This window comes from Ammospiza caudacuta, chromosome 2 (genome assembly GCF_027887145.1).
Source record: "Ammospiza caudacuta isolate bAmmCau1 chromosome 2, bAmmCau1.pri, whole genome shotgun sequence".
NCBI lineage: Eukaryota > Metazoa > Chordata > Aves > Passeriformes > Passerellidae > Ammospiza > Ammospiza caudacuta.
In genome coordinates, this window is record NC_080594.1 from 52,212,741 (window position 1) to 52,356,919 (window position 144,179).

The 144,179-nt window shown below is 43.9% G+C and overlaps 1 protein-coding gene across 1 annotated transcript; it reads right to left on the reverse strand.

The window, feature by feature from the left end:
• Nucleotides 1-13,216: 13,216 nt before the first annotated feature.
• Nucleotides 13,217-69,629, reverse strand: UBL3 (ubiquitin like 3). The gene is made up of 5 exons (XM_058824028.1): nucleotides 68,719-69,629; nucleotides 23,275-23,383; nucleotides 19,648-19,734; nucleotides 15,382-15,459; nucleotides 13,217-14,973 (listed from the first exon to the last, which is right to left on the reverse strand). Exons 1-5 carry the CDS (start codon nucleotides 68,743-68,745, stop codon nucleotides 14,921-14,923), a joined length of 354 nt encoding a protein of 117 aa, XP_058680011.1. The 5' UTR covers nucleotides 68,746-69,629; the 3' UTR covers nucleotides 13,217-14,920.
• Nucleotides 69,630-144,179: the final 74,550 nt, after the last annotated feature.

Below are 144,179 nucleotides of genomic sequence, written 5' to 3' on the forward strand. Positions count from 1 at the left end.
ATGGAAGTGGCTCTGTTAAATGGCAGAAATTACACCAGGGGAAATTTCCTGGTGTTCAAGCAGAAGCCTCAGCTGAGGGATTTTGCTTTTCAGCCAGAAGTTCACCTGACTGCAGCCATCCTCCTGGCTCCCCCTTTGACATGAATCTCAGTCAACATCTCACTCCTGTAATTGGAGAATTATGTCAATTATGAAGGTGAGGGGAAATTTTATGCTTGCAGGTGCCAGGACAGCCTCCTGGAGACAACCTCTCACCACACAGCCAACGCCTGTGGCTCGGGAATCCTTCTGCATCAAGGATGAAATTCACCCCTAGGAGAGACGTGCCAGAGCAAACCTAGGTGTGCGCACATGGTCCGTGGTTGGGGAAGGACCAGGGCTGAGGTATTTACCTGGTTTAGGCCATAAAGCCACCCTAGGACAGCTATCCCACTCATCCCCTGCTGCCTGGTTTGGAGGTGCCTCTGGGGCTGCCTGAGCACACTGGGGCTCAGGGCTGCAGCAGTGGGAAGCTGCTCTCTCTGTCCCTGAAACTGCACCACGAGTGGCTCTGCTGCAGAAACTGCTGTGAAATAGATGCTTTTCTTTTTCCCCTTTCCTTACAAGCAGACAAAGAAACCATTTGATCCTGTGTAAGCTGTGGGGTGTGCCACCTGCCCCAGTCCCTGTCCCTGCTGTGGAGCCTGGGAGCAGCACTGCAGGTCCTGGCAAGGGCAGGGAGCTGAGGGGGAGGCAGCAGCAGCCCCTGGCATGGGGTGCACACCCAGGGGGAATTGAGTGGAGCTCAGGAGGGATTTCTCCAGGCATTCCATGAACATTATATCAAGGTATAATCTAAAGCCATTCAAAATCCAAAAGCTCAAAATCCAACTGAAGCAGTAGCCAAAACACCTTAAAGGAAGTAAAAGTGTCTTCAGTCATGTTGCAGCAGTAACTGGGAGTGCAGCACAGCAGGGACAGGAGGGGCATCCAGCACTGCCCCCACCTGTACCTTCCAAAAGAAACATTGGATTTCCACTGCATGGGCTCATAGTGAAGGCTAGGAGTGCTTTCAGTCAATTGTAAAGAAGGTTTTTTCATTCATCAGGAATTGCGTTCCTGTTATGCCACCAATGGCACGTGGTGATATGGCAGGGGCTGGAGTGGCAGCATGAATTGCAGCTTCCAGGGAGTGGGCTTTGCTGTGACAAAGGAGGAAAATGCCTTTGAACCAGGAAACTGATCTGGGGCATGGGAATTCAAAGGTTTCTTTCAGTGCACCCAGTTCAACTGGCAAAGCAACAAACTCAGCAGTCTGCAGCAAGAGCAGTGAAGTCATGGCAGATAAGTGATCTCAGAAGGACAGGAAGGAATGTATTGATTTAGGGGCTTGGAGACCACTTTCATGCAGAGGATGCACAGGAAAGCCAGGGCTGTTTAGCAGAACCTGTACCTTTTTTTTAATTTTTTTTTTAATTTTTTTTTTTAAGCTATGAGATATCTGCCAGAGGAAAAAATGGCCCGGACAGGAAACAAACTGCCTCCCACTCCTGTCTCATTACCCATGTGTTTTTTTGGCAGAATCACCTGAATTTGAGACACTGTTAAATGTAAGAGAGAAAATAAATTACCCTTTTCAGACTGACCTTTCTTACATTTACCTTGATATGGATTGCCTGCCTCACTCCAGGCTGGAAGGCAAAAGCTTTTAAGTATGCAGGGGTCCTCATCACCTGCCATCATTCCAGGCAGGGCCAGAGAGAGGCTTTCTCCTCCTGGCTTCTTGGCCCCCGCATGCACATCACTGTTTTCCTTTTCTGTCCCCACTGAGCCTCCTCAGAGGATGCTGCAGCTATTCCTGCTCCTCCCATCCTCCCCAGGGCCACTTCAAAGAGCAGGGCATCCTTTTCCGTAGTGACAACCAGTTTTGTACTTCTCCCTGATTTAAAGCAAAAAGGTTTCTGGGAAAAGTTGTGAGTGAATAGCTTTGGGAGCAGTCAGCCACATCATTTGGTATGACTGCTCACACTGGAGCTGTTTCTAATGGAAGTATCTCTGGGGTTTTTTGTAATTGTCGGGAAACCATTTGGAAATAGATACACACCAAACAAGGCTGGAGCTGCCGCACGTGTGAGAGGGGAAGTAATGCACCAGGCTACAGTTTGTAGCTCCAACAATGGTTCAGCATTTTGTTCATCTTGGGACCCTTGGACACTTCTGGCAGGGGCCTCAGGAGGTCTTTAGTCCACCCTGGTGCCCAGAGCAAGGTCAGCTTTGAGACTTGACAGGTGCCTCTGTTGCCTCCTCCAGGCAATTGGCTAACAGTGCTAAACAGGAGAGGTGCCCACCACGGCCCCTGGCACCCCCCTATGGGGCTGTGGGCAGAGCACAACCCATTACCCTCTGTCATCTAGACAGGCTTGGCTTCTACTCTCCCACAGAGCAGAGTAGGAAGAGGATGGTAAATTTGAAAAGCTGGTCTCTGGTGGCACTACTAATTTCTCCTCTCTTCACAATGTTGTCCTCTTCTCAGTAATTATTTAGAAGTGTGCTGACACTAGTCTTTGTGAGATCAGTAGCTTTCTTTCGCAAAGAGCAGACATGACAAAGATTAGGAGGAGTAAAAGAGAACCTGTGAAGTGGTGCTATAATAATCTGGGCAGATAAAAGTGTCCTTAGGTGCCATCCATGGCTGCACCTGCACCATGGGCAGAGCAAAGCAACAAGCCACCAAGGGAAATCTGCTCTCTCCTTCTAGCCCCTTGCAGGAAGTCCTCAAATGAAAACTTTGGGAGGGGAAGATTGATCCAGCCTGCTGACTTACTCACATATCCAGGGGGAGCTTCCTCCCAGGAGCACTTGACTCTGACCTTGAAAAGGACAGAGATATCCTGCATTCAGAAAAGAAATAAAGTCTTTCACTGGGAAACTTCCATCAGAGCTCTCACCATGTTTGGTACATGGGCCAAATGCAAAGAAATTATTGGAGCCAACAGAAAATTATCCATGAGCTCCTCTAGGAACAAGAGCAGGCCACACTTCTCAGTACATCTTTCTTTTTGCTGCTCCTCTCTATTGGCAGCCCTTGGAGACCAGCCAAGTCTGCTTCCTGTGCTCCTCATTTTTCAGCACACACCTAAAAATCAATAGCCTCGCACTGGCTACTTCTGTTAGTACATTACCATTTCCTGCAACAAGGATAGCTTGACAAAATGAAGTCTCAGCTAATTAAAGACTGTAAAACAGTTGTGTTGACAACTGGGTCTCCAGCACTCTGTGAGCCATTTCAAACGATTTCTTCTGGAGGAGATTCTGAAAGATCTTAGCTCCTTCATGGGTCCTTCTGCAGTTGCTGCTCCTGTGTGGTGCTCAGGTAGGACCTGTCCCTTGTCCATTGGGAGTTGCTCTGATTTTAAGGATGCAAGCGCAATCCAGGTTCAATGGGCTGTGAGCCCTTTGCATTGCTGTTGACACAAAGGCACCGAAGGCTCCATCCACATGCAAATTTCCCATCTGTTAATGCTGAAACCTCCCTCATGGCACATGCAGTCCTTCATGTAAATGAGCATCAGCCTTTCTGATTTCCAAAATGTTTTCAGCAGAACAGGTGCCTGCTGAGAGAACAACACACCATTGCCAAACCAAACGGCTCCCAAGAGCTGACCAAGGAGCCTTTGAAGGGAAGGAAAGGAAACTGTGCAGCAATTTTCAGTTTGCTGATAAATCCCAGGGTAGTCTGGGATTTATCAGAGGAAGACTGAACAAGATCTATCTGACAGCCATAGCTCTCCAACAGTCCGGTTAGGCTTGACAGTTTAACAGGCCAGTTTGCACAGCAGCATCATGTAGCACACAAGCTTCAAGCACTCAGATAAGGTGGAGCCTCAGGTTTTCAGACATGTGCAAAAAAGCACTGAGGGACCAACACAGCAGTGAAGCTAAATAGGGCAAAGTCAGCGCAAGGTCCTTTATCGTCTGCCCTTTCCCTAACAGGGATATTATGTCAGCTTAGGGCTGCATTAACTTGCTCAGAGAAAAATCTCTCTTCCCTCCTTCTAAACACATGGTGAATGCAATCCTGCAGCTTGGCATAAGACAAATGCAAAAAGCCCAAAAGAGAGGATGTGCTGGAAGGGGAATCTAAGAGCATGGCTGAGAAACAGCAGCTGGTGAGAGCAGACAGCCCTCTGGTTTGTTCCCCAGTGTTCCCATTTGTTCCTTTACGCCAGCCCAAAGTCAGGCATCACGTGAGGCACCTGCACACCAGCCCCCCTTCCCATCCATAGACTAAAGCCTTTTCTATTTGGTCTTGGAGTACAGCAGCCTTGTTTCCTCCTTCCCTGTGTGATGTGTGGGATGCAGCTCTCAGCTGTTTTTGCTGAGCCTTCCCTGTGATTGCTTAGTAATGACTGCACTAGCAGAACATTTATTGCTCTGCACAGGACTGCATCATAAAGATGCCTACCTCATAGGAGGAAAGGAGATTGATTCCTGCTGCTGCAGCAGCTTGGCCAACCAAATCCTGTAGTTGGCACATAAAAAAAAAAGTACGTAAGTACACAGACCACTGGTACAGGATCTGTGCAAAGACACAAATTGGGGAATTATTATAGGATTTTTCTAAAGAAGTTCAGAGGCTTGCCCATTCAGAGTTTCTTGAAAGCACCAGAAAACCTGGCAGCCTCATCCAAGGTGTGATTGAGAGCTGGAGGGGGGGACCTCTGCCTCTGTCCATGCTCCTGCCAGCAGTCTCAAGAGGGAGCAGTGATGGAGTAGCCATAAGGAGGAAATACTTCTTCCCACTACAGCAGGACTGATGGTCCAGCATTGCCAAGATGTCACATCACCCAGAAAGGCAATTTTTCATGTTGATCAAGTGAATTCAGTGCTCAAAAGAGGTGTAAAGAAGGGACAGGAAAAGAAGACATTTTGTTGAATCAGATGCCAACATCCTGGCTGGATTTTCAGTCTAGAAATGAATAATAGCATCTATTTTAAGCTTCTGCACATTTAGTCTTTTACAATCCTTTTTTTCAAGTTTTCAGTAGAAAAATACTGTTTTCATTACAAAACTAGGACCAAAAGTCAAGCTACTTTTACAGCACTGTAAAGGTGACCAAAAGGGCCTGCTCTGGAAATTATCCTTTGGTGAGACCTTATTTTCACCCTTAAGAGAACATCAGTAAGCACAAATACCCTGATGCAGGAATGGCAGCAGGTACAGGAGAGAAAGTCCTGACCTGCAGGTGCTGTGAGTGCCTTGTCAGGACCTGACACAAATGTCAGATGAAGAGCCACGGCCTCAGCTCCCCTCACCAGTCACTTCTGTGCTTCCTGACAAAACCAGCTCATCTCCCTTGGAGCATTTCTTAACACAAAGCTCTTTTCAGCAGTAGAAACTGCACTTCTGTAAAGAAGCAAGCTGGAGAGCTGCAGCTGTAATGAGCTATCAGATGTCGGAATTCAGCACCTGTATCCAGGGATCGATAACAGCCTCAGTATGACAGTCTGCAAAATCCCAAAGTGCTGGAAGCAGCGTTATTTACAAGCAGCCCTTCGTTGCTGATGCCAGACACTGCAGTAGCCTGCTTGCTTCCCCAGCTGAATGGCACTCAGCCTTTTCCCTCCTCTTCCATTACCGCGCTGCCTTTCACCTTGGAAACAGGCGTCTCCGACAGCAACGCTGCTTCAGGGGAGTTGAACCTATGATCCCTTTCCCGTTCCACAAATACTTTGTTTCGGCTTTGGCTCGCAGCCCTTTTGCCCGATTTGGCCTGCCGGTGCACTTAGGGATGCCCACATTGCCAATTTAAGGCTCCTCACGCTGGTGAGCGGGGCTGGGGCAGCTCCACCCGCAGCTGCCGGCCCTGCTCTCCTCCCCAGCGGTGCCAGGGCGGCTGGGCTGCCCCAGACTCTCCGGCCCCACACCCGGCCGGCAGCTCCGGAGGGCTATCGAGTTCCCCCGGCTTCTCACTCAGCAGATAATGAGCTTCAGTCTGGGACTCTGCAAATCCCACTGGCTGTCTTCAAAGAAACATCTGGCGAGTCAGGGAGTATTCATCCCAGGGGGTAGGAACTGAACCACTCACATTTAAATTGCTCGCCGTGTCTGAAAAGGTGAGTTGTTGAACGCCAATTATGTCAGCTCTTAGAAGCTTCGTTATCTCTAGGCTCTCCTGTTTGCCCTAATCCACCAACACAGAAATGTCTCATTTCCATTTTTCATTTTTTCACCTGAGAAAGGAGAGGTGTCTCTCCAGGTTTTGGAACCAGCCTACTGGGACCAGAGGAACCAGTCGGGTTTTTCCTGGCAGCAGCGATATTTCACTCTAAGGAGCATGCGAGGAATCTCCGTGTTTGCTGTCTGTGGCCAACTCTTCCCTCTTGGAGCACCGGGGAATACCTACACCTGCCCTCCAGGCAGCTGTTTCCAGCAGAACTCTTACCAGAGCTGACTAACTTCTGCACACTGGTTCCCCTTTCCAGGAAACAGGACAAAAGTTCTTTACTGAATCAAAGGGGAGCTGAGTTTGAGATTTAGATACCACAACACCAACCCAACATCTTTAAGGCCCACAGGCTCCCTCAAGCAGCCTGTGAACTTGTGCGTGCAAGCCTTGCCACAGACGGATCCTCCCACCCATGTACAGCCCTGCATCACTGCTGGCCCAGCCCTCCTCAAAGGCAGGGTGGGCGTTTGGCACCTTCACAGGCAACGAGCTGCCACACCTTCAAGCTGCCTTAATTTCCAGAGGTAAGGGGAGGCTTCTAAGTGCCTGGCTGCAGTCTCCAGGGCTTAACTATTAACTGGCAGGTGAGAAAGGACAGCCAGGCACACATATGATCTAACAGGAGCAAAAGCCTCCTCAGGCTTTTAACCAGCAGGCAGAAGAAACTGTGTCCTTGAAGATGAAACCCCCACAGCCCTGAAGCCCTGGGGAAGCTGCCAGGCCAATGGGGCAAAAGGAAAGCAACAGGCTTAGGCCTGGCACCCTGCAAGACCTTCTGGAAGCTCAGGTCCCCCCATGCCACTGATGGCAGCACACCTCCAGGGAGCTCGTGGGAGCATTTGATTCCTGGGGGGTTACCAGCTCAGGTGTGGGTGCTGGATCTGGGAATGAGGGGGGCAGTGAGGCTGCTCCCTGCCAGTCAGGCTGAGCCATGCAAGGTGAATGTGGTAATCGAGGTCACTTCTCACAAGGGGCTGGGGCACAGATGAGCAGTTGTGCAGCCACGGGGAGCTGGCAGAAGTGATCTGCACTGTCTGCACCTCTCCAGAGGCTCTCCAAGGACAGGACTGCCTTGGGCTGTCCCTGCCCTGCAGTTACATCCCAGCCTCCCAACTGGGAGCTCAGGATTATTCTGATCATGGCAGACCTTGAGATGGTAAAAGGCACTGGCAGCTGAGCAGCCCCCAGGCGAGCTCCTCCCAGGGCAGCTCAGGGTGCTGAAGCCAGGCTCTGTGATCCCAGCTCTGGTCCACTGTGACAGGGAGCTCCAGCAGCAGAGAAGAACGGGGCCAGGTCCCAAGCCATCCCCCCTGAGCACTCTTCCCCTGCCTGTTCCCCATGGTCCCCAGAGCAGCCAGCACAGCACTCACCTCTGCAGTAGGGACAGAGCTTAGGCACATCTGCTCTCCTGCTCAGACCTGGAGAAGCAGCCCAGGAGTTACAGCCTCCCTGCTGCACGAGGCCCACTAGCTCTCGCTGGTTTGGTCACCAGTGAGGTTCTCTGCTGCAACACAGACTTACCCAAAGGAAAGAGGCAAATGCAGCTGGAGCTGGAGGCTGGCCAGTGTTGGGAATGGTGGGTCTGCACTTTGCTTGGAAGCTCAAAGCATGTTCCTCTCCTCTAGGCAGTTCAGACTACCCATCAACAACCAGAGCCACGGAGGAGTCCTGTCTGCAGGCAGGAGAATGATGTGGTGCTCAAAGACCTTGGTGAGGAAGCCAGAGACGCTCATTGCTCAGGGCAAAGAAAAATAGGGCCTGAGGCAGCCTTCATATCTGTTCCTTGGGATGCTGTCAGTCATGGTGACAGGAACCAAAAGGTTTGGCTGGCATCACTTCATTAATGCAAGAGTACAAAAGCAGACTCTTGCCTCTTTGCTTTGCAGAGCGCCCATCACATTCACTGACAGCTGAGCTGGACAGTCCCGTGGATTTGGTGGAGTGCCCCAGTCTGGACACCTGCTGAGTTGCCACACTGACATTTTATGCCACTCAAGAGCTTTGTGCTTCTCCTGTCACACAGTGGGCACAGTTGCAGTGACTTTTCGCCTGGTGAGGCTGCAGGGCACCCCAGAGCTCCCTGCCAGTTCCACTGCCAGCTCCAGCAGAGCCATAACCTTGGGACCACTGGGGATTAATGAACCTTATTTAGGGACACAGGAGCTGCACAAGTTAAAGAACTGAAAACCAATCTTTCTTTAAATTAGCCAGCACAGGTAACAGACAGATCAAGGTAAGATATACACCAGAATGTATTGCCATCATTCTGGAAGTCCAATATCATCCATCCAACAGAGAATTGGCTTCCAGTATAATGGATTTTTTAAAACTTTAATTTTCCAACCTAACATCTACAGGCAGTTCCCCTCTGTTATTCTGCTCCCTAATGACTGGTGCAAGATCCTATTCCACTTTTTTGCCAGGCAACAGCTGAAAGTCCCAAAGTGACAACTTTCCAACCACTTTTCCCTCTCATTCTCAGCCTGAGCTATTTTGCCCTTGGAATCACTTGCTGACTATGGACAGTGATCACCTCTTTCCTACAGTTGCTCTTTCTTGCATGGGTAGCTGCTGGCCATTATTTTTTCACCAGACATTTAATGGTTGATCCTATGGTAGGTACCTAAAACTTCTCCCATTGTTTCTTCCTGATTTTTAGTTCAAGGAATGTAAAAGGAAAATTGTTGTTTCATCCCACTGCTTTGCCTCTATCCAAACAAACAAAATAGTAGTTGAAGAGAATTTTCTGTTAGAAGTGTCAGAACACTTACTACCTATAAATTCAGCATCCTTGGAATTGATAAAAGCAGGGTGCTTACATGTGGCACCACTCAAGAGGCAGCAGCTTCTGCCCTAAGGAACTGTAGTTCACACTCTCTACCAGCTAAAACACAGTAAATTATTCCCTCAAGCCTGCTCCAGCACAAACATCTCCTTGACTCTGACCAAAATTTCTTCTCAGGAAGCAGAGGATTTGTAGAGATAAACTCCTGCTGGAGTAGGTGATGTGCTGGCCCTGGGGCTCACATTATGCACTTGCTTGTACATAATGAAGGTGGTAACATGCCAGAAATATTTTTCCCCTCAAAGCTGGGCTCTTCACTGAAAGGTAACACAATGTCTAGAGAATAAAAATACTACATAGTTGGGAGTTTGGCATCACTAATGTTGCTAATTCTGGAAATTCTATCGATTTTCATTGATAAAATAATCCATTTTACTTTTATATCTAGTTCAGCTGTTCTCCTCAAATTACTTCTTGTGGCAGTGAGTGCCATTCATTTAATGAAAAAATGTTTCTATCAAATCTGAATTTGTCACCTCTGCTTTACAAATGTAAAAACCAGGCCTATAAAGCTACAAGACAGAAATAGAAGTTCTCCATCCATTTTGTCTGTGTTAATCATCACTGTAGCTATTTTAACCTCCCATTCTCTTCAATCTCTCTGTAATATTTCTGCTGTCTCACTATTTTTGTTAGCATTTTCAAAATCCTAAGGAAATTGAAATACAAAGCATCTGCCCATGATGGTCAGAATTCAGATTTGGACTGATCCAGGTAATTTCAAAAGTAAGAGTTAGAATACTTTGCTCTCTCTGCCTATGCTGTCCTTCACATTGCAAACTCCAACTTCCTTTGTCACTGTGATCCACTCCCTGAGCTTGATAATGTATCATTACAGTCCCTTTTTTTTTTTTGTGAGCTTGACTTTCATAACCTTCATTATTTTCTATCTCACTAGTCCCTTTCCAGATTAATTTAAAAATTCCAAACCAAATCCTTATCAACAACAACAACAACAACAAAAAGCCAAGTAGGAGTCAATAATAAACCACTGGAAAAACCCAGAGCATGACAAGGGCTTTGTAATTATACAGTCTAGTGTAATAAATTGGTAAGCAAATTAGCTCACACATTTTAAATCTCTTCACAGGTATGTACATGTGGCACAGAAGGACAAATATGCCTTTATTATCCTATTTTATGAGGATTCTTAACAGTATATTATCATGTACCATATATCACCATCAGCCTCTTGAGTAACAACAAATCTTTTCTTGTGCTCTGAAAATAAGCTTGAAACTCAAAGCTACGGCCAAGACAGGCTGTCTATGAAGAGCCTCAGTACTGCAGCAGAAATTAAGGGGGAAGGAACTCTCCTTAAGTCTTAACAGATCTTGGCATTTACTCTGATTTAGGCACAGAATTCCTCCCGGTTTCAATAGTGTAACGGCTGTTAATTGTCTAAATGCCAATTTACACAGGACATATAGCTCAAAATCTGCTTAAGCTTAACCACCTGACATAAATTAGCAAGAGAGTTTTAGGTGAAGTATATCCATCCGTCTATTTGCTTCTTGAAGCAAGATTTGTGTAAGAAATCTAATCAGAGCACACACAGAACTACAAAATACACAAGCTTTACTCCCCTGGAAAGCAGCAGCAGCCACCCCTGATTTCTAGCTAGCCCAGAAACACCTGCCTGCCTTCTTACCTGTGAGAGAGGAAGGAAGTTTTTACAAAGTGCTTATGTTTCTCTTCTCTGTAAGTTAAATCATTGTTCCTTCTGTTGCAAATGTGCTAAGGAATGGTATCCAGAAACTGCAGAGATCAGCATTAAATTAATCTTGATGCAGCACCTTAGCAAAGCCTCTAATATTACAGTGGCCACGCTTTCTTCCTCCAGCAGCTGAGCTAATCCTCAGAACTGTTTCCAGAGCCATAATTTTGCTATCCTTTAAGAAAAGTTAGAAGTAGAGCACTTTCATTGCTACCAGACACTAGAGAATCACAGAATGGGCCAGGTTGGAAGGCTCCCCAGTAGGTCACCTGGTCCAACCTCCCTGCTCAGGGAGGGCCATCCTAGAGCAAATGGCACAGGATTGTGTCCAAACAGTTCTGGAATGTCTCCAGTGAGGGACACTCCACACCCCCTCTGGGCAATCTGCTCCAGTGTGCAATCACTGCACAGTAAGGAAGTCCTTTCTCATGTTCAGGTGGAACTTCCTGTGCATCAGTTTCTGCCTGTTGCCTCTTGTCCTGTAGCTCAGCACTGCAGAGCAGAGCCTGGATCCATTTTCTTGGCACTCTTCTTTAGATACTTAAAGACACTGATGAGGTCCCACCTCAGTCATCTCTTCTCATGGCTGAACAGGCCCAGCTCCCTCAGCCTTTCCTTGTAAGAGGGGTGCTCCAGTCCCTCGCTCATCCTTGCTCTTCTCCACTGCACCAGGAGCTCCATGTCTCTCTTGTCCTGAGGAGCCAGAACTGGACACAGCACTCCAGATGTGCCTCACCAGGGCAGAGTAGAGGGGCAGGATCAGCTCCCCTGACCTGCTGGCACTGCTCTTCCATCCTAATCCACCCCAGGACACCAATGCCCTTCTTGGCCACAAGGGCTCTGCTGGCTCAGGGGCACCTTGTTGTCCATTAGGACCCCCAGGTCCTTCTCCACAGAGCTCCTTCCCTCAGCCTGTGCTGGTGCAAGGGGAAGAGCCCTGCATTTGCCTTTGTTGAGTTTCAAACAGTTCCTCTCTGCCCATCTCTCCCCCCTGTCGGGGTTCTTCTGAAGGGCTGTCCAGCACTCTGGGCTATCAGCCACAATATCACTCCTCTCATGTGTGATGGTTTATAGCACACACACAAAATGGTAGAGGAGACAGAGGCAGTCCCTTCGTGGTATTTCAGAATAAGAAGGGCTCCAGATCATCCTGTCCTCCCCTTCCTTCATGACATCTATTAACTAGTGCATAGGGAAAAGATCATTTCCATCTTGCAGTGCAAATCAAATGTCAAACTCTTCAGTGTATTATCAGACCATCCAAAAGCCTGACCCTGCAAAGACTTAGCTTTAATCTCTTTGGGCTGCTAGTATCTACTTTACTCCCATCAAAGAAGAAGAGAAGCATATGCATGAGCTTTCGAAAGGCTGGGAAATGTGGGACTAAGAGCTACTGCTTTTGTTTCAGCAAATGCACAAACCACAACACAAAGCACACAAATAAAAAAGCACACATCTTTTAGCAATCCCCCGGCCCCAGTTTTCCACCCTCCTCACACCACAACAGAAATGCTCTTCCAAGAGCAGATCTCTGACAATTGGTGGGAAAATTCAGGTAAACTGTTCTATCCACTTTCTGCAGGAGTCATTTTGGCATGATTTAAATTCCAGGCAGTATTTAAGGATTTGCTTGGACATGTGCATATATGCATCTTATTCACCTTAACAAAAGGGAACTCCACATACTTTGCTACAGAACCTCACCAAATATTTTAAATGGAAGCTTTTGGATTTTCATGTATTTATTCTGTATTAAGTACTTGGCAACTTTTTCAAACTAGGATTAATTACATCTCATGCATTTATTTTTCAAAATCAATGCATTTGAAAGACTTGTTTAACTAACTGAACATGTCCTGTCTCAGACCATTTCTTTTTCTTGTGCTATCATAGCCATTTCCCATCTAATTCTGTGTTACTTGGGTGGTCAGCATTTTGGACAAGGGAAGTCTATCACACTTTTGTCTTTTTAAAGAAGGATTGTGTCCCTACAGTTCCTTATTTAGCAACCACACTGCAGAGCAGAAGGAAAAGCCCCCTCCCAAGGTTCATTTTGGTAATGAGCACACAGTGGTGTCACCTCAGTTCCCAGCACCTCAAGGGGAATGTCCGTGCTCTCTGCGATCAGTAAGTGAAAACTGCAAAACCCACAGTCTGAGCACACGGCTCCTGGGAGGCACACAAGGGTCTGACACAGCTGCACTTTTGCAACTGCTCAGGCTCACATTCCTCTTCTACAGAAGAAAGACTTCCAGGCCAGTTATGGAGTGAAAGGAAAACAAATATGGAAGTGATAAATCCCATTAGCATTTCCAGCAAGCTTTGTGCCCCTCCTTTTTAAAAAATAAATAAAATGGAGTCCTTACTTAATTTCTAGATTAAGAAGTACTATTAAAAGCAGTTCAGGCCCAATTACAATCCTTGAAACACCACTGAAATGCACTACAATATTCTTTTATTTAGTTTACAGAAGAGTCTATCAGTACAGGCTGCAGAAAGAAAATGTTTAGTGCTATTTACAATTTGTTTTAAAACTCTGCTCTATACAAATTTAATTCTGATCAGTATGAACAATATTTTTGTAAATCTACTGCATATAAAGCATTTCATCAAAGCAGTAACAATGAATAAAATAACCTGTTTACATTTGAATGATGCCAATCATTCGGAAAAACGATTACACAGAACATCTGTAAGAGTTGTGGACACTTAAGTACAGAACACAATGTCAACCTGTGACTCAGTTTTTTAAAGGCTAAAGCTATTTATATGGAATATTGTTCTATTATACTACACGCCAATCTATATTTAACTTCTATTGTTATGTATTTTATAAGATTTTTATTAAATATATTCTACACATATTTGTAATTTCACCCAGGAAGAATTCCTCCCCAGTGAAAAAATATAAAATCTTTTATATTTTTAAATTTTTATTTATTTTTATTTTTTACAGGTTTAGATGAAACTAGCTCATGCTTTAGTGCTGTGCAAATTTCTTTAGCATATCAACATTTAAATTATTGATATGAAATAAAAGAATGGCGTCCTTTTCAATTATGTATGCCTTCAAAAATCAGCTTCTGATTTTAATACCATTGCAAGCACTAATTCCAAATGCAGATTATGTAAAGAAACAAAACTAGTACTATGGCAGAAGTTTTTCTTTTTGCTTTTTAAATTTTAATAATTCTTTTGAAATCTCTAATGAGTAAGCATGACACTGAAGTCTAAGGTACAGATGAGAAAAATGACTGAAAAACACCAATTGCCAATATTCAAATACATAAAACTGATTAGTAAATGATGTTTTCTAACATTTATGCACAATAATAAAAGCCTATGAACTACAGGAAACTACCCCTCCCATATTAAGGCTAGGAAATGCACTCTCTGCACTTGTTTGTGCTGTCTGAATAAGCACTCAACTAATACATGATCGGAGTGCACACAGTAACAAAAAATCAGTTTCATCAGCCCTCTACAGAGTGCTTTTAAATTACAGGCACATAGTATTTTTTCTTTGTTGCAGTGAAAAGATATATAGTTAGACTTGGTTTAGTTAGTATCTGTGCCAGTTTGGCCACCGAGGTTGACTTAGGTAGAATTGACTTAACAGTTTTTCCTTTGATTTGGCCATAAGTGAGATTTGTTTTACTTATTAATATACTATTTTCCAGTGTTGCATTATACATTGTGGGTTATTACTAGATGTCTCAAATATTGTTAGAGATTGTTGAGGAGAAATATACTGTCAACCATATTTAGTGCAAATTGCATCTAGAAAGCTTGACTGGTTAGATCCGGTTAATGCAGATTTTTGTGGTAGCAAAAAGATTCCTGCTATGGAAAAAAAACACAAACTTTTCTGGAGACTGAATTTTTTCAAAAAGTGATGTACTGTAAGATTATTCAACAAACAAAAAGGAGGAATTGAAAAAAATAAACAACTAAAGTGTTCATAGATTTTTCACTTTTTTTTTTTAAAAAAGACTAATGAGACAGTGTTCGTGTATTATTTCAGTTCCATGGATTTACAGATAGGCTCTTCCTACAGGTGGTTGAAGCAAGGTAGGGCCTCTTCTATTCCAGCAGCATGAAAGACAAAGACTATATTACATCACACTTAGCAGGTAAAGCTAACAGGGTTTACAGGATTACACAGCAATTGCTTTCTCCAGTTTTTTCACGGTTCCTTTGACCTGCAAAGAAGAGGGAAGTTTTACTTACATTACATTTCTAAAGCAATGAGGCTGTTCTGTGTGAGAGTATGCTTAATACAAGTCTGTTCTCAATTATTTCCAGTAAAAAATATTATTTATTGCTGTACACGTGCATACATAACTGAAAAATAAATCAGGACTAGTTTTTCACAATAAAAACAAGAACTTTTAAGGTCTGAGTAAGTTTCTGCACTATATAAAAATGCTAAACCAGAAAGTTAATTTCTTAGTTTTCTATAAACATGTAGAAAAGCATTCCATTAACTTCTTCACAAAAGAGCACAAGGACTTGACTTTTCTCTACAATGAAATACTCAAAGAGCCCATAAGAGACCTGACCACTCTGCCAGGTACTCAAATAAGAAACTCCTCTAGTGCCCAGCCTACCTTGAGAGTTTGGTTCTGGCAGTGTCTCTCTAGCCACCAAATGCATCACTGTTGTTTTGCCAAAAGGAAGTTTTAATGCTGCAAAAAGAAGAAGGGAGAGTTATTAACACATTATATCAGCCTTTTCCCCTCCAAAATACCCAGTTGAAACTAACTGTAATTGGATTAGCACCTACTCCAAAGTTCATACTGTTAGGTTTGAACTGCTTACTGGCTGAAGTTTGGTAAATCAGGGACTCAGGGCATGACAATAGTCACTTAGAACACTGCATTCTTAAAGACATGATACTCCTGTTAGGAAGCTCAGCCTTCCTCTTTTGAGTAAAAAAGTGAAGTGGGCGTTAATGCCAAGACTCAGGTGGTTAAGCACTCTTTAATGATAAGGATGCAAAAAAATTGCTAATGCAGCCACCAAATTGTTATTCCTGAGATATCAAAACATTGAGCCTCTACAGCAAAACAGATTTTCCTAACACATATTTTGATCCATGACACAGATTTCTTGAAATACAAAATCTCTGCATCTTGCCTTTTAATACTAATCTGTAACATCAGCTGCATGTGAAAAATATCAAATTTAAAGTAGTAGGTGTCAAAATGCTGCCTTTGTGAGCTTTAGTAACAAAAAAAATTTAAAAATTATGCTTTCCACAATTCATTCTGCTTGTGTCTGAAACTAAAATAATAATTTCTATATTCCAATTTAAGTATAAAAATACACTGCATACTTATTTTCCTTGATTGTTTTTCTAAGAAATAAAAGGTCTTCTGGCAAAGTTCTGCCCTTCCTACTTTATAGTGGAAAAAAAAGTCAGTGATAAATTTAACAAGAAATTTAATCCTTAATACACAAATAATTCTGACTTGAATAAACTTTGTCCTATCAAACTCAAGTTACCGCTTTTATTTTCACACACAGTGAAATGGCATTTTAAGTGAATAAATGAATAAAGAATGGGCAATAAACCTGAAGGCAAATGAAGCAAAAAATGCCCCTCTGTTTTAATCCCTACAGCATAGATTAAAGATTCACCAATAAAAAGCCTCACTACAACACCACTATTAAATCATGTTCATTGCCTACATATTTATTTAAATAAATGCAAATTATGATCTAAACACAGGTTCAAACACAGGTGTAAGCTCACAAAGTGATACAGAACTCCACAAGATTCTTTGAAGCAGCTGTACTTTGGGAAAAGCCATCTCTATGGAAAGGCAAATCTGAAAGTTGCTTGGTTTACTTGAAGCACTGCCTGTGCCCTGCAACTAGAAGCTGTTGAAAACTTGAAATCTGACAAAGATGATGCATTTTGGGTACTTGACACCACGATACAACTGAAAACTGTAACTGACTGTTAATATGCTCTTTGCAAACTCCATGGAAAAGGATTGTCTTCATAATATAAACTCTTGAATTACAAAATAATCACATTAGGAACATCTTTCATAATATCAACACAATTCAGGAGACATCACTAGTGAGTTGTGGAGATTAACTATTTACAGTAATCAAGTAGTACTATGCTAATATTTATATTAACTAATTTCAGCTAGTAGTTTGCACAGTTTACACAAGTTCTTGCTAGAAATTTCCAGCTTCTTGCTTGGAGCACCACGACAGCAACTGAGCAGTCTAACCTATGCTCAGTAATCCTTTCTTGCTCTTCTCTTTGTGTTCTCACCCCTTTCTCTCAGTTTAGCCAATTTGTATTTAATTCCTTTCCCAACTGTTCAATTCCACTGTTGCTTTGTATTTTCTATCGTCAGAACTTACTTTTCACCCCCTTTTGGAATGTGCATGGCACATGGTGGGTTAAACTTCCCTTCACCAGTAAATAAGGAAGCAAATCCTGCTGATTACCATTATCTACCAAGAAATGGAGAACTGTTGATTATGTATTACTTCCCTAATTAATATTATTTGAAATGCAAACCGCAGAACAAATATTTAGCTAAAGGATTAAATTTCCTGTTGGAAGCTGAAGAAGGGACTCTGCCTTGCTAGCCAACTCCCCAGCCCCCTGCACAGGCAGGGTACAGCAAAGCAGTGTGGCTCAAGCACTGCAGGCAGGAGCAGTGCAGCTTTACAGAGGGGTCTGTTCCACACTGCTCCCAGTGCCATTAGCTCTGCTGTTCCTGCAGTGACAGGCCATTCAGAAGGGGTATCATAAGGCATGATTTATCAAAAATAAAGTTTTTCACTCAAAAGCACTTTTTTCTACCAATTTCTCTTTTCTGAGGCATCTTAGTTTATAGGAGTCTTAAATTCGTAACACTACACAGACATGTAAGGTACAAGTGAACAAAAATGGACTCCAATTAAAAAGAAAAACATCAAACTGTTTCCTGGGAAACTTTTGTTTCACTGGATGATAAAATGATTTTCAGGAGGTCCAAATTCCAGTCAATATTTCCTAATCACCTAAAGCAAATATAACACTAAGTGCTATAACTCAAAGAGAACTGCAGCTAGAAAAGCTTAATGCAAGTTAAGCTAAGTTAAGAAACATAATATGAATATTGTTTAATGAACTCCCCCCTTCACCTCCCTTTTAGAGGTACTAGTTCACTTAAGGTTACCTCTAATGAACAACACAAAAAGTAAGAGTCTTTTCAGGCTGTTTCATGAATTCCTGTTCCACTTTCAGCTGTGTAATCTTACGCCTGATAACTTCATTAGTGCTGAAGTTAAGCCAAGGTTTTAGGGATTCTTTTTCTTAAAACAATGCAGCAACAAGAATATTTTTGAAAAACACTAATATACATGTAAGATCCTTGGGGTAAAAACATGATGATTAAATCTCAACGCATGAGTGATTAAGAATGAACTAAAATGCCCTGAACCCAAGTAAGTGTTCAAAATTCATAGACCTGAGTTAATGCAATAGTCAGCAGCATGCAGCTATTATTTTTCAGCTTAATTCATTAAATAATATATTAAATATATTGAACAGATATTCAACATTTTCTCATATTGAGACAAATGTCACTAAGGGAAAAATACTGGTGGTGAAGAGCAGCACTCAGTAAAGTGTAAAGTAAATAAATGGCAAAGTAAATCCCAGTTAGCTATCCTTGCCTGGAAATGTAGGGTAAGACTAGCATCTTTAATTGCAGAGATGATCCAAGACTTAACATTTGACTTTCAACTCTACTCCAACTGCTACTAGCTGCACTCACTGTCACCTGGTAAAAATACAAATTAAAGAGTGAATAAAAATTTCAGAGTTCTTCCAGCTGAGCTGACAATGATCTTGTTTGTATATATAGAAGCATTAAAAATTTATATATGTGGAGAGTAAATCTATAAGTACATCATTAGGCAACACTGGGAATGGTAGAAAGTGAATCAATAGCTATATCATCCCAGTCAATTCTTCCTGGAACATCACCATAAGCAGTCCAGAAATATTATTTTCAGATTCCTCTTAACTTCAAAATAATTAATTGGTGATTTTGTACTATATTATATTCTCCTTTCTGTACGGCATTCAGGTACCAAACCATATATAATTCGAACATACAAAGTAGAAGCATTAATTAGTTTTTAAACTGGCAAAGAATGGACAGTCTCATATTGTTTAGTCATTGATACAGCTGATATTCCCACTGGCAAATGCTACCTACAAAAGGAGGGATGACTTAACAAATGTGTGTCACACCTCTATGAAGGGTTCCCACCAAAATGCGTAATCGTGGGGAAACACTTGCCACGAGGGGGCACAGTTGAATTGCATTTCCTTAGCAATCGAAGTGAAGCCATTTACTGTTGTTTTCACATAACTATGCAATTGTATCCCTGGGAGAGCACTGGACAGCAAGAATGCTTCCCCTCATTCTCATTCACAGGGTGTCTCCCTGCGTTGCACGAAGATTTAAAGTATTGTTTGACCAATTATCATAAAGTTTATCAAGCATTTTAAAATACTTCAGATATTTATTAAGTAGCTTGTACTGCAAATGCAGTGTAAGAGAGGTGGAACAAAATATTCCATTTAGAAAGACAACAAATAAAAGCAGCACTACAGTTGCTTTGTGTGAGAGGAGACTTGACTTGGCAGGTGGGACCTCGCAAAGTTTAACAGCTCGTGGTAACAAGATGGAAAAATATGCAATAAAGTACAATGTCACTGTATGCACAAGAACAGCAGTATAAAGCAGGCCATCCTGTGATCTTGAACAATAAAGTAGTATTCATTGAACTGTAAATAAATATCCCCTTTTGCCAAACTGTAACACGTATAATAAAAATTATTTTCATACCTCCTAATGTCACGTTGCCATGAAGAAACCTCCCTTGATAAATAAGCCGCAAGATATTTGGACTGCTGACTTGTTCTTCTTCCCAGTCTGAAGAGAGAGAATTTTCACAGTTACATTGTAATAAAAACATCTTTTGTGACTTCTCTCACCTTTACCCAGGAAGAAAATCAGGAAAGGACTCTTGTATAAAACACTGAAGAGAGAACACAGGCTGAAGGTACAGGAAGACAATTCAAGGCCAGCACTCCTGAAGTCTATTCTTGAATCTATTATTTGATCCTGGGCATTGAAACACGTAATTTTATGTCTGCAAGTATAAATATTACTGATGTCACAGACTGCAGGATATATTTAGCAGATACACAAGTCCTAAAGAAAATATTTCATACATGCAAATTGCTTCCTGAATCTTGATATCCAGGCCATTCTGAGGCTTCCCAAGCCATACTTCTCATCACCAGCTAATTGACTAGCTGGAGCCATTCTCCAGCAGCGGGAAGCTGCCGCACACAGAGCGAGCGCTCATGTGATGGGTCACTTGAAACAGGACTCTGAGATCACAGCCCTGAAAAAAAGCTCCGCAGGCAGCTCAGCGCAGTTCGATGACGGCCAGATCCAACCAGTTCCATGTCTGGAGGGGGCAGTGACCTGAGCAGCCCCCGACGCCACCACAGAGCGCTCTCAGAGCACCCACTAATACATTTTAAGGAGCTTCTCCAAGGCCCATCCATTTTTATGTGTTTCAGTGTTTTTATGTAGCAAACACTGGTTCAAAAAAAAGCAAGCTTGCATTTTCCTACAATGCTTAAGCTATCATAAATAAATTATAAGCTTAAATGGTCTTTCCTACTCTTTTCCCATTCCCTGTCACAATGTGAAGAACAAATAAATATGCACTTTGCTTTCAGAACAAGTATCATAAAGCCTTGAAATGTTGAATTTAAATGGTCTCTCTGGGAATACAGTGTCTTCTGTTTCTTAGATGACCAGATATCTGGCTACAGTTGTTCACAAACATTCTCTCTTTCTGTTTTTGTAGTGTTTATATAGCAAAATCAATATTCAGCAAGAGATCAGGACAAGCCACAGAAACCAACCTGTTCACTGGGAACACACAATTAACATACAGGCAATAGCAACTGGCACCACAAAAGGAGAAGAACTGAAAAGGGTAGAAGGGGAAGCATGTAAAACAAAAGCCACAGCTGCAGAGTGTACAGAGAGGCATCTGGTGCAAAAAGCAAGCAGGCAGAGACTGGGCAGCAGGAGCCATCTCAGCCCCAGACCGCGGTGGGAGCAAGGCTGGTGCCAACAGTAGAATGTGCTACACTCCCAGGTGCTCCCATGTGCCTGGTTTATAAGATTAGATCAAATTAGGCAACCAAAGCTATTTGAATTTCAAGTATTTCCACTTAGGGGCTGATTCAATTGTCTTGCAATTCAAGCACATGCCCGTTCCGCTGTGCTGTGAAGTGGGCTACATCAAGGCTGAATTATTGCACTGCTACCATAATAGTTTTGTTTTGGATTTTTTTACTCCATACAGTCTGAACTCCACTATACTGTGGCTGTAAAGAGAAATTTAGCCAGTTGACAGTGCCATACTGATGTAAAAGCACAACCAAAAGAAGACAGACTAGATTTTGGCACAGGTATTTTGTCACTGTTAAGCTGTCAAGTTACCCATCCTTTTAATTTCTGCTTCTTGGCTGGAAGTCTGAAACATTTCTTTATGACATGAATTCAAATTTTAATTTCCATCGATGACTAAATGAGCCAAGGACTCACTGAATCTACCTTTTTTTTTAAAGTTCAGCTAATTGCTGTACAAGAAAGAAGTTAGTATTATTTAGCAGAAAATGGGGAGGAGAAGAAGAGAACAGGTAGCCTATCTAGATGATATACATTAAAATAAATTTGGCATTTTCTACTGCAAGTCGAGACATCCTTAATTAACAACTGTATTGCCAAAAGAGGTGGGGCAAGGTTTGCCTTAATCCTGCCAGCATGTGACAGAGGTTATTTCATTCTTTTTTTCCCCACAAGATCATGACAAGTCCAAATGGTGGTAAAAACAATTGTAACATCTCTGTTTCAAGGCAACTTTAGTCCTCATCAAGATTTCTCAGTCCTGTGGCAAAAAGGAGCACTCTCAGTCTGAAAACATCTAATGGGCAAATGTTTGTGAAAATCTATATGCTACTCTGAAGTGAGATGTCTTTTTTCCATTTAAATTGAGACTGTTCTTCTTTGCAGAAGCAATTAAATATTCATCAAAATTTAGAGTACTCCCCCAGGACAGCAGGTATTTGAACTGAGATTTCCATGTCTGGTTCTACTTTTTTAAAGAAGAGACTTTAAGGTCTGGGTCTCTTCCCAACTCTAAACTCAGAATCTGCAACTTTCAAGCTCTTCACAAGACTGTGAACATGATATCACATGTTCACAGGCACAGACTTGAGTAAGGAAAAAAAATCCAGTTCTGCCTCTACCAATTCAGATAAATGTACACAAGGAACATTTGGTTATGACAACTATGTTGTACATTATGTACATATGTACATTCAAATATGTACAGCACAGAAGCTATGTTAACCTATTTTTTAAAACATTTTACTTCTGTAACTAATACTTCAGAGGACTTAAAACCTCCTCCTTCATTACATATTTTACTAAATACATAATACTGCATCCCAGCAAATCAAACAGCAAACTGAACTTTTTTCCTGACCTCAAAGACCAGTTTAAGGCCTAAAATACTGATTATCACCATTAACTTTTTGGCAGAAACTATTATCCACCATATGTCTTTGACAAAGGCACCACAGAAACAGATAGTGCAATGTTTTAGTTTGTCTAAATAGTAGTCTTTTTAACATCAAAACAGTAACCCAAATGAAGTCCTGTACCAAAAGAAGCATTTTCTTTCATCCTATGTAATGCTATGTCTGGGTTTTGGCTATTTTCCCATGAAATCATAGTCGGGGAGAACAGAAGCACTTTGTTTTGGGGAGCTATTCACATATGTGAATACACATCTTAAGTTCTCAAGTCCATTTTCCAAAGCCAGTATTCCTGCATGACACCAAGTATATTTACACAAACTACATCCAGTCTTCTAATGTCTCTTAAAATGAGCTTTTATATTCGTTTTCTTCCTAAAGAAATATCAGTATTACAGATCCTTTTGAAGATAAGGCAGTAAGGAAAAAGTACTTCAGACTCAATTTCACTAATGCATTCCTGTGACTTCCAATGTTTTATTTTAGCTGTTCTCACATAAGAGGTTTTATATCTCCAACATTTCCTCACACTTACTAGATCCTCTAAATGGATCGATAAAGAAAAGTGTCTAAAGATAGGGGGAAAGAAGTACTTCAGTTTGGGGAAGCAGATTTCAGAAATAAAGTAGGAAACAGCTCTGACATCTAAAAATCTGCCCAACTGAAGGAACTGTGAAAAAGAAGGCAAGACACCTTATTTCTGCATAAATCTTTGTCCAGATAGTGAATACACATACTTAATTTGAATGTTGAGCAAGAGATCAGTTTATTGACACTTCAGTCTGAATACACAGGGAATCTCCTTGCTCACCAGTTAAAAAGCCCAAGCCACGCTGCTACTCACCCATTGGCCAGTTGTCATACACATGTTTTGCAATATCTGCAGCAGAGTCATTCGGTGAAAACAGGAACTCTTTTGTTTTCCCGCTTACCAAGATGAGGCGCAAATTTATCTGGTAAAAAACCCCAAAACATCAGTATTAGGAAAGTTTACAGAGACAACTTAAATTATTTATTTGTTACAGTTACTAAAAACTGTTGTTGGTTTTGCAAGATTGATCCAAATTATTTGAGAAAACAGTTTAACATGTTAACATATGTTAAAAAGAGGGTCAAAGAGGTCAACAGAATGTTGTTCACATATCCATAATCTAGGAAGATTAAATTCTAACAGCTGGTATTTTTGATTATAAACACCAGAAGATTCTGTTAGCAATTGAATCAACTGTGCCAGTAAAAAATAGCTTTCAACAAGGTAGAAACATACTCTAGCAATTACACATAAGGAACATAGCTCCTGAATGAAGAGGAAAAGTATAAACCTGAAAAATTAACCTAGAGAGAATTAAAATATCAAAATCTGCACCTGAATACCCTATGAGTCTAAATAAAAGCCCTAGAATGCTCCCTCCTGATCTCAGCCAGTGCATCTCCTACAAAATGCCAGAGAGTTAGACAGCATCCTTCCTTGCTCCCAGCTGCCACAAAGCTGCCTTCCTGAATCCCCCTGCCAGTCTTCTGAATCCAAAACTTTGTCCCACAAATGTCTTTTACCACAAGCAAAGTGAGGTCCACATGCAACAAAGTAATAACATCCCACCGTAATTTTTCTTTCATTAATTTCCTCCATACAACCAACAGCACCTTCAGCCATAATTTTCCTCTCCTCTATTTGCAAACTACTGAATATAATTTCTTTCCCATATAGCATTAAAATAACACATATAAAGAGCTCACTATGACATTATTTACAATGCAAAAGAGATTAAATTTTGGCTCCTCAAGCGACTGTTTGCAAGGTCACAAAATACATTTGGTAGCACTTAGCAATGCCCATGGCAAGCAGGAGTCTAGCTGCTGTTGTACTTTGACCTATGGGCCCACATTTCATCAAGTTTCAGTGAGACTTTAGCAGACTAACTGCTTGGATACTTTTTTCCAAGTCACATTCTCAAGCTGTGGCTCTCACTTTAGGTAAGTTGCAACAAAGCTTTCTTTGTTGGAATTCAGCAAACTGTTTTCTACATCAAATATCAAGTGCAGAATTTACAGCAAAGTCCAAGTTTTCTAGACTTCTCGAAAAAGATCTCAGTGCATCACATCTTCTGAACATAAGAGCCCTACCTCAGCTGCCTGCTCTCCACTTATTTCAGAAGCTCTTTAGACAGATCATCTATTCCCTCCTGAATGCTTTGGCTTGGATTCATCCCACCTATCTTTAAGCACCTAATGGAGGTATCCAAATTACAATCTCTACCATCCAGCACACTGCAAGGTCAATGAAGGAAATGACCCCTCCTAAAAGCAATTCAGTGTCTATTTCAAAGTGTAGCAAGTACAAAAGGAGTGAGCATAAAAGGCTAAGTTCTCCTCCCTGTCCTCCCACTAACACCCTTTGGAAAAATACAAGTTCCCCCATTAGGCCAGGAAAGCAAATGGCAGCTGTCTCTGAGAAAGCACCACAGCCACTCCAAGAGCATCACTGCATACCATGAGATGACAAAAAAAAACTTGAAAGAGAGAAACTGAGGGAATGCTGTTTAGTTGAAGAGAATTCTTCATAAAATTCAGAATACATTTGGCTATACACAATAAAGTTTGTTTTCTTTGGGATTTCCACAATGATTAAGGAATTATTTTCAGATTTCACCAATATTTAGCAGGAAAAGCAGCTCAAGTTCTACTGTTCTTGTTTACTCCAAAAACCTAACTACTGTGATGAAACTACAGCTTCAAAAAGTTGGACTATATTCAGGTGTTGTTTTGTTTATATTGGCTTCCAGTTTCAGTATTTTGCCCCTCTTTACTGTCTCCACCTGTGTATGTATAGACAACACTCACATACACAGTTTCTTTAGCTGGACTACCCCAGATAAGCTCTTCAAGCTTTCTCCAGTGAGATAACTATTTCTCCTTTCATCCTAGGAGCCTGTCTCTGCACATTTTTTTCTATCTTCTCCCCAAACAAATGACAATTTCTGAAGCATACTACATGATGTCTAACCAGATGCTTGTAGAACACCACCAGTAATGTCCTCTGTCTACTGGAACCACCTATGACTGTGTCCCAAGAGCACATATGCCTTCTTCATAACTGCACCATGCTGTTTGCTCGGTTACTCTGCACTCTTTTCTACTTTGATCCTTTCAATTATTCAGCCTCCAAGCTTTTATTTTGGCTGTATCACCCTAAAGAACATGGCTACAAATTTCATCCCAGTCCTATTACTCCATCCCTCAGAGAGAAAGGAGGCTAGGTATAAAGAAGTATTCTGCATCACAAAGATGTTTCAGATTTATCCCATGTCTGGGCACTGGACCTAAGAAATCTCCCAAAGCTGTTCTTCCTCTCTGCATTACAAGCACTTTTCAAACTTCATGTCACCAATGAATTCTAGCAGCAGGACATCTTTACACTTACCTTTGTCATTAAATGAATTAGGAAACATCAAAATTGATCTGACACTTGTTTCATAATGAATTTAACAACAAGCGCTCTCTGAGCTGCCTCCCCCGCTCTCAGCCAGGTCCTCTATGTGAGGCTCACAGACACACAGTTTCTCTAATACTTTTTAATTTCTCCTGTTTAACCAATAGTTTGCAAAACAGCACCACATCAGTTACTAAGTACATATTCAGATGACACTATAAAACTATGCATGTAGAAAGTAAGTTCTTTTCATCAGTTTGCCACACTCCAGCTTTTGGAAGTGGGGTGTACCGCATTTGATTCCACTCTCTCTATACCTCATTATTTTTAAAGCATTAATGCACCTTTTTAAAATACTGCCAAAAATTTAGGAAGTTCAGACCACATCACAAACTGTTACTTGTGCTTGGAATGGACTACCTGTTTAAAAGAACAAACAAACCAACCCCAAATTTTCAGCACCAGTGCCTACCTTAGCTTCTTCACCAGCAGCTCTTTTGCCTCTCACTCCAATTCCCCATATCCATTTCCTATACTCTAACTGGCTCATGAGACACCCCCTTAGCTTGCTCCCTCTGGCCAAGCAGTTCCCAAACTCTGAATTTATATAATGTATCTAAGGATTTATTTTGCTTCATCTCTGTAATTTAGCTGTGGTGGGGGTTACCTGGTTTTAAGACCACAGCACTTTCCTAGGTAGCAGACATAACACCAAACCATCCACTCCCTAGAATTACTTTGTTTGGATCCTACAAGGAGATGACTGAAAACAACCCCAAAAGATTAGCCCTGCTCAGCACTTAAAAGTATGATTATGGCACTGCATTAACATAGACGTTATGTTAACACAGAAGTGAAGTTATTCTTCTTCTGCCACATTAGGAAGACACATTTCTTTTTATTCTCACTACTGAGTTTTGAGATCACTAGGCACACTACAGTGAATACAGAAAGGAGATTAATATCACTAAAAAATAACCAAAACTAACTTGGCTTCCTGGAAAATTCCATTAAGTCATACCTATGCAGTTAATATACTCCATAAAATCAATAAAAGCAATATGTGGAGGGAGGGGGGAGGCAGGGGGAAGAGTGAAAAATGTGAGATCCTTCTTTCCCTCTACCTCCCCAAGATGGATAAGGTTCTTGATGCTGAAGAGCATTTCTTAGTCTTACTATGAAATATAAAAGGCACATTGAGATAAGATAATCATTTTACAGGGTATATTAAAAAGGATGTCTAAAACACAGTATAAATATTTTCATTAAAAAAAAAGAAATCATCCCATGTCAGCAGAAGCCCAAAATGAATTTTGAAGTCAGTCAAGCAGATGTTATATGAAGTGCAAAGTTATAGCTGTTCTAATGAAAGCTTTGAGCATTTTCTTATTTATAGTACAGCATGCCACTGACACATTTAGTTTGCATGTTTATCTCTCTCTCTCTCTCTCTCTCTCTCTCTCTCTCTCTCTCTCTCTATATATATATATATATATATATATATATATTTGTGTTTCTTAATCTTGGCTTGAAGGAATCTTAGTCTTGAGTTGCTTATCACACTACCCCAAAGGGTTTGAAGCAAATAATCCTAAAAATCCTAAAACTTGCCTCTAAATTTAGAATCCAATCTCATTTCCCTCAAGAATATTGGTAAATGTAAAACTTGCAACTGCTGTACTACTTCATCTTGCAAATAAACTATAGGGGATCTGAAAAAATTACAGAGATTCCAGAAACCTCAGAACTAAAAGAAGAAAGAGAGAAGATAAACCTGTATGTGTATACACAATAACTCAAAGTGAAGAAAAAAGTCTTGGTTAGGTAGAGAAATTTTGACACAAAAGCATCAAGTTTTTATTTTTCAAGTTAAGAAAGAATTCTTAGCAACCTGAGCTATCCTATTTCCTACATTAAAAGCTGCCAAGGAGGTTGTATCTGTATTCCTTGTATGCTTAAAGCCCCTCCACCTATTCTTGTCGAGTGTCTTGGTCACAAAAAACTTTTGCAATTCTCATAGCCCTGACAAGTTTGCTTTTCAACTGGGAATGTTAGAACAACTGTCCTGATTATGGTTTTTTTCTTTTTTTCAGGGTACCAAAGGGAGTTCCAGCCTTTTGCTACAACAACATGATAGAGATACTATCCTCACACTTCTGTGTTGTAGCATCCACTGCAACCTTACTGCTGACAGCAGTCAAGGGCAGCCAGAGTATCAGAAGAAGGTTTTAATACAATTTGCAGTCTACATCCCCTCTGCACTCTTATGTAATAGCACATTCTGTTTGTGATCTCGAGCATGCAAATCTCACCCTCTCCCCCCCACCCCAATCTCATAATCACAGCTCCAGTAACTCCCCCATCAGTTGCACTGAGTACACAATAAAAATTTTCAGCATAGATTATATTATCCAAACAACAACAAACCCCCCCACCAAACAGAAAACCATCCAAAAATAAAACTGTATTTATGAAAAGATTATAGTAACAACTGTGACCACAATTTTTGGAAGAGAAATTTGGGTCACATATATGCTGACATAGAGTAAGTTGTGTTTTCTTTGTTCTAGGCATCTGCAAAGTTTGTTCATTCTTTAGGGCATACCTACAAAATATCTTAGCGTCACAGTGCTTCTAATTTCACAGCTAATGTTAAATAAATGGGAAGTCACTTTAACATCAATAAACATTGTGTAGGTTGGAAATCTCATTTCTTAATGTTTGACTTCTCATCTATTCAGTTAAACAAGCTAATTGGTTATCAATTTTATCCTCCAGTAGCAGCTTAAGATTGCTCCCCAACTTACAATTCAAATGCAGAGAAGTGTCATATCACTACATCATATGCAGCCCCAAGTTTAAACCAACTGCTTTTCTTTAGCTGTTTGAAGATTGAAATACATGCACAAAACAATTTTTTCCTCAACATCCAATACACTTACCTTCTTGTTCAAGTTCATTAATGTAAAAAGTAAGTTGGGTCTCTAAAGACACATTAAGGTTTCCTAATGGCTCTAGGCCAAAGAGGAACCTCTCAGCCCCCACTTTAGTGACTGAATTCCACCAGATTTACATACAAGGTTGAACAAAGCCCAAATAACAGTCTAAGCATCACACAAGTCAAGTCAGCAGGGACCTGCAGGTTCTGAACACCAGGTCATTCCTGGAATGCATCCACCTGAATACAATGAAGAACTTCAGTTTTTACATGTCCTGCAAGTCCGTTGTAGAACGTGAGCTGTTACACTGAGTGCTCTCTTCTCATTCCCAGCTTAAATTTATTCTTGAATAAGTTACACTCACTGATGTCACATGCACATCACGCTTTAGCCCAAAAAACCCTGGGGTTTTGATGGCTTTCTTCTGCATCTGCAGACAAGGACACACTTAGCCAAAATTAAAAAGCAAAGGTTCTCCTCATTAAAAGCCTGGCCCTTGATGGGAACACTGTCTTCAGAATGCTAAAACACATCAATAGAGATTAAGGTAACTGGGCTTGGTAGGCCTGGAGGGGACCTATTAGCAGCCTTCCCATGCCTAAATTACCAAAGGACTCCTTTCTGTTCAAGACAGAAGATCAACAGATCAATGGTCATAAATCAACAGATCAATGGTCTTAAATGGAAACAAGAGACTGAACTGTGATCAGATAGAAAGGTTTTCACCCTGAGGATCTCAAAACAGTGGTCACTCAGAGATGCTCTGGAAGCTCTGGCCTTGTGGATTTTCAAGGTCCAACCAACAAAGCCTCAAGCAATCTGGTCTGAATTCAGTGGTGAGTCCGCTTCCAGCAGGAGCTTGGGCTAGAAAATTGCTCAAGGTCCTTTCCAAAGTGAACAATTCCACAATCCACTTTAATCCCTATCCATATTTTTAGTTTTGTTTAAACTTTCTTAAGTATGCATAATTAGAATGATATACAGTATTTCAGGAATTCATAAAATGATACTAGAACCTCCTTAAACTGACTGCAAAAGCTTCTCCATTTTCAATTACAAACATCACAACTGTCTTACATTTGTAATGCAGTAATCTCACAATGCTCCTCTCCGGCCCAGTTGTTTCTATGACATAAACTTTCAAGCTTGCATTTCAAAATACAGCTTTTAATCACCTGTAATGTACAGGATATTCTTATTGTAATTCGACTAATTCTGTTCCTCTTAATTCAGTCTTTGAGATAATCCCATCTCCATACAACACTACAATCATCTTCTATACTATTCATCATCAACAACTTTCATCAGCATACTGATTTTCCTTGTCTTAGAGGCATAAACGAAAACAATACAAAGACAGCTGGTCCCAAAACTATCTTTAAGGAATTCCACTAAGCATAACTGACAGCCTGACACTTACATCCTGAACACTGTACTTTGCCATCTTCTCCACCTAAGTCACATACTCAATCAAACCCTTCCCCAGCCTTCCCCAGCTGATCCCTTGCTATGCAACATCAGCAACTCACTGAAGGCCAGGCAGATTACACCTCTGTCACAGACATCTTTTGTTAAAAATCCTTTCTTGGGATTTTTCTTCCTTCTGAGAAGCTGTGGCCTCAGCAACAAGATGTAAACCATGGCTGTCTGCTGCTGTGGAATGCAACAGGTGCATCTGTGATTGGTCCCCTGTGGATGTTTGGATTTACTGACCACTCACGGCAGAGCTGCTCTCACTCTCTGCCGGGACACAGATCTTTGTTATTCATTCTTTTCTATTCTTAGCTTAGCTAGCTTCTGAGAACTTTTCCTTCCCTTTATTTCTAGTATAGTTATAATGTAGTATATATATCCTAAAATAATAAATCAAGCCTTCTGAACATGGAATCAACATTCTCGTCTCTCTCTCACCCTCAAAACCCTTGTGACCACCGTCACACACCTCTTCTGCATTTCCCCTATGTGGAAAACACTCTCCTTCCAGAGAAAACTAGCTGGTGAATCTGTCCTGATCTGATTTGGATCAATAGAAATAATGAATTTTATTCCATTATTTCTTCTCTGTTCCTCCTCAGCATCCTTCCCGAGATGGCTACTCATCTGTCAAGTTCAAAAGTCTCTCTTCACATCTTTTCACTCAACTAGCATGTAGATATTTTATAACTTAATTTCTTCAACCTGAAGAAATTAAGTTATAAAATATCTGAAGAAACACCAAGCATGCAAATCCCTCAGGCACACTCCTTAATACTAACCCACTACATTTAGTTTAATCAGCATCTGCCTCCTTGAAATCCAAAGCCTTTACATATACTTCTGCTTTGTTTATTCTTCCATTTGATTTTAACTGTATCAGCTTGTGGTCATTGAAACTAATGGTCATCTCCCCAAGCAGCCTTTTGAAGATTTCCAGAACTTTCTGGGAATTTGAGACACATCTAGAATAATAGTATTAGCTCCTTCTCAGCCAAGAAACTAGCTGGGAGAGGGACCGAGGTGCCCAAGGTAAGAAAGTAAGAGAGCAAAATTATAATGCAAGCAATGAGAATGCAAGCATTCTCAATGAGAGACAAGAGATCCTTCATTCTGAACTCTTCTTCAAGAGTCACTTGGTAAAATAAATTAAACTACAGTTCTCATTAATCACACTTCTAGCCACCTATTTTCACCAGATACTTTATAGGAAATACAGGTAACTTAACCACACTTCCCCAATTGAACACCTAAAATTTACACTTGGCAACCCTCAGAACCCCTGTATTTAGCTTTGCTCAACCTCTACAACACTTGCAGTACCTGTAATAAATTTCCTTTGTATTATGAAAAAAAAAGATTGACATGGAAAATGAAAAGAAACCTACATTGTCCATGTGAATGAACAAAGCTCTGAAGGTCCATTGCCAGCTGTGTCACTTGTTCAAAGGCACAGCACTTGTGAAAGTAGGGCAATCCCAACACGACACCGGGTAAATGTGACAGCACCCTGCGTCACTGTGCAGGGCTAAGGTGAACTTCAGACCAGTTCCAATGACACACTCACCTTTAGACTACTCCAAAGTGAAACAAATATGGTTTTATGTGCAACTGCTTTCTCAAACAAGGAATGGATAAGGAAGCTTTGAACTGCTAAAAATTTAGTTAGCAAATTTGAGAAACTTGAAGTGAAAAGAAAGAGAAAACCGAAAGAGAGCATAAGCAAATTTTACTTCAAGGGGGAAAAAAAAGCAAAATCCTATAGGCATTTAACTCAGTAGCTATGATAGAACTAGCTGTTTCTATGGAAACCATGACACTCTTGAACTTAAAATCCTAGTGCCTGGTTACACTTCATCCATTTCCTCACTTCAGTTCAAGTAACATAGGAACAATGGCAATATCTTCCAATGAGTTTCAGGGTTATGTTTTCAGAAGAAATATCTAGGAAACACTGTTCTTCAAAAGAAATGAATACAGCCACTGTAATAAATAAGCAGCAAAATACAGTGGATTTCAGTCAAGTTTACATACAGTTTCCTGTACTATCCTGTCTATTTGCATTCCTGAAACAATTCTGGGTTAGTTTGGTTTTTTGGGGTTTTGTGGAGAGGGATGAGGTAAACACAACACACTAATGTGCCTGCTGGAGCTAATTAAGAATTTTCACTGAAAATCAACTTTGACAAGACTTTAAAACCAGAAGAATAACTTTTTCTTACAACATACTCGTTGTATTAGCAAAATATTTTTTCATTATTTAATGAAGTAAGACTCTAACACAGAATAATTTGTCTCACAGCAGTAAAACAAAACTGAGGCACTACTTTACCTGGATCAAGTATCTGGTCTTCTCAGGTCAAGTGGAGTTTTGGCCACCGTATCCCACACACATACTTTAGTCATAAACTGTCTCCTGCTGCCTCCCAGGAGAATTCACTCTGACAGAGAAGAGTCAAAGACCTACTCTGATTACTCATTAGCCATAGTCAGGGCAGTTTCACCCTGCACATAATTGTCTTAGTCCATCATGATCCTAATGTGCAAATTACAAGACAGAAGACATCGAAGACCTTTAACTTGTCTTTAACACATGCCAGAAGTTCAGGAGACTTAATATAAATAGGTAGTAAAAAATGCAGAAAGTGGCATTCAAGTTTGCTATTTTTGGAGTTCATTCTTTCAACTCAGTGTTGGAATAAGTGTGCTTTCACTGAGGAATAAAGTGATTAAAACATGAAACAGTGAAACTGATATACTCAAATTAACATGAAATTTGGGTAGAGGCCATTTTAGCCATCAGTATGCCACACTGAGCCAGTCAATTCCAAACACAAGAGTGGAAACAGTAAAACTGCAATGCCCACAAGGGAAGTTCTTGTTTGCAGGCTGAACCAGTTAGCTCTGGTCAGCAGGGCCACAGGGAGGTGGTTTGGTATCTATGGTGGTTTACAGCTCCTGCTCTCAGGAGGGACCTGTAAAACAGGAACCAGCCCATCCTGGGGTCACATACCCTGGGGTCCCTGGCCTGTAGTGCATGCAGTTAGTGCTGCAGCTCCAACACGGGCATTTGTATGCCTTCTTCAGAACTTACATATAATAACAACAGAGGAGAGCATTCCAGGGTTTCTTTCTGAAGTGGGAAAGAGTGTGAGTAGGAGAGAGAGAGAAAAAGGTGTCTGTTTCTATATTTTCAATCTCTGTCTCCCTAAAAATATCTTTTAATGACACACATCCCAGTGTTTGACTCCAGAATTTAAAAATGCAATCAGCGTGTACCATTTGTGCTACCATTCTGCCATCTCTTCTCAAGAGCTGCCCCTGGATGAGCCCAACACCTTGTTTTCATTCTCTCCTATTAAGCTGATATTTGAAGCTTAAGAGTCCACCCCACAAATATTATTAATGATAATTCTAGTCACTTAAATTTGGATTTAATTCTGTTATAACTCAATAATTGTTCTATTGTGTTCTGTAGGGAGAATATTTAAGTATTATTTTAAAATATTATTTAGGGCAGTTCAGTGGCACCTTGTAAAAGACTGATGCAAGACCATCAAGTCTGCGAACACTGATGTTGTGCAATGCCTAACACCTGCAATTTGAAAGTCAACACTACCACTGCTGCTAACAAAGGAGAACATACAATTCCACAGAACCAGTTCCATATGCAGCTACTTTTTCCAAGTACAAGCAGCAGAGACATACTCTCTATCCCTTCATAATCCCCAATCAATTATTTTTTCTTACTTTTAACCAACTTTGTAGGGTTCAATTTGATTTAACCATGTACCTAGAAGACTACCTAGACTGGGAGATACTACAGTTTTATAACCCACAGAGGTCATACCATAGACAAAAGTCAAAGTAGTCTTCCACTTATAGCCTGGATGAATATAAACATCAGCTCAATTTGACCAAAACTAAAGCTCTTTGGAGGAAAGAAAAAAAGTGAACACAACGAAAACATTAAAAATACATGAAAAAAAATGGACATTTCAAGGGAGCTGCTATTTACTGGAGCAATCAAAATAATTATAATTGCAAGCAGCACTGATTCGTGGATATCCTCTAGTTCCACATGCTAATTTTCAGGAGAAAAGTTTCAGTTTTTTAAAATGTTCTTTGTTTGTTTTTAAATGAAGTTTTAAAACATTATTTTTCATATTTAGTTACCTAAACATAATAAGGATGGACTGGGTTCTCTGCATTCTTGAGCTAGACTTTATTGCAGAAGTCCAACTGCTCCTCCCTTTGCTTCCCCTTTCTACCATGTGAGGCAGGAGCATTAACTAAGGATCACTTCAGTGTGGATATTCAGGTACATGAACATATACATAAGAAGACACAAGTAAGTAGCCAATTCAGAAAATCTCTTGGGAAATATTTAAATAAGGAAGAAAAGGATTTCTTTAAAAAGAAAAGACCCCCAAACATAAAACACACACACACAAAACCACATACAAATCCACAGAAAAATCACCCCACTGTCTTGGAAATGAATGGTCTACTCCTTACATATGAGAGCATAAAGATTCATGAGATCTTACTCATGAAGATTACAGCATGAGATTATACTTTTCCTCAGAAACAAATTGATCTCCAACACAAAGCCTGTGTTTAAAATGTGCTACACTTCAGGCCCCCAAAACCAGACAAAAATAGTCTGATTTGGAGCAGAAGAGAAATAATACAAGAGCAAGGAAACAACCCAACCTTCTGAATCCAATTTCATCTTCTCTTTTCTCTTGCAATAAGTGTTGCATTATATGTTATTTAATACAGTTTACTGTGCAATACAGAAAACATCACACGGTGACTAAGTAGGAGATTATAGCTAAAAAAATACTATTTTCCATTTCAACTAAACACAGCTTGAAAAACTTAGAAAAAAAAGTCACTCCATAAGGATAAATAAAGAGTGACACAGTTCTATGGAAGTCTCCTCATATAAACTCTGTTGCGTAAATAAATAAAAAAAAAACAACAAAACTTCCTTAGGATTTTTCAGGACCTAGATCCCAATGGAAATATCAGCAACAGGAGGTCAGATTTGTGGCTTCTCACTTCACAGTGATATTGGGACTCTGCTGACAGGTCCTTTAACTTGGTCAGCAACAACAAAGTATGAAATTTTTCAGGCCTTGAGATTGTATGTCAAAAACAAAATAGAAAAAAATCTTTAAAATCTTTTAAAACATGAAAGAGGCAAAGAGTTGCACCTTGACTTAGAGATATATTTCAGATCACTTGGGTGGGCATACCATAAAATTAAATTTTTATTAATAACTACCAATTCCTAGCTTCTCTGGGCCTGCTGTGTATCATGGCAGTCAGCCAAAGTTTTGCCATTCCAAAGCACTACATAAATCGCTGAGCTGTGATAATTAAAGGCAAGAGACAGGACATTATATATTTTTGTCTCTGATGCAAAATATAGTTCCTATTTTAATCAAAATGGATGTTTCAATGACCAGAGAACTCTTTTATTCTAGCAAAACCAAGCAACTCAGATATGAATGAGAACAGAACCTTTTCTAATTGTTTTCCTTTTAAAATAGCCCAGAGAAAACACTGAATTATGTGATAAAAATCAAGGATTTTGATGCTGATGCCAATTTATTCAGAATACAACTCTTCAAGAGCAAACAGCTTGACTTTAACCTCTGCCTGTACTTCTCAGAATAGAATAATGAACACACTTTCTTTTCCTTTTTTTCCTTCCTCAATGAGTTACCCTCCTTAATGTTCAACAAAAATTTAAACCATGTTTATAGAAACCTTACATGTTTTTCTTCTATTTAAACATTATGGCACTAATGCATCCCCAAGCTAAGTTTGCTGAAGTCAACTGTCTGAATTAATGGAATGACATCACAAATAAGGTCTGATGCAGTTATTTACTGTGCTCTGCATTCACTGTTGCACACTAAAAGGCACAGCTTATTCCCCTCTGAAGCCAGTCAAGTGCTTTTGTTGTTCCAACCAGCTCTCAGTCTAAGAGTAATTCTTATCCTGCTTCCATCATGAAGAGCACCAGCACATCCAGACTGCCTATTAATGACTAAAAGAGTTAAAGCTGGCCTTTTATTTTGGTCTCCTCCTTTTCCAGAATTGTAAAGACTTCTGTAGAGTCAGAAACATACAATTTACCAGCTGTTAACTTACCACTCAACTTCCTTGGATGATTTAGTTTCTGATGCAGTATCCCTTTATGACTACCCTGTGGCTTTGTGAAGTACTTGCTACCACAGTGTGTCTGCATGGGAAGGCACCTTAACTTTTTTTCCTCCACACAAGAGTTTTCTTCAAAGAAAAACAGATTTTAGTGAAGATGGAAAAAAAAAGATTTATAAGAAAAGCTTTTTCAGAGCTTTCTTCTATCTTCATTTGTCTTACATGCCCAGAGTCTACACAAAAAGCATTAAATTACATAAAAATGCTTCATTTCAGCCCTTCAGAAAAAAATCTATCTTCACACAAATAACACAAATTTAAGACCCAATTGATATTCAGGCATCTTCTAAGCATAAATATCCTCTTGGTCTAGGATGTCACTAAATCCTTACCACAAGGAGAGAACAGTGATGCCTTCTTGAAGGCAATACAATCTTTTAATCAGTAGTGATTATAAGCAACACCAGTCACGGCTCTCAGTTCTTACTGCATCAACAACTACATTATAACAAGCCATCTGCTCTGTGTCAAAGCAGTGAGTAAGGTTGGCTTCTGTGAATCTGGGGCAACATGTGTTCTAGCTTGCATCTTAATTATGATTTACAAAACACTAGGTATGGACAACCACAGAGGTATGTCACTGACAGCTCCCCAAGTAGCTATGATCCTTATCTTTAAAGTAAAAAGGAATTAGTATTACCTCCCTGAACTAATTTGTTTGAATCTATATACATAGGCAACAGCAGAATACATAATTTAACATGCTTTTCTTCTCATACGTTGTGACTTTTGCTAAAATAAAATCATTTTAGACCTAAGTCATATTGCAAAACTCTAAATTTGCCTGTCCTCATGTTTTTGCACGTGGTCAATACAGCTAGCACACAGTACTTGCCACCTCTGCATGTCCAAGTCCTCTGAGACCTGGAGATGACCCAATCGGAGATGACCTGACCCTCTCTCCTCATTTTTGTTTCTTGTGTACTCAGACTGTTAAGTTTTTTAGGATAGCTATTTGTTATGCCTGATATACAATATTACTTCCAGGCTACAGGACAAATGCTGATTTAAAATTAAGAGTGTTTTATTAATAGTTCCACAAATGCTATAGTTATGAAAGACCCTCTAAACCTCTATTTTCACTAAGGAAAAGGCCTGACAGTGATAGCATCAACTGACCACGTTATGAAAAATTTCACTGGCACCACTGGCTATAACCAGCTATAGTTAGAGAAGAATAATTCCCTGACAACTACTAAACTTTTGTATTTATCTCAATCGAAGCATTACATTGATGTTACAAGAAACAGAATAACCTCTCACAAAAACTAACAAGCCAGAAGATTGTCTTCCTTATTGGGGTTCAACGTGTTCAGCTCAAGAGTTGTGGACAGACGTCATGTCAGCAACAATGACCAATCTTTAACAAAAAGAATTTTATTCATATATATGTATGTATGTATGTATGTATGTATGTATAAAAATATATAAAGGCATCTTTTCATTAGAGGGAAGAAAGACGCTACAGTTTTGCACTTCCTGCCATGACACAATAAAGTTAATGGAACCATGCTTTTGAAGAGAAGAGGATAAGAATAGAATTTAGCAAGCCCTCTCAGTCAGGAGTCACAACACCCATTATTATAAAATTGTTTTTAGGGAAATACGTATGTATATTGGCCGAAGGTCAGTTCTGTACATATAACCTGATGCTAACAGTATTACGGTTCAAAAGTTTCCAGTTATCAGGCAAATGATTTTCTAGCAAATGATTTTTTTACCAAGTCAAAATTACAGCACAGTAGTAGAATTGTAGATGTAACTACTTCTTACAAAGGGTCTAGCACATAGACACAAGACAGCCTAGAAGAATACAGCTGCTCTATAGGAAGAAAATGAAGGTCCACATAGTCAGATTTATTCCATTCTTCCCTATCAGTTTGGGAAACAATTATACAAAGCTGAAAGGAAGATCTGGCATTTAGAAAGAGAAGTATGTTTGTCATACAAAACAGCTATCAAGAAAACTATTGTCTTAAGTCACGCAAGGCTTGGGTGACTATTCAGCAGAGAGTCAATCAGCATCAACCTGCGACAAGTAACACTGTCCCTCACTGTGCCAGACACAGCCATGGCATCATCTGCTTTCCACACTCCCATCCTCATTCAGAAATTCCTTTTCAGCAAATATAATGAATTCTCCTGTGCATATAACTATTCCATTGATTACTTCAACAAGCAAGGCTTGCAAGAAACAGCCCATCAGATCATACCAAATAAGTGTTATATGAACATTATGCAGAATTTACACAACAAATCAAGGACCTGAGAAGCAGAATAAGCATACACCGCTGGATACTGCCTAGGATCTAAACATTACCACATTACAGAAACATTCAATCTTGTCATCTTGGGAACACATTTGTTAGTGAGTCAGCTATCTGACAGGTGAGTACCAAGTGGGACAGTTCAGTTCTGTTTTAATCTGTACTGTAAGTGAGGTTAAAGAAACCTTTTTTTTTTAATCCAAGATTTTTTCATAAAGCTTGAAACCACTATAAAGCAACTAGACAAGGCAGCACAGAGGGGAACAACAAATGTAGAAGTGGAACAAGATGACAGCTACAAAAACTTGTAGAACCTGGAAACTGTCTCCTTGGGAAAAAACCAAACAAACAAATCCAAAGCAAAACACAAACATAAAATAACTACAAACAAAAAACCCACAAAAACCCAAACCCAACTCAATTCCAGACTGCAAAGAACACAGGAGTAGCATCAGCAAGGGAAACAGAACAGCAGCAAAAGGACAAAAACCAAGAACAGTGGTGATGAACACAGCATGGAACAAGACTGAGGCTGTCAGCTATAAACTTTGTAAAGCTACCTGAAGCCTATGAGGCTCTAAGCCATGAAAAGTAACTGGCCACAAATATTCATGGCCAAGCAATTAAAAATAAGTAAAACCAAGGCAAGAATCAATTGAGTCTCCTGAGCAGCAAACCTCTCCAAGAAAGAGCAGATGAATACACCTAACGTGATATGCCCCACATAAAAGCTTAGCCAAAGTGCCTCTGAGGAAAATGTTTAGAAACTTCTAATAAAGTATCAAAGTTTATATTCTATCCTGGCAAAAACACATTTCACATTTTAATAACTGCAGCACAGAGAATTGTAACCAACCATAAGCAAAACTCCTCTGTTCAAAACCCGTGGTATTTTGGACATTTCCAACACATGCCTCAAAGGTAGGATTCAGAAGTTTAATTAGCTTTTTATGCACGTACTGAACCAGCTGATCATATTCACCTTCCTCCCCAAGTGCGTCAGTGAAGTCATCAGGGTGCTATTTGCTCTCTGAAGAAGAGACCATTATCATGATTACCTGCTAACAGCCAAGTCTCAAAAGCCTTGGTGTCATCTCAAAACAACATAGGAAAGGTCTCATGATTGCTATGTTACACAGCACAGACCTCGCACTCTTGTACCCATCCACACTCTGTAACTGAGAACACACCTGCACCCCATAATCCATCCTCCTTTCTTTACATGTGAAGAAAACTGACTTCCTCCATAATAAAATAAAATCCTTACATTAATAAATGTCATATTAATTACATTACACATTTATATACATGACATAAATGTAATATAATAGATATAATATATTAACAAAAATATAATAGCAATGTAATAGATTAATTATAGGTTGTTATAATAGAAATATAATAGATTAGCCAAACAGAACCAATCTTCAACACACTAAGTATGGAAACAAGAGTAAGTCTTTACATAAGATGTCTCCAACAGGATATAATCTGAAGCTTCAAAACATTGAACAGGAATGCACATAAGAGAATTGATTAAGTAATAAAAATGTGACTAGTGTTGCTAAAACCCACCAGTTTGCTAAGCATTACACATACCCCGAGTCAATCTGGTTTTGTTACAAGAACATTAACTCACGTGCAATGTCACTGTGAAAAATTAACATAAACTACCCATAGAATTTAGTCTCACTAATAGTGAGAATATCAATAATACATACAATAGTAATAATTTGTGCTTTCACAAAGAAAATTGAGGCAGTATTTTGATCCTACATTCTAGAATGCTTGTCAGGTCCCAAGTTTAAACTTCTCTTAAACTTCTGAGATATTTTTTTGCAACTCAAATATTATTAGTGTTTTTCCAAAAGGCACCTCTATCTTTCCCCATTAAAAACTCTGCTAAATAAACAACAGTAAATTCCATATACCAGCAAGCAGTTCCATAATTATTAATTATAGTATTACTTCTCAGTACTAATTCTACCTATGGAGAATATTAACTTGCAAATGGAGCTTTATTTTATCACAAACCTATTCTGGATATCTCAGACAAAAGAGTAAAATTTTTATGGAGAGTCTCATTTCCACTGTGCCATAACTGAAGCATGTTTTCCTGCCTTCAACAACTGGTTTTGGGTCTTGAAAATTAACAGCCCTGTTTGATGTAAATCAAGACAATCATTTTCACAATGACTCTTACTAAATTACATCTTCTGTCTCATTAAAACAAACTAGTAAATTCTACTCAATATTTACCTTGCAAATCCTCTCTTTTCTTGGAATCTGACCATTAATCTCCCTCACTGTCCAAAGACAATTTATATGGTTATTAACTGTTACAGTATTTTCCCATTCTTCTCTTACCTCAGAAGGGGGATTCAGCATGTTTTTCATGTCCAAAAAGGAAGTAATTCAGCAGGTAGCATACCCAATTTTGGTCTATTTTGAAGCTTTGTATTTAATCAAGAAAAAGTAATCTGTCACTCCCAAAAGAGCATTTTTATCCTTTAATATACATGAACTTCTCACTTCTCTTCAAATTTAAGGGTTAATAACAATTCACAGCTACTCAAACTGCATTATTTTCTCAGTTAATGTTTAATAGTTAACATAATTCATAATATGATATTTCCACATCACATATAGATAAAGTTCAAGTCAAATACAAGTGCACTAAAGTGCACACTGGGAAGTTTGAAAAAACATTAACTTTGATCCTTCTTTAAATAGTGATAATCATTACCAAAAAACACATGCACATACATACAGAAAAAGCATTTCCTAAGAAGTCTGCAAATTGCAGCATAAACTCAAATGTTTCTTGCCTACTAATAAATTCTTTTGTGGTTTGGTAACAGAGGGAACTTGCAGAGAGGGAAGGTACTTGCAATAAGCTAAATTACTACAGGGACATAAATCAAAATAGTATTTCACCCTCCTCTGCTTCACAAGCTACATTCACAGACACTCATCGGTTAAGTACTTCCAAACTTTCCAAAGGAAAATACAACGGTAAATAATACTTCCTTGTTGTTATATTGTTTGTTTCATCAAGGAAGGAAGCGTAACTGACATAAAAACCACAAGAGACAAAGTCATTAGGACTCTTAATTATTATTTTTTCCCCTCTCTCAACAAACTAAGCTCTGAATGGATGCTGAGTGTCCAACTGACACTGATTCAACAGGAGAAGTTACAAGTGAGGCCTCTACAGCATTTCCATGTGCTTGTAGGTGGGGATGACCTGAAGTCTGACTTGCAGCTCCCCAGGCTGCTGCTGCCTCCTAACAACAGGCTGAAGCCAAACAGATTCTCCTACAGAGCTGTTACGGCTCTGTAGAAAAGCATTAAGAAGAAAACCAAAGAGAAATATTAAAGATGACAAGCTGCTAAATGGACCCCTTCCATTCCCTTCTGTCTCTCCAAAACCACACACAGCCTGTCATATGATTTGTCTCCTGCACATAAACGAGTGCAGACAGAAACACTAGGAAATACATATGGGGAAAAATTATCCTATAGGCAAACCAGCAAGATTAACAGTTGGAAGCCTAAGTTCATGACAACAGGCCAAAGGCACAAGCCTCAAATTGAGAAAGGTTTCCATTTCCATTTTGAAAACTGTGCCATATCTGTGCACACTTGAAATAGTTTTAGTCAGACATAATGTCCCTGGAAAGGACTGTAAAAGTACCACCCTCAGTACATGCTCTTAGTTGGAGATTAAGAGAAAGAACAACATATTTTTTTTTACCAGTCTTCCACAGGCAGCAGTTCAATGTGCAGAGAAGGGAACAGAACCATTGGCTTCCAAAATTAACAGATTTTAAAGACCTTGTGACTTCTGATCCAGAGTGCTCAGTAAGGACAACAATTAATATTTTTTCCAACAGTACTTCAAGAACTTCAGTATATTTTTGTGGTAGCTTCTTTTTCTTTTTTTTTTTCTTTTTTTTTTTTTTGATAACACTTAAAAAGTGTGCCCTAGCATAGAAACTCTATTACTAACCAAAATGTTTTCCCCTTTGCACATGGTTCAAGTATGAAAGCAGTACAAAACACAGAACAAATATTTAATTTCTTGAAATAACACTGATTGCTTCCCTTTCCAGAAAAGCAATAAGTGCCAGTAAATACATATCTCTTAAGAGATTAGATACTTCTATGTAAAATAAAGGATTAGTTGCTAGGGCTTTTAAATGGCCACAATTATTTTAATTGCTTCAGAAACAGCACAATTACATTTTTGTTGTATAAAACTGCAGGTTGTACATATGACTCCAGTCTTTCCAGAAAAACATTTTTAGAGACAAACAGGCCCACATTCATTGCATTACTAACACATACAATGTTAGCAGCAAAGGCATAGTTAACACTTACTGAGGTTTTCCATTGAAACCTTCTGCACTGATCACACTCAATACTCTCAGACCTACATCTGTGACACTGAGATTTTCTACACTAGTTCTCACTTAAGATAGGGCTTGCTCTGTATGTTCAAAAGGAGGGCTGGAATGAAGTAATTTCTTCTGAAAAAAGTGAAGAAATAAGGAAAAATGATAAATGCTTCCACTTACTTTTTAAAAATCAACTTTTAATATTTAAATTAAAGTTTGAAACAACTGTCTTAATACAAATGGAAAGGAACCTAAATGCCCAGTGGTAATGTTTGAGTGATGTGTACCGTGTGCTCTACTGTGCTCTTGTGAGACCCCATATGGAAAACTGCCCACAGTTTTGCTGTCCCCAACAGAAGGACATGGAGCTGTTGGAGCACGTCCAGAGGAAAGTCATTAAAGTTGGTAACAGGCCTGCAGCACCTCCTTTATGAAGACAGGCTGGGAAAGTTGGGGCTGTTCTGCCTGGAGAAGAGGAGGTTGTGTACAGAGACCTCATAGCAAACTTCCAGTACCTGAAGGGGGCCTACAGGGAAGCTGGAGAGGGACTCTTCATCAGGAACTGATAGGACAAGGAGTTATGGATGAAAATTGAAAGAAGGGAAACTTAAGTTAGATATTAGGGAGAAATTTTTCATTGTGGGGGTGGTGAGACACTGGGACAGGTTGCCCAGAGAAGCTGTGAATGTCCCAACACTGGCACTGTTCAAGGCCAGGTTGGATAAGGCCTTGAGTGACCTGGTCTGGTGGGAGGTGTCCCTGCCCATGGCAAGGGCTTGGGACGGGATCATCTTTAACGCCCATTCCAACCCCTTAATGTTTATTATCTACAGCCACCTTCTAACTCAAGCAAAGAAAATTAAGCTGTTTACGGTTATCTTGAAAACTGTATCAGAGCATAACAACATCTAGTCTTTCCTGGAAGAGTTACATTTTAAAGGGAAGCTTTGCAACAAGTCATCCTTTGCAGATGTCATTTTAGCTGACAGCTTTCTGGTAATTAATTCATTGGCCCACATTGCTGTCTGTAGCTTAGGTTTCTTTCCTAGCTCACAGTGAACTAGATGCACCTAGATAAAGAAGTAAATACTATCCAAGAGACCAAGCATCCACAACAATACAGGTAAGTATGAAACACTGAGGAAATCCTTCTATAAGCATTCCATATCATATTCAGCTTCCCTCAGGAATCATCCTATACAACTAACTTTACTTTTTCTAGGTGGGTGAGTTCTTGTTCCTTGGGAAAAACAGTGCAAATCACTAGAAAACATGGATTACATCACCTTTCCTGTTTGACTGGAAATTGTCAAGAAGCCAAAAACCAATTTACTCCCAGAAGATGAACAAAATTAGCAAGAAACCACTCTGATGACTGTTTAATCCCTAGTCATCTGCTGTGATCCTGGATGCTCTTTGCTCTCTCCACCTCTTACAATACCTCAGATTCCTATCAATTTCTTTATTTATTTTCCTAACTTTCCCCCCCTTCAGCACTGTTTTCTCATTATCTGCACTCAGTACAAGGCAACTCATTTATGTTCACACATTTATTTGACACTATACATTGAAGCACTTGCCCTTAATTTAGTCACATATATGACAGTCCATTTTATCTGCAGGTAGCTCAGGCTCAGCACAATCCAAAGTAAGCTTGTGTTTTGCCTTCAAACTCTTTCCTACTTGTATCTATTCCTGCTTGTACTTACTACTATTGTCCCATTTTTCTGGCTGCTGTGAGTAGTTGCTGGCCAGCGCTCACTCAGGGCACCTTACAATTTTAATTTGCTCCTTACAAACATAGACAGACACTGTCCACCTTTTCCTTACTTATCTGTAATCACAATACTGCCTAGAAATCCAAGTCTAGCACACTTAACTGTTACCAGAAATCCAAGTCTAGCACACTTAACTGTTACCAGAATAAACAAGTTGTCCCTTATAACTCAAGGTTGACAAAAAAAACACAAAATCCCTTCAGACAAACCACAAAGACAGCACTGCTCACTATTATTATGCTCAGTGGTCTTAGAATAACCACTATGAGTTGTCAAAATCCTTGTCAAAATTTGCAAAAGATATTCAAGGGGTAAAAAACCCCGAAAATATTAGTTTTGCAACAGACATACACCATACTCTTTCTGAACAGAAAGAGCACTATGGGATAAAGGTCAAGATGTACTCACTGGATCATTAAGTGCACGTGCAGCTGCCAGTGAGAGACAAACAATCCTGCTGCAAACAGAAGTGTATAATACAAAGATAAGCAATCTACTTTTTCATGAACTAGGGGAGAAAGAAACAGTGAATAGACATACTAAGGATGCAAACATTACATGTATTATCTTTGCAGATCATTCTGAAAGCTTATAAAATGAGCTTTTTCAGAGAAAAGAATACCAAAGCAACTAAAAAAAAAAAAAAAGAGAGAACCTGGACAGTACGAGCTGTAGGAACAAGAAAATGTAAATTATTTAGAGCTGCTATGAAAGAAGAATCTGAAAGCTTTAGATGAAGATCTTATTAAGGCCTTTCAATCACACCCATTCAAAAATGTTACCCAGATTACAGGCCCAAGTGATGATCAGAAAGCTGATGCTGCTCATGTAACCAGACGGGAGGTAAAGCGAACAGCTTTAGGCCCAGTTCTGTTCAAGCTAATAGAAGATTATCAGAGGGGCAGAGATGTCAGCTGGACCAAAAGACAAGCCTGGACTAGAGGCTTGCACACAAACGTGGCAGCAGATGGTTCTCTGTGAACAAGGAAGTGCTTAGCAAAGTCATAGCAAGGAGAGATAGAGCAAAGATGGGTACACAAACACAACTGAGCAAAGTACCAAGGACAGTGTGTTTTGAAACCTCTGCTAGAAAGCCTGGAGTGAAAGAGTTTGAGCCATCTAAAGCAATAAAGATACTGCAGAAAAAAAAAAGAGAAAATAATGTTACAGTATCCCTGAGGGACGGACTTCCTCAAATCCATTATAACCCCAAGGCTGTAATTTATTGCCAATAGTGAGATATATGCACACATCTCATGTAGAGATTAGTAACAAGTGTATTATTTAATGAACATTGGACACAGACATAAGATGTAGCTGAAGATGACATTTCTCTCAAGGATTTACAGGCACTAGAGTTGGAACAAAAGTTCCAACTTTTGTTGGGCACAGAAGTTGAAACAAGAAGTTTTGAGTCGTTTTGAGTTATTCCTAGCATAACAAAAACAATTGCAAAATACACCAGATAAAATTGCAATTCCATCTTCAAGAAAGTAATAGAGTACTTGTATTAACACAACAGAAGACATTACCTGAAGTATATATTAAGATGCTTCAAGGAAGTGATTAAATATGTTCACAGCCTTTCAGGACTTAAAAGCCAGGATTTAAAAAAAAACAATTACAAAAAAAATTTAAATAGGCTCCAGGACAAGCAACTACATATGGAACACAACACAAAAAGACAGCATCCCTGTCAAGGTGGGTTTCAAGAAATAAAATATGGCAAACCATCTGGATACAAGAGAGAGGTATTCCAGATTCAGTCTTAATGTACATCGGTTAACTGTAACCCTCTCTTCCATTTCTGTAGTTGTGTTCTTTACACCATTTATGTTTTCTCTTTGAAATATTATAAATATAGTTGGGGGGGTTAAATTTTATCTAAACCTAGATTTAAGCAAAAATAATATCAAAGTAAACCTGAACACTAAGGACATGAAGCAAGCTTATGAATGAGTCAAAAAAATTTCATATCGATGAATGCAAAAGTAAAAACAAAATAAAATTAAAAAATTATGCCACCAGTATTCCCCCATCCCATCCCATCCCCTAACTCAAAACCTTTCTTGTTCCCATTTATGATCACTGTCATTCACTCTCTCACCCTTTTAATTTAGTAAAAAGATTGGTTTCAGCTTTTAGACAAGCTCCTTGTAGATACAGGGAGGCTGCTCTAACGTCTCCCCAAAGGCAGCTTTTCTCCAGGCTGAAGAAGCCCTGTTCCCCCAGCCTCCCTCACAGAAGTGCTCAACCTCACTCCTCTCTGCTGAACATGCTGCAGCTGATGGACACATTTCCTCTTTTAGTGCAGTACAGGAAACAATGTTCAAAGCTGCCACTGTATTCCTGATGCAGCCTACTGAGTGCCAAGTAAAGGTACACATTCACCTCCCCTAATTCCCTAGTTTCTGCTCCTGCTGGAATCTCCTGGGTGCTGTGAGCCTTCACTCTTGCCAAGACACCCTGGCAGCTCATGTCTGGCTCCCAGACAATCAGTCCCCAGCATGCATCACTTCTAGAGTTTAGTCCACCCCAGGTGCAAGACATCTGTTCTTGCTGAATTGCCTCAAGTTCCTGCTGGTCCCCTCTCTGGGCTGGCTGGGTCCCTCTGCATGGCAGCCCTGCAACTCCAGCAGGCCAACTGCACCAAACTGCAGTTTGGTGTTCACAAGAGCTCACAAGGCAGGAGTGTCTCCTCCTCCAGGTCACTGATAAAAGATATCAAATAATCTGCTCCAACAATTAAGAGCCCTGCAGGTCTGCTTGTACCCAACGTGCAGGATGGAAACCAACCATTAGGCACAACCTTTATCTAAAGTTTAAAGATCCAACCAAGAGTTCCCTGTTTAACCAACCAATCTACAGGCTCCTCTCTTCATTTTCCCCATTCCTGGGATAGACTATCTCTGTGCTTAGAGCAGGTGGAATCTGCAAAAAGCCCTGATAAAGCAAGCTCAGACAAGGGAAGCTTCAGCAGTTTGGCAGGGGGCATGGCACAGTTTCCAGCTGGCACTGTAGGATGCTGCAGTCTACAGGATCTCCACCATTATCTAATTAAAAAAGAAAAAAAAACCTTCTGTTTCTTCTCCAACCATATGTCTGTCTACAGAATACCTGAATTAACATAGTTTTTCCACACAACCATACCACGGATGTTAGGACTTTCAGGCCAGGCAAAAGTCCAGGGAAGAAAGGCATGTCATTTCAGAATACTTTCAATTGTTGGTATATAAACCTACTTATAAATTATTTTATTCATAATCCTCCCTTGGCACTGAGAAATAAAAGTACATTTAATATACCAATCCTTGGATCTCTTTAGAAAGACAAACATGTTGAAGAGAATAAATATCTGTTCAGAAAGTAATTTACTATTTGAAGGTATTTTTTGTGCTTTTTTACGATTTCTTTCTCTAACTACTATGACTATGAAAAGATCATTTTTTAATTTATTAAAACAGCATGAACTTTTCCTTTCATGGCCCATATTTGAAGGGAGGAAAGAAAAATACTATAGTGTCATTTTCATTAAAATTAAGATATTCAGAAGCATGACTTTCTTAGAATATTACCCAAACTCTTTACAGAGCTTTAAGGGTGGTTCAGGCATTTTCTTAGGTCATAATTTTATTTCCAGTATTGCAATTCTTAGAGTGAAAGGCACATTTTTTTTTTTCCTATATCTGAAAGGATCAAAAGAGTCACCAGGTATAAGCAGTCACCCACACTCCCTCGATATACAAATGCTACAAACATGCTTTTCTTCACTGAGTCACTGCCTGTTCACACCTGGAAATGGAATGGGAGAGCAACACACCAGCAGTGACAGAGTGAAAAACACTACTCAGTATACGGTCACACCACCTGAAACACTACACAACCTGCTGCAAGGATGACACTGCCTGATAGCACTCGGATGAAGGTACTGTACATCTAATGTGACATTATCCTGAGGGGCACAGCTCCCAGTGGCCCTGCAGGATTAAACTGCTGTGTTTTACCACTTCAGAAAATGAAGGGGCTTTTCAGAAATAAAGCCAGGGGAACAGTCACTCAAATGAAAAAGTTTGTTATGTACAAATAGCAAGGTACAGTGACAGCGTGGACACTCAAGTGAAGCACAGGACAGTGAAACACACATCACATGTCTGGCCAGACAGGGACAACATTGCTGACTGAGGCCCCTTTCTTAGCTGATAACAAAAGCTAAGAGCAATATTCTGCTCCAGATCTCCCTCTTTTCCAGTACTTAGCACCAAATTCCACCAGGATACATATTTCAGAGATGACAACCCTTATAATATCTGTTTTCAAAAACTGATGAGACACATGCAATAAAGCATTTCAGAGAACAACTTAAAACGCAATTTCCATATCTTCCAGTATCAATGACACCACTTAGATTAAATAAGGTATTTGCTGGTTTCTTGTCCCCCTTTTTCTGTTTGCTCCTTTCAGTAGCCTGAATGCTTAAAATAAAGTTTAAAACAAAATCAAAGCAAGCAAGCAACTAAAAAACCCCTGCAACACATTAAATTAAGTATATAAGTGAACAAAATACAGGTTACTATACATGCAAGAACAAAAGGTTAACTTCTGACCCAGAAGATTGGATGGGAGAACATAACTCTTTGCATACACTTTTAAAGCACGTTTCCCTGTTACCAAACAGCAAAAAGAGAAGAAATTTTCCTTGTGTATTGTTTTTTGTCTTACAAAAATCTGATCAACTGCTCCTCTCCAAAGCTTCACACACACAATAGCCTGTTTAACATTTGGGAAGAATTCTTTTCTTTGTTCCTATTTAGCTATCTAGTTTCAATTGAAGTATCTTGCTATTTTTAAGTTCCTCTTAACCCAAAAAATAAATTTACTTTCTCTTTCCTATTTCCACCCAAGTAACTGAGATGGCCTTTTTAGTTGGTATTTTAGGTAGGCTTGATTTTCAATATAAATCTACACAATCACAACCATTCTATCTTTAGATGGGGGCAAATATTTAAATGAAGTGAGGAATGCAAAATGACAGGCTATTTTGGTAAAAATTGAGATATATCTTCAAATTCTGATGTACAGGCAAAATCCTTATCTGCTACAGATGCCAAATCAATCACGTGTGGACTTTGAAATAAAAGGAATTCTGATGTAGCTTGGTTTCCAAGAGCAAAGTATCTAAGAGCATTTTTACCATCTCGATGGTGGCAAGCTGCAGCAAGGGAAATTCCCACCACCCATGCAGACAAAACCTTCCCAGTAAAGGCAGGTTAATCTCAGGCCCTACGAGGCAGCAGAATGAGCATATTTGGACACAGCCAGAACTCAAATGCAAAAGGCTCAAGCAGCATGATCTAAGTCTGAGGTTAGCCCTGCTCTGAACCACCATCACAGCTAGCATGCTTTGGGCTACAAACTGGAGACGTCTCTTCTAATCTTAAGACTCAATGATCTATAAATACAGATTTTCTTACTTTTATTTAGCATTTGTATTAAACACATTGCATATATCAAAGCACTGGTAAACTGAATAGAGCTTCAAAGTTCATGTCTGGCAGCCTCAGCTGCAAAGCTGTAAGCCCACTAAGCCCAGCTAGTAAGTTCTGGAAAAATTATTTATTATGAGTCTAGAACTATATATCTGCATAACAAACTCTGACTTAAAACTTTTCTCTGAGATCCAAGAGATAAAAAGAAAAAAAATCTTTTATTCTGCCTAACATTTCATACTATTGCTTCACTACAACTGAGAGTTGAAGGGCTAAACAAACAAGCAAAAAAATTACAGGGATAGGTGAAGATCCCCAATGCCTCTCCCATACACGCACCTGATAGTTTTATTAAAACTGTAATGTATTAAAAGTCCTCTCTCAGACCAATGGACTTTTATTGCTACAGACTCCCCACTGTTCCTCTGATTTACTTCCTCCCCCTCTCCGAAAACAGAACCTGTTGGGAGATTAATGCCAGATGAATATGGCACCAGGAATACGAGAAGAGAGTGAGCAAATATTCTATCAAAAAGGAATTAAAATGAAAGAAGTTTATGTCCTAAATTCTCTTCTTGGGTTATTCAATTCCATCAGAAGTCTGGAATAGCAATAACTACCTAAATAGCAATAACTACCTAAAATAAAGACTATTTAGGTATTCATCTGCCTTTCACTATTAATATATTATGTTCATGAGATAAATAAATAATCAGAAGAGGGCTTCTGTTTTGCCTGACAAGCAACTAATCCTTTAAGCTATGTTCACTGCTATGATCCGACTTGGAGACTGGCATTGTCTCAGAACAGTGGTGGTTACATAAATGTAAGCAGGCTTGGATCTCTAATGTTCAGCTCGCTGGTCTTTTCATTACGAGTGTGCATTTCCTGCTACCTCCCATGAGGTAACTCAGGCTATCAATAAAAGGGATGCTCCCACTCTCTCCCCTTTGCAGGGGTCACATCTGATGACCTACTAGCACCAGATGAGTGGGTTTAAGCTGGACATATGGAAAAGCTCTGGGGGAATTTCTGGTAGATTACTGCTCCCTCAAATCACTCACTGGCTAATTCCTCTCAGACCAGTCCTACTATAAGGATGTGGAGACCAGCGGAAGGCAAGTATTAAGTGGTTGTGTACAGACATAATGACTAGATGGGAAGGTAGAGGGAGAACCAGAGCTTACAGCACAGTTTTGTCTACTGGTTCACGTGGAGAGGTTCAAAACCCACCGAAATGCGTTCCTGCATAACCTGCACTAGGTGACCCTGCTTTGGCAGGGGGGCTGGACTAGATGATCTCCAGAGGTGCTTGGTTTGGCTGTCCACTTGCCAGGAACACAGATAAATGGACCATCTTGCAATCATCTTACATACTCTGGTTTTAGCTACAAAGCTTCCAGTGAGATTTGGAAGACAAGGGCTGGGGCAAAGGAGATTTTAAAAGCATAGATTTGAGGTCCTTGATCTTCCTAGAATAAGCCTCTGATGAGCTGGGCCAATAAAGTTAAGCCAAAGCAAACCATGTACAAACAGCAGAGACTGGATACAATTAATTCTCAAGTTCATTTTATCCAATTCACATATGCATAAAAAAGCCCCAAGCATTTCAAGTATTTTGATACCACAGCTTGATTAGCAGTCCAGATGTACTCCATACAACAGCAACAAATTCTTGTTTTCATTTCACTTGCATATCTACACTTTGGAGAAACAGCAAAATGCTACTCCATCCAGCTGAACATAAACAGTGCTGCTGTTCTGAGATCAAAAATGAAGCTGGACAAGACAAGAATACATTGGGGTACTCATATACAACACTGACTTGAGAGGTTCCAAGCTTTTAAGGGGTACAAACATGTCTAGCTAACACAGTGATGAAGAATAAACAAATGGGGACCTCCATCTTTCCCAGCACAGCAGTCTCATCCTGGCTGAACAGAGGGAGCCAATGAAAGGAGCTTTGCCACTCTGAGTGATCAGACAGAGCACACAATTTATTTCAGGGAAATAAATCAGAAAGTACAGTGCATTGCCTCAGGTGGCTTCTTCAACTGACTTCTGCTCAATTTTACTAAGGCATTATTCTGCAATTTTAAAAAGGCAAAAGTCCTGTGGAAGTCAGAAAATTAACTTCTAAAACTAAGTTTTAAAGCCAGCTCTAAATTGCAGTCAGCAAAAAGTTTTTAATTCTAAACCAATCTCTACAATTCATTATTTTTTCCCTGAATAGAGGTTGTTTTGCTGCAAATTGAGCAGCAGAATAGAATGATTACCTGACCTGCAATAACCTTCTTCCCAGGCTTTTGTAAATACTGACTTCTTCCCTTGTCTGATCATCCCTTATATAAATTATAATCAAGTACACAAACAACATAACACTAAAATCTGCCAGGTCACCCTGACACCATTACAGAATAGATCTTTTTTATTCTGAAGACAACAGTCAATGTGAGAATTATTTCAGAGAATGATTTCAGCAAACTCTAGTGGTCTGAGTGACCATCCCAAGTCACTCATGTAAAGGAAAATGAAGTTACAAAAAGCTGTATCATCTCGCAGGGTCAGATAAAGCAAGGAGAGCGGGGGGGGGGGGCAGATTAAGTGACCGCCACGTGGGCTGCATGTCAATAGGATTAGAGCGGACTTTGGTGGCCGCGAGCAAAGACGCACACATGGCTGGCACAGGGGTCGCTGCGAAGGCAAGCCTCCTCCTGTGGGGCAGCTCCGGACAGCACCGGGACAAGATGAAAGCACAAACCAGAGGAGTGCAGCAGGGGAAAGGTTTCAAATACATTCCTCAGCCAGAGACTAAATATAAGGAAGTGTCAGACAAGCTAGGGGAGTTTCAGATGAAAATAAAAAAGCTTTTTGTCAACTCACAGAAAGCCTACTGTGTTATTCTTAAATGCACGCCTCCATCCAGGCAACTTTATAAAATGGACAGCTGGCTAAACCCATCCAGAAAAAAAAAAAAAGCTTCTGGTGTATTTAACAGATGGTGACACAGGTTATGAAATTGGTCTTTGCTTCAGTCTACAAATATTATTTTTAACATAATTGAGATATATTTAAACACCCTTAGAATAATTCTCAGATGAAACAAAGCTAAGCAATTACTGAAGTGTATGTGTGTATATAGATTATATCCTATTCCACATTTCTGTTTTCTGAGAAAAAAATCTGTGCTCACAAAAGTGAGGAGTTTAGGGTGACTTTCTTGTATCTAAATATTATATTTCTTAAAAAAAAATTACAAACAATTAAAAAATTTCCCCTCATTCATACAGCTACCAAGTTGTCTTCTAAATAGGTGTTCTGGAATGCACTGCCAAGCAACAACATGCAATTTTCACAGAGAAAGGAGTAGAGCTGTTATCTTTGTTTTATATTACAGGATTTCAGGGAAAAAAGAGATTTGTTTTTTATAAATAACAAAGCTCATTCCCTTCTATTCCTTCATAAATCAAAGTCTTGACCTTTTCCCATGGTATAGGAAAAAACGAAGGTATCCTCTCAAAAAACATTGGTTTAAATAAGGGGTTTTTCTTAAAGTCACAAATAAACATCTTCAATCCTGTTTAACTTAATCACCAAATTTAATGCCACAAAAAACAAGCTCGGTCTGGGCTCAAGCTAAAGTAGCACAGCCCCACATTTCATCAATTTGAAAGGAAAGCAAAACACAGAACATAACTACATAACTGCAATTCTTTATTCTAATGTTTAAAACCTCTATTTTTACATGCCTAAGTAACAAATTTGCTCATTTACAGTGACTTGACCATCCTTGAAAAAGAAAAGTGAATATATACTAGGGGAGGTTTAGATTGGATTTCAGGAAAGCATTCTTCACTGAAAGGGCTGTCAAGCCCCGGAGCAGGCTGCCCAGGGAATGGTGCAGCCACCATCCCTGGTGGTATTTAAAAGCCACGTGGATGTGGCATCAGAGACAAGGTTTAGTGGAGGCTCTGGCAGCGCTGGGTTAACAGCTGCACTTGACCTTACAGGTCTTTCTCAATTTAATGTATTCCATGATTCTGTAATTATCGGACTTCCAAAATTCAAAAACCTATCACTACAAGCTGGGCAGTCAATTCTCCCTAAATATGTACCATGCTGATGCCACAAATGTGCAAGCTACCTACTCCAGAGCCCACATCAATTATGTGGGCTGACCTCTCCAATATGTTACACTGGGTGAAACATTCTCCTCACATTAAAATTAAACCCTAAAATTTAACATTTAATAAAATACTGTGCACATTCTAATAACAGACATGTTACTCCTAAACATAAAATAATTTATTCATCATCAATCTTCAAAGAGAAGGAAGTAAAATTAAACATAGACATACATGTGCACAGATTTAGCAGTTTAACTCTTTCCAAAGCGTGGAAGTCCAGAACTGTGTCACAGCTTTACCTTACAGACCATTTTCAGCTTTGTTTGAACAATAAGAAAGTCATTTAAACAAATCGGCCTGCATTCAACAATTATAATACACTTATCCTCAAACAGAAGCTGTATGTGTAACAGTCCAGGTATCCACAAGAGAAAAGGGATGGAGTTGAACAAATATATTTGTGGGCTGATAGTTCTTTGCTCCTTTGTAATTTAAAATTATTAAACAAAAAAAAAATCTGACTCTTCAGGTCAAGTATTATTTTCAGGGTTCTCGATCTACAAGTTCTTTGTCAATTTTTCATTGACCTCTTAGTAATGGAATCTGGCCATGCAAAAGAAGTCTGCTAGGAACAAAACTACAAAGTTTACTTTTATCAAAGGAATGAAGACTATATTAGGATATATATCTATTTACACAGTTACCATGAAAGATTCCTCTACATGAAGTTCCTCACAACATGAAGAAGTATGTAAGCAAAATAACTTTCATGACAATTTATACTGAAAAGGTCTCATTTATGACCATTAGATTTCTACCTCAAGTTAAAAAAGCAAAGCATAACCAGAAACAACAAAAACAAGAACAACACATATACAAAACTAATGTTTCAAAACTTCAATTCAGACAGAAGCACTAATATGAAACACATCAGAAAGGCTTCACTCAATCTGTAAATTAATCTTTAGCAGTACACACATACCAAAAGCTGCTCTCCAAAATATAAATGGAAAATATATTCATCAAAATGTAAGTGTGAAATTACTCCAGTATCCAAGTGGAGAAATTACATTGAATTCCTAGGGCAATGATAACAAATCTCCCTGGATTTATAACTTACATAATGCCAAAGAATCCTCATTATTTAATTATGTAAGCATAATTTTTCAACCCACTCATATTCATTTCTGCTCTGAGGATATGAAATATCTTGCAAACATTTCAGGCCAAATGTCAAGAGAGACCTGTCAAGCTTCAAGCAGCAAGCCTCTTTCTTTTAAGGTAATACAAAAACCCCCAAACCAATCCATATCTTTCTTTGCAAGATTACATTATAAAAAGTTCAGTAAAACAACCTAGCAATGGTATAGGCAGTGATGTTTCTCTCCTGCACCACAGGTGTGATTACACACCTAAGCAAAAGCACACCACATTTCTGCTGTGATTTTTAGAATAGACCGTTCAAGTCCAACTTTATACAACAGATAATGATGACAATGGATAATGCTCTTTAAAATTTTTCAGAATTACTCCAAATTAAATTAACCCAATTTTCATGCGTTTGATAACTTAGATTACTTTTAAATTTACTGTGATAACGTATAAAATTCCTTTTTCTCCTTTTTAACAGGCTGTATGCAACAGCTTAGATGGGATCATGCTTAGCAAAGATCTGCAGCCACACTGTACCTACTTCACCACCACAAGCAGCTGTACAATATTTCCATATTGTTGTAGTTAGGAGAACATCTGCTACACTCAAATGGCAGCAATGTATTTTGAAACCCAGAAAAGTTTTTTTTTTTCTTTTGGAGTGTTTGTATCTGTAGATGTGAGAGTTTTCTGTAGGAAATAACAAAGCTGGTAGAACTGTGATTAACTGAAAATTGAACTATTTAATGATTTTGAAACACTGCTTAATGAATTTAAGCTAGGAAAAGCCAATCTACCAAAAACCAGTCTAAAAGGATGGGAAATGAGGTTTTACAAAGCCCCAACACATCAAAAGAATTACCTAAAAATATACGTCTAGTGCTATTTCCAGGTGTCATGAAATATGCTCTTTGTCCAGAGCAGCTGCATCTCCTGCAGGGCATGGGTCTCCTGCAGCTCATGTGTCATTGCTGCCTGCCCTTTTTGGCCATGCTGAGAATGCTGGCGTGCGCACACTGGCACGGGATGCCATGTTTAGGTAACTGAATCATGTGCTTGAAGCTTTATTGCTGTAAAGCCTGTATTTAATAAGGTAAGATCTACTTTTGCCAAAAGGTGAGATAATGTTTACACGGACACTTCTCAACAGTTTTTCCACCCAGCAAAGTAACACACACTGCTTTTCTATCTCCACTCAGCAGCAATACTGAAAATACAAATATTAAGTGATGGATTTAGATATGTTTGTGTCTGGAAGGCAGAGGAACAGCAAGGGTGTTCTTCATCAGAAACCTGTTATCATTTGATACACTAATAGCCTAATTAAATGGAATTTAATTCCTCCAAATACAACCTATGCATGGTAAGAGAATATCATTATAATTTCTTGACTGTTTCTTGCAGCCCATTGTGCTTGTACAGCAAATTACTGTCCCTAAATAAGCCTGATGGCTTTGATATGTTCAGTGTCTGTACCTTTATCACTACACGATTGTGTAATCACAATTTGTCTTTCCCTTTAAGTCCTTTCAGCAGCTACCACCACCCATCCTACAAACTGCTACACTACTCCAAAATGCCTACACTGACAAGTGAATGCCACCCAGCAAGAAGTACTTGAAGCAATTCAAAAGATTTCTCTTCCCTATCCCAATGGCTCCACAGACACGCTGGGGGGTTAGCCAATACAGCTTCCAACAGAGCCCCACAAAATAACTGCTGGCTTTATCCAAAAGTTAAACACAGGACAAAAGGACAAGACTACTCTATTTTTGGATTTGAGGAAGTGATTTCTGCATAGAAAATTTTAAACTGCTATAACAAAGAGCTATGGGTCTTCCTAAAATCTGGATCCCATTTTTTGGAACATGCTACAATCCAATTTTACAAGAAAAACTATGATGTGATATAAAACACAGCAGAAAATGTTGTGCTCATTCAAGTATAATTCTCTATGTTCCACTTCCTGCAAAACAACACCTAGTCAAAGAAAAGAAAAAGCAACTTCAAAACTGTACTTCAAATGGTCTTCATTTCTATAAGTTAAAAATTACAAAGAAAAAACAAAAAGTTTCTTTTTTTTTTCCTTTCTTGAAGAGAACAATAAAGGGGAACAAAATCACCTCCAAACCACAAGTTCATTATAAATAAAATTCATAACCTAGGACACTTATTTAAGCATCAAAGTCAGGACAGACATGCAGGAGCAGAATCAAGTATGAAAGGCAGCAAACTATTTACCTACACTCTGCCTTATCTGGCACTACTCAGCACAGTGAATTATTCACTTTGGGGCTTGTCTGTTGGTTGTGGGCTTTTTTAAAGCTGACTTTGAAACTTACCAAGCAGCACATTCAGAGATAAACTGATAATCACATAATAATTCTGTGCTCTATGCTTAGGGCAAGCTGTCTTTCCTACATTTCATTTCCTGAAAAAAAAATTAATACAGAATTTAAAGAAGATAATTTAAGAATAAATCCCCATGTCCTTCAACACTGGGAACTACTCTGGATTTTTCTTCTTCTCCTGAGATTGTTCCAGATTTAAACTGAGGGAATGGTATTTAAAACATAGGAACATGAAAATAAGTCAATATTTGACAATCAAGAGCTCAGAATTACTACTTTATTGAAAGATCAACAAAAACACATCAACAAAATGACATGATTCTCAAATAGCAAGAGTGGAAAGAAATATTAACATAGCCCTAAAAACAAGCTTCCCCATATGCATTAGCCTCAAAACTTGCTTTTACAACTCATTAACAAATACAGTTACAACGTTTCTCCAAATGTTCTTAGGAGCATTTCTCAATGTACAAATATTTCATTGTCTTTTGCTTGATTTTAATTAACTTGCTCTCCACAAGTCTTTTGAAATAAATCCTTCACATCAGCACAGAGCATGCTGGCTTAGCTGAAATGCTGGTAAAGTCATGCTCTGCTCAATCAAGACTGACAGGCACAGAAGATGCACCAGAGCAAAGCTGGCTTGAGAAATTTCAACTATTTGAATTTCTATAAACTGACTAAATTTGACTAAAATAATAAACATCATTTAAAAAAATAAACCACAAAAAAACACAAGAAAGTCTTGATCTTGTTTGAATTTTGACTCACTCCAATTCAAATCGTAAGATTTTATTCCCTGCAGCTCTGCTGCATTTATCTAGCATAAGAGTATATTTGAATGAAATGACATTTCCTCAACATCCACTATTTTTTATAAATAATAACCTTTTTCCCAAAAAATAGATAGATTTTTATTAAGTACTTGTTAAGAAGACTAGTATCACAGGAAGGCTGAAGATTAGGATTTATTTTCCAAGAAAAGTTTGAAGAGTGCAGGAAGATAAGACACTGATCCAGTCTCTGAACAATGAGGAGGTGCTGAATATGGGGAGGGGCAAAAGCATGATTCTGGAAGAAGAGAGACAATTAAACATTCACACCACAGGATGGATAAATATCATTGAACAGTCAGATATTTAGGACCAGTTGTACTTCATTTAACAAGTCAAGGGAGTTCCCCAACATGAGGCTTCCATGTATGACACAGCACTGTGGTGCATACACCACAGTCACAGCAGCCGAACACACAAGATAAAATTGTGTGTGCCACAAAATCTGTACTGAAAGACAATCTAAGCTTAAAAATTCCAGGCTCTTTGCAGAGAGATATTTCAATCCTCACAGTTAATTCAGGGATAGTTACAGCTGCACTTCTGGAGTCCACCCCCACCAAAAGCTCACCCTTAAAAACTCTCCACTCCTAACTCCTGCAGTTAAGTGCAAGGAGCATATGCTGGGATCATCAAGTGCCTGCATGAGAATGCTGGAACAAGAAGTATTGAGGAACTGCACTGCAGCCCTCTGTAGGAACTTCCCTGGCTATCCCTTGAACCACCTTCTCCCTTCCTAGTGAGAAGAAGCAAGTCAAAAATTACCCTCTCCAAATTAAAACAATTTTGCAAATACCTGCTGCCACTTTCACCAGAGCTCTCACCACAACCTTGCTCACAGTTTACCAACCATTCCACCCACTACGATGGCTACTTTGAACCCCCAAATAACTTCAAACATATGTAATGTGAAAAAAAGAGAAATTATCCATTTGCAGACTTACACGAAATCCTGATTTATCCAGAAATATACTGGCCAGATGCAGTAAGCAGACAGAAATCAAACCCCGTTGCAGTTTCTCTTTATTAAAAGCTCCTAGCTATCTTGTCATTAGTTATGAAAATGAGATCCTCAAAACAGAGTCAAATATCTCAGTAACAAACTGTTGTCTTGGTGCCAGACCTAACCTATTGCACTCAAAACCCTCAGTCATATGTCTAGAGCACTAGAAATACCCACTAGCTTCCCCTCCTACTTTCTTGGAATTGAAAGAACTTGCATAGAGCTGACCTTACAAAAAATACTTGACATGACTTTAAATTATACAGGTGGTCTCTAAAACACCTTTTCTTGGAAATCCACAGCATGAAGCACACACATTACACCCTTTTTGGTAAAAAATCTTCGAATATTCATGTCAAACATTACTCCACTTATGTGCTGTAATATGGGTAGTGGAAGTTACTAATTTTTTGTTGGGACTTCATGTTAACATCATTACCACTGAATCATATGGACTTAGCAAATGTGGATTTATTCCCCACATGTAAAATATTTTAATAAAGTTTTTTGCAAGTTTGGGATTGATTGCAAAAAAATACCTATATAAGTATGCAGAGAGTATAAATCACTAAAACTTGCAAGTCCAATAGAGTTTGCTTGCATCACAGATCAATAACCTGGATTCAGAAGTGAGAGCTAAGCATTCACTGTCACACCACACAGCTGTTATGATGCACAGATTAAAAATAAATGCACAGGCAAAATGACATAAATATTCACATATGACCTAAGTAATGTGTTGTGCATCAAATAAACCACCAAGCACTAGTTCAAAAATTAAGTTTATTTTGACATTATTGCCCATAAAAATAAGAATCCTATAAATAGAAGAAAGTACTGCAACCAGGTATTCCAGATTTTAAAAGCACACAAAGGCTTCTAATTACTTTCTTATAGCATGTAAAAGGTAAGCATGCCTTGCACAATACTTAATCTTCAAAGAACTGAAAAGAAATGTTATTTTAGAAGAACTACTTTATAGTAGTGTAATTTATCGTAAGTTTTCTGAGACTTACTAATATACGTCACAAATATTTGCATATAGATTGGCACTAATCTACTTTCAACAAGAGAATCCTGAATTTACAACCTCAGCTACGAAAGATTTTTGAATAGCACCGCACTTTGCTATTTTATCACTATTCCGTTATTTCTCTATATTAAAAACACATGTCAAATTCTGGGGACAGATTAGATAGTACCATCTAGAGCATGAATTAAGTATCAGAAACAGATTATGGTGATGTGGATTTGTGCCAAACCACAGAGCATTACAACATCACAATTTTGCTGAGGAGACACCAACCAACTCTACAGTATAAGGCTGTGAAGTACTGTTCTTTTTGAGATTAAATACACTGTTCTTTTCAGTCTCAAAGAAGAACACACATAGCTTCCTTCTGTTTATTTTGAAATTGGTATCCCATTTTTATCAAGTGCTGGAGATAATTTCTTATGCAGCATAAAACAGTTAATATTGCATAATGAAGACCACAGAAGAGCTTAGAGAAAAACTCAGGACTACTTAAAAAAAAAAAAAAAGCAAAGAAGAAAAGGAGCTTAGCCTTCATTTCCAACCAAACTGTCCATAGAGTCACAGACTCAAATCCAGACCCTCAGCTGCAGCTAAAGAGCACCCCAGGATAAGATCACCTTTGTTCCTCAGCAGTGGTCCAAGCCCTTGACATAAATCATATCAGCCCTGAGAGAGACTGAAACCATCACAGAGGTAGACACCAACACAAACAATTCCAGTTTGTATTCCTTGTGTGAACACCAAGTATCGTTTTGGCACCTCCATCCCACTAAGGCAGAGATTTCTTGTTAGGTAGTAGTAAAACAAACCTACCAAACTCCCAGACAGAATCTCTGGTTTTACTTGGCCAATTTCTATGGGATACATAAAACTCAAGGAGTTTCTTGCTTGCTTCTGTCTCCATAACAACAATGTCATGGAATAAAGTCTCAGCTAAACTCCGCCACAAGCCTTCCATTTAACTCTAAACTGAATCTCTCAAATAATTTTAAGAAAGCAGCCAAACCAAAACAAACCCACAAATGTAATCCTGTCACTGGCAAGCTATTTTAAAATTTCTTTACAGAAAGTAAGGAAAAAACTTCAGGATGCTGATGGCAGTGTCAGAGTTGTGCAATCTGCCAAATCTTCATTTTACACAAAGTTTCTATCTGTGGAAAATGTGCATTATTTTTTTAAATCACATTTTACAATATGTGTGGAGTCTTACTACAAATTGAGAGCAGGCCTTCACTGTGGATAGTATACAAGCAGCTATAAATTTATCCTCTGTCAAGGAGCTAAACACAATCCCAGTTAGTGACCACAAAATACACCAAATTTCCACCAATATATAAGAGCTGTCAGCTGCAACATTTAAGTATTTCTCCAGAACTATACTTCTCAGGCTCAGCAGACCTACAAATAAGGTCTTAATTTTTTCTTTAAGTATTGCTCTTAAAACCAAACAGACCTACTAAATAATTAATCCACATTGTTAGAAAGCTTTTAGATCAACTTTTCTCCCACTTCAAATTTCTTTTCAGATATTGAAGTGCATTGACATGCTGCTCATTTTCCAATGTTTTTAAAATGAAAACAACAGAGTCATATTCCTTTAATAATTACAATGAGCTAAAGTTTATCCATGCAAAATTGTGTCAGGAAAGGCTCGCTACTTTAGCAGGCTCAATTAATTGCTGCAAAAACAAACTAATGTAAAAAAGAATACTGATCAACAGTAATGCCTTTCACCATAATCAGAATAAGAAATAACCAACCTAGTGGATACAATACTGTACTTAGAAGAGACTGAAAACAAGCTGAATTATCTCTTTTACATAAAACCACAAGAATGATTAGTCACATTTCAGTTATTTCTGGATTCCTGCAAGCCAGTGTAGCACTCGCAGGCTGAGTCAGAACCGAGGTCTCCATTCTGCTCACTATTGCATAAGCAGATAGAGAGATCTCCAAAAGTTTACATTCTGAGTTTTACTGAGTAACAAAGCTGACTGACCAGAAGTATAAAACAAGTAAATCCCACTGATTGCAAATCAGTGGGATGGCCATGGCTTTCAACATTCACAAAAGCTATACCTAGGAGGAACTCTCAACTGAATAAAGTAGTAAAGCATGCCTTTAGTCATTTTGTTCAAAGTATCATGAAAGTACTTCTTCCCAAGACTGCTGCAAGGACCACGTTCAGACAGCCTAAGCTCCCACTGCAGCCTTAAGCCAAACCAAGGAAGTGAGAGATGGGCATTGAATGATTGAAAGTTTAGATTAAGATATGCACAAAGCAGTCACAAGCCCCACGGTGAAACACTGGCTACAGATACCTGACATTACCCCTAATTCCACATCTGAGAGGCGTAACTTGTTCCCATTCATGCCCTGACTGACCTGTCCAGTTACCAGATGATTGTGATACCTGAGCATTCCTGCTGTAGATATGACTGTTTTCCTACACTCACATATACTCAGCATTTGTCTTTTGCCTCTCAGTCCTGCTGGAACCTGCCAGCAGCTACTTTCCAGCACTTCCAACATGGGAGGAGTTAAATCTCCTTCAGTATACCTTCCCTCCAGTATTTCATGAAATTAGACAACAAAAGCAGAAAGAAACCGTTCAGGTAATGACAACAACAAGGGTGGGTGGCAGGAAGGAAGGAACAGTTTATATCATCAGCCTACACTTCTATCTGTAGTATGGAGCTGCACCACAGCCCAGAGTAAGGATTAATCCAACCACAGTTTACAGCTGCTCATCCCCAAAGAAAATGAGACTATGGTCATTTAAACATTGTTTCAGAATATGTCAGATGTCTTAATATTAATATGTTACAAAGTTTCTCCTACAGCATCAAGCCTAATAATGTCAGTGCTTGCTAAGATGTTTCTTTTTGGTTGTTAGATACATTTTTAATCTGTGAAACGAAAAAAAAAGGTGGGTGGGAGAAATGATAAATACAAATAATTTTGGAGTATACCCAAATATATACACACCAAGGATGAGCTTTAGTAAGTTTATCCCTGATCAGTGCTTCCAATAACAGAGAAAGATTCTCCATTTCATTACAAGAAGCACTGCAATATGCTACAAAGGCTCAACTGGCTTATATATTGGCTCAGTACATAAGGAGTCAAAGACACTTCTCCAAGCTCTTCTTTCTGACACAGATCCCACCTCCAATTCCTCTCCAAGAGGAAAAAACAAACCCAAAACAAACATTGAGAATGGCAAAAGACAGGCTACTAATTTCTGTTATAATCAGCAAACAATTGGGGAAAAAAAATCAAAAAAGGGAAGGAAAAAAGACCCATACAGAAAAACTCAATTAGCTATTTTTATTACAGAATGTAATGAATTAGAACTTTCAACATGTGGGGGATATAAAAATACAGAGAAATAATCATACTTCTATTGCTACGAAAACATAAGGGACTGACTTAAGCCTGTTATGTACAAAGGCTACTAGGGCTATAATAATTTTCAAAACCATAAAAAGGATCCACTGAAGGCAAAAGGAAAAGCAGTTAAAACAGAAGAGCAGAGATGCAGGACTTCTCACATGTTGTTCTGATACATTAAAGTGCTATAGTGAACAAATTACTTTCTATGTTCCAAGTGTATTATAATCCTACTGCACCTATTATTCTTAAATGAAATAATTTTTCAAACTGAATGATGGCAACTAAACTCAGCTGCCATACAACCAACTACTCCTTTAAGTCTCTCATACCTGAACCTTATTCTTGGATCCCAAAATTCCCTTACCGATGTAGAATCAGTTTCTGTCCATCCTTTTCCACTGTTAGCCACCATTAGTATGTATCAGAAACAAAGTCCTTATACATGTTCAACTATTCATCAGCATTCTATACTAAATCTCCTAAAGAAGATGCACATACAGATTTCCACTAAAGATGTTAACTCTAACAAGGAGTGAACTGAGCAGGGTTTCTATTTGTTATTCTTCTTCCACCTACCACCCCATTTTAACACTGACCACATATAACCATTTTAGACCATAGCGCTATTCTATGTCTGCAAATGTCTCACACCAAACATTCAGTTTTCTTTAAAATGATCTCTCCCATACCATCTACATCTCTTATGTACAGCATATGGATTGAAGAGCCATGCACATTAAAATTAAATCCTTTAATTGTTTGGTAGATTCCAACATTTTGCTGTTTACCAAATGCAGAAAAACCCAACAAACCAACAATAAAAACCCCACCAGGAGCCAAAAGCATCATCCTCTGTTACTGCTCAGAGAGAAAAGGAATTGGATCTCCTAGAGGGCATGCAAAGAACTGCCCAGAAAGAAAGTGCTGGCAGAGCCTTTTCATTCTGACATAAAACACACGGACTACAGGAAACGGTGGACACTGTTAAAACTTTTTAGTCATTTAGGCAGGCAGCTTTCTGTGGACTCCTAAAATCCCTGAAGAATTCTAACTGTCAGAAGAAGTATCACAGGCACACAGAATACAGAGAGGAAGCTTCCCAGATTCTGATAACTCCACTAAAATAAAGGGGACTATTCAATTGAGTAAGAACTTCTTGACTGAGTATAAGTTTTTCATAGCTTCCTTTAAAATTGTCAGCTAGAGTGTTTAAATATATATCAAACTGTTTTCATTTCATCCACTCAAAAATCCTGTGTGATTAATTTCACAAGTCCATAAACCACTGCATGTCTATTTATCATTACAAAAGAAACACAACTTGCAAATAGCCCTGCTGTTATTCACAGTCAAACTCTAAATGCTACCAAATGGTAAAACTGATAAATTACCTGATTAAATTACTGAACATAATCAGAGATGCCCTGCTGCCACTACAGTCATCAGTGCATATGTGAAAAATTGAGCAAAACTGGGCTCTAGATAAGCAGTTTAGTATTCAAGAACTACCCCAGACACATCTAGTCCTAATAAAGTTAATGAAACTACTCAGGTAGAGAGGTCAGTATTAGCAGGTTTCATTCCAGGAGTGGAGTTTTAAGCCGTTGCTTAAGGAATAATGCTAAGCAATAAGGAAACATTGCTAAGGAATAATGCAGCACAAACTTACAACACTGGGAATGTGGTGTGTCACTATCCAATTTATTAGTGGAATGCAAATGATAAAGTACTGTGTTAATTATTTAGGAAGTGATGCTGAAATGGTTAGCTGGTAAAAACTGCAGTAGTTCTGGAAACAAGTCAACTCAATGCCAGAGAACAGGAGACTGGGTCAAATTATGTCTACTCAGAAATCCAAAGCTTACTGGAAATCAGATAATTTACTATTAATGTATAGCAGATCATTCTCAAAGGTGGGACAGGAAGACAAATTAACACATTTTTAAGAAGCAGCAATTATAATATTATTATTATTATGAGCAGGTTAGTTTGTGAATCTGACATAAACAGTTTTGAACATTATTATTATTATAATGCTTATGTAATTCATAGCAGATTTACTAAGTATAATGGAGTCTTCATAACATGACACTCCATCACACTGCTGCCAGCTCCTACAGAAATGGGAAATCAATTTTTTGCAAATGCAAATTACACAGTGGGTGGCTAAGAGAAATGCAAACTGCAAAATCCTACACTAAATAAAAACATATATAAATATGGTGACAGCCTGGTAAGGGCTCCTCTTCAAATAGCTAAGGAATGGCAATCCCATTTTCCCTCTTGAACAAACTCCTTTCAAATATGGAGGATGTCAACAAAAATGAGTTTTCAAGCAATCTTTTCATAAAGTAATATTTATTATTTGTAATTAATAATTGGAATTTCTACAGCACACTTCAAACCTTCAGAGAGAAACTGCATCTAATAACGCAGACACTAAGAGAAAAATGATCCCATGACAGGCCAGAAAATATCTATTTATTTAGTTAAATTCTACCGACATTGGAAACATCTTTATTCAAATGTTTTTGTAATGACTCAATATTTAAACACCACTATGTATAACAAGCTTCTTCCTGATTTGAATAAACAGAGCAGCATTAGGCCCGGCTACCCCCAGCAGCGGCATTCTCATTACACTGTAACAACACAAGGAAATAGTTTTCGTAGCAAAAATTGTATTTTGCCTATCTTAAAATCTGTGTACTTTGTAGCAAATGCCGAGCATTACAAGCCGAGCGGCAGCCGCGGGACTCCCAGGCAGGCAGGCCCTAGGAGGAGCACGGAGGTGGCAGCTCAGCCCAGGGTGACAGGGGGGAGGAGGAGTGTGTTTCATGTCACAGCCAAGGGACTCCTCCAGGCAACTTAAAAAGCTCCACTGAGAGATTTGCACCTAATCCTCCACGGCCCAGGCGAGGATTGCTGTGATATAACGCCAGACAGCCACGTGCAGGAGAGAAGGGGGTTCAAAAGGCTCTCACAGTCAGAGACAGAGAGAGACACTAAAAAGAAATACGTGAAAACTGATAGCTGGGGAGCTTATTGCCTCCGAGTTTAAATCGTTTCATCACTCTTTTCATCCAGGGGAGGCAAAATTTGTTTATAGTATTTGAGAAAGGCAGAGGGAAGAAAAGAAAAAATCTGTAAGCTTATAACTTGCTGTATGATCATCCTCTGTACCTTACTGTTTCTGCTTTTTTTTGGTCAAAATTCACTCATTGTGACTGCTGTACAAAATCTGTGAAGGAAATACAGAAAGCAAGCAACTAAACAGATACCATTATTTCAACAGCCCAGTTGCCATACATATCGCAATTAACTGTACATCAATGAATTAAGCAAGGGCTACTCGATTTTATTGTTCTCACTACCGGGGCAGGTTGCACCCACAAAACACAACTTCATGCTGAGATTTAAAAAAACCCCAAAAGCACAGATAAGTCCTCTGCTTCTGGGGAGGTAAAAAAAGTACATTTAAATGTGAACATCCATGTGGAGATATGTGAAAATATTCTGCTGTAAGAATAAAGAATTAACATACCAAACTGCAGCTACAAGTTCGTGGGTGTTTTTTCCAATTAAGTGACTTATGAAAATATATCTTGATTTATGGAAATACATACAAATAGAGAAAGTCGTGCTGAACCGAAGATTACCTAGCAGACCTGAATCACCCTACCTCCTCATGATCTGCTATACCTTCCTGATTTAAATGTACCGAGCCGAGTATCCAATACAAGCTGAAGTACAGTCCGCCATAAGAAGTACTAGGAGTGCCCTTGAAAAATGTCCAGATTGCAGCTAGTGCACAAAGGACCTCGCCATGAAAATAAAGCGCATGAAAATTTCTCTCTCGCTCTTGAGCCGGCAGCAAGTGAAGAGATTAACTTCCCATCAACATCGGAAGACAAAGCGTTGTCAAGACACACGCGAAGTTTAAGAGGTTTAGAAAGAAACAAATGGAAAAAAAAAAAAAAAAGAAAGAAATTGGTCGAGCAATTAATCCCGAATACTCTGCTTCGTATTTATCTCCCCCCCAAAAATGCTCGACTGAGCTGAAGAGCAGTACTGCACGATCCAAGCGGGATCACCCAGGTACTGACTGCCAAAGGTAAGGGAGCCCGGCATCCCCCTTCCCTCGCTACACGGGAGGCGACGCTGCAGATCTCCCACTCCATCACCGAAACGCGAAGCAGAACCAGCATCTGGAGCGGGAGGGGGGAGGTAATTAACTGGGAACTTTATGTTCCTTAAATATGTAACCACGACCTTTTTTTCTTCCCACGCCCCTCTTTATTTCCATGTTCTCTGTCAAAACCAGGCTGAAATAAACGTTATTCTATAATATAACTATTAAATAAGCAGTACAACACTCACCATATCAGCTGGAACGCTGCTGGACATTTTGATGTTACCCTAAATGGCTTAAAATCAACTTTAAAAAAAAAAAAAAGAAAAAAAAAGCAGCAGCACCAAGAGCAGCCCGCTGGAGATCTTCAAGACGCAAAACCGGTGTCAGTATCGGAGGCAGCAGCTTCCAGGTCCCCTACGCGAAAGAGGTGCCCGATAAGCAGCGGAGAAGGCGGCCGGCTGCGGAGCAGGAATATCCAGGGGCAGCGGTGCCGGGCTGGACCGGAGGAGCCAGCGGGAGACCAGAGATGGCAGCAGATCCCTGTCAGCGGCAGCGGCACCAGCGGTGCCAGGTAGACCAGGCAGCAGGACTACACCGCCACATGAGCTGCGTGCGGGCTTTTTCCCCCCTTCTCGCCCTCTGCCTTCTCTCCCAGCCTCGACAAATGACGACGGGATGATTCACACGGGATAATAGTGCGTCCAAGTCACCTCCTCAGTCGGCGCAGGCGACCCGGGCGCGCAGGCAGGACCTGGCTCCTGCCCTGGGCGGCGGGCAGGGAGGCGGGAGGGCCGGGGTGGGCCCGGGGCCGCTGGGGAGGACGCCGGGCTGCGGCCCCCCCTAGGCGGTGTGCGGCATCCAAGAGCGCCCGGCGGGGACGCGGGCCGGGGAGGGAAGGGAGGGAGGGCGCTCGGAGGGGAGAGCCCTCCCCCGCGGCGCTCGGAGGGGGCCGGGGGGCGTTCGACGGCGGCCGCCTCCCGCAGCCTCAGCTCTCCGCTCGCATCGCCGCCGCCGCCTCCTCAGCCCGCCCTCCCTCCCTCCCCGCCTCGTCCGCCGGCGGCTCCGGCCGCCCCCCGAGAGCCGCGCTGCGAGCCGGAGGTGCCGCTCCTTCAGCGCGATCCTCGCCCGCAGCCGCCCCCTGTCATCTTCGGCTCAAGCCAACATGGCGCCCGCCGAGCCGAGCGAGGGGACGCGGCAGGGGAGACACGGACCCTCCGCCGCCGCCTCCGCCGCCCCCGCTCCCGCCGCGTCACACGCCGCCGCCCCGCGCGGCACCATGGGGCTTGTAGGCGGCTGGGGCTCTCCGCCGCCGGGGCGGGGCCACCCGCCCTCCGCGGGCCCGGCCCGCCCCGTCGCGGCGGCCCCTGGGCCATACCGGGTTCCCGCAGCGTCGGCCAGGGCGGCTCCGAGGGGGCTCGGCGGCTCCGGCGGCGCCGCTTCCGCCTCGGCAGCAGAGACGCCCCGAGCTCCGCGTGAATCGGCGCTTTCCCCGCACGGGCGCTGCAGCTCCCTCAGGGCGTTCTGGCACTCCCCTCGCAGCCCCTGCCGCCCGTAGCGGGTGGGTGGGCCCGCGCTGTTCTCTTGGATGGCTTCCAACAAAAAAAAAACCCAAAAACCCAACCCAACTAATTAGCACACAATGATAAGGGTTTGGAATGGAGCTTAAAGATCATCTAGTCCTAACCCACCCTGCCCCTAGACCAGGTTGCTCAAGGCCTTATCCAGGCTGGCCTTGAATGCTGCCAGGATTGGGGCATCCACAACCTGCCTGAGCAGCCTTTTCCAGGGCTTCACTGCCCTCTGAGTAAAGAATTTCTTCCTAATATCTGTATTTTCCCTCATTATGTAAAAACTCATTACTCCTTGTCATATTACACATTGTCCTATCATTACACTTCCTGACAAGAGTCCCTCTACAGATTGCCTGTAGATATGCTACATTTTCATGTTATTGTTTTGTTTTGCACCCCAGATCTTCAAGTCTGGGCCGGTACATCACATTTTTTAAAATTTATTTCTCATTCTCACATTATTCTTTTGGTTTTTCTTGAGTTTGGTTTGGGTTTTTTCAATTATTTTAATTATTTGAAATTTTGGGGGTTTTTTCCCCGAACTTTGTAGTTTTAATAATGAAAAAAGCTCCTGTAAGATTCACAGTGCAAACAATGACTGCTGCCTTGGAAGCACTCTGAGAAAGGGAACTCCCTCATCATGTCAAATTCCCCTTCAGAAGCTACCTTGCTTCCTGAAGAGCTCTGCATTTTGTTATGGACCCAAGTTATCAGAAACTGTCTGCAACTGGTGTTTTATCCATCATTCCAGGCAGCTCCTGGAGACCAGCATTCAACAAAGAAAGGGAGTGCCTGATGAAAAGTGCACTGCAGCTCAAATGCACACAAAAAAAATCCACACAAGGCACATGTCTACTGAAGAAATGAGTTGGCCTTTTGAGAGGGGTGTGGATAGGCACATTCACATACCAAGACTGTGAAACTGTCCAAGAAAAAAAAAATAAATCAAGAAAATGAAGCAGATGGTGACAGATGGTTCCTTTGTGGACAAATCTCATGTAAAACCACAGGAAATTAAGACAGAGTTGTTCCCTTTAATTCTAAAAGTTTGAATCTGCCTTTCCTCTGTAGGACGTCATGCTGCAAAGGCAACCCACTGTCCCTTGCAGGGGTTATAATTCTTTACTTTGTACTCTGCCCCAAAATAGTTCAAAACTTCTGACTTCAGAAGATAGATCTGATAGTAAGCAGCCCTGTTTGATGCCTGGGAAAAGAGGTGGGGGCCAACAGAAGTGGCCCTACGTGTGTGATCTCTGTGAGCATTCTGTACTGCCACATTGTGTGACTTTAGGCATGTCACTCCCTCTCTTCTCAGCCGAATTTGCTTAGATAGTACATTTTTGGGGGTCAGTGCCAGCCCCAATCTCAGTCAGGCCTTCTAGACACCAACAGGATAAAAGGTCTTGTGTTTGTGGGAATAGCAAGCTGTGGAAGCACCACTTACTCTCTCTCTAACTGGGTATCCTTGAGGGACAGAGAAAGTAAAAGAGGGGAGTCGAAGAGATGAGATTTGAACGATGATTCTCTATTTCAAACATTATGCATTCCTGGTATCTGTGACTTTCTGATTGAATCAGTGACAAACTAAGGAATTATAAAAGATCTTGCTTAGTAGAGTTTATCCGTAGAACCTTACTAATGTGGGCTTTTCCCTGAAAAACAATCAAACAAACAAAAAAACCCCCAAGAAACATACATACAACAGCTTAAATTTATTCAGGATTGTAAGATCTGCTCCAAGGCCATCCTGCAGACCAGCCCTTCGTGCCTCTCAGACAGCAGCCGTGTCCAGGAGCCTTGAGGTGATCCAGGTAATTTAGGAAGTGCCCTGCCCATACTTTTCCTGTTAGCACTCCTAGAGTTGGGGCAAGAGAACAAGCACCACCACTGCTTGACAGGCACTGCACATCACAGCTGTCTCCTGGTGTAAACTGAAATTGGTGGCAGTGCAATTATGTCCTTGGCCACTTTATGACTGCTGAGGTGCATGGCCCTTCCCACCTCCCCTGCTACAAGCAGGACACACAGACAGTGGGCCTTTGTAATCCTTTGCAGCTCAAAGGGTGGATTGCCAAAGACTATGTGGAAATACTCTTCCACTGCACACCAAGAAGTCCATGTGCCCAAGCAAGTCAGGCAAGTAAGGACAGCAGCAAGCACAGGCAAAGTGGATGCAGGGTCAGCAAGGCAAGCAGGCAGCAGCAGGGCGCATCTGCTGCACTGGAGCTGGCTCTTTCTAATGTTCAGATGGAGGAACTCTTCGGTGGTGCATAATGATAAACACATCCAGAGCACATAACCACAGGAAAGAAACCAGCGTGATTCTATGGGTTTTGCTTTTTTGCCTCTATTTTAGCAATCCAATAAGAGGAAGGATCATGTGTTGGTGAAGCAGTGCAGTACAGGAGGAGTCAGAAGTCCTGACTACTTTGAATCTCTTCTGCTTTGTGTATGCAGTCAACTTGGTCAACTTTTCTGCCAGGTGTTGTATAAATGAGGATCAGTTCCTCTCTTTGATACGCAGCTGTACTGGCCAAGAGATGTCAATTACCTTTTAATGATTATTTTGATTACCATCTATTTGAATCTACAGTTATGACTGCTAGCCAGAATGCTCTAGTATTAGACACAGCACAATAAAAATACATATTGTGTCCTGTTTTGAAAGGTTCATAAGTCTGGGTTTGCCTAACAGCTGATATTTTTGTCATATTCAAATGATTGGTTTTCCCCTGGTTCTTATCTGTGATGACCAAACACGAATGGAGGGTCTAGTACAACTGGTACATGCTGGAAGTCATTTCAAGGTGATTGTGTGATGGGCAAATAAGTAAGAAGAGTTGCTGAATGATGATGCTGGTAGAAGTTGCGCTACATATGATGACAGGGGTAAAACCAGTTTTGTAGAGGTGAGGTCACATATGCTTGAAATGCAGGGTGGTCAAATATAAAACAGAAAAACGATCTTTTCTCCTTGACATGTGTTAAGAAGTGCTGTTATGATAGTATTAATTTCACATTTGCAGAGAGAGGAAATGAGAGTTGTGGTCAGCAGTTGTCTGGAACAAGGGACCCTGCAAAAGCATAACCACAGGCTCAGTCTCTGATCAGCTTGCAGATAAATCCCGAGCAAGTGCTACAGGCATATACATCTGAAAAAAAATCTTATCCACATCCAAAGATCAAGGAAAAAAGGGAAAATGCTGTTCAAGGGGAATGCTAGCAACATAGGAAGCTTAAAAAGCTATTCTGTTTTTGGGGTCTAATCCTGTACTCAGATGCACAAATCTCATTTCCATTAAGTCTCCTTTAGAGAATTGTCATTTGAATTTGGACATCCAGGAACAAAATCATTCATCATCACTACTTTGGCAACTTATGGGGGAAATTGACAAAGTATACAACTAATATTTCATTCCTTATTTGAAAAACATGACATGACACAAGTAGAATTTGGCCATTCTGTATTCCCTTAGAGAAGAATTGTGCCAGGTATTTACAAGTGGACTGAGCTGCGGATTAAGTGTTTCATGGCCATCAGTACTAGTTGAAAGCTGACTCTGTACTGAGACGTGCTTAATAGGAATAAAAGGTCTGTTATACTAAATCAGATTAGTAGTCCAGCCAATGTGATATCCTGTCTCCAGCAGTGGCCAGCATCAAATGCTTCAGAGAAGGACACACAGACCCCCACAGTGGACAATCATGTTACAATCATCTTATTTGCTAAGTTTCCACTGCTGCCAAGGCTGCCAGAGAGGCTGGTTTATGCCCTGGAGCACACAACTTCATGTCATTTATAGCCTTAATGGCAGCATAACCCACTGCTGACATGTGAGACTGATTGCCATTTTTCAGAAGAGCAGCGCTCTCTCCCGAGTGTTGTAATTGCTGGGGTTGGAGACCACATTGAGCCTACATCCCATGACTGACACTAGAAGCTTTCAGCCCAGTACTGTCCTCCAGTGTTTTCCCTTTGAGGCAGGCTGTGAACAGGAGCATCTTCAGGAGAGGTAGCACAACATCAGGAAATTTCTCCTAAGGTGATTTCTGATTTGCCTCCAGATTTTCCAAGCACCCGGAGAAGATGAAAAGCTCCCAAGACAAAAGGTTTAATTCTTTGGGGTTTGGCTGTGGGACAGATCAGGATTCTTTCCCTCTCTGGCAGCCACAGCAGCAAGATATCCAGGGCAGCAAGGAGCACACCAGGTTACTCAACAGGATACTTTTAATACCTTTGTAGAAACATGTGGCCTTTTTTTTTAACTCTTACAGAGCCAAGTTTGCATTCAACTCGGTATGACTCAGACACACTGAATTCAGGCACCTTACAACGAAGTGTTCAGGCAAAAAGCTGCACTGGAAATGAGGGCTGGATCCCACAGAATGCTTGCCACCCACTGTCTGCTCCTGTGCTCTGATGGTTTCTCATTTTGGCTGCTGAAAAAAACTCCTATTTTCTGTGTTCAGATTTATTTTTTTTAAACTAAACTGACTCCTTTCCACTTGGAAGAACATTGATTTTTGCCTGTTTGCTGCTCCTGTGTGAAGCCAAACCAGCATGTGGGTCCTATCAGCCTCTCTGTCAATGCCAGCAGGCTTCTGGGAACAGCATTCCTCAGGTCCTCACCTTTCTCTGAGCCAGCAGGAAGGCAACAGAAGGACCTCTGAGATTTTGCTGCATTTAGAATACACACTGCCAGGCAGAATCATGGTTTATTTATCTATTTTTTAAGTTATTAATCAGATTGATCTTGCTGGAAAATAAAAACACAGAACCAGTTTAAACCAACTCACATTGTTCCTCTGAATGCCCCAATTTGCTTTAAGGGTTTATTTTCCCCCCTCACATCTGCAGTACTCGTGTACAAACAGAAGATGATAGGAAACAACTGAGTGACACTGAGTGCCTGAGGTTGTTCCTGACCTTCCTGATGCAGCTGAACCAGGCAGGACCCATGCTCTGCCACTCTAGTGGGTGTTTCTGAGATATGGCATAGTGGTGTTACACTTAGTGATGCCACAAATTATGTCAGGTAACTCCTCAGGGCAGAGGTGAGGACTGAAATAAGAGGTTACAAAGGTGGAATTAGAGCAAGAAGTCCTCAAGCCTGTTTTAGAAAGTATTCAAAACACCAGAGTTCTGGAGGTGGTTTAATTATCCGTATACCTAGGAATAAATGGATACATCTGTCCAGTTCATACAGAAAAATAAAACAATTGGGACATGTCCCTTATTTTACAATATATAAGAAACAGGAAAGAGAAATTTTAGCAGAAAAGCTTCCATCCTGGATCAGCTTCCTGACAGCGAGGGGGAACTAGGGGAAGCATTGAGGTTACGCTACAGCTCGGAACTTGAAACTTGAATTTAACAAAATAAAACTGTAAAATGCTCTTTAATATCATGACATAAATATGTGGAAATTAAGAAGTCCTACACGACTGATTGCAAAAGTTATGGTGGCAAAAATTATTACAATTTTTCAGAGAAGAGGGAGGTCAAAGATCATGAAAAGTGCCATATCAAATTAAGTGACAGCTCTGCAGAAAAAGGAACAAGAATTTGTGGCTTTGGGGAATGACGGTTGCAAAACTCAACGCTGCAAAAGAAATTGTCTAGAAAAGAAATGGAGAAAAATCTGTGGGTAGTGTGACACTAAACCATAAGAAAAAGCAGTAGAAAGAGAAAACAGTAAGAAGAACAGTAAGAAGCAGTAGAAGAGCACCAGGTATCAGTCTCAGACCAATCAAGGATGTAAAAGGAGAATGGCTTCATAAAACTGATGTAAAACTATTTGTTAAACATGAAGGCTAAAGCCCAGATTGTTTGTTGGTGCTACCAGGATCCCATCTATTGTTTGTGCCTTACATGAGCCACAGCAGCCCAAGGCTGAGTGCAGCCTATTAGTTGTGCTGAGCCAGAATCGACAGGGACCCTGGGGTACCAACTGTGTTTTATCATCCCTCTGTCCTGCTGACGGCAGCAGGTTATTTTTTCACACTAATAGGAAGCTAAGTTCTTTTTTTTTTTTTTTTTTTTTACTCTAAGGGTCTCTAGTGGGCAGCTAAACATTAGTGAGCTCCCATTTTAGCAAAGATTTACTATTTATAAAATTAGTACTAAAAATACTAAATTGAAGTAAGAAATAATTTTTGCTTCTTTGAATTTCATGTCTGTTATCTGTACTACATTAGAACTATTCAGGTTTTTTTAATTTAAGGACCTTCAGATGCCTGTACTTTCAGGCTGTTTCTTATATGCATATGTATATATACTTAAACATATGTTTATAAAACTCTCAATCTGTATGCACACATACATATTAATACTCTGAACACTTTTTAAATTAGCTGAAGCACTCAGATAGATTACATGCAAATCTAATTGTATACTGCTTGAACTGAAACAAAAACCCAACCCAGAATCTGCACTGAGGAGTTAATTGTTGTTTACATAAGTTATGTCAATGTAATATAATATTTTATTTGCCTTATTTTCTATCATTCATTACTCTTTAGATCAGAAACAATATCTGAATGAAGCAGTGTCTAGAAATGCTATTTTTAATTGGCTAAAGAGATTGGTTGACCTCTGGTAACTGGTCACTGTTGTTGGGGAGACTCTCCATGAGTGGTGGTGCATTGTTTAAGCATAATGGGCCAACAGTCTCATGTCATCCATAGGATATGGAGACACCACAGTTTTGTGTTTCTTTTACTTTATTACTATACATGCGAGGCACAATCGACAAAGACTTCCTGAGGATGAATGTTGTCAGTATATGAAACACTGAATAACTGCTTTTTGTTTTGATGAATGGTCCCCTTTCTCTCAGATTTAAAGGGGAAAGTACAGGAAAAAAGTAGTAGCTCTGGGGAATGGAGTCTTGAAGATAGGATTTATTTTTTTTTAACAGGCTTTGGGCTGCATTAAGTTCTTACGATAATTTTATATGACTTTGACTCCATTGATATAATCTAAATGATTCCAAGCTCACAATGTAATGTTAGGGACTGGGCAAATTAATAGGAAGCTGAATTCCGTGTTACTTCCAAGCTCACAGTCACTCGGGTCCTGAATGTTACCAATTTTGGGACTGATTTTTTGTTTCTCTATTTTCACTTTTATTCATCATGAGAATGAAACCGAAGGGAGACTGATTTCATTCTAGTCTCCCTTTCTTATTCCAGTCCCAAGCTTCTGTGGACAGTAATAGGTATTTGTTTTGCAGAGACAACTGCTCCCAAAATAGCTAGCACTAGAAGTCTTCTAATTGGTTTACTGTCAGCAAAAGAGCAACAGAATCTGAAAGACCGAGTGGACAGGTTTTACCATGTTGGAGTTTGTTCTATGTACATGTAGTTGCTTTGAAAGAGCTTTATTTGTTTTGATTAATCTTAGTTTTATTAATTTATTGAAATTATTTTAATGCAAAGTTCAATAAAAGGAGGCTTTGTCAGACACCAGTGTCACTGCTCGCTTATGTTGTGTGTGTCATTGGCAGTGGGCTGGTGCCTTGGGTGCCAGCTGCAGGCACAACAGATAGATGAAGAGCAATAGTGTCAATTCTTGTCCATGCACAAAAACTGGGACCACATTTTCAGATTCCCTTTAGCATAACTGTAAGGGTGGCACTCAACTCATCTAAATCTAGTCCTCTAAAAATACTAGATATCCTATCTAAACCACTTTTGCAGCCTCTATCAGTGGAGCAAGGTACATCCATCACTTTAACCTCTTAGATAAGATTCTTGACTTCCTTCTATTGACCATTTTGAAAGCTTTTAAATGTCTAGATGCCTAATTTTTACACAGCTGCAGATAACCTTTGTGAATTCTCTCCAGTCTCTCTCTCTTCTCTCCACCAGCATGGTGTTTTCTGCTCCCCACTCTGTTCAACTGGAAAGTTAGCCATGATTTGATGCTCAGGGCTGTTCCCCACTAACCCATCCAGACCCTGGCATTGTTCATGCCCCAGAGTGCTGAGATCCAATTCCAGGAAGGCTGCAGACATTTATGCCTGCCTGAACTTTCAGCATGAAAGCAGTACCACCATGGCTGGAGTCAGTGGGCACAGGCTGGAGGAATTACCTAACAGAAGCAGAACTGGTTACATACTTAAGCAGGTGCAGAAATTTTGGCAGGATCAAGGCTTAAATAACAATTACCTCAAGGCAAGAAAATGTTCTTTTGTTTCCTTTGCTGCACAACACTTTCTATTGTCAATTAACTCAGTTTTCAAACTGATGAATGATGGAGTAACTTTGGAAGCATTACAATCATGGCATCGCTTGAAACGCCTCAGTGCTCTCCCGAGAGAGGTGAGAAGGTTATGGGCGGCCTGTTCTGCTAAATGAGGCTACTCAGTGATCACAGCATGTGCTCTGGAGTCTGCCACATCAAGTCCTTGGGGTGCAGCCTGGCTGCTATTAAACCGTATGGGCAGAGTCCCATTACCCAGGTGAGAGTTGCATCAGGTCTGAAAACCTTTCATTTTTCCAGAAAGATCCATATGTAGGACACCGAGGACACAGTGGGGGAGCTGATTGTTACAGGTTTGTTGAAAAAGAACAAGAAGAGCACATGAAAGCTTGGAGAAAATATGCCTAGATCTCTTTTTTGTCATTGCTTTAATATGGCATGTAATGTGTGTATGCTTCCTAGTCCACTGCTGCGGATTTCTCTGCAGATGCAGCAAGAGGCAGTTCTTAAGCAGAGACTGGTTACACAGAATATTAGAGTATTTCAAGGGTATTAAAAATGCCACTAAACAAAGATCTTGTTCACTCACCCTGCCCTTTCTGTGACAAATGACTGCAGTAAAAGTGAACTCCTGCTTTTCCTTATTTATGAAACACCTCCTCCCTTTTGTATAAAAAACTAATATTCCTGTGCTTTAGAAAGTGTATAAGTGGCAGTTGAGAGAGCGGGTGAAAGCTGTACATTAGAGTGGTGGAACAAGGCAAGCACTGAAAAACAAAAAGCTATTCAGATTTTCTTTTTTTCCCTAAAAGAAAAGGAATGAAAACTCTCATCAGACTGAATTGTTCCACTCCTGATTACTGTGTGTAGCATGATGAAACAAAAAATGCATTTCCATTTTAGCTCTTGCAGGCAATATGTGCCTGCAAACCTTTTGATAAAGAACTGATTTTCAAAGCAGCACATTCCTGTAGGCTGTCAGTGATCCAGCAGAGCTCTCACGCTGCTTCGACTTTTCCTCCTCCCAAGAGTATCAAACCTTTACAATTCTTTCTAGGATCCTAGCAAATTTAATAATATAGGCAAACTTCTCCACAGATTGATTTTGGATTTACAAGGCTCCTGGCTGTTTGCTTTCAGAGACATAACCCAGAGGCAGAAACCCACATATCAGTCTTGTAAAAAACAACCTCATTTGCACCAAATAGATTTTACTCTTCAACATCTTCACAACTGAAACTGGCAATGTGTCACACTTAGCCATAAACATTTTTTCAGGAAGGAACTGGTCTCAAATAAGCCAGTTTAAATAAGATCAGCAAAGCCATCTCCAGTAATACCATCTGGTGACTCTTAATCACATTCAAGTGTAGAATATTGAAAATATGAGTCAGGCTAAAAAAGACATGAGGAAAAACAGTGTGAGCAGGGAAGTGCAAGAGTATTAACTAAGAGTGGCTTGCAGGCTGTAGGATGGAGAAGAGCAATAAAGAGGAACATGTAGCAGAGCAATTCATAAACTCAGGGACTAAGGCAATACTTTCTCGTTAAATGCAGCCATGTACCAACACCCTGCCCATTCTAATGTCTGGTTTTGGCTTAGTCCTTATGTGCTACCCAGGTACTGAGACAGGTGCAGAGGTGAAAGATCAGTGCAGAGTTGAGCATTATGTATTTGCAGTGGTCTCACCAGCACTGGACTGTCCCTCCCCTGCCTGGTGAGCCACAGCAGCAACATGTGCCTCCTGAAAGTACATGAGAATCCATGAGCCACCATTGAGTCAACTGCATTTTCTAAGCCACTGGCAATATTTTGTAGAATTTGAACTTTTGTGTGTGAAGTGGTGAGATTCTTTTTCTTTTCCACATTTGTTTTTTCTTTACTGTAGTTGAACCCTTAAATGAATAACAGCCTGTAGCAGCTTGTGTCAAGAGTAACAAGAAGGTGGCTGACACCTGTACTAGTTTGAAGAAACAATTTAAAGAGTTTGGTTATGAATTCTTCTGCAAAGCATTTTTTTTTTTTCCTGCTGGTATGCATAGTTAGGTTCAGTTTCATTTCACTGTCTGTGATGCCATTCCTTCTCCACAATAACCATCCAAGTGATGCATCTCAGGCTTGCTGTATCAAGGAATGTTGGCAAATAAATGAATGTGCTGTTTTCTTTGGCATTTAAACATTTTATTCAACCCTCTAAGCTAAAGACAGGAGATTTCTTAAAATGGTTTTGCATGCTAGCAAATATAAATAATCACTTAAAGTGACAGTAGAGGTGACATCTCTATAGACTTCGAAGTTATTAGAAAAAGAAATTTAAAAGGTGAGAGTAGTTTTGCCATTTTAAAAATACTTCCCAATTAGTTTAATAGGATTTGGTGCAGTGTTTTACAGTTTGATGAGCAAGTACCTGAATAGTTTGGGCAGCATGTGTCTAATCTTGTTCTGAATATTTTGTTTTCTTTAAGCAGGTAACAGAGTGTGCATCTGTCTCTTCATTACTGGCCTCTGTTTTCATACTCTTCCTTCTTTGGGCAAAATATTTTTGCACATGCTTAATCCCAAGGACATCATTAATCCCAGGATCTTCGTGTGTGGAAACTAAGGACAGCTTTCAGTACTTTATTGGCCTGTGCTGGGACACCCAGGGACACATCCCATAGGAATCCATCTATCCTGGGAAAGTCTGTGCTGCGTGGTCTGTGTGTGGGTTTGACTTCTGCTGGCCAAGGGCGGGGAGGTGACAACCTCTTCCTGTGGCCATAAGGCAGCCATCGGGTCTTGCACAGCGTGGCCTTCAAAATCAGGCTTAAGCACCTGCTCTGGCCATAAATTCAGGAAATTAGTGAACTGTTCAGGTGATCTGTTCTAAATGTCATGCCCAAGCAGTCGGTTTAAGTCCGTCTTGGATGTTTCAGCATGGTGTCTGCTTGTAAGGTCTGCAGTGTGGCGGGTCTGGGTACAGCTCTGTTTTTTTTCTCACATTTTCAGACTGAGTCCTGGCTTTGCAGCTGTGAAGAACAGGGACTCTGAAACACCCCTCGCCCTTTTCTCACACATTAGGTGGCCAGATCTGCCAGAAGTCTCATGGGGATAGTCTCTTCCCATTTGTGAACTTCACTCATTATTGGAATTGTGTAAGGTAAGGCAATGTGTGATGAATGCTCTTGTCATGCATTGAATTATTTAAATCCTCTTGAGAGAGTCTGGGCGTTCAGTTCCTCCTACTGGGAACAGGAGATCTTCAGCTGTTCTGCAGCCAAGGAAAAGTACTGGTCAGAGAGGTGAACATAAAAAAAATACATGATATATTTATAGAAGTATGTATGTGTGTGCATAAGCAAAGCCGGTTGTTTCTTTACCCAATATCTGTTGCCTGGGAGTGCTATTACCTGGTGCTTGGCCCTCAGGACATTTTGTGTGGTTGTAGAATTAATTGGCATATTTTGTGGGGTCTTCTGTGATAGACATTTGGGGTGTTTTGGTTAAGAGTTAGTTAGTTTTATGGGTACTCTCACTCATACAGAATCAAATATACACGTGCAAATAAAGCAAGGAAGGATACAGTTACCTGTATGATTAATTTGATTGACAAAGTATGGGAATAGAGTGTTTCTTTGTCCTTGTAGAGGACATGTTTGTTGTTCTTCAAGCACTTTTGTGAGCAAATGAATATGCTAAATTAGGTCCTGTAGAGACTTGTTGGCAAGCGGCATAAGGAAGCTTGTTTCCGGTTTTGCAGAGATAGATTCTTTTCTTAATCTACCAAATTAAGCATTGGGTAGACTTCTTAAAGTCAACCCCATGGCAGAGGACAACAAATGGCAGAGGACATGCCAAGACTCTGTTCTTTGACCCTCCTGCTCTCAGGTCTGTGACCACCCTCTCTTTCCTGAGGGGGAACCAGAATTCTGTGCTCTGCAGAATCAGTGCAAACCTTTTCTGGCGCAGGAGCCTGTCTCAGATCAAACACCTCCCTTGGAAAATACTGACACACGTTAGAAGAAAACAAACCAAGCCAGAAAAAAAACCCCATCTGTTAGTTTCTTCACAGGTTTCACATTTGTTTCAAGCATGCTGGTCAAAAAAAAACACACCCCAACAACACAATCACATGGAGAAAGTATCAGTTCCTCACCTCAGAGAAAAGTCTTCTACTGCAACTTTGAACACTTCAGAGTGGATTCACCTCAAAGCTGTCTGAAAGATTGGTGTTTACCTTAAGATTCAAATGAACTAAAAAAAAAGGTAGGAGCAGAGGGCAAGCCATCCCATCTACTCTGGCAGCTGTCTTTAGAGGGGTGAACCATATTTTGGCAACCCATCTCTTCTCTGACCAGACAGGCTGCCAACATGGCTGGCTAAGATTAGATGCCTGATTCCTGAAAAGCTAAATTTAAGTGGTAAGAATCCCAACCTTAAATTTTTAATCCCAACAGAGTTTATTGTTCCTTTCCCAAAAATCCAAGCACTTCATGTCATGCCAGATCAATTTGAAAGACTGGTTGCCCTTCAGTTGAGATGTGGTAGTGTGGTATTCCTGCTGCCAGATCATTCCTGCTTTGCAGATAATGCAAAAAAAAAAAAAAAAAAAAAAAAGAAAAATATTCTCTCCAGCTGCACATTGAGCAGTGAGGAGCCTGGGGCTGAGAACAACAGAGTGCTCAAGTGGTTTTGACCAGTACATCTGAATAAAACAACCTTTATAATATTTGAACAACAAAACACTTTACTGCTCTTATAGCAACAAACCCCTTTGCACACAATAGCAAAGCGAGTTATTACTGGTGCTAGAGCACAGTGGTAGCTCATCAAGGGATCCATGTCTTACCTTTCCAGCATTAATCACTGGAAATTCTCACTGTACCAATAAGCTTTTACTTGCACACAGTGAAAATAATGGTCTCACCTATACACAGTGAAGTCAGAGAGAAGGCAATAGTGCAGAGCCACAGGTGGCTTTTATATCCTGTATAGTGAAATCTGGCAACGTATCCTTATACAGAGGCTAAAATACTCTGCTTGAAAATAAAGACAGTAACACTCAAAAGCCACTTGTAGCATTGTATTTACTGCTTCTCACTTTGAAACCAGAAAATGCTTGTGCCTTTTAAAAATCAAAACACAGAAAGCAGAAAATGTAATGACTTAATTTTGTAATAAGACCCAGGCACAGGAACCCACGAGGATTTTCTTTCTGATGTTGGACTTCACATCTCACACCCGGAGAGGCCACATGCTGGCTTTGGCTCCCAGCACTGTCCCCAGATGCCTTCCGGCATGGAGAGGAGAAAGCCTTCTCTGGTTACCTTCAGACTTGTCCTTGGGCTGCAGGAAGAGGAGGGAAAGGACAAATCTGTGTTGGCATCAGGAAAAGACTGTTGTCTGAGGCCCTTGCTAGAAAGTGAGTGCACAGCACTTCAGGCGATACTGGGGTTTCCTTCAGCCAAAATGTGTCTGCAGAACCATTCCTCTCTCTGGAGACAGCAGCAGAAGGTCCATTGCTCTTCCTACACTCCTTCAGGGATGCTCTACAAAACAGAGAAAGAAACATCAAGCAGAGTAAATATTACCAGTCCCACTCATTGCTGCATGCACAATGAAAATCATCTGTTTCTGCTCATAGATGAAACAAAATCTCATGGAACTGAAGAAAAGCAAAGAAAGAAAATGTAGGAGTACCCAGAGACAGATCCCTGTAGACACAATGCTTCTGGAGACATGATCATAGAGCTGCTCTCCTCCTTGGTTGTTTCCAGAGCACACAAAGTTCTACTGCAGCCAGCTCAAAGCATGCTTATCTGTCTCTGGAAGGACTTACTAGTGTGCCAGTCTTCACACTCACAGTCATGGGCCCAGATACCTCATCTTTCCCCTTATTCCTCCCAATACACCCGTGACAGGGAGGGGAGAAGCAACCTCTTTCAGAAGAATGATAGGGCTCAGCCCAAAGGGGAATGCTGGCTCAGTGTGAGCACTTGTTTCACACAAAATCAGGAAGAAAATTATCCCAAAGACCTACAAAATTCCTTAATCTCAGCTGCTGGCACTACCTGTGTGTTTTGGACTGACTCCTTGCCTTGTCAGAACTGGACTTCATGCAGGAAAACAAATTACCTTTTTTTTTTATTCTAGCAGCATTCCACCCCAATACCAGAATTTTTGCAAAGAAATGCTCCTCTCTTGCCTTTTATCTCTGCGTGTGGCACAGTTTGTGCAGAGAAACAAAGGACACGGCCATGAGGCAGAAAAAATCAATGTACTGAGGTGCTGCATGAGAGCATCCGATGTGGGTTTGCTCCATTGCTCACCCAAAGGAGGTTCCAGGCTGTCCTGGCTGCCAGAGCCAGGCAGGACAGCTGGGGGCAAGGGCATGGAGCGTGTTCAGACCAAAGCAAGGATAAATGTAAGCTTCAGCCGTGCAAACAGAGGCGAGAAGCTTTTTGCTGAAAGTCATTTCCCCTCTTTCAGTGGCACCAGCTCCTGACATGTCACCATGTGCCTTGTTTGCAACACCGGGGAAGGGAAACTCATGGAGGTGATTTCCTTACATTTCTGGATTCTTCAAGCCTGAACAAAGGACTTACTACTTCTGACATTGGATTCCTGTGTCTGATGAACCCCTGACTTCCCTTACTTGAATAAGTAGTTTAATTCATAGCAGAGCTGATTTCAGCTCATGGTGTTGAAGTGTTGTCATCACAGCATCATTCAACACAGGATAGGAAGGTGACCAGGAAAAACTGAAATTAATAGTGCTTTCATATGGCCTTCCTAGAAGAGTGTGAACAAAAAAAAGCCATAACTGTAGAGGAAAAATTGCAATTTCTGTATGGAAAAGATTCATTCTGCCATTTGCTCTCTGGATCATTATATTTGCTTTCCACCACCACCATCATTCCTTTACTGTAAGATAGTAACTTTTCAGAAAGCTATTCTCCATTGACATTTCACCTCTATTTCATTGGCTCAGACAACTTGAAGTGGCTTGGATAACATTTAGTGAAAGAAAACAGACTGAATCTGATCAAACATTCTTTTCTTTGATGGAACACTTAAAAGCAAACCAACAAAAAATATATGAAATATATGGTTAGTGTCATCATATGTTCTTAATTTTGTTGGGTTACTAAATTACAGGGACTGCAAAAGGAGACATTATATAAATCCCATGTGAACATATGGCTTTTCTTTCCCCTTCTGAGACTGCAGGCTGAATCTATGCAATCTATCCTGTTAACAAAATGAGCCTTGTCATTTGAGGAGTAGAGCTTAATGACAGTTGTCAGTCATCACTAGGTACCACACTCAAGGGACATCTTGATATGCCTGTGACAGACAGATTAGATATTGTCTGGAGAGGGATGGTTGTGCAGCAGCTGTAAGGAAGCCTAGTGGAGAGGAAATGAGGATAAAAAAAAAAAGAGCAAGGAAATCAGATACAGCTTTTCCAGCCCCTGATCTCTGGAGCAGATGATTCTTCTCAGGTATGAGCTGTGTGTGTCTGAAGTTAATGGCTGGATGGGAGATGGCTGCTGCTGAGGTTTGGCTTCAGTCACCCAGAATCCCAGCCTTGTTTTGGTCAGACCTGGGCAGATGAAAACCCTCTTTCCCCCCAAAATAGTTTGCTGTATAATCAGTTTTCCTTCTCATTCTTCACAGTCTTTTGCACTGAAGGCAAATGTAATTAGCACAGCTATGTCTGAGGCAGAAAGAGACCAGAATTGTTTGGCAGTTTTGACTTTCACTGCCAGTAGCAGGAGGTAGTGGAGGGAGGCTACTGCCCATCCTTGTGCCTTGCAGGGGACCTGTTCAGTGCCAGCAGGGATCTGGAGCTGGCACAGGACCCTGCTCCCACTGCCAGAGACCCACAGCTCCCAGCTCAGGTGTACCTGTAAGAATTGCCTCCCAAACAGCTCTCTGCCTCGTTTGTCCTTGTTAATTTGCCATGTGTAAACCAAAGAGATGCAGGGGTCAGCTCAGGAGTCTGTGCACACACTGCTCTCATGAAGACGTGCTCTGTATCCACGAGTGACCAGACACTGAGCCTGTCAACCAGAGCAAAGGCTTTCATGCATTTCTAGTAATAGCCACAAGGTCATTCAACACAGGTACCGGCAGCAGGAGATAGGATTTGGAGCCTCTGCTGCAAAAGTCCTTTATCTTTTTTTCAGCCAAGGGTCAAGTGGGATTGCAGAGCAAGAAAAACAAATGGGACACCAGCCCCAGGAGACCTGATGAAGGAGGCCAGTGGAGGCTGCCGAGCCAGCAGGTTGTAGCACACGTAGTGCTGCTCACGTAAAGCTGAGCAGTGAAACTGCAGCACTCTGGGGCCCGTAAAACTGCTCCCTGCTGCCTGGCTGGGACAGCAGTGATGATGGATTACACTGGCTCCACTCTGCAGGACGCCCAGCCACAGGAACACTGCCTGCTCCTGCTGCTGGATACTGCTGGTGTCTCAGGAGGCTGCAGCCAGCATCTCCCACAGTGAGCGGCTCCCCAGGCACCAGCCCTCTGCTCACATCAGCTTTTTTTCTCTTGTGAAGTCAGGAAACTCCTTGAGGATTCATACAGTGCAACACACCCCACCTAATACCTTCAGTCTTGATCTTTGTGTCCGGAAAAGCAGATATGAACAGAACACACTACAGAACAATAAAAGTTGTATAAAAAGAAAGGAAATAAGTGACCTTGAATTGTGGAGAAAGCAAGAGAAAATTCAAGGTTTAAAGTTAATTAGCCCTTGAACTGTCAGGCCCAATTACTTCCAGCAGGCTCTGACATTTCGAAGATTAATTAGGAAGTCCGTTGTCATTTCTCACAAAGGACCACCATTATGCCAGAGAAAACCTACCTGCTTTCTGCACACAATGTCTTGAAATTTTGCTAAAAACTAATTGGGGATCTTTGATAAAAGTTTTCTGGTTGTTATATCCATTTTGAGGAATACACTTTATTTATATGCTGAAATAAATCTGGCAGCTTTGAAGGGAAGGTTTAACTCCCTGGTTGATGATTTGAAATATTTGAAGCTCCTGGGCAAAAGGTCCTTACATTCTTCTGCTTCTTTCACGACACTCTTGTTGCATCCAGCATAGATTATGCTGCAGTGCTGTACCCAGTATGTATCAATTATTTAGCACATTTACTCCCAAGCAGATCCATGCATGTTACTGTGTACCTGTCACCAAAATCAGCCTCCTGAATGATTTCTGAGCAGCAGCAAATCTGAGTGAGCAGCAGCCTCCTGCAGCAGCAAAAGCAAGCCATCTCCTGGGCTGGACTGGCAAGGGCATAGCTGGCAGAGCAGGGAATGGCATTCTTGCACTCTTCTGGGCAGTCCATGAGCCTGTTGCAATTTTGCCCCCAGTTCCAAAGGCACATTGGAAAATAGGAGAGGATGCAGTGGATGTCTATGATGGTGCTTAACTAGATGGCAAATCCAATCTAAGACCCTGTTTTCAAGGGAGAGTCACAGCTGGCAATTCCCAGAAGCTCCTCTCCTATTCTGGTGTGATATTTTAACACTCTGATCTTCCCCAGGACAGACCAGTTCCCTGCAGAGCTGGAGGGAGAGGCCGTGTGCTGAGCTTTCTGCTCACCAGTGCAGTGAGCTCTGCAGCAGTGAAGCACAATTCTACCTGCAAGTCTGTCTATCTCACACTATTTAAAATGTTGTGAGCTCCTTAGCAGTTAGAAAGCCCTCCCTGGCTCACAACAAAGTTTGAATCTTCGACAGTGATCGTGGATAGGGTCGTTCAGAAAAATTGGAACAGAAAAAAAACACAAAAGAAAGGAAAAGGAAATGAAATCCCATTTTAGACACAAAATGGTTTCTGGCTTGCAGCCCTGCAGATATTTTTAACATGTCCATCAATACAGTCTCTGTGCACAGCAACTGACTGATCTGTGACTCTCTGTTCATGCTTCCATCTCTCCCCCAATGACCAGAGGATCCCTTAAAAGAATAATTTCGTCATAACTATTTTTATTTTCCTTTATCATCAGGGGATACTTATGTGAAAGCTGAGCTCTAGAGGGGTGGGACCTCTTGCCAGAGAGGTGGTACATGTCCCATCCCTGGAAACATTCAAGGTTGGATGGAGCTCCGAGAAACCTGATCTAGCTGAAGGTGTCCCTACTCATTGCAGGGAGGTGTGGACTACATGGCCTTTAAAGGTCACTTCCAGCCCAAACTGTTCTATGATTCTCTTGGAAGGTGGTTGTTTCTGTGCTCCTTCTGATGTCCATGGGAGGGGGGTTCCGTGGCCATGGCAGAGCTGTGTGCAGCAGCCAGTCTCCTGCAGGGGCCCCCTCAGCCCCAGTACAGCGAGCTCAGGGGCTGCTGGGGAACGTGCTGTCCCATCCATGCCACCAAGGTGGGAGTCACCAATGAGCTCTCTGACCTCAGCCAGCCGAGGTACATGCCTACAAGCCAGTGCAGCTGCAAGGCAAGGTCCTGAGGAGGATAAGGCTAGGATCACCATAATCTCCTTCAGCCATCTCAAAATTAAACAGCTAAGCCAAGTTGACAACCTGTTTTTTAAAATGTTCTTTTCAGTAGGTTCTCCTAAAAAGCACTTCATCTTAGCTCAAGATATGTGGGATGATTCACTCTCCATCACTTGTAGGGAGAACCTGGTATTTGTAGGGCCTGGCTCAGGGGATGGTCCTGACATAGGTTTTCTCTCTCTGGGAGCTAGACTTCAACTCTTAAAACCCTAAAACAAAAGTGCTTTGCTCTCCTAGTGACCCATTCAAGGTCATAAATTTGGCAAGCAGACCAGGAAATTATGTGCCCCAGCCACAAGCCTGTTTTTTCTTGCATGCTTTTCTAACCATTTTCAAACCTACCAGAAACAGATAAGAGAAAAAAACCAAAAAAAAACCCAAAAAACCCCTGAGATTCCAAATGCCTTCTAATCTTCCATACCATCAATGCCATGATCATAAATACCCCCTGGAACCAAACCAAGGATAGTTTTTCATTTCATCTTTCAAGGTCTATTTTTTTAAAAGCCGAGAGAAAAACTAGTTCCTCTACAGAAAACAGTTAATTATTAATGGTACATGCAAAACATAACATGCTTGACCCTTTGATATGGTAGGAGCAGCATGTAAGTGGAGATGACAGGATATATTGGCTTATGCTCCTCCCAGAAAAATCTGCCTTGCTGTGGGAAGGGAGGAATTGAAATCTTTATCACCTGAGCTTAGTAAGGATGTTGCTTTTGAAAGGGAGCAATTGGCTATTTTAAGGCTGCTAGCTCGTAGCCACTTCAGTAATTCTGCCTAATAAATGCAAAGTCATTCATGCTTTGTGGTTGATGTCCAACATCAGAGAGGGAAGTGCTTAGTCAGCCTTATTTTGCTGACTCACTGACTCAGCTTTTGGAGGCACAGCCCGTCTTCCCTGGGCATTGCTTTGCAGGGTGAAATGTAGGAGCTGGCAGGCAGGCAGGCTGGGATCAGCACCCTGCACAGTTCTGTGTCCCCTCACCGGCACTCAGAGATGCTGCCCAAGAGGTGAGTTCCTGCATCCTCTTGGAGTCCGACCCTCAGCTCCTCAGGTCAGGAGGATGTAAGGATGCTTGGCATATTGCACATGCAGCCGTTTATTTCCCCAGAATAAACAGGGCAGCATTCCTTCATAAGGTTTTGCACGGACAGATCTTTAGAGAAAATCAGTATTAATAGATGTATTTTCTAAATTCACCCATAGAGCGCTTTGCAGCCCTGGGCTCATCCGCACCTAAAAAAAAAAAAAAAAAAAAAAAAAAAAAAAAAAAAAAAAAAAACCAAAAAACCACAAACCAAAAGCCAAAAACAAAAAACAAACGATCAAAAATTGAACAAACAGAGAAAAAAAATACAGAAAAGCAGACGTTTTCTTGGTTTCCCTGGCCAGGGCGTTGAGAGAAGCGATGCCATCTGCTGGCGACAGAAGGCCGGATCCCCTCGCGTCCCCGCAGCTTGTACTGCCCAGCCTTTGGTGTCACTGTGATGATTTTAAAAAATGAGGCTCTCAGCCGTGACACAGGTGCGAGGCTGCAGAGTGGATGCTCAGCCCTTTGTGTCACGGCTGATCCCCACGGGAATGACTAACCCCTAGAGAAGCAGAGGTCTGTACACATGGTGCCACAAGGTGTAAGAGGGTAATTCTGCGTGGCTGGGTTTGGTGGGAAAGCAGGGATGCTGGGCAGGAGGATGCTCTTTCTGCTCAGACACTTCCACAGGCACTGTGCTGATGTATCCCAAATTTCCCCCTCTGTGAGCCCTTAACACATGGCTTTGCATCAGTAGCAGCTGAGGTCCCCTGTGGTAATGCAGGAGCTCACATGAATGATACAAAGAGAAACTCAGAGACAAGCCCAGAAAAAGAGAGCATAAATTATGAACCTCCTGCCATGCCAGGTGTGCTGCCCACTCCTCCCCACTCCTGTGTCTGGCTGTCTCAGCAGAGGGAAGCAATTTCAACAGCCACAGGGGCCCTTCCCTGGCATTACAAAACATGCCCAGCAAGGAGAGGAACGTCTCTGAGATTTCACAGGAGCTGTAAAGCTTATTCCAGTATGTCTGCACCAGCTGTGCTGGAAGGGAAGGTGGGCAGCATGTCTGTGCCAGGGCCCTTCCTTCTCCTCCAGTCCCCCAAAGACCGCAGGAACCAAACAATGTACTCCCTGGCCACCAGGTCATTTTGGCCAGAGGCAGCCTGTGCTGCCTCAGAGTTCATGTGCCTGTGCATTATTTGCCCAGGCACACACATAGGGTCAGAGCTGGGACTGAACAGGCTTCACCTCTCACCTTGCCCGGGGAGGGCTTGGTTGTGCCTCTTGCCCAAATGTTTTGACCAGAGTGTGTTGCTAAAAGCTGTAGGTAAGTGTAAGATGGAGGCTTGGAGAGGCAAATACAGTAATTGCAGAGCTAAGGAAGATTTGATCCCATTCAGTTTGTAATGCCTTGGCACCCAGATTCTTCCCAAAGCCTTTGCAGTGCACTGTGAGCTGTAGCTGTGCGTTGAGGCACATTCTGGCACAGCAAACCTGTTGCAGCTTCTTCTTCAGAGTAAATAGTTCTGAAAGAAAGATTGGATGGTTAAGTGCATACAGAAAATCTTCTGTGGCCAAGTTGCCAGCCCCAAAGCAAACCTAGGAACTCTTGAGAGGGTTATGCAAGGGCTGCCATCTATGGTGGGAGCTGAAAACAATCCTGGGTCATTCTTCCAGACTTCTCAGAAGAGACCTTCGCCTTGAAGGAGTGCTTTGCACTGAACACCACAGAGCTGAATGAGAGGGGAGGAAAGAGTGGGGTGGCAGAGCCAGGAGAGCAGGCAGCCCTGTGCAGCCAGTGCCACCAGAGCAGGTGGCCACAGTGCCACCACGCTCTTCTGCTGGGTCATAAATGGAACAGTGGGGGATCTGGAACATGAGACTCCAGCATAGGACAGAGGGCAGGCACCCACCGAGTGGCTCCCACGTGCTGTGCCGGGTGCCTGAGCCCTCACAGCAGGGCAGTGCGTGCCCCTGGCCACCAGCCTGCTGCTTTTCACAGTGGCTTTGAGAAAGCTTCAGCACTCTGAGCTCCTGGAACCTGGAGCTGAACGCCTGGTTCTGCCCTTGCCAGCACCCTCCCAGGATCACAGTGGCACAGAGAAAAGAGAAAAGTGATGTTTCATGCCTGGGCAGAGACCAGCTGGTCTCAAGAGGGAGCATAAAAAATTAGTTTCTGTTTTAAAATACCCTCAGTTTCTTACTGCCCTTTCTCATTGGTATGGCTGTGATTAATGACAACAGGCTCCCACCTGGCAGCTGGGATAGCTGCTAAGAAAAGTGAGAGGGGGTTTGTCAGGTGGTGACAGCTTCTTCCAGGGCAGGCAGGCTGTGGCTTGGGCACTCAGTGAAGGCAACCACTTAAGCTTTCTGTAAAACAGCAGCATCTCAGCTGTGACTTCTGCAAAGAGCTGTGCTGAGGACTGGAATATGGTGGCAGCCAGGCTGCTCCAGCACCATCTCTGCAGCATTGGAGCTGGGATGGCAGATCAGCTGCTCCAGAGATCACCATCAGTATGGTGTTTGGCCAGCAGTCAACCCTCTACGTTGGCTGCTAATTCTGATTGAAAGATGCCCTGCATAAAGTCATCAGATTGAAAACAGGGACAGGAGAGGGGCCATGAACTGTTTAATTTCTTGCCTAACTCAGTTGAGGAAACTGCAAAGAAGAACTTGCCATTCTTGGCCCTTTGCCCAAGGCTGTGTGCAGCTGGGGAAAGAAGAAGTGAAAGGAAGAACCTCTTGCTTGGGTACCAGAGGGAAGCATGGTGCTGATGGAATGCAAAGCTGAAGTCTGCAGCAGCCAGGCCAGAAATGCACGCAGTAGGTAAGAGCCCTGAGGCAGTCCTGCCTAGCTGTACATGCAATGAGAACACACAGTGCCAAGGGCATCTGAGCTAATTGCCCTTCTAGCCTGCACTCTGACCCTGGGCAAGTCTCTTCACCTCTGTGCTCCCTGTTGGTCTGCTCAGATTTCAAAACCTCCAGGCTCTCCCCACGCGTTTGACACAGTGCCTTGGAGTGCTGCAATCCCACTGGTAATAAACTGGTGGTGAGTCTTTCACAATGTCTGTCAACCCTGACTGAGTAAGCCAAGTCCCTTATAGCCTCACTCTCCTTGAAATGTTTTGTTTTGTACAGCTCTTTCTGTAAAGTAACTCCTCATTGTGGCATCAGAGACCTAAAAATCTGACTCCAGATACAGGAGCTCCAGAAATGAAATCCCTCAAATCCCAATGATCTACTTCATCATGTCTTGGAAGACAGGCCACGTTTCTTTGCTAAAGGTAAGTTGATTGTTGAAAAAGAGTCAGATCTCAGTTATTATTTAATACCAATTAATTTAATTCCTCAGTGTTTTATCAATTATTTTCTCCTTTGTCATCCTCCTCTTAGTTTGTGTAAATGAATGTCTGGAAGGACTCTTGCTCCCTTTTGATTAATGTGCTCATTAGCTACCCTCATCTCACCCATTTTCTGAATGGTTCTGAGTTCATTTAAAAGAAAACACAATATTTTATTTGGTTGTGGTGGATTGACCCTGGCTGGATGCCAGGTGTCCACCAAAGCCATTTTGTCATTTCCCTCCTCAGCTGGGCAGGGAAGAGAAAATGTGATGAAAGGCTTGTAGGTTGAGTTGAGGGCAGGGAGCAATCACTCACTAATTACTGTTACAGGCAAAACAGGCTTGACTTGGGGAAATTGGCTGAATTTATTATCAATCACATCAAAACAGGGTAATAAGAAATAAATCCAAATCTTAAAAACACCTTCCCGTCACACGTTTTTGCTTCCCAGGCTCAGCTTCACTCCCGAATTCTCTACCTCCTTCCCCCAGGAACACAGAGGGACAGGGAATAGGGGCTGTGCTCAGTTCATCATACCTGGCTCCTGCCACTCCTTCCTCCTCAGGGGGAGGAATGCTCACACTCCTCCCATGTTCCAGCATGGAGTCTCTCCCAAAGGACACAGTCCTCTATAAACTTCTGCAATATCCTTTCCACAAGCTGCAATTTTTCACAAACTGCTCCAGCATGGGTGCAATCCCTCAGGAACAGGTTGCTCCAGCACGGGTCCCCAGTGGGGTCACAGCTCCTGCCAACAAACCTGCTCCAGTGTCAGCTCCTCTCTCCATGGGGCCACAGGTCCTGCTGGGAGCCTGCTCCAGCATGGGCTTTCCGCAGGGCCCCAGCCTCCAGTGGGCTTCCACCTGCGGTGGTGTGGGGGCCTCTCTGGGTTGCAGATGGGTATCTGCTCCCCAGGGAATGCCAGGGGCTGCAGGGGAATCTCTGCTCCAGCTCCCAGAGCACCTCATTCCCCCCATCTTCTTCACTGACCTTGGTGTCTGCAGGGCTGTTCTTCTCGCATGTTCTCACTCCTGTCTGCCTGCAGTTGCTGCTGTGCAGCGTTTTTCCACCATTTCTTCTTCCTGTTATCCCAAAGGGATACTACCAATCTTCCTGGCAGGCTTGGCTGTGGCAGTGGCAGGTCTGTCTTGGAGCCCGCTGCCATTGCCTCTGTTAGACATGGGCCATCTTCTCAGAGAAGCCCTGTAGCCCTTCTCTGTAGCCATGCAAACCCAACTCATCAGTTACTAAATAAATGTATCTAGTGGTATATAATCACCGTGGATGTAAATAACGTGTCTTACACCACTTCATGAACAGATGAATCATATTCTGCTGGCACACTGTAAGAGGTGTTACCCACCTAGCTCAGACCCTGGTGTGCAGCTCGGAGGAGGCACTGGCTGTCCCGAGACCTGGAGGTTCTTTCCACCTGGCCAGGGCCTGGTGGGCTCCAGCAGAGGAGCTCCTGCAGCTCTGGCAGGCTCTTTCCCAGCAGACCTGCCTATCTCCCTGCAGGTGCTGCCATGCCCCGAGGCTGGAGCAGCCCTCACATGTCAGAGCAAAGCCCAGCACTGACATGCAGTCAAAACCCAAACAACTCCTGTCATGCAAACCAGTTGGAGGGTATGGAAAACCCTGGCATGGCCAGCCTCTTTGGGACTTTTTCTTTCTAACCCAGCAATAACACCGTGGAATTCAGTGAGGCTATCCCTGCTCTGAGAAACCCCTCATTAGTGGGAAGGACAGATGAATATTTACATTCCTCCAGAAACAAAAATTATCAGCAGAGATGGATACAGCTGAATTGACATGGACATGCCATTCTTGCTGCTGATAACCAGGGAGTAAATGGGGTCACTGTAGTTTCCTTCAACAGCTGTATCTGGGGCACCAGAAATCCTGAGGTGAGGGTGAGCAAGCTATCAGACCATTATACCTGTTGTCAATTTAAAAATCAGATTTAAACTGAGGAAAGGTGGAGGAAAAATCCTATGGGGGGGGCAGGAAACTCCCCTCCCTGGGAGTCTGCTGGCCTGAGGGTGGCCACCATCCCCAGCCAGGGCTTCAGGCTGGTCTTTGCGATCTGTGTCCTTGCTGCATCCCTGCTGCCATTTCTCTGCTGGCACCCTTGACAGCTTCAGGGGCTGCCTGGCTCACTGGGGTTTCCCAGATGCAATGTGTCTGGTGGCTGCTTCTTCCGGGCTCTGTCCCAACTCGCTCCTCCTTGTTAATGAGACCAGCATGGCTTCCAGTGTTGCCATCTGCCCAGCCCTGGCTCTGCTACATTGTTTTCACCCATGAGAATCATTTCTGCTTGGGGTAGAGAGTGAAATTCCCAAGCCTAATTCTTCTAGGTTTCTTGCCCTCTGTGAAAGGAGATCAATTGGTGCCATTGTCTGATGGACGCTGCAGGCATCATCAGTGTCCAGGATGTGGTTTCACCCAGCAGCTTATCCTGGGGATCCCTGCAGACTGCCAGCCCAATGACTGGTTGTTCAGTGCAGTAAGCAGATGTTGCTCTGCTCCACAATTCCCTTGTTGGAGGGAGCACTGCTGGGATAACCCTCCAGCCCAGTGACTGCTGCATACAAACAGTTCTGGGCTGCAGCTCACCAAAGGGTTTCCAGCCTCCAAGACTGCCCTGGGGAGCTCAGGGACTTCACAAGACATCACTTCAGTGGTGAGAGATATTCCCTTCTAACCTGAGCTGCAGTGGAGACAGGTTATAATTTTTTTCTTTTCAAACGCCAGAATTTACCTTAAATAGCCTTCCCTACCTTCTCGGGAGTTTGCAGTAGGTAGTGACAGCTCCTCTTGGCTTTCCTTTGGATGCACCACAAACATCAGGTTTCTTCCTAAACCAGCCTCCATTTCCTTGGCCAACTGGTTCTCCAGGTGCTGTTCTTTGTGGGGCACTTTGCTCTTGTAACCAAGAGCAGTGTTTGTGCAGGGACACACAGAGAGGTGCCAAACAATATTGACTTCCTTGCTTGGTTTTCACATGGGTTGGGCCTTGTAATCCTGTAACTTGATCATTATTATTGGCAAATGGGCCTCTGGGCACTCTTTCGGGTGAGGTGCTGACAATCAGAACCACAAACACTAAAATATTTATCTTTCCAGGACAAGCAAATAGAGCTTCCTTATCCCAAAGCATTTCCTTACACATCTCCCAAATATATGTAAAAATGGGTGGTTTTGGCCAGCTTTATGTCCTCTTGGAAATTTACTCAGCAAATTGTTCTACATCTGCTCCAGGACAAGCTCTGTTAAGTTACTCCAACTATTTATTTTAGTGTAAATATTGGCATGCTTACCTCCAGGTCTGCGCCCTTTTTTCCCCTAATTTTAGTTCAATGTTCCTTGTATGTTGCGATCATTTGGGAGAAGTGTTGAGGCACAACTTAGGTTTCTGGCAAGTCTCTTAAACTGCTGTGTCCCTGGTGTCCCACAAGGAACCAGATCAGCCTTGGGCTGGTTCAGCAGGAGGTCTCTGACAACTGCAACCTAGCCTGCTGGGAGGAAGCTGAAGTACCAGCAAAAGCAGTTGTTAATCTCAGTGCTTGGTGTAGTGCATCCAATGGAAACCCACTTCAACAACCTTATTTACTGAAAAGGAGGTAAAATAACCTCCCTTTTGTACTGCAGGGATTTGTTTGATTGCTAGGAAAAAAACAAACCATGATTGCAGGTGAGAAGTGTCTTGGTCTGAGTGAAAAATTATCAGATGGAGGCAGGAAAACCTTAGTGTTTGAGAAAATTATCCCAGTTCATGGGAAGAGAGGGGAAAGACGTTAAAAAGAATCAGTGGCTGTGTTTTCTTTACTTGTTTCTTCTTTTAAAATTTTATACAGATAAGATCTGTGTCTCATCCCTCGTGATAAACTCAAAGGGTATTGGGTGACACCTTCTCCATGCCTGTCACAGTGGGAGCTCTTGGAAGAGTTTTTCTTGGTGCAAAGTGAGTCCAGGGTCATCAGTGGTCACTGGGCTTGTGGCAGGGGGTCTTCTGGAGATGAAGGTGGAGTAGACAGAACCCATTCCCAGGACATGCTCGGCAGGTCACAGGAAGCAGCTCTGTGTCATCTCTGCAGTCCAAAATGCTTGTGGGACCCTGGATCCGCTGTTTGGGGACCCAGATTCAGCAAGGTGACATCTTCTTGCATTCAGCCAAAGTATCCACTTCACAACATCATGGAGGAATATAATTTTGTGTTTAGTTTTGGAGTAATAGTCAAGGACTGTTTTAGGTGTAATTCTTCTGGAACAACTACATCTGTAAATTAATCACGTTTGGGCAAGACCTGCCCTGCTGTAAATCTGTGTTACAGAGCAGAAGAGAATAAAACCAGATTTTACACTACAGATGTAACCAGGAGGAGGACCTGGCTGGATGATTAGTATATTGGCTCAATTCACACTTTAATAGCACCAGATTTGTTGCTGAGCTCTGTCACAGAGGCCAAACACCTTGACCCTCAACATGAGCATCTGAAAATAAAGCAACCTCAGCTGAAATTCACCTCATGCAGCATCTTGCCTCTTCTGTAAGCCATCCTGTGTCTATCCATGCTTAGCACAGAAAAACAAACTCAGGGAGAGCATTGGCTCAGTCACTGGGCACTAATCCTGGTGGCACAAGGAACACAGATGTTCAGCTGAGGCTGAAGGGAACTTTCATGCAGTGCAAGTTAAAGAAATCCAACCCCAAGACCAGAGGTCACGCTTGAAAATTGTGACTGTGGATTTTATCTTAGGTCCCATCACTGTGGCCACTGGGAACTCTATGGGAAGCATAGAGACCATCAGACAGAGGACATGAAACCTAAGGAAAAGGAAACACTGATAAAAAAACCTGAATACAACTGGTCTTTTCTCAGTTAAGGAGTCATGCTGATTACTCCAGTGCTCTTGGCCTGCTGGTATTTTAATCAGAGGGTCCCACGAGAACATTGCACTTAATGTGCATTAAACACCCCAGCCAGGAATGCAGGCAGCAGAGACAGGAACACTCGAGGATGAAGTGCCTCTTAATGTGTTTTCCTGTTTAAACAAAGCCGTGCACTGGCTGAACACCGCTGCGCTGCGGAAGGAGGCGGCAGCCCTTGGCAAGGCAGCCTACCTGCGGCCCGCTCTGGGCACATGTGTGCTCTGGGCTCTAGGAGTGTACCCAGGGTGTTGACACTAGAAAGCTGTGTCCCCTGGGGCCCTGCCTTGCCAGCCAGGAGGGAGGGCTGCCCACCTCGCCGCTGGCCCCGGAGTCACTCTGACCCAGGACGCCGGTATTTCTTTGCAAGTAGCTGGAGATTGGAAGAACTAGATTAGCTCCCAGGCAAATTTAGAAAGAAATTAAGTTCTGCCACCAATGAAAGAACCAATCACAAAGCAAACACAGGCAAAAGTACTCGAGGGGAAAACAAAGGCCTTGTGTGGCAGCTCACAAGCCCTGCGTGGTTGCAGAGAGACATCACTACCCAGAGAGGTTCTATGGGTTCTACGCAGCACACAAAACAATATCTGGGTATCAGGGGAGTCACAAAGATCTGTCTGTCCTGCCTGAGGCTGGACAGATGCCACACTTGCTCTCTTCCTGCAAGGAGGTCAAACCTTATTATGAGGTTTAAGAGTCTCACCCAACACATTCATTATCATCTTTGTCAATATCTGTCCATTTCCTTCCCATTATGGAGTTGACATTAGATCCTGCTATTTGGAAAAAAAAAAAAAAAGATCACATATATGGCAATTTCTTCAGTTTTATTTTTGGTTATGGTGCATGCCTCATGCTGACCAGTCCCAGATGCTCATCTGGTTACCTCTAAAATCTTCATCATGCTTGCAAACACTTTAAAGCTACAGAAATTAAACATCTCTCACAAGCTCTTTGGAGCCTGATCTTCAGGACTTGGAGTTTCAAGCTTTCGTCTTTCACATGGAAGAGACAAAGAAGATGATGTAACAAAAAGTTGCAATGCTGCTAAAGCTGGGCAACTGCAGCCTCTTGGTCCTTAACAAAAGCTCCAGATGCTGGAATTCAAGATGAAATAAATCAGATTGACAACATTGTATTAAAAGCACTAAATAAATTTTCACTCTTATTATTCTATTTCTCTCTGTGTGACTGTATTTGTGATGAAAAGTCCTGCCATTTAGATAAGGAACCAGGCTTTGAAGCCAGGACTTGAATTAGGTTTTGGTGTCTTTTCCTTCATAGCAAACTCTGCCTGTTTGGTTGGTCTCTTTCTGCATTGAAAAGGAATATCCCCAAGCCAGGCAAGCTCCACTTTTCCCCCAGAGCTCTTTCAATTCCAGCTCATTCTGGCTCAGTGTCTCTTTATGCCATCCAAAGCATTGCCTGCAATACAAAGAGCAGAAAAAGAGAAATCCATTCAATTAAAAAATGACACAAAATAAAAAGGGCTTTGGAGGGCAGGTGTCAGCGCTGGGCACTGTTCTCATGGTCTGACTCTTGTGAATTTGTTAACCTTAAGGATTATTAACAGAAAATTTATTTCCTGCTCTTACACAGGTTTCATCTGCAATTTGTGGAGGCTTGGGGTGTTTTTTTCCAGTTCGAAAATGTTTTCTCTTGTCAGTGTACAATGATAAATTCCCATTAAATCTCCTGAGAAAAAGTAACGTCTCTGTTAAAAGAAAAGCTGTGGTGCTCTGTGAAGACCTCACTAAGGCAGAGGGACCCTTTCTCTGGATTCTGTTCTCTATTCATCATGAGGATTCCCCAACTGCTCTGGAGCTCCTAATTTTTGCTAAACCTGGTAAAGTGTCTGTTGGAGGAATCAGTATGCATATGGGCATTTCTCCAAAGCTGCCTCCTTCAGCATAGAGCAAATTAAATTCAGCGTCAGTCCCAGGGCTGCTTCCCTCAGGGCCCTTTGAAAACCCCAGCTTTTAAGTCCCGCTTCAGCCTTGCAGTGGTTTTCTGTAAAGCTTAACAAGCCTAATTTGTTTGGTTTTCTTTCTTTTTTTCCCCAGACTTAATTTGTCTCGCAGCACTGTCTTCACCATATACAAAAAGTCTATTTTGAGCAAAAAATATGCCAAAATAATATGAACATACAGAGACTCCTAAAGCTGTCCCTCCTTAAGGTCTCCTAAAAATTGTGCATGTTTAGCAAAGGGAGGCAGGGGAAGTTTAATGAGCTAGCCTTGTAAGGATTTGAGTGGGGGTTGGTGAATAATAAAATTTAGATGTGGGGTTATGGCATTGATGGTGTTAGGGTAAGCACTGAGAGATGGGGAAGAGGAACCTGCACATCTCCAGCTGATGAGGGGCTGAGACGTGAGCACAGTGAGCAAAGAGGGGGTAAAAGGGCATAATCCATAAAGGCTGGGCAGTGATGTGGCCACCACAGTAGATGTGGGATTGGCCAGGGGCTTGAGATAATCGTCACCCCACACTGGGCTTGTGTGCAGCACTGCGAGAGGAGTTCATGAATATAATTCCAGGGAGGATCTGTCTGAAGTGTAAGCACGGGCGATCTCCCTAATTAGGGGAAGTTCATTTATACATGGAGAGCAGCCAGAGCTAATCTCTGTGTCCAGTCACCACTGTGTCTGGGAAATGCCTGCAGGCTGGAGCACTGCTGCAGAGTGAGCAGCCATCTGCCACGGGGCCACACCGCCGGACACAGCGCGGCACCGAGAGGGGACACGTGTGAGAGGCAGGGCAAGGCTTTCCCCTCTGTCAGCTTGGGGCGCACCGGTACTGATACAGAGACACCCCCCCATTTCCCCAGAAAAATGGAAATATAAGGGAGGCTGTGCTGTTTCACCCCTGGAAAGAGGGAAATGCAGGTGTGCAACATCACTCCAGCTCCTTGTGCTGCAGGAGGGTATGGAAACTGAGCCAGTCTCCCGTGTGCTGGGTGAGGAGAAGGAGGAGGACTGGGGTCAAAAAAAGAGGTGACAGCCTCCTCACCAGTGTCTTTTTCCAGCTGGAACACCTGACCTCTAATGGAAAAACTGAATTGATTCAGGCTGCTAAGAAAATTGCTGGTTAGTAATGGAAGCAAGAAGCTCAGGTAAGGGGCTGATGAAGAAGAACCTTTAATTTCAGGTGGCTAAAAGGCCTTCCAAGAAAAGCCTGAGGTACGGCACAGAGGAAGCCAAAAACAATTACAGAGAAAAGAACTGCAGACAAAGGCATGAGGATATCACCAACTCTCAGATATTGCATCTGCAGAGCTCTCCTTTCACAGATCAATAAAAAAGATGCAGAGAAAAAGAAAAGAAAAGAAAATCCCCACATTTTTAGTGAATACTTCCTGAAGCATCAGCTCTTGTCTGTATTACCTGATGCCAGCCCTCTGAAATTGAACCCCTTCCATTCACTGCCAATCAGTAGCCACTGACCCAAGTTTAATTTTCTGTTATTTCATGTTATTTTTATTTTGGTAGGGTGAGGTGGAAGGATTTCCACTGTGCTGTGCAGTGAGAGGCAGCCTGTGAGCAGAGGATATTAGGGCCCATAGTGGGAAAGGGACTGACTGTCCCTGTTTCACAGACACTGACCACAAAGTTTGGAAATGGACGAAAAGATGACTACAGGCTTCCCCACAGCAGCTCTTTTATATTTTTGCTCCCCTAACCAGAGCAAAGCTTTATTTTCTCTCTTCTTCTACACCAGCATCTCTCCTAGTAGGAGCCTTTAAATCCTTTAATGCTTTTAAAAACCTTTGCACTTTAACTTCGGATTTGAAATCTGTATAAGTATGCATATATACACATAGGTGTGGGTGTAGGCACATACCTTAGGGAACTCCTAAACAAAAAGGTTAGGTGCTAAGTGAGCACTTTCCTCCATCACCCCCAGCCTGCCCCTCCTTCCTGGGGGCTGGTCCTTAGCTTGGTGATGCAGGGCACACTGTGCAGGCTGCTGGCCCCTGGGCTCAGCCCCTGCTCAGTGCTCATATTCCCACTGTGCAAGCTTTGCAGCTCACAGCAGGGCCTCCACCTGGGCTTCTCTAAGGCCTTAGGTGCAATCCCTCACATCATTCCTGACAGTAAGTGGGAGAGATACTGTATGGACTGTTGGATGGATAAGGAATTGGCTGGATGGCTCTGTCCAGCACGTTACAGCAATGTCCAGATGGAAACCAGCAAAGAGAGCCATCCCTCAGGGGTCAGTACTGTTTAGTATCTTCATCTGTGACATAGACAGTGGGATTGAGTGCACCCTCAGAGAGTTTGCAGACCACCAAGCTGAACTGTGTGGTTGATATGTTGGAGGGAAGGGATGCCATCCAGAGGGACCTGGACAGGCTGGAAGAGTTCACCTGTGGGACTCCCATGAGGGTCAACACGACCAAGCACAAGGTGCTGCACCTGGGCTGGGGCAACCTCTGGTACCAACACAGGCTGGGGGATGAATGCATCCAGAGCAGCCCTGCAGAGGTCTTGAGGATACTGGTGGGTGGAAACTGGACATGACCCAGCAATGTATGATTGCAGCCCAGAAAGCCATCTATATCCTGGGCTGCATCCAAAGCAACGTGGGCAGCAGCAGGACAGGGAGGATTCTTCCCTTCTACTCCTCTCTGGTGAGACCCCACCTGGAGTGCTGCATCCACCTCTGAGCCCCCCAGTACAAGAAATATATGGACCTCTTTGAGTGGGCCCAGAGTAGGGTCACAAAAATGAAAAGAAGGACGGAATAGCCAAAGAAAGGCTGAAAGAGTTGGGGTTTTGCAGCCTGGAGGAGGGAAGGCTCTGGAAAGACCTAGCTGTGGCCTTTCAGTACTAAAAGTGTGTTTATAAGAATAATGAAGAGAAGTTTTTTGCCAGAGACAGCATTAGGGATAACAGTATTAAACTAAGAGAGGGTGAGTTTAGATTGGGCATGAGGAAGAGATTCTTTGCTGTGAGAGTGGTGAGACACTGGTGCAGGCTGCCCAGGGGAGCTGTGGATGCCCACACCTGGTAAGAGCAAGGGCTGTGGCATGAGAACCTTGAGAGACTCTGTTTTGCCCCAGAGAGCCATCCCTGCAGCACTGCAGAGCCTGAGCTGTGCTGCACACTCAGGGCTGCTCTGGCCCCTACAGGTTCAGAAAGTGGCTCCTGTCTTTAACTTTATTAGGGAGATGTTGCTAATTTTATAGACTGCCAAGACTGACATTTCTCTGACCATTTGTCAGAAGCACCACAGCAAAAATAGTACCATTAAAAATGGATCCTACCTGTGACTTGAAACTGAAAGCCATTATGTGGGCTAGCTCTAAAATTTATGCCTTAATATTGTGAGATGGGTTTATAAAGGAGCTCCATTTCAGGTTCCCATTTTCTTCTCTTCATGCAGCCAGCACTGAAGGATTACAAGCACTTTTCTGACAGGCTCTCTCTTTACACCGTCTCTTACTCATCCCTAAAAATCACCAAGTGAGTTTTCCAATAGCCCATTAGTCACCTAAGACCACTGCTCATGCTGAAGTTCATTACTTTCAGTTTAAGGAAGATGTGTGGCACATGGTAACTAAAGTTCAATTAAAAATTCTTTATTTCCAAAGACAAAATCCATCTCCCTAATAATATTTATTAACGATTTTTAACCATCACCCAAAATTTTCATTTTACCAGCTGGGTACACTCAGCATACTCAGGTTCAGGTCACTCGTGCACAGGATGAATGGCAGCTGGCCATAATCTGTGCACTCACCACTTTCCAAAGGCTCTGCATACACAACCAGCAAAACGAGAGGTTTTTATTCCCACAGACACACGAGTCTGAATGTGTCACACTTCCAGGCCCTCCGGAGAGGGAGGATAACCTGTCATCTCCCCTGGTGAGGCAGCAGGGGAAGCCGGGCAACCAGAGCCCTTCGCCCTGCATCGGTGCCAGTCTCCTGCCTTGGGATGCGCTCGCTGCCAATGCCCCATGACTCCTTCAGCGCCTGCATTTGACTCTTCTCACATTTGATTGCTCCTAAATTATTAACATGCCTAGTACTCTGTGCTGTGGCTTTGTCTGAAGCCTTTTCCTTTGATCTGCATCGCCTTTGAAACTCTGCCTGTGTGTGTGGGCAAGCCATGCTGCTTTCTGCAAACCACCACCCTGCAGGGTGATATTTCTCTCACTGAAACCAGTGCAAAAGGTCCTGCAAATCCTCTGGAGCTCAGGACACAAACTGATGCATTGTTTTAATGCTGGGGTATTTTTTAGGAGCCTGGACATTTCCCTATGTCTCACAAGGTGTGAGGTATTTCCTGCAGTCACCAGCAGCAGGTGAGAGCACCAACACATCCTCAGAGGCCCACAGCATCTCCAGTATTAGATCCATCTGTTGCTGCTGCTGGTTTACACCCTTCCAGTATAAATTCAAGTCGGTTTACACCCTTCAAGTGCCACGCAAGAAAGCTCAAGCATCATCACTGCACACATTTGTACTGCAAAAATGCACATCCTGTGCCAGACCAGCAGCTGGGCTGCCCAAAAATCTGTCTGTGAAGGCATGCCTCCTTCTGGAGGAGTGTCAGAAAACGGATGTGCCAGAGCAATCTTACACATGGTGTGTAGTTGAGCCCTCCAACACAAAGCCATTTAAAGATATTATGAGGCTGGAGTTTGAAGGCAGGCTTTGGCATGCAGCATGGACAGATCATTGCTTCCCATCTTGACCTTAAATTCTGGAATGTGTCAAAGAACAAAACACAGGCATAGGAAAGCACCAACTATGACTCTTAGCAATTCCAGTGGACCAGCTGATTACCTGTTGGTGAGCAATTTAATTTGTGTTGAATTATACCCTCTGTAAGCCTGGCTCTCAGGGAGGTAATTAACCCAAATGTCTGCCCTCTGATGGGGCCCAGCTCGCTGGTGTTGTGTGGTGTCCATCCACCAGCATCCCACCAGCTGGCAGGCAGCAGGCTGCTGCAGGAAATGTCCTGGCTGCTGAGCATGAGGAATATCCATACTGCTCATCTTCTCATGTCATGGCACTTTTGAAACACCAGGGACAGTTTCAAGAATGCTTTTAAATCTGAAAAAACCCCTGTGTTTGAGCCATGTGCTGAATGTGTTTGACTTGAAGGGAAGCCAGGATAGCCAACACCCCCTAACATTAACATGAGCTGGCTGGGGCCCCAAGCTATCACAATTTTATTTACTGGAGACTTTATCTTTCATGTCCGGTTTATATTTAGGCCTGGTTGTGCAAGGCTGTCCCATGCTGCTGGGCATGCACTCATTTCCTCTGACACTGATGGCATTGCTCACATGGGGAGGACTCCCTAAGGTGAGTAAAGGGCGGCTTCTGTGGGAAAAAGCAAAGTTTCCAAAATGGCAAAGGCCTTCCTCATCTTTGATGTTTTGGCTGGGCTCACACTGCAGCAATCACAAGGTTTGATGGAGGCTCCATTTTGGGAGGACATTGTGCAACCAAAAGAGGAGGCAATTCTAGCTCTGCTGGGAAGCCTCACTTCTTTAAATTCCTAACACTTCAACACTTCCTTAAATGCTCCTGTTATGCTCTCTGATAAAATGTCTGGACAGGTATTTCTTGGCTGTGTGATTATTTGTGCCTTGATCTTGCTCTTGCAAAGCAAAAGGAGATGTCATGTTATAAACACAACAGCAACAAGAGTTACACCAGCAGGATTGCTCAAAAGTCAGTAGCACTGGGGCATGTGCCAGGAGCCAAGCAGTTGGTAATTCTGGAGTGAATGAGGCCTTATAATTGGTTTTATCCAGGATCTACAGGAGCAAATCAAGTTTTTACAGACAAAGATCACACCCTAGCATGCTGTAAAGTGCAAACAGTATTTGCTGGCAGAAATAGCTGGCAGAGCTTTGTGGACACAAAGATGGATTATTAATTAGGAAAGGATATTCCTGCTGTTATGAGATCATATATTTAGGGGGTGGAGAGATGGTGCATAACAAAACCAGGGTCTGAGCTCGCTTCCACCTTGTGCAGCAGTCTCAGCAGAGCTGAAGCCTTCCCCAGCTTCTGTCCATCACCCATCCTGGAGCAGGGCTGCTCTCTGAGCATTACCCTTGTCTGCCAGTAAACACATGGCTGCTTGCAGCTTCAGTGTCTGAAACCACCCCTTGACTGCCAAGATTTCTCAATGCAGCTCCTCAGAGACATGTCTAGCTATGCAGTTCCCTTTCCTTAACGCAAAAGAAAGAAAGGGTGGGGAAAAAAGATTATCAGTCAGATCTACGTGTCCTACATCCCTATGGCAACCATGTGCAGTTTGGCAACGACACAGGTACATCCAGGAACTCTCTTAACAGCATCCACCCCAAACAGCAGCCTGCAAACAGTGCTGGAAATCTGTCTGGCACCCTGAGAGTATGGCAGGGGAATTGGAGGGCCAGCACAGAATTTCCCTCCCAGGGAATTCTGATGTCTCTGCTAGAGGGCAGTCAGGCATGAGTCACACTGTGCCTCGCGCAGCACATGACATCAAAGCAGCCACATTCCCCCGGTGGTGAAGGAGCACCTGTGGCAGAAGGCACTGCAGTGACTCAGTGAGCATGTACAGCTTTGGGGTGACATGAGAGACCCAATGAGCAAGGGAAGGTGGGGATACAAGGTGCAGGTTTTGCCACACTCATATTTTTTTGTAACCAAGCAGGTCTCAAAATGTGGCCAACTTTCCCTGATTCCCTCTCTGCAGTTTTGGTCCAAGCTGTGATGGGAGAGCAGAATGCATGGGACATCAGTCACCATCAAGAAGCCACATCAGTGGGCGTGAGTTTGTTGTACCTTAAGGAAGGAGCAAAGGGTAAAAAAGGATAAAGTTTTTGAACTAACTGGTTGGGATAGCCACCAGCTGCTCTAGAGGCTGTCCCCCCCCAGCCACGGCTGCCCTAGCCCAGCTGGGTTTCCAGCAGTGCTGTGAAGGGGGTGGCAAGCAGTGGAGTAGTTTGAAGGAGAGAGTGGTTCAAAGGTGCTTTGCACAACAGGGCTTTTAGCTCCCAAAATGAGGGGTTAAACATGGGGGAAGCTCTCCAAGAGTCCCCTGTCCCAGCAGCACCAATCTCTCCCCACCGCTGCCCTCCACCTCCTTCCAGAGTTATCCATCTCAGAATGCTGGAGAGCATCGCCACTTGCCAGGCTGGCTCCTCCGCTGGTCCATGGGGCAAGAACCTGAACTTTGGGACAAAAGCATAAAGGTCTAACACTGCCCCTCCTAGTGGACTGGCTAGTTTTTTTCCAGTTAAGCCTTAGGAGATCCTTGACTGGAATGGGACCTGAACTTGTTTAACAATTCCAATGAATATTTGTCCATACTTTTCTCTGAGGCTGAATATCTTTGCAAGATTATATCCCATTCCTTCTTCCTCATTTCTCAAGCCACACTCTTAGTTTTATTCTAAGCAAATACAGGTTTTAGGCTTCTTGAGAAGTCAAATATTTAATGAACTCTCTCAGTCATGGTATTTTCCCTCCAAACTCTGTGGCTAACACATAATTTCTTGTTTAGAGCTCTGCTAAGTGGGGGGTGAGGGCTGGCCACCCATGGGGCCACATCAGCAAGAGAGTGTGCAGGATATGGAGGGAAATGAGAATTCCCCTCCACTCAGTGCCCATGGGGCTGCATCTAGGGCACTGTGATAGTGGGGATTACTAATGCTGTCTATGGGGGGACTTAGTGCTGTTTTCCATTGCCTAAGGGGAATTACAGGGAAGAGAGAGGCAGGCTCTTCCCAGAGATGCACACTCTGGAAAGGACCAAGGCAATGGTCACACATTGTAACAAGGGAAAATCTGGTTTATTAAAAGGAAAGTGTCTTGCCATGAGGTTGGTCAAACAATGGCACAGATTGCTCAGTGAGGAGCTGGGATCACTCATCCCTGGAAAAACTCATAACCAGAGTCCTGAGGACCTGGTCTAGCTTGGGAGTAGTCCATGGCTTGGGTTCCCTCTCCCTGAAATCATCTTGTGACTCTGCAATTCTGTTGTACCCATAAAAAAGTAGAAGAAAATTAAAAAGAAAGGTAAAGAGAAACAGTTGTTTCTGTTCTGATGGCAATAAAAAATAAAGCAGCAGGCTTAAGCACAGCTCTGAAATGATTCAGTCTGATGAGTCTGCTGATGGTTATGCCTGAGAAAAACACAAGCTGCAAAACACAGCTAAACACTGTTTATTCTAATCCTAACATAAGATTTCTCCTTTTTTTTTCTCCTTATGAGTTTTCAAATTCACACAGGACTGCACATGAATCAAATACGGGTTTTGCTTTGCTGTGTGAAAGTGGAGAGCTGGAGCTTCCTGTTTTAAAGCTGCTAAAGCTCCCTCTGGGTGGCAGGGTGGCCATTTTATTTCCTTCAGTTTGAAATAAAGCCCTCTTTTTAAAGCCCTCGTTTGATTTCCACACTTGATCTCTGGTATTCTCAAGAACCAGAGCCTTATCACTACAATGGTATTGCAGATAAAAGGCCTCACACCCACCCTCCATGAGGCCTTTTGCCAGGAGAGCCAGGGGCACAGCTCCCTGCAAAGCAGCTCTTTTATTCCCACTGCTTTGCTGCAAACTCCCCTGGTGCCTTCTTGTGCCCCAGGTCCTGGGCTGCCTGCACTGGGTGGAAATTCCACTCACAGCAGCCTTTCCCACTCCTTTTCTTTCTTGGAATCTCTCAGGTATCTGATTCAGATTAAATTCTCTCTCTCCCACCCAAAGGCTATTGACCGCTGAATTCTTTAGGAAGGGGTGTTTCTGGCTGCTGTAATCTCTTTGGAAACTCAAAGGTTTCTCAAGCAGAGCACATACTATTTTGCAGGCATAAGGTGTTCTCCCCCAGGTGGGCAATTCCACCCTGCAGCTCCATCATCATTTAACTGAGAAAAATCATCCATCTGGGCATGTCTAACCTAGGTTAGACAGAGGCACATACATGGGTTCGTTTCTGTTGAGCTGGCCCAGGAGGTGGCTCAGGGTTGTGGCAGCCACAGGGGAACAGACAGTCCCTGATGGGACACAGAGTGAGCCTGCCAGCTTGCAAATAACAGGTTCCCTCCAGCACAGTGTGTTTATTCCAGATAAACCTTTTGTATCAGGGGGCTGGGGCAGTTCTGGTTTGATGGAAAAAGCCCCAGAGCTCCACTCAGCCTCCTGCCAAGCACAGGCCCAGGGAGCCCTTTCTGTCCCACTAACAGAGATTCTCCCGACACCACGGGCTCCGGCAGCCACGCTGAAAGTGTTGGCACTGGCATGGCACAAATGCCAGCAGCTCCTTACCACCATGTGAAAGGGGCAGGCCTGGGAGCGAGCTGGGGCTTAAAGTGGCAAGGAGGCTGAGGCCACTGAACCCCAGAACCACCTCCCAACAGATCCCAGATTGTGGGTCTCCATGAAAATTGCAGCTGGCAAGATGATGGCATGGTGAGCTCGGCTGTCCCATGCCGGGGGTGCTTCGCTCACAGCTTCTGGGATGATGATGACAGCCAGACAGCCCACAGACCACCTGAGGCAGCAACTGGAGCCATGGACACTTAGGCATATCCTCTTGGAGCCTACACCTTCTGTGAAAGCTCAAACTGCTCTTGTGGCAGCTCCCACTGGCTTGTCTCTGCTGCTTCTCCAAAGCTGTGCTCAGCTCCTGCAAACTCTCGCAGGATTTTAGGCACCAAACCTGCTGAAGAGTAGCAGAAGAAACTTAAAAGGGAGCCTGGAAGTCTCTTTCATGTGATGCTAGAAAGACAAAACAGTGGGTTTAAGGAACACAGGGTAAAACAAAGAAACCTGTGGCTGCCAAGCTGAATCTCCTGTGGGCTGCCTGCAAGTAATCCTTTAGGCATGACACTCTTCTGTCACAGGAAAGCAGTCACTCTCTTGCACATGACCAACAACAGTGATGAGAGATTAGGAAGGAAGAGAGCTATCACGATGACAAGCTGTGTTCATATGGCACTGCAGCACAGATCCTGATGAGGCAAAAATAGTATAATGATTGTCTGGGCAGGCCAAAGATGATCAGGAACTCACGGGGGTAGTTCAGGGCAAATCAAGAGCTATCCCTGCAACACCCATGCCTTGTTTCTGTGCCATGCAGGTGGTTCTGTGTCTCATGGCTGCTGACAGAGCATTCCCATGGAGCTCAGGGCAAGGGCTGGCACATAGCATCAGGAGGAGCTCAGGGCAAGGGCTGGCACATGGCATTAGGAGGAGCATCGCAGTGCTCCACAGGCCACTGTCCCATGCCAGACAGGACGCCCTTCAAGGGTCACAGGACCTGCCAAGGGGACACCTGCCCAAGGAATGGGTCACACAGCCATGCATGTGGGGATGGTTACAGCAGCTCAGGCAGAGCCCTGTGAGTCAGGGCTGGGTGAGGAGCAAAGCGTTTCCTCTCCTCTCCCAGCAGCCCTGCCTGGGCACAGGTGGGTGGGAGGCACACAGGGCACTGCCATGTCCACATCCAAGGCCCTGGCAGCTGCTCCATGACAGTCTCTTGCTGCAAAGGGACCAGCTTAGAGGTGGCCCCTGGTCCTGAGCTCCTCAGACTGGTGTGGTTTTGCCTCCAGCCTCTGTGCTGAGGGAGGTTGCTGTGAAAAGCAGACCATTCCTACACACTCCCATTCCTTCTCTTTTACTGTTTTCCCTCTGTCAAACTGAGAACAAATCCAGGCCCAAATCCAGGACCAACATCTCCCCAGAGTGATGAACTGGAGAGAAAACTGAGCAGTATCCACACTTTGCCCACCTTTCCCCCCCATGCCTCCCTTAAACACTGTGCTCAGGGAACCTGCATTTCCATGTATTGTCTGTTTGCCACAGACATACACACAGACCAATTAGGGCACACAGGGAAACAGTAGTAAAAAGTATATTTAGCAAACCTGTCCTCGCCTTACCTTGAATTTTGTGTGAAGTTTTGATCACTGCAATATGAAAAATATATTAAACTACTGTAGAGCATCCAAAGCAGGGCAATGAAGATGGTGAAAGGTCTTGAGGGAAAGCTGTATAAGGAGTAGCTGAGGTCACTTTGTCTGCTCAGCCTGGAGGAGACTGAGGAGAGAGCTCACTGCAGTTACAACCTCCTTGTGACGGGAAAAGGAGGAGCAGGCACTGATCTCTGCTCTGTGGTGAGCACTGACAAGACCAGAGGGAATGGCCTGAAGCTGTGCCAGGGGGGGTTTAGGTTGGATATTAGAAATAGGTTCATCACCCAGAGAGTGGTTGGGCATTGGAACAGGCTCCCCAGGGAAGGGGTCACAGCACCAGCCTGACAGAATCCACAGAGTGTTTAGACAGTGCTCTTAGACACGTGGTGTGACTCTTGGGCATGGTGCTGTGCAGGGCCAGGGGTTTACTTCAATGATCCTTGTGGTTCCCTTCCAACTCAGCATATTCTGTGATTCCTTTTTTGACTGCAGAGTTGTATTTAAGCTGGATATTACAAGGCTTACTTATCACTTTATTTTTGATGATAAAGAGAGTGGAAGGGCGCAAGTGACTCATCTCATCAGCGAGCAGAAAGGCAAACCACTGCTCCTCCCTCTCCAGCCCCGATGGGCAGCCCTGGGTCCCTCAGACACGATGCTGCTCAGGCTCCCTCTGCCAGGGACATTTGAGCTCAGCAAAACACCAATGTGTGAGGAAAAAGCGTCCTCAGTGCCGCCAAAGGAGGAGTGCACACATGAGGGTGTGTTTGTCTAGGATCTGCCTAGGATCAGGGACTCTTTTCTGTGACAGACAGGTGGTGGTTTGGGTGTCCAGGTGCAGTCCAGTGACCAGCTTCCCAAGTGGCTTTCACAGAGTCAGTCTGTCCCACTCAGCAAAAGACAGATATTGGGAAGGGGCAAACCCCTAATAACAAGGACCCACCTGCCCTTGTCCCCTTACCCCAGAGTGGTGCCAGAGTGAGGGGTTTGCCCAAACTCACACTGGAGGTAGGAACAACTCAGATTTCACAAAGTCCATCTTTGTGCTTTGTGCTAAGAGGAGTTTCAGCTGTAATATTCCTTTGCTGGCTCTCATATACAGATCGTAGGGCAGGATACTGTACTGGCTTTTCTGGATGAAAGATACTTTAAAAAGTAGAGAAGTATTTATTCCTGACCCCTTTCCTCCCTGATTTGCAATGAAGGATCACACCAGGCTCCCTGGCAGCCAGGCTGGCACTGCAGCTTCCCCCAGAGGGAGATTTTACCACATGATATGTGTCTGCGGGCATGGGAGGAACAGTGATAGCATCAGCTGAGATAAGGGGAGAGAAGCCAGGAGAAGATGAGGCCGAACAAATTCCAGCTCCAAGGGCCCAAAACACCACAACTGTCATGTCATGGATTATTTTGGAATAAATATGCACATGCCACTCCCAGCACTCAATTGTTTTCCATCATCAAACTGAAAGAGAGTAGGTTTGGATAAGATATTATGAAAAAATTCTTTACTGTGAGGGTGGTGAGGCACTATCACAGGCTGCCCAGAGAAGCTGTGGGTGCCCCATCCCTGTCAGTGTTTAAGGCCAGGTTGGATGGAGATCTGAGCAATCTGGTCTAGTGGAAGGGGTCCCTCTCCATGGCAAGGGGATTGGATGTGAACTAGGTGATCTCCAAGGTCCCTTCCAACACAAACCATTCTATGCTTCTATAATTCTATGATCCTTAGCAGTGGGGCTGTGCTGGGCTGTTCCTTGTGCATCTGCAGGTCAAACACACACCACGAATCCCTCCTGGAGACAAGCGCAGTCCAGCCACTGTGACATGCAGAATGGCCTCCTCTGATAAATAACCTGTGCAGCCTCCCACAGGAAGAGTTTCTTTCTCTCTGCCTCATCCCAAAGTAGAAGGAACGAGTGTGACCCAAGGCAGGCAGGTGTCAGCACCTGGAAAGACTCTGTGCTCAGATCAGCAGGCTGGGAGCAGCAATCGGAGCTGCTGGTGTGCAACTGAGAGGGTTGTAGAAAGGGATGTGAATTTGGGTCCGTGTCAGGTACTTCCATGCGAAGAATTTATTGTTCTGCCTGGCAGCTGTGCCCACAGGGAGAAATAAGGCACCATCACTGCAGAGGTGACTGCCTGCTTTGAGCATAAACTGTGCCAAACTCATCCTCTCTGGCTTCTTCCAGATTTGTCTGGGGAACCTCTCAGAGGAAAAAACAAAAATATTTTTCTGTCAAATGCACCCGTTGAGGTAATTTTTTCCCACCAGATTTGGCTGCACAGTTCTGGATGCAAATCCAGATGGGGTGAGGTCTCTGCTCATGCTCTCAGTGGCTGCTGCTGTAGGGACCCCCTGGTCCAGCACTACATTCCAGCATGTGGCACCACACTCTGAGCTTCCAGCCTTCCTCCCTGGGCACCTTGCATGTGCATCTTGCTGCCTCTCTGCTCCTCTCTGGAGTAGTTTTTTGCCTTACTGGCCTACCACAGCCAAACACAGCACCAGGGCAAAGACATCCCAGGCAGCCAGGTTTGTACAAATCCATTTAAAACAGCCCCCAAGGTAAGGCAGGATGGCCTCTGTGCTGAGGAGAGCAGATAAAAAGCTGCCATCAGTGCAACATCAGGAAACCCAGGTGAACACGATCGCTTAGGCAAGCAGAATACGATGGGGGAGGCTGTGGGCTGACCCCAACTTCCATGGAAAAGGTTTTCCCTGATAAACGTGCTGAGAGCTGCAAATCCCCATGCATGCTGTGCTCCCAGCCTGCTTCAAGGCCAGGAATTAAGGCAGCTTTGCAGGCAAAGCCGTGAGGACGCTGGGGAGCTGTCAGCCCAGCAGATGATTTAATAGAGCAGCAGCAGCAGCACACGAAGGGCCAGGGCCAGGCTGGGGCTCAGCAGCCTCTCTGTGGCAGCCCAGCCCTGCCCTGGCTCCGTGCTGAGCCCAGCCACTGCAGCCCATGCACAGCCATGTGCAGCCTGGAGCACAGCAGCAGGCAGAGCATCTGCCACTGCCCTGGCTGGCTTGTCAAGGACTGGGGGGCACGGCGCTAGTGGGAACAGTTTTATTTCCCAGTCTGGAGAGGTTTTTCCCCTTTTGGAAGAGGACTATCAGCCTTTTCTGACCTTTTTCCAAGGGACAGATGTTTTTGCTCTGTCACTCATTCACTGCTAAGGCTCTAGGCTACAGCTACCGCTAATTTTTTAGGTTTTGGATTCAGTTCCACAGCAGTGGTCCCTGGCTAAGTTAGGCTGTTTAATTAGTTATGGAAATGGAAGCACTTTTTTTTTTAAATCACATCTCCTACCATTTTGGAACACGTCCACTAATAGTAGACACTACTCAGACAAGCATTTTTTACTCTGCCTTGAATAGACTAAATGATTTTGGCAAGTCAACCTTTCTCTTCTGGGTTTGCCAGACATCGGACTCCCTCTCACATTTGCTTTCAGGAGGGTGCAGCTGCCAAAGGCAAGGCAGCTGGACCAGGCACAGGCACTCTGTCACCCCAACAGCAGCATTCCCACCTGGCATTACAAGAGGATATAGGGTTGCTCCATCTCTTTAGGGTGATGGTTTGCTCTGAAAGCCTGATTAAGTGCTTGCGGAGGTATCTTGTGGCAGGATTTCCTGTTTAAGTTGCCCTACACCTTGTTATTAGCATCACACCTCTGCTGAATGCGTGCCCTCACCCTGCAGCTCTGCACAAGTCGGGTGGGAGGAGGAGGTTTGGGAAGGTGAGTCAGGAAAACGCCGGGGGCAATGGCTCTAAGCTGGATGACAGAGAGGACAATCCATGTGGGAGCAGTGGCACCATGCTGTGAGGGGACAGACCACAGTATGCCTCCTCTCCCCCTGGTGAACTCCCCAATTTACTTTACAATTACACCCCGGTAGAGGTAAGAGTCCCCCATGCATTCACCTGAGATTTGTTATGGCACAGGGTCCCCAGGAGCCAGGAGATGCCAGGAGCACAGACAGATCCTTAAGGGTCTCAGGCTGCTTTTCTCAGCTGCTTTCTGTCCTCTCATGCATTTTACCTTCCAGAACTCTCCTCTCCTCAGCAGGAAGGTGCTGCGGGCTCTGTGCCACGCATGCAGCCTCAGCAGGGTGGTGTCACCCTGGCCCCACCATGCCTTGTGCCGTCACATCCCACACCAAATTAAGCAGTGACCTACAAGTCAGCTTGACACCAAGGAACCAGCTCTGGGTGCCTGACAGAAACAAATCATCATTTCAGTGGGGAATGCAAGTGTCACAGATGCTCCAAGGCAGCCTGGGGGAAGCCAGAGCAGACCACAGAGTGAATATTTCGGTTTATTGGTTTTGTGGCAGGCTGGTGATTAGCTTGGCCTTTGCATCGAGCTAATGAGATGTCTCTGCACAAAGAGATGCCCACATGCCCTCTGAGGCTTGCATGGAGCAGTGCTTCCCATCACCCAGGCACAACTTGAGCCTTCCTCCTTCAGACGAAGACTGATGATTTCTGAGTGCTCAGCATCCATCTAACACAGCTCCCTTCCTTGGCAAGAGGTATTTCTGGGATCTGGGATATTTTCCTAGCAGGCAAAAAGTGGAAGTACACTTCCAGTATGTGCCAACCCCAACCACCCAGTGTTCCCACCACTGACATGCATGGTGGGAGGTAGGTGAAACCTCAGATGTTAGGATTGGCTTTTCCAAGGCCCTTTGGAAAAGTTGAAGGTTTGCTGTAAAAAAAGAGAGAAAACTATCAAAAGAAAGATTTTCCTGTCAGACATGAATGTTTGCTGCTGCAAAGCAAATTAGGAATGCCTTGGGGCTACACCGAGCACCCAAGGTTACCCAGTTGTTAGTATTTGCAGTTTATCTGAGGGAAGGTGCAAGCACACCACCTCTGCCTCTGTGCAACCTGCCACACCACCCTGCCAGCAAAATTAGCCACTTAGCAGATCTGAAGACTGTGTCCCTGTTAAATGGCTTAATTTGTTCAGAGGGGCAGCCAGAGGGCACATCAGCCCAGCAGTGCCACAGCCATAATCCATTGGAGTGACATTTCACAGGTGACAGAGCTCTGGGCTGTGTTAGAGGGCTGGTGGTGCTCAACACCTGCAGGAATTGAAGCTCTGGGTCTGTCATGCACAGCCTCAAAGCTGCAAAGGCAGCCCCTTTTGAAAAGGGGCCATCTGGCCCCTTGCTCCTTAAAATGCTCATGGCTAAAGTGCTCCTGGCCGTGCACCTCTGGGGGTGCTGGGATGACCCCACTTCCCTGGCATGGAGCCAGGATGTGGCTGGGACAAACCAGTGGTTCTGAGAGATGGGGAGTTGTACTGGGCCCAGCACCCCTGCCCTGTCCCAAGGCTGAGCACTGCCTCTGCCAGGCTGGGGTTGCAGGTTCTAACCCTGACAGGCTTTGGTGGTGCCTCCCCTGGGTATTGCTTTTGGCCCCTTGCTCCCCTCCTGAGGCTGTGCCAGCAGAAGCCAGCCCAGGATCTGGGGCTGGAGCTGCTGCCAGGGAGGAGGTGCAGGGCACACCTGGGTGAGTGCTGGTCTGGGTGAGGCAGGAGGGGAATCTCCATCCCCAGCCCCAAGCAAGGCACTGTCACATCCCAGAGTCACTGCAGGATGTGGGCATGTGCTATCTCAGCTGCTTTAGCAGCTGGCAGGGATGGGGTCTCAGCCCTGTGCTGGATTGCACAGCCTGACACAGGGCACGTCCCCCGGCAGGGCAAGTGACAAAAGCCAAGGCAGGAGGATGATTCCTCACCCACCATTATGGCCTCTCTGCCCCCATCACCTGTGAGCTGGGCTGGACTTCCACAGGCCCAGCTAAGCTGTGGCAGTGCTGCCAAAGGCCTCCTGTGCCAGAGGTGGCTGCAGGCAGCTCCACAGACAGACAAACAGCCACCTCACTGCAGAGCCAACCCCAAAGTGCTCCTGCCATGCCACCCTGCAGCCCTGAAAACACCCATTGGTTTGCCATGCACAACACAGTGCAAGGCAGTCACGCCCAACAGAAACACAAAAAGAAAAGATGCCTGTGTTTCAGCAGTTCCCCCTTGGCTGTGCTACCAGGAAAAGGGCATTTAGGGTAACCATGGAGTCTCTGGGTAGCTTGGCACTGCACAGGGAGCTGCAGACTAAGCTCCCCACCTCCAATTTCCAGGCCAGATGGAGCTCAGGCAGGATGTGATACACCAAGCACCCACTGCAAGATTTTCCCTGGCTCGCTTGGGAAGGGATTTCATGCTTGTGGCAGCAGGAAGAGAGCCAACAGAGCCAGCCCTGTGGCCAGACCACAGGGGGCACCAGGCTCTGGTGTCCCTGCTCTGTGCAAGGCCAGAGCTGCCCACAGCTCCCTGCTGAGGAGGGCTCTGTAACCAGCTGTGAGAGCCTGGCCCAGCAGTGCAGGGGTGGCCTCAGCTCATCCCAGCGCTGATCCTGCCGTGGGGAGCTGCGAGGAAAGCTGAGAGCTGCTCAGGAGGCGATGCTTGCTCGGGTGTCTCTGGAGCTGGACCCTGGCAGGATGGCAGTGGCAGAGCAAGCAGCAGTGACAGCTGCTCTCTTTGCCTTGGGGATGCTGCGTTGCTCTGCCTCCGGGCTTGCCACCTCACTGTTTTTAATGGATTTAGTCCATTTCCTCAAACTCAAGCCCTGGCAGGACAAAGTAGCTCCCACTGGCCTTCTTCAGCACTGAGCAAGAGGAGTCTCATCCACCATGAGCGGTAGACCACCAAGTCACCACACTCCAGGCATAGAAGCACTCCTGCAGGGCCACCAAAGCTTTCCACCACAGCAGCAAAAGTGATTTCTAAGCTTTTAATTTCAAGAAATGAAGTGTGTGTGTGGAGTACACCTGGTCTCCCTGTTACACCCTCACTGTGGCTTTTGCTGCATGGCAAAGGATTGACATTGCAGGGAACACTTCCTCTCCAGGGAAGGGCTTCTTGCTGCCAGCAGGTCGGTCAGGCTGACCCCAACATCCCTGGCATCCTAATGTGGGCAATTACTGCTATGGCTGGGCTCAGTCCAGCCCCAGGAATGTCTCAATAACTGCAAATAGAGAACTGCTGCTAGTTAACTCATTCACCCAAAAGCTGAATTGATGGAAAGGCTTCACAGTCCGTTGCTGTCAGTGTCAGGTCAGCACGGTGCAGGGTCACCCGGAGGGACACGCCGGGCACTGGAGGATGCTAATCCCTACTGGATCACAGCATTGTTGCACTGAAGCTCTCAACCTTGGCACATTAAGAGGAGAGGCATCTTGCAGGAAGTGTTCATCCCTGAGTTAAGCACTGAAGGTGCTGCTAAGGGCACTGCTTGCTGTCGGGCCAGGGGATGACTGTGCCCACCCTCTCCCCTTGAGGGAGGGAAAGTTGCCAAAAAGGTGTTGCAGGAATATCAAAAACTGCTCACTGCATAAGCTAAGAATCAATAACACTCGGGGAAGGGAAGAAGGAAAGATTTTCTTCTGAGAAAAAGGGGTGGGGTTTTTTCTAGGGGCAGAGTGAAGGTCTGAGCAGCCTTTCCTCCATGACTGCAGAGGTGGGCCTGCAGGAGGGTTGGCAGGAGGGTTGACAGGGCCTCCTTGGATCTGATCCGATGGTAGGCAGATATCAGCGTGGTTTTCTTTAAATTCTACACACTGTCCCCAGTACAAGGTAATTTCACATTTATCTGACAGATACTTACACCCCCACAGTGCCCATCTCTGCCCAGGCTCGTTCCAGGGTCTCCAGGCAGCCACTGACAGCACTAACCAAGGCTCTGGCAGACAAGCTGTGCTGTCTTTCAGCAGGACTATGCACACTATGTCTCAAAGATCTGCATCCCAATGAACTGTCTGTGGCTTTTACACCACTACAGGAAAGCACAGAAGGCTGGAAGATGTTACATATCAAAGAATTCTCCTGCTAAATTGATGGTTTGCTGTGGTGTTCTACGAACACAGGAAGAGCTGGGGATGGGGAAGATGCTTCAGTGTTTCTCCTTGCTTTGGTAGGACTGAGCAGCATCATTGCAGGATGGTCACCTGTGTCTTTTCCCCCATAGAAGCCGTGCTTTTGAAGAACATTTTGAAGGGTTGGATCTCCTCATAAGTGGGGCTTGTTTGCAGTTTTTACTGTTTAAGACCTGAGGGAAAGCTGAATTTAGATGCTGCTGTGCAAACAGAAAATAAGAACTAATCAAAGTACTCACAAAAATTGATAGGTCAGCATTTTAAACCACTAGTTTCATCCTTCAGAACATGTTTCTACCAGCATGGTACATGATATAATAAATAGCTGGCCTAGGGTATATAAATACAATATATTATCACTCTTTCTGAGGTGTACTTGAGTATCATCCTAGAAAAGTTGCTTGTGCAGCTTTCACTTAACCTGTGGATTAGGAAAATTAATGACATGCTCACATACTGGAGATCAGCTGGAATACCTGCTCCCACCTGTGACAGGAGAGACAATGCTCCAGAAACATGTCTGGGCTGTGCACAGGAAAGGCTCCTGCCTGAAGGATCACTGCTGTGTGATACAGCTGGGAAGGAAAGAAGGGAAAGAGGATCAGTGACTTGCTGAAGTGACAGACTGATGGCCCTGCCAGAGACTGGGATTTACCCCTGCTGAACTTGTGATATTTCTGTTTCTGCCACCAGCCCACCAACCCACAGGTCGTGTGCTTTCCCTGTCTCCCAGACACGCGGGAAGCAGGGAGGGCTATGTGTGATTTTGAGGCAGCCCAGGCATGCAGAGCTGCACCAAAATGTGCTCTGCACACTGAAAATATCCTGCCCTGAGCATCCCAGGAGAGGGGGGCAGAGTGATCTCAGCCCCCTCACTGCACAGCTGAGAGGGGAGGCTTGCCCCTGCCTGCAAGGGAACAGAGGAGGCAAATTGCTGCCACACCAACACCACTGCAGAAGCACCTGAGAGGAAATGAACCATTACAAACCCTGTGCAAGGAACACCTGGGTGCACACAACCAAGCCATGAACTGGGGGTGTCCAGTAAAGGCAAAAAGGGGGTGAGTGAAGGGAATGAGGGCTCCAGACCCAGAGCTGATGCAGGAGAGGATACGGGCTTAGAGCAGGGACCTGGAGTGACCAGCACTGCTGGCTATGCTCAGCTTGCTCCTCCTCTCCTGCTACCTCCCTCCTCCTGAAAAGCCTCATCGCAGCCCTGTGAGCAAACTGGTGTGTCATGGTGCAATTACAGGCTGTCAGCCTGTGTCACCAGAGGTGGGTGGGAATTAAGGCTCCCCTGACATCTAGCATTTTTCTCATTTTTGACAGTCTGTCTAATTTCAGAGTAATTTGGTGCTTCTTGCATTCTGTCATTTGGGTTTTATCATTATTACTATAATAACATTATATTTATGCATGTTTCTGCTTGATTAAGCCTCAAATAGTAAATATCCACATGTAGTAGTCACAACAAGAACAAATCCAGAGATCTTCAGTCCCCAGCTAGCCCTGGAGCAAAAAGCACGTGACTCAGGACCTTCACCTTGGAGGAATGCATGAATTCTGGATATGATGATCAGAGAATTGCCTCTGGGCAAAGACAGGAGAAACAGTTTGCTCCCTGGCTCCAGTGTCCTTTAGGTTCCCACAGCAATCAAGCCTCTTCCTTCCTCTCTTTACTCACCTGCTGTTTGTGGCTTAACAGTTGTGTTAACATGTGAGGCATGAATATTGTGTAGAATATGTATTTATGCAACCTCTTAGGCATTTGAGGATGTTTCAGAGGCAGCAAGATATGTGAGCACCCCCATCAGCAATGCTCACCAAGGCGTTACTTGACAAATGATCAAGATTTCTCTTTTTGGCCAAGTTATAATTCTGCATCCTGGGTGACAGTGGCACCTTGATTTAGGACGTTTTTTGCACCTGCCAGCTGTGCTGGAGCAGCTCTCTGTGGTTGTGTTCAGCAGACAGCTCCAATGGAAGTGCTTGCTGGTGCAGGAAAGGCCCACAGGTGGATTGGAGCCACCAGCGATAAGCTGGTGGCGATGGCACGGCTTTGGTGCTGAGTGCCCACCTCTGGGTGCAGGAAGACAAGGAGCAAGGGCACAAGGGTGAGCATGCCAATGTCCCCTCCATGCTGCAAATGGGTCACAAGGGAGCCCCTGGTCCCAGGGAATGTGCCCACCTACACTAGTGGGAATTGCAAGCTGTGCCATGCGGGGCAGGGGCAGTGAGGGAGGGCACAAGGAAGGAAGCACCTAAAGACACAGGAGGTGTCTCACCGGGATTGCTGCTGGGGTGGAAGTCATTCTGGGACACAGTGCACACCCATGAGCTCTCCTGGCCTCGGAAACTGGGTCCTGAGCACTGCTTCGTTGTTTGGTTGGTTTACGTTTCTCCCAAACCACTGCGGTGGCAGAACCAGACTTGAAAACCTCAGCTCACCACAAGTGAGAGCTCCAAAGCAAGGCTACCCCAACCAGGGCAAGGGATGGGTGTCACCATCAGGAGGCACCACAAGGGCAGGAGGGTTTGGGTGGACCTGGCTACTTGTGAAAGAGCAGGTCTGAGCTGTGGTCTGTGAGAGCAAACTGGCTTTGCCAGGCGGAGACAGCTCTGGCTTGGCACAATTTCAGCTCTTCCAGAACCACTCCCCAGAGGAGAAAATATATTACTTTTCTTTATGACTAGAGATGTGACTTCCCTGCCCCCTCCAGAGCAGAGGCTTTGCAAGAGGAAGGTCTCTGGACCTGAGATCCACGGGAGCTATTCTGCTCCATTAAATGGGGACTAGAGCATGCTCTCATCTTCAGGTGGCTTTTTACCCTGCTTGCTGCCCCAGCACATCCCGTGGCTGTTTTGCCTTCCAGAACCAGCAGGCATTTCCTCAGGGTTTCACCCAGGAAGCACATAACATGTTATATCTGAAGCCCATCAACAGGCTGAGTCAAACCCTGAGGTGCCTGGGTCAGGACCGGTTTGTGTACACCACACGCAGACTTCTTCCGCAGCTGTCACAGGAAGGGCACAATTTCACAGCACTTGTTGTGTGAACATCAATTTGCAACATAACAGGAAGAGCCAGAGAGGGGCACCTCACGCCAGCTGCTCCAAGAAGGAGTTTGAAGGAAATGTGCCCATTTTGTGCCAGGAGGATGGCTCAGGCACAAATGAAAGAAATGTGCCCATTTTGTGCCAGCAGGATGGCTCAGGGGTGGCGTGGAGCTGCTGTGCTCTGTCACTGCATGCCGGGCTCAGGCAGGGCCACTGGTGACCATCTGTGCACACGTGCAGGCAGCAAATGCAGGAGCTCACCTAGGAGAAAATATGCAGAGACATTTAACCCAGGAGCTTTTCATCACCCCGGTCCAACCAGTCCCAGCCTGACTAACAGGAGGCCAAACCTATATTTACTGCAATTTATATAAATCAAGAGACATCCCATGAAAGACAACCAACCAACCTAATTGCTCTAGGGACGAATTCCTTCTGACACACACATCTGATAACATCAATTACTTCCCAAACAGACTGATTCAAATGCTGTGGGTGTTTTCAGAGGTGATAAACATTATGGGAGGAGGCTGGGCTGAGGCTGAAACACACTGGCAAAGGCATGGACCTGTAAGGAATAACACAGTCAGAGACCATACTCTCACAGGCAACAGAGACCCCAGGACGAGCTGTTCACATCTCCATGCACACCACAGGCAAAAAAAAACCCTCCCAGCATCTTATAATAAAATTCAGACTTATTGTTAAAAAAATTTTGAAGCTAGACTGTGCTGAGGCACACTGCTGCATCAAAACCTCCTGCAATAGCAGGGAATATATGGAATGAAAAATGCTTAAACCCGTGGACACTGCTCCCTGACAGCCTCCTCAACAAATCCATCCCACTCTCCAGCTGGTGCTTGGTGCTCAGGTGAGGGCAGGCTGAGGTCAGCAGGAGGCCAGGCAGTGCCTCAGGAGAAGAGGATGACACTGCACCCATTACTATTCATTGCCACACGGAGCAAACCTCCCTGCTGCCACAGATTCCTCTGCACCTCCACCTGCCCTTCAGGAGCTGTGGCTGCCTGGTGGGAGCTCTGCAGGGGAAGCTGGTGCAGGTGAGCTCAGACAGCTGGAGCAGCACAGCTGAGCACCCTGCAGGCTCAGGTGACTTTGTGCCCAAGCTGCCCAAGCCCACACTGCTGGTGTTGCTCAGCAGGGCTGAGCTCTGTGGCTGTGCAGCACAGGCACAGCTCTGTCTGATGGCAGCCACCCCAGCTCCTCCCTGGGCCAGGGACAGCACCTCCATCTCCGTGGGCAGGCAGTGCCTTGTGCCCAGCCTGCTGGAAGGTGGCTTGGCCTCTCACAGCTGGCCCAGGCTTGGAGTGCTGCACTGTGCCCCCACAGTCATTAAGTGAATTGTTGTTTTTCCACAATTTCCCAGTTCCAAGGGTCTGAAATAATATGTCACAGCCTGTCAGTGTGGTGCCCTCATGGCAATGGGTGCCAAGGCTGTGTTTTGTGTGCCCTAGGGTGCAGCAGAAGGGCTTTGGAGGGCATCCAAGGGTAAGAATGCCTGTAGGACTATAGCACTAGAGGACCATTAGGATAATTGGGAGCTGTTTGCATCAGGCTCGGGAGGCAAATGTCCTATCAGCTGGGTGAAATGGGCAGATACAGGGAAGGTAGCCCTCATTTCCAGTTGTATTTTAGGGCTAAAAGCAGCTTTTCTGTGGGCATTTGACAGCTGCTGCCCATCCCAGTGAATGTCTCACTCCTGGGAGGAATAGGAGGTGTGAAAGGGGAGGAGGAAAAAGGCTGGGCTGGAGTTCAGAGAACTTAAGTGTGAGAAAGAATGAGGCAGGACAAAAGTGAAAAGTAAATAAAGCCAATAAAAATCAGTAACTGCAGAACACTTAAGTGAATTTGTAAATCTTGGAAATAAAAAGGAAAGAGTTGTTATTAGAGCAGAAAGGAAGCTTGAGACCTTCAAAAACTCTCTTGTGTCTGTGAGAAGTTGAGGTCAAAGGGAATACAACACTGACCCTACTACTACACTTGGAAATGCTGCAGGAAACACCTCACTGTGAGGAGCAGCTGTAACTGAGAAGGGACAGACGTCAGGTGGGAAGGACCTGTGCTCTCCAGTGTTTGCTGGGAGCTGAAGAACCCACAGGCAGCCACGGGAGCAGAGGGAGAGGCATCTAAAGGTAATTGGTTGTGATTTGAAAGGACTAAATATAAATCCTGGGGGAAGACCTCAGCAAGCAGCACGTCTCTCCAGAGGACGCTGACTCAAGCAGAAGTGGCATGACGCAGATGAACAGAGAGGCAAGACTGTCCTGAGCAGAAATCTCATTACAGCTACTTAGCTATTCCTGCTAAACTGCCTCCTATTGACTGCCCCAAGGGCTTAAGCAAAGAACATTAAGAGTGAGATTAAGAAAGCAGAAATGTAGGCTGAATGTCTGAAAAAATTTCCCTGACACAGCAGGATGAGGCGAGCATGTCCGCAGAGATCTTTGCTTGGCTGAGACAGAGTGGAAGCACACACAATCCTGCAGCAGCCTCTCCTCCAGCCCCAGCCAAAACTGCCCGGGGCTGCTTCCCGCCTGCAGGGCACCTCGGGGCTCCTGGCAGGCAGGGGATTGGGGATGCAAGCTCCCCGAGGGCCCCCTGTGAGCAGGGCTGCTCCCACTGGCTGCGTTATCGCCCCCAGGCCGGGTCAGTTGCCCACTTGCCACTCGCCCTTGCCAGGGGTGGGGAGCAGCCCACACATCTTGGAGCTCAGGGTGGGGATTCCACAGGAAGGGGGGAACAGCTCTGGCAGAGCACGTGCAACACCTCATAAGTCTCTGAGTGGAAGGGTGAGCCTGAAGCACTTTTGTATTTTTATTTGTGGTAGCCTTTCAGCTGCTCCCGCAGCCCCCAAGAGCACTGAGGCTCACACAGGACGTGCTGTAACAGTGAAACTTCAGCCTGTGCTCACTCAAACAGCAGTTTCCCATCTCTCACCCAACTCTCCTTTTTGGTCCTCTCCAAAACAGATAAACTAATGAGAAAATGAAAAAGCACTGGAGCCTGAGCCTTGCTAATGGACAGCAAAGCCTTCCTCCCTCTCCCGTGCCCACTGCTGCCCTCTCCAGCAGCAGGACCTGCTCCAACTGCAGGAGTCCTTTGTTGCTGGCACCGCAACTCGAGGCTGACACGAGCTGTCTGTGCTGTAACTTGCTACACAGGCATCTCTGTTGGCAATTATGCACATAGTGGGATCCCCAGGGCTGCCACAGGGGCTAGCCCCAGCAAAGGGCCAGAAGGGCGAGAGCACAGCCAAGTGAGGAGTCTGGCACCCACAGAAAGTGTCACACAGTGTGTATCAGTGCCTCCCTATGGCGGGAAGTGACTGCAAATACTTGCTTTTATAGACAAGAGTTGAGTAACCAGTGCATAAATAATAATATCTTGGTTCATCTTTCCCCTGCTCCTGCAATTGCAGAGTTCCCATCTAGGCAGAAAGTTGGTTATCTCTGGGATGGGAAGTGCAGCTTCCAGGACAAGGACTTTTCTCTGAAATCCAAGGGAACAGGGAAGTGGTTGCTGCCAGGTTTAGCTGGATATTTATCCCATGCAGTCTGAGTAGCTCTAGGCTGGAGAAGGCTGAATGTCTGTGAGGTCTGAAGATGGGAGCAAATCTCCAACTCTAATTTAGACACCCCTGCACTGAAGCTTTTAAGCACATGCTCAGCTTCATTCATGAGCTCAGGCTCCAGACCAGCAAAAAACACCTGTGGTTCACAGTCATGGCAAAATCCCATGCCAGCTGCCCCCAAACCCCAGCCCCAAAGGCTGTCAGGAGTTGATGGAGCTTCACCAGCGAGAAGGTAACAGTAATTCTTCCTTCTCAAATGAATTTTGTCCTGAACATGTTTTCAGCAGTTGATTTATGTCTCTTCTGACAGGGCTTGGGCCTTAGGACCCAGATCTCCCCTGCCAGGGATCTTCTAACACACAACGAGGGAAAACTGCCCTGGCCATGGAAATCCTGGTTCTGCAGCATCTCTCTAAATTCCCAGACTGGAACACCCTGGTCTCAAAGTCCAGGAGCTGGAGTGGGGACATCATTCTGTTCCAGGCTCCATGCTCATTGGTGTCTTGTCTTGGGCAAAACAATAATCCATCCCATGTCTTTTTGCCACTTCAGACACAGAATAGCAACTTGAATTCTTCAGAAAAAAAGAGATCATCCTTTAACAATGTCCTGCTTTACAAAAGGGTGAGAACCTCATTTTTAGCTCCTGTTTGAATTGTTAAAATGATTACTTACTTCTAAGCACTTTTAATTATAACTCTGCTGTATTGCTAGTTATGTTCCGAACTATTGAATCACTCATCTACAATTTCCTGAAAGCAGCAACCACTGCTGCATTTATTATTCCAATCCCAAACCATCCTGTAAGAGTTATTTTTATTTGTACACCTCAGTGACCACTGGTAATTCTGCAGCTCAAATCAACATAATGCTTTTTCCATTCCCCAAAATGACACCAAAGTATTTGTGAGAATTGTAGTTGTCCAACCAAATTATCATCAATCACATTAAATTAGAAAGCATGAGAGGGACTGTTCCACTCCAAATCATCTTTTTTGTTCCACGTAGAGCAAGAGAAATACAGTTCCTATTCTTCCCTGCTGACATTCCCAAGCCTCACTTCCCATTCCCTCTATTCCTGCTGCTGATGCTCTGCAGGCACCACCAGGTGTGGAGACTTTCCTTTGAGGATAACAAGAATTTGGAGATGCCATGGCATTGCCCAGCCAGCAGCCAGTGGAGCAGGCTGGGACGCCCAGGACTGCAGTGGAGAGAAAACAGAAGGAAAACAAAGTTCAGTAAAAGAAAGCTGCCTGCACAGAGGCACTGGCACATGCTGCAGTGGACCTGAGCTCTCCATGGAATGCTGTGGTCAAATATCTCACCCAGGCATCCCTGTGCATCCTGGCCAAGAAGTTCTTCTGCCCCTCTGCTCTTCCACAGCCCACAGGCACTGTGTGGCTGGGGCTGCTGCTTTCTTCTGTGCCTGGCCTTCCTGGTTTAACTCATCATTTATGATAAGTGAAAACTGCATTTCCAGAGCTCTCCCTGTATAGCCATTGCCTGGAATTGTGCACAGCTGGAGATCACACCCATCTGGGCACTAAAAAGCCTGTTATTTCTCACATGGTGTCTCATTCCAGCCTCTCTTTGACATTTGCATGGAAAGAGGCTCTACAGAAAATTTGGGGTAACATTGCAACCTTGTGTCAGGTGAAGCTAAACAGCAATGAAACTTCAAAACTCAGTTTACAGTCACAGCCATTGACTCCATACACCTTGGGATGGATGGATGGATGGATGGATGGATGGATGGATGGATGGATGGATGGATGGATGGATGGATGGATGGATGGATGGATGGATGGATGGATGGATGGATGGAGCATCCCCCACAGCATCCTTGAGAAATCCCTTGGGAAGACCTAGCAGGAAAAAAAAAACCAGATAGAGCTGGGCCTTAGTCCTTCCACTGTCACTGTCATATTTTCTGAAAAATCCCTTTGCTAGGATTTCTTCTCCTGGGAAGATGAGAAGCCTCAGCATCTCCATGTTTTGCTGCTCTGGAATGTGGTCTGGAGATTGTTTATCCACACATGTGAACTGTTCTCATTTAATGACTAATCACCATCAGCTGTGTCAAACTCTGAGGAGTCAGTCATGAGCTTTCATAATCATTCCTGTTAAGCCTTCTCTCTGTATCCTTCTCTTTCTTTAGTATAGTTTTAGTATTGCATAATATAATATAATATAATATAATATAATATAATATAATATAATATAATATAATATAATATAATATAATATAATATAATATCATATCATATCATATCATATCATATCATATATCATATCATAATAAATCAGCTTTCTGAGACCACAGAGTCTTAGTCTCATCTCTCACCTCATCCTGGGGACCTCACAAACACCACATTCTGCTTCTTGGCCATGGGGAGCAAACAAACCCAGATTCTGGAGCCCCCAGGTAAGGCAGGTGTGAGCTATAAGGCCCAGCCCTGCCGACTCGGCCAGCTGCTCTCAGTGCCGAGCACAGGAGACAACAGCATTGTCACCTGCATGGTCACACCCAGGCTGGATGCTCTGCTCCCTGCCTGCAGCTGATGTAGCTCTGCAGCTCTGAGCCTCCAGACCCCAAAATGCCACCCGTGACGTGGGCTAAGTGTGAAGGAATTCATCACCTCTGCTTTCTCTGGGGCTCGCCAGCAATGAAACACTGACTGCTGAACGCGCCAGCATGACAGCCCCAGTTCTTCTCCGGGACAAAGGACGAGATTTGCTTTCAAAACTAGGATTTAAATAAGCTTTTTAAATTCTATTTCAGGGACTTTCGACTTAGATCCGACTAAGCCATGTCTCCTGTGCCGGGAGCAGAAATGGCTGGGGATGACACAGACATACCAGAAAGCCCAAAAGTGTGAGAAGCACCCAGGGACGCTGAAGCATCTGACAAGCAGCATCAATCCCCTCCGTTCTCCCACCCTCTCCATGCAGTGCAGGCGCCCCAGCACCGATGGGCTACAGTTTAGGTTTGAGTTTTGCGCTCATCGCACAAAGGGCGGCCGGGCCTGGGGACAGCCCGGCAGAAATGCCAGTTCCGTACACTTCCCGGGGGGATGTGGCCCCGCACGGAGGGAGCCCGGCCGCTTCCCAAGGAACCCCGCCGCTTCCCAAGGAGCAGCGCCGCACGCTGTTTTCCATGGGAGCCGGCAGAGGGCAGCTGAGCCCTGCCGAACGCCGGGAATGCCGCGCCGGGAGCGGCTGCCCGCCCGCTCTCCCCGCCCGCTCTCCCCGCCGGGCACCGGGGGCGCGCCCGGCACCGGCAAAGGCGCACGGAGGATGCGGCTCCGTCTGCTGTCCCCGCTCCCCACCCTCTGCGCCTCTGGGCAGCGCGGAGCCAGCCCGCCCGCCCTCCCTGCCGGGAATCTCGGGTTACGAGCGGCAACAATGCTGCAGCCCATCGTGTCTTCCTTTCGGGGCGGCTGGAGCTCCGGGCGGTCCGGCTGCCCGGCCAGGGCTCGGTTTCGTCCTTGAGACGCCCCCGCTGAAGCCGCTGCCTTTCTGCAGGGAAGGATGGGCTGGGCAGATGTCAACGCTTGTGCCCATGGGGGTCCCAGACCTAAGGGAGAGGACGGGGCGACAGGGATGCCGTCCTCATCCTGGCCCGATGGGGATGGTTTGAACGTTTCCAGGTAAAAGCCCATGCAGCCCATACTAGAAATGGGGTGAATGCCTTTCACTTCCCGCCGTGTGGTGGGCTCACCCTCCGGACAGGGGAGGCTGCCCAGCTCCTTCCCTTTCCAGGCACTCAGTGCCCCGTGTGAGCGAGGGGCTCAGCTGGGCAGGAGCATGCCAGGCATCACAGGGCCGTAAGGAAGGGCACAACCTTGTTAGAGATGCATTTTCTGCAAATCGTTCCTCAGTAAATAGATCGGAGCCCCAGCTCTTACATAAACATCATCAAAGAGGGTGAGTGGAAGAAATTTTTACCCAGAAATAATTTATTGCCATTCTTTCCAAATAGCTAAGGCCCAGGCAATTGGGTGATCCACATCCATGTGTGGCAAACAAACTTGGACTGGAAAGGCTTGCTGGCTTCAGCAGTAATTTTGTTATCTTCCCAAAAGCTAAGCTGTACTGCCAGGGCCCATCTTCTGTCACAAGCATTTTCTTTCTCCTCTTTCCTAAAGTCTACTCTGGGATTTCTGTCCTGGCTTTTGCCACGCTTCGTCTGCATGTGGGATAAAAACAATCGTACAACAAACAGCAACCACAACCATGATGTTTCCATCTGCAACACACAGTGCTGGTGAAGGCATATTTGCAAACCAAAAAGTCAGCGGGGAAGAAGTCCCTGAGAAAAATAATTAACTATATTAATTAATTAGGAAATCACCATGGCAATTTTACACCTCCAGGATAGAAAACACACCCGCAGCTCATTTCATTGGTACTTCACCGTGTTCCTATGAAAATGTGTGGGGAGGACACACTGCTCATCCCAAAGGTGCTGTGCCCACCAGTGAGACCAGAGATGTGACGCATGTTCCTGGCCTGGGCTGTGCCCAAGCAGCAAGCAGTTCCAGGTGCATCACAGCACGAGGAGCCTGGTGCACTCCCCTCTTCAGCCACAGAGCCAGAGACTCCCTAGTTTGTACAGGGACACCAGCACTGAGTTAAGCATCAAAAATGACACCAGCTCTTGGCACCAGCCTACTGGTGTGGTGGCTCTGCCAGAGCAGGCAGTTGCCTGATGGTGTCCCACACCATGGAATGAGTGTCTCCTGTGTGCCAGGGAGATGTGGGTCCCACAGCCTGGGCTGGCCAGGTGAGCCAGGGAGGCTGCTTCCTTTGGTTGCTGGTATTATCTTGCATTTTGAAGCCACAAGCCCAGACAGGGATGTGTCCAAGCCATGGCACATTCCCGCGCTCAGCTGCACAGACCGATATTCACTGTCTTCGACATGGACATGGACAGCAAGTTAAGGCTGACAAGAATCTGACAGAGCCCTGGGAAGGGTGCTTGTTTGTTCTCCTGCCTTTGACAGCCACAGAAAGACAGTGACAGGACCACACCATGACACACCCCCATCCCCTCTCTCCACAGCCACTCAGCCAGAGATTTCTGCAGCTTTCAACAAAGCCTAAGGGCAGAAATGTACACAGAGCCCTGGTCTGCACTGCACCATGCTCCCACAGGCAGCTGGAGGCTCCCCACAGCCATAGACAAGAGGGAACCAGCCTTTACAATGCTCAAAAAACGTGTGTTTGTGGCACTTGGGGAATTGGCTTTGTGGTGAAGGTGGCAGTGCTGGGTTAATGGCTGGACTCAATGGTCTCGGAGGTCTTTCCCAACCTTAGCAGTTCTATGATACCATGATTCTACAACACAACACGCTCAGTCTTCATTTACCTGACACTACTCATTGACTGTCATGCAAATTCATATTCAACTCGGGTTCTCTGAATGATTTTCAACAAATAAACTATTTATGACTAAAATGTAACCTATCATATGTACAATGAATTTTCCTGGCTTTCTGGTTTAAAAACACTGATGGTAGGCGGAACCCTAAGCCTAACCCTAGGCAGTAAAAGTCTCGTTGGGCTAAGGTGGGCTCCGAGGAAAAAGCTGTGGAGGCAGCCATGTTGTGGCAGTTTTGTGCTCTCCTTGGGATGCCTTTCACAGCTGCAGTACTTCTGGAGCTCAGGGCTTCTTGGTTTAAAAAACCCTAACCCTAGGCACAACTCTAACCCTAATGTGAGGCAGGTAAATCAGCCTAGGGTTAGGGATGGTCCCAAGGAAAAAGCTGAGGTGGCAGCCATGTTGGGGCAGTTTTGCGCTCCCCTTGGGATGTCTTTCGCAGCTACAGTGTGCCTGGAGCTCGGAGCTGTGTGGGTTTTGAGACATCAACCCTAGGTGCAACCCTAACCCTAACCCTAGGCAGTAAAAGCAGCCTTGGCCTTAGGGTGGTCCCAAGGAAAGAGCCGTGGAGGCAGCCATGTTGTGGCAGTTTTGCATTCCTTCTGGGAAGCCTTTGGCAGCTGCGGAGTTGCTGGAGCTCTGGGCCCTGTGGTTTTGGAGACGCTAACCCTAGGTGTAGCCCTAACCCTAGGCAGTAAAAGCAGCCTTGGCCTAAGGGTGGCTCTGAGGAAAAAGTTGTGCAGGGAGCCATGTTGTAGCAGTTTCGTGTTCTCCTCGGCATGCCTTTTGCAGCTGCTGTGTCCGTGGGGCTCTGGGCTTTTTGGTTTAAAACCCCTATCCCCAGGTGTAACCCTCACCCTAACCCTAGGCAATAAAAGCTGCCTTGGGCTGTTGTTCACAGTTCTCTCTTAAGTGTGCGTTTCTTCCAATGAAATCTTGGTATTATGTATAACCAAATCTAAAATTTTACACTGGAAATCACTACTGTTGCTGTGATTATTTTTCACCATCCTAGTAATATTGTTAAAACATGCAGCTTTTAGAACAAACTGATGCCTAAGTTAGACTATATTCCAAGGCATTTTTTGCAAGGAAATTCGAACAAGTCACATTCTGATTTCTTTTTCCATTTCAGCTTGTTGTCATTTTCTGTATAGTATTTAAAACTGTTTAACTTTTTGTGGTTTAAAATGAAATGCATTTTTTTAAATGTATTATTTTGTTACCTTGCATATTCTGGACTAAGTTGAGAAATCAAGGCTCTTCTCCTGTGTAGAGGATTGTAGCTAAATCAACCATTTACAAACTAATTCTTATCAGAAATACAGATTCTACAACTCTCAGGACAACCAATGCCAGTGCTTTGTCTCCCCCATAATGCAAAATTGTTTCCTGATGTTCATACAGAGCTTCCTGTTTCTGTTTGTGCCCATTGCCTCTATTTCTGGGGCAGGGATTTCATGGGTTGGCTCCTGCTGAGCAGTGCTGCCGGAATGTCTCACACACGGTATGACACACATGCTGGTTACTCAGAAAGGAAACCAGGAAGGGACGCAGGAGTCCTCGCTGGCAGAACAAGCCCTGGAGGGTGAAATATTATAACCCCATCCCTGAGGCAAGGGGAGCTCTGCATGCTCTTGAGGACTTGTTACGCACCCTTGAAGCAAAGCTGAGGCAGCCAGTGATGCTCCCTTGGCCACAGCACTGGGAGTACCTTGCCTGAGCTCCTGCCCTCTGTTGCCACCCAGCACACACTTCTGTCTCACTCTCCTGGAGCTTTTCTGTTCATGCACTTGCCTCAGGGCCTCAAATCAAAAACCTTTGTGGTTTTAGAGGGATTCTACTCCACAGGAACCAAGCTGCTCCTGCATGGACATCACAGCCCACAGACTGAGCAAGGAGTGAATGTCCATGAGTCATCGAGCTCTTCTCACACAGAGAAGCAGCTTGCTCTTGGTTATGTGCCGGAGGTGCCTGCGTCTCCTACAGGAGGTGGGAGAAGGAAGTTTTTAGCCCTCAAGTGTAAAACAAATGTTCAATAAATAGAATCACTTTTCAGCCATGAAAAAGCAGTGTTCAAGTCACTGGTGCCCCGGAGCTTATTTACTTGGCTACAAAACTGGTGGGTGTAGAACAAAGCAGCTCCTGAGTTTTGTCATGCACACTGCAGGATTTTGCTTGAGCCCTTTGGGTGTTTGTGTGGATCACTTTTAATAAGTGTGAGGTGCAGGAAGTGCTGTGGTGACGCCAAGAACGGGGCAGCTCGAACTCAGCCCTTCCCAGGCACTCAAAAAAGATTTGCTTGAGAGGTAGGGCAGACAAATGCATAAAGTTTGCAGGCACCATCACTTGTCTGGTGCTATCTTTCCCATTTCTCTAAATAATTTGCCACAAATTAATTAACACACTTGAAGCCTCAGCCCTCTCCAGTGCCCATCCCCTGCCACCCTCTGGACCAGGGTGCTGCTGAGAAGGCAGCAGTCAGTAGTGCTTTCTGAGATTAAAATTGCATGTGGAATAATAACATCCCTAGGGCTTATCATGGTTTTCACAGGAACAAGTCAAAATGTACCTACATTGGACAGAAATTTGGAATATTCCTTCACATATCCTGTCAGTTACATCCCTGTTAGCACTGTGAGCATGGTAGGCAGTGTTCTGTGGACCCAGTCCCACCATGCCTCATCCATGCTGAACTTGATTGATCCAAATCCTTCCAGGGGACAGGTGCCCCAGAACTTGGGATGGGTTGATGCCAGATCCTTGCCAGAGATGCAGAGATGTGTGTTTGGGTAGCATTGACCCCCAGGTCACCTCCCATCCCCTCCTGGGGAATTCCCACTTGCCTTTGAGTCCCTGTAGGGTCTCTGCCCTAAGGCAGCAGAGCATCCACAACCTTTTCCACATCATCATCCCAGAGCAGGGGTTTTGGAGAAAATGACATGGCTAGCCCTGGCAGGGACAACTTGGACTTATTCTGGTGCATTTGAGGGGCTCTTTGATATGCATCTCTCTCCACAGCTGAGCACAGCCAACAGGATACACCTTCTTCCATCCCTCCCCTCCCTGCCGTGAGGGCCTGTCTAGCCTGAAACCTCAGCAGCTCAGTTTAAGAGGTTATTTTGTGAGGAAGACTGACCCGTGCCAAAACTAACACAGGAAAAGAACCATCATCTGTTTCCTCTTTAGGAAGTGCTATTGCTTTGCCAAAACCATGCCCCAAACCCCTAATGTTTGATCCAAGACGCTGTCCAGCAAAAGTAAAACCACTTATGATTACAATCCTAGCCAAGTCCAGCACCTAGTGCTTGGCAGGCATTTGCTTGGAAGGCACAACCTTGGGATGCCCCATGTCTATGAATAATTTGTGCAAACCCCAAAATGTTCCAGAGGAGACCGTTTTGTGGTGCCAGCATCATTATTCAGCAGATTGCACATGCACATCCAGTATTTTCATGGAAAACCAGGCTGAAATAACCACCTCTGAAGAAACCAGCACAGAGCAGTTGGCTGATGAGGTAAAGCAAAAATGGTTTTAGTCCTGAGCTTATTTATTCAGAATTAAATCCTTTGTTTCTGACCATGCACTTGCAAGCAGGCAGGGTGGTACCTGCAAGGCAGAAAGATGACACCTGTGATAAATTGTGACTCTGTGAAAGGCAGCCAGTGTCTGTGAACAATTCTGACCTGCCTGGGCTGTCCCACCAACCAGCCGTGCTCTGGCTTGCAGTCCCTGGCAGGGAGCAGGACTCGCACACAGTGCTTCCACTGCCTTGGCTGGGGGCACCCAGCTGAGCAGGGGGGGCAGCTTCTTCAGCCAGGAAAGGATATTGCTCCACCGGGGAACAGCCTCTGGGTCCAGTCCATGCCTGCCTGGCCTCACCCAGGGCGTGGCAGGGCAAAGCCAGCAGGGCCAAAGGAGCATCCCAGAGCCCTGCCTGTGCCCAGCTGTCAGCAGCACGCTGAGCTGCAGCAGGGCTCAGGGGTGCTGCCTGCCAGGCAGAGGGGTTATCCAGCCCAGCCTCCAAAGGACCACATCTGGCTGAGCCCTGCGCAGTGCCTGCTGCCAGGAGTCACAGTGCAGTGGGAAGAGACAAAAGGGAAGTGGGCTCTGATGTCAGCACGGCACAGTGGGAAGGTTTATTCCTGAAGGCTTTGCTGCAGGCACCAGAGAGTCTTCCCTAGTTATGAGAAAGATGTGCTGGGAGCAAAGAGATCAACTCTGAGCAGCCTGTGCCATGGGGTTGCAAAAAATATCACTGCAAGGATGTCAAGGCTCATAGCCAATATGTGTCTGGATTTTTGAAATTCACAAATAAATACAGAGTTCTTCTAATTTACTACCACATTAAACATATAAACCAACAACTTATTGTTCCATCATCTCTCCCAGGGGAGGTCTGGCTGTTGCAGGGTCCTGTGAGAGCTGCAGTGAATGTTGGAGGTTAGTCCAGCAATCTCATTGTGAGAGCTCTTTGTGAGATGAGGCTCCAACAATCACTGCTCCCCAGGAAACACAGCTTCACACTGCCATGGCTCTCTGAAGAAGAAATGGGGTGCTGGATGGAAAATGCTGTCCAGGAGCAACATACCCATGAAGCCTGCAGCTGTGCTAGTCCTGCTGTTTGCTGGGTCCCAGCAGAGTTTGAAGCCACTCTTCTGGGTTTCTTCCATGTCCATAGTGAAATTTTCTTGGACAACAATCTCTTCTTGGCATCTCTGTTCCCTTGATTTTCATTCCACAGAAATGCCTCCATTTCTCAAAAACTCCACCTTTGCCCAGCAGCTTTCAAAGGACCTTTGGGACATTTTTCTTCTCTTTTGTTTTTCTGTTCAATCCCATTTCTTCAGCAATTGTGTGATACTTAATGCAAATATCTTCATAGGTCAAGTCACTTCAGGTGTTGAGCTGCTGGAGATGAGAGAAGTAACAAGTTGTTCAGTCTGTTCAGTTTCTATGGCAGCAAGAAGAGAGGTTTTTTATTAGGCTTTGCTTTCAAGATGCTGCTTCCAGAGCAGTTCCCAGGCTCTGGCAATCAGCAGTCCCTGTGTAACCTGTGGCTTCAGCACCTGCCAGACCCACAGACATCTGTCCTCCCTCAGTCAGTCTTGTGGGCAGAGGGCACTGCTCCATCCCTAGGATCTAAAAGGATCTAGGGCACTGCTCCATCACTAGGATCTAAAAGGATCTAGGGCATTGCTCCATCCCTAGGATCTAAAAGCCAAATGACTGACTTTTTACACAGACGTGAGATACTGAACAAGAGGTGAAACACTGTAATTCTTTGTGACCTTACACAGCGCTGAAGGCGCATAATCATATGTTTAAAATCCAGGAGAGAGCTTTGCAATGATGGAACAATTTCTGTAAGTAACATGCTGTTTAATGTACCTGTGGAACAAGCTCAAATCTGCTTTTCCATCAGTGCTGTTTACAATGAATGGAAGTGTGTTGGGTGTCAGGGTCCCAGCAATGCTGCTTTGCCAGGGACACGGAGCCTTCCCTGGCAACTGCCTGCTCCTGCATAGTGGTTTGTCTGGACACTTGTAGGTATCCTCCAAAATATTCTTTTGGGATTTACACAGACACAAAACATACCTTTCACATTTGTGCTGACAGAGAACAACATTTTAAGATGTAATTCAACATTCTTGGCTTTATTTTCTGTCTTATGGCCTTGATAGGTCAGATCAGGTTTTCTCCTGACCAAAACACAGGCTGCCTTTAAGAATCAAATAGCAAATAGCTCTTCTCTCTTTGAAGAGCAGGGAAAGCTTTTCTGAAGTCTTGTGAGGCAGTCTCTGCAGTATTTAATGTGGTAGCTGGGCCCGGAGCAGGAGAAGAGGCACTGCTAGCATAGGAGGAAGAGTCAGCAAACAAAATGATGGATACCATTCAGGAGAAATGTGAGGGGCTTTGGGGAGGTGTCTGGAATCAGAGAATGGAAGAACAGGGAGAGAATGACACACATGGATGCCCTTGGTAACCTGGTCAGGGCAAATCAAGCTGAGGTGTTGCTTTTCCACCAAAGGCAAACACATTTTTTTCCTATAGGAAGCATAACTCTTCAGCTCCATACTTTTCAGTATGAAAACATTGACTCTGAAAGAGCAGAAGTTCAGGATAGTGGCACATGGCATTAGGAATTGGACCTCCCTCTCTAGCTTTAGCCATATAAAACTGATTCCTGATCCCATGAAGGCAGTATATTGCCTTGGTGCTGAGCTTGGCACTCACAGGGACTTGGTCCCTTCCCACATATGTTAAGCCATGTGGTATACCTATAACCAAACCCCAAAATGGGTTGTTTCCACTGGCCAAGTCTAAGATGGCTGTTGCTCTAATCTCCAGATTAGACTCCCACTCTGTAGCCAATAAAGAAAGACAGTAAACTCCAAATACCACCACCAACACTACCAACTCACCAGTGTTAGACACACACCTCAGGATGAGCTGAATCCTCCAAGGGGAGCACACCACCTTCCACGGATGAGGCTCCAGCCCTGCCTCCAAGGCCTGAAGTAAGGTTACATGAGTCCCACCTCACACAACCTCTCACATCATCCCCGTCTGGCCAAACAATGCTCATTTGTCTTCTCTTTATCACTGCCAACAACCTGAGCACTAATGAGGCTCACAGGCCAAGAGGCCACAACTATGGAATTCCCAGGTCTGTCCAGGTCTGTCTCCAGGGCCTTGATGCAGCTGCTGCCTCCATGAGAGCTCCCAGCAGTGCTTGCAGAGCACCTGGAGCATCTCTGATCAAAGAGCACAGCTCTCCTTCAGCCCCTTTGTGCATTGCCCCTGTCCAAGGTGAAATGCTGCTCCATGGACTAGGATTACACTGCTTTCTTTAATAAAAGTGGTGCTGCATGAAGATTAAATTTTATCCTATTCCTATGCCAGTAAGCCATCTGCATAGCCTTCATTTCAAGGGATTGTGGCTGCTGTCTCCTTGCTGTCATTGCCCTGCAGGTTACTTCAAGTGTGTCAGAGAATGACAGAGTAACCCAGGTCAGAAGGGACCTCTGGAAGCCATCAGGCACCAGCCCATCTCTAAGTAGGTCCAGTTATAGCAAACTGATCAGGACCATGATGAATTTTAACACCTCAAGGACAGAGACACTACCACCTCTCTGGGCAGCCTGTGCCAGTGTTTGACCACTCTCACAGTGGTCTGATGATTCTGATGCCTTATATCTACATAGAATTTCCTGTGCTGTCTCTCATCCTTTCACCATATATATCCTGTAAAGGTCTGATTCATATTTTGTATTACCCCCCATGGGATAATTGCAGGCAAAAACTGGATCTTTCCTCTGCCTCCTCCCCATATGACTGAATAAGCTCAGCTCTCTCACCATCTCCTGGTACCTCAATGAGCACCAGCGATCTTGTGACCTCCACCAGGCTCTCTCCAGTCCATCAATCCCCCAACAACTGTCTCTATACACCAGTGCTCCTGTCCCTGGCTTTGCTTTGCCCCCTGAGGTAAGGACACCCTCCCACAGGTGTCCAACAAGAAGCACACGTAGCAAGCACAGGACTGACAGTGCCTTCAGTGTCCAGGTTCCTGGAACACCCAAGCACCAGGGGTCAAAGCCCCAAACTGGCAGGTCAGCAAGGGAGAAGAATACACCCTGTCACTCTCATTCTGAGGACAGAAGCAGTGCAACAAGGTTTGCAGCAGCACAAACAAAAAACAAACTTGGGATGGGATCTGAGCATCCTATCCAACCCCAAGATTGTTAAATCTATTTTACAGATATAGAAATGAGGAAATCTCACAGAAACCCTTCAAAGACCAGGAGACCTGAGCACTGGCACAGGGCACATTACCCTTGGGATGCTTCAGGGAATCTCTCAAAGATTTTAGAGCAATTGGGGTTAGGTCACTGTCTCTAATACAGTGCCGAGGATGTGTACTGAAAATGTATTTGCAAATGACACGGTGACTCTGCATTCAGCAAGTGTCACGAGGCATAGGAACTAAGGAAAAACCCTCCTGCCTGTGAAACATTTTCAATGCAGAAGACAGAGAGGACAAAGGGTTGTGGGTGCCCTCCTGCGTGAGGATCCCTTAAAGTGTCTCACAGTTTGCAGGGCAGGTCTATCCACAGCCAGCTGTGGGCTGAGCCTGGAAAAGATCAGAGCTTGCCTGGCATCTCAAAGCTGGGAGCAGAATTTAGCAAGGTCTCCAAGGGCAGCTCTGCGATCCCGGAGTCACTCCCCTCCCCGGGGCTGCCTGGCACTTTGTGGCACCCGGAGCACAGCCTGCCCACCACACAGGAGCCTTCACAGCAGCACTGCCTTGCAATCGGCTCTGAAGTGGAAGAAACTGTTTCCTCAGCATTTTTTTCAACTAATGTGTCCAGGCTAGTATCACAGTGTGCTATTAATCCTGCCCTGGTTTGTAATTCTGCTTTTATGTTGGCTCCATTTATCTCTTTTTAATACCACTATCTGGCCTTCTGGTTCTCAAATGTGGGGTCTATTATTTTTATTTTTTTTTTTGTCTGCTGCAGCAGAATGAGCTAATTTGGTCCTTCAGTGCATAAGCAACAGGACTGTGAAGTGGAATAGAAGGCGATTTTATCTCTATGTATGTCCTTGGTCAGGTTGACACTGGAACACTACATCCTGCTGAGGTGCCATATTTAAAAGAGCACATCAAAAAGATTGGAGAGGGTAAAGAAAGGAGACATAAAAAATGGTTTGAGAGCTGAAGAAAATCACTTCCAGGGAGAGACTTCTAGAGGTCAGCCTCTGTAACTTGTCAGAAAGAAAACTGAGAAGTGATCTGATGATGTGTATAAGTACATGTGTGGAGAGAAAATATGGGATGCTAATAGGGCACCAAGAATCCAGTCTGAGAAAGGCCCACAGATAGACAGTGATGGGCACTGGAGAACATGCTGAGCTGAACTAGGAATCAGGCACACTTTCTAACCATAAGGACATTAACATCCTGGAGAAAATTGCACAGCCAGTGATGGATACTGCACTTCTTGAGGTGTTTGAGACAAGACTGGATGATAATTCCACATGTCAGGATAGAGGCAGGGTTACCTAGCAGATGGAAATTGAGATGAGTTTGCCCGAACACAACCTGGGAGGCAGTAGAATCTCCCTTCACAAAAACTAGAATTCCACATTTTGTTTTATATGCCTTTTCTTCCTGTTGCCCATCATGTTCTTGGACAAAATCCTTGTGGTGGGGGGCAGCTCAGTCCCTTAAGTATTAATAAACCATAAACAGGCCAAGTTGTCCCTTTTAAGGCTGGGGGGGATATAGGGAGGGAGAGCTGGGGTGTGAGGATGCATGCTGTGAGGCTGCAGCCATGAGAACACCTTTAGGACCATGGAGCAGGCTAAGTGCCAGCACCCTAGCTGGCCCCAGTGCTTCCACAGCGACCAGCGTGGAAATGCCCATCCAGCTTGGTGTGAAACAGTGCCACCAGATTCCTGAAACTGAACTTCTCCCTCTGCCTCTGCTGGTGGGTGCCAGAAGCAACTCCATGAAGCAGCACTTAAAAACTCATGTCTTTGGTGCACAGGAAAAGGGGGATAAGGGTGTAAGGCTCAAATTGTGGCAGAACTCATCAGAACTATGTCCAGATGATCATTTAGTCCACTTTCCTGTTCACAGGCAGGATGGCTGCTCCAGTGCTGTTTATGGGGAAAAATTTTTAGTCCAGACACATTTTGCTGGAATGATGTCTCCTCTACTCTTCCAATTTTTGATGTAGGGAGGTTTGCATTTTTTCCCTTGATGTTTAACACAAATATCCCATATGTTAACTTGAGCTTGTATCACTCTGCCTTCCCTACAGTGGACACCAAGAATGGTATATCTTCTCCCTCTTAAAAAAAATTTTAGATTTTTAGAGATTTTTTGAAACTAGATTTAAAAACAGACTTTTTAGAAAAATGTCAAGTTAACCTCTCTAAAGTTTTCTTTTTAAAAATGTAGTGACCCTCATTCTGAGCACCTTCATCCACAGACTGTATTTCTTCTCACCTCTTCCATTCCTTACTGCCTTTCTGTAGACACACTCAGATCCCTCATGTTTCAATAACCCCAGTGCCAGCACTGGGAACAGATGCCCAGGGGATAAGGACAGGAAACCCTTTCTTCCACCCAGAGAACAGGATGCTGGTCCCTCATACCCAGCTGGTGATGCCCTGAGACACCCAGACCCTTCCCTGCATGCTGTGGCTGCTCAGGTCATATCCCTACCCTGCACATACACAGTTCATAAATATATCCCCAATTATACAACTCCTCTTTAGTAAACACGGGCCTTTTAAAAGACTCCTACACGTCTGCATCAGAAAAATAACACGTCAGAAAGCCGCAAAGAGAAACTTCCAATTAAGCACACTTTGTAAATCATCTGCGGTTTCTAAACAAGCCTGGTGCATCACATTCCTCTTGGTTTTCCTCGTGATGGATGTTTGCAGTCAGCACTTTGTACACAAACCTTTGCAGTGGCTTTAGAGCTGAAGCTGCTCTGAGCAAGAGGCGCGTGCCTGAGCCCAGCCCCGAGGCCGGGAGCTGCATCCAGCCCCCAGCTACGGCTGCTAGATGCACAAACAGAAAGCTGCTGGGCATGTAAAGCAACTGCTGAGCTGTTCCAGCCCTTAAAACATCCTCAAGGGGCTTATGAATCTTGAAAGCAGTCTGAACCCTTTCTTTCTTTGACAATTTCTTACTCTCTTAAAGGACGCATTTCTGCAGATGGCTGCATTTGGGAGGTTTCTGTTGGATCAAGGAGTCAAGTGGTCTTCAAGAATTCAGAGCTCAGCAGGGCTCTGAGTCCCTTCCAGCTGAGCTCTTATGCTGTGCAGCCTCTGTGCTTCTTAAGAAATTTCAGTATTTATCAATCCAGTGTGGACACCACATCCCAAGAACGCTAAATCAAAGGGGTGACAGACTCCATGTACATGGCATATAAAACACTGCTTGAGGGATTTGTGCTGGATGAGCAAGTGGGTTCTGTACATTCAGTACCTGCACATTCCTTTCCATACAGGAAAATTACATGGAAAACTCCAAGTCTTAAATAAAAAACAAGGCTTAGGTGTAAATTTGCAATGAGTTCTGGGAGACTGGAGGAGATACTGGAACGTTTGTTATATGGCATGCTAAATCAATTCTTATGGAAAACATGAATTTGTCCCAAGGTAAAAACTGAAGCTGAAGCTGAAGAGCATAGCTTACTGGAGACACAAATGGTCCAGCTCTGTGCACTGTAGCAACAGCAGCTGGAAATCCTGGTGTGGCTAGAAAACCTTCATGAAGCTGAGCCAGGAGATGTTGCACCATCTCTCTTTGGGAGCAGATGGAAATGGTCCCAACGCCAGCTTCACAAAGAGCAGGCTGCCCGTGCTCCCAGCTGCCCATGCCCCACAGTGCCCAGCTGAGTCTGGGAGCTGCCCAGCCAAACTGCAAACCATCCCATGGCTCTAGTCTGGACAGCTTCCTCCAGAAAAGCCTGTGTTTGACCTCAACCCTTGGAAGACACCGTCTCTAGGGTTGCTAACAAGCATCAGGGACAGCAACAAGCTCAGAACATCCTGGCTGCACCCATGATGGGATGGATCTCCTACCTCTGCTCTTGCCTCTTCCTTTGCCCATCCTGGCTCGTCTCACTGGTGTCCCCAGTTTCCTGTTCAGGCTGGGGATGTTATTCCTGCGTGCCTGTTCAGCACCTTGCACGACACAGGTCTCTGAAGAGATGCAGTGCCCACAGAGAGATGGCCTTGGAAATACCCCCTTCACGGGACCCTCTGTTCCCTGCCCTTGAGAAGAGTGTTAGCAAAACTCACAGCTATGAGAAAACACAATTTAAACACCAAAGCCATGTAAACTACGAGTCTGTTCCAAACTCATACCCCTAAGGCATCCATGGATGCACTTGGGCAGCTGCATCATTGTCCCAGTACTAGCTTCAGCAGCAGGAATTCCTCCCACCTATCTCTTCCTCATCCTGTCCCATGGTCCTTCCCTGATTATGTTCAACACATAATCAACAAGTGTGAATCCCATTTGGGAGCTGTGTGGTGAGCTCTGTCAGGGTTCAGACACAACCTTGTTCCTGTGTTCCTGCCCTTTACCAAACCTGGCCAGGCATTTTTTCTTCAGTGTAACAGGTTTTTTGTCTTCTTAAAACTACCCTGCACCATTAGAGGAAAAGACTGGCCAGGCAGCCTGCAGGTAAATTCTGTCAGGACTGAGAGCTGGAACATGGTACAAAATACCTCTGGTTGGAAGAAGCCTTTGAGAAGTAGAGCTGCTGGATCTCTAATGGGAGACAAAGCCTTTGCACTCCCAGGGTCACCAAGCAGCAAAGCTGTGGCTGTCTACACACAGCCCGTGCAGCTGCTGGCACACCACAGAGTCCCTGCAGAGCAACACCACAGAGAAGCCACAAACCAGCCCTGTGGTCACTGAGGAGCACAAGAACAATAGTTTTATTCCCACCTTGACTGTAAGAGCCACCAGCAGATATGAAGGGAACCTTTTGAACAGACTCCGTCTAAGTGGGCTCACTTCTTGCATAATAGAATTTCTGGTGCCAAATGCTTAACAGCTCCCTTTGGGAGGCTGCAGTTTGGTTTTGCATTCAGACAGCTCAAGAACAAGGAGCATGCACTGGAGAATCCTGTTCCAGCAGGGTCCTGCACAGAGTGACTGGGGACTCGTGGCAGTGGGGACCTGAGTGTGAATGTCTGGGCACCCAGAGCAAGGCAGAAGCAGGGAGACAGGCAGAAGGCAGTTGTTATCCATCCTGTTCCTCCCCACTCACATTCATCCCTGGTTTCTGGTGGCCATGGACCCCTGGTCTGTGTTAGCTGTATTTTTTTCCCCTTTGCCTGGGCAGCATCCAAACGTCCACAAAAATGCTGTGGTCTCCAACCACATGGGTGCATGAAGCTGCATTCCCTGCAAACAGAATATCCACATCTTTTCTATTGCTGCTCTCTGGAGAGCTCCTGCATCTTCAACCACTTCTCTGTGTATCCCATTGCTTATGAATGCCTCAGTTATCTAATGAAACCTGTTTGCTGTGCAACGACAATATACCCAAACCTCCTGCCCTCCTGCATGCCATAAAATCAAATACTTGGTTTATTTGCTTCATTACAGGAATGCACCACGACAGCAATTTCTTTTTTTCTTTGCCTTACTGGGTAAC

Bases quoted from the DNA above. Each gene is read 5' to 3' on its own strand.
- UBL3 (XM_058824028.1), bottom strand. From the start codon at position 68,745: ATGTCCAGCAGCGTTCCAGCTGATATG. The intron at 19,735-23,274 runs GTGAGTAGCAGC...CTCTCTCTTCAG, and splicing joins GTATGACAACTGGCCAATGG to ACTGGGAAGAAGAACAAGTC. The intron at 15,460-19,647 runs GTATGAAAATAA...TTCTTTTTGCAG, and splicing joins TGGCAACGTGACATTAGGAG to CATTAAAACTTCCTTTTGGC.